Genomic DNA, 122,654 nt, shown 5'->3' on the forward strand with positions numbered 1-122,654 from the left:
CAGTCCTATCTGGTCCGGCGACGTTGTTGCCGGTGATGTCTGGTGAGGACCTGCCTTACAACAGGCCTACAAGCCCCCAGTCCAGCCTCTCAGCCTATTGCGGACAGTCTGAGAACTGATGGAGAGATTGTGCGTTCCTGGTGTAAATCGGGCAGTTGTTGCTGCCATCCTGTACCTGTCCCGCAGGTGTGATGTTCGGATGTACCGATCCTGTGCAGGTGTTGTTACACGTGGTCTGCCACTGCGAGGATTGATCAGCTGTCCGTCCTGTAGCGCTGTCTTAGGCGTCTCACAGTACGGACATTACAATTTATTGCCCTGGCCACGTCTGCAGTCCTCATGCCTCCTTGCCCAGGGTCCCCTTGCCCAGAAATATTCTTCACATTTTCAAACAGTACATTTATATTTTCCAACGGGGATATACATTTGCTTGAGTTTTTTTAATCGCCTGAGTAGCCTAGTTTCACTGCCAAAAATCTAATTAAACCATCTAGTGTTCAGCGAAATAACAACACAATGTCAAATACAGGTAGCCTAGTCAAATAATCAACATCCAATCACATTAACCGTTACTCTATCACGGGAAACCTTCACTCTTGCGCAGACATTTAGAAACAAAACATGACAATTTGAAAAATAAACCACGGGAGTTTTTTGAGTAAGAATAAAGAAGACTTTCGAGTAGTAAGACATGTATAAAAGCAACAGATGCTATTAATAAGAAGGGGCTAGAAGTGTCTTATATGGTGAGCTACCGAGTGGCTAGGACAGGCAAGCCCCATACTATTGTGAGGACTTAATTCTTCCTGCTGCTGCGGATATCGCTGGGGGGAAAGGCCAAAAGAACTACAGACAATGCCTTCATCAAACAACACTGTTTCACGAGCATCCGTGACATGGCAGGAGATGTTTTGAAACAATTACTGCTTCGCATATAAGCCAGTGAATTATATGCGTTGCAGCTGGATGATTCAACAGACGTTGCGGGCCTGGCACAGCTCCTGGTATATGTCTAATACGTTTATCAGGGATCAATTAAGGAAGACATAATTTTCTGCAAACCACTGGAAACCAGGAAAACATGAGAGGATATTTTTGAAGTGCTGGACAGCTTTATGACATCAAATGGACGTTGGTGGTCAAGATGTGTTGGTATCTGTACTTATGGTGCAAAAGCCATGACAGGGAGACTTAGTGGAGTGGTAACGCGTGTGCAAGCAGTTGCTCCCGACGCCACTTGGGTACACTGCAGCATCCACCGAGAGGCTCTTGCTACCAAGGGAATGCCTGATGTTGGACACTACAGTGAAAATGTTTAACTTTGTTAAAGCAAGGCCCCTGAACTCTCGTGTATTTTCTGCGTTATGCAATGATATGGGCAGCGACTATGTAACGCTTTTACAACATACAGAAGTGCGCTGGTTATCAAGGGGCAAAGTATTGACACGTTTTTTTAAATTGAGAGACGAGCTTAAAGTTTTTTTTACTGACACGTTTCTCACACAACTGGCCTATCTGGGTGATGTTTTTTCTCACCTGAATTATCTGAATCTAGGATTACAGGGACTCTCCACAACTATATTCAATGTGCGGGTCAAAATTGAGGCTATGATTTAAGAAGTTGGAGCTCTTTTCTGTCTGCATTAACAAGGACAACAAACAGGTCTTTCCATCATTGTATGATTTTTTTGTGTGCAAATTAACTCAAGTTTACGGACAATGTCAAATGTGATATAGCGAAGCACCTGAGTGAGCTGAGTGCGCAATTACGCAGGTACTTTCCCAAAACGGATGACACAAACAACTGGATTCGTTATCCCTTTCATGCCCTGCCTCCAGTCCACTTGTAAAAATTCATGAAAACAAAAATGTGCTTTTAGGTCTTTTGAAGGTTAGGCATAAGGTAAGCAGTGGGGTTAGGGTTACATTTTAAATCTGATTTTAAGAAGGGAATTGTAGAACTAGGCTGGCTTCATGACTTTGTGGCTGTGGTAACAAGTGACGACCTAAAATTTGCTTGACTCGAGTTACTGCCTGATGACAGATGGCTTCATCAACAACGGTAATGTCTTTATTGAAGACTCATCTCTTCAGTAGGTCCTATAATTGAGTGTAGTCTGGCCCAGGAGTGTGAAGGTGAACGGAAAGGCACTGGAGCAACGAACATCCCTTGCTGTCTCTGCCTGGCTGGTTCCCCTCTTTACACTGGGATTCTCTGCCTCAAACCCTATTACAGGGGCTGAGTCACTGGCTTACTGGTGCTCTTCCATTCCGTCCCTAGGAGGGGTGCGTCACTTGAGTGGGTTGAGTCCCTGACGTGATTTTCCTGTCCGGGTTTGGCGCCCCCCTTGGGTTGTGCCGTGGGGAGGTCTTCGTGGGCTATACTCGGCCTTGTCTCAGGATGGTAAGTTGGTGGTTGGAGATATCCCTCTAGTGGTGTGGGGCCTATGCTTTGGCAAAGTGGGTGGGGTTACATCCTGCCTGTTTGGCCCTGTCCAGGGGTATCGTCCGACGGGGCCACAGTGTCTCCCGACCCCTCCTGTCTCAGCCTCCAGTATTTATGCTGCAATAGTTTATGTGTCGGGGGGCTAGGGTCAGTCTATTACATCTGGAGTATTTCTCCTGTCTTATCCGTGTCCTGTGGGAATTTAAGTATTCTCTCACTCACTCACACACACACACTCAGAGGACCTGAGCCCTAGGACCATGCCTCTGGCCTGATGACTCCTTGCTGTCCCCAGTCCACCTGGTCGTGCCGCTGCTCCAGTTTCAACTGTTCTGCCTGCGGCTATGGAACCCTGACCTGTTCACCGGACGTGCTACCTGTCCCAGACCTGCTGTTTTCATCTCTCTAGAGACAGCAGGAGCGGTAGAGATACTCTGAATGATCAGGCTATGAAAAGCCAACTGACATTTACTCCTGAGGTGCTGATCTGTTGCACCCTCGACAACTACTGTGAATATTATTATTTGACCCTGCTGGTCATCTATGTTATAATCTCCACCCGGCACAGCCAAAAAGAGGACTGGCCACCCCTCATAGCCTGGTTCCTCTCTAGGTTTCTTCCTAGGTTCTTTTCCTAGCCACCATGCTTCTACACCTGCATTGCTTGCTGTTTGGGGTTTTAGGCTGGGTTTCTGTACAGCACTTTGTGACATCAGCTGATGTAAGAAGGGCTTTATAAATACATTTGATTGATAATGTCTGTTATGTAAAAAGTAAAAAAATACCCGGGTTTATATAAACTATACTGAACAAAAATATAAACGCAACATGCACAAGTTACAGTTCAAATAAGGAAATAAGTCAGTTGAAATAAATGCATTAGGCCTTAATCTATGGATTTCACATGACTAGGAATACAGATATGCATCTGTTGGTCACAGATGCCTTTAAAAAAGATAGGGGTGTGGATAAGAAAATCAATCAATCAATCAATTTTATTTTATATAGCCCTTCGTACATCAGATAATATCTCGAAGTGCTGTACAGAAACCCAGCCTAAAACCCCAAACAGCTAGAATGCAGGTGTAGAAGCACGGTGGCTAGGAAAAACTCCCTAGAAAGGCCAAAACCTAGGAAGAAACCTAGAGAGGAACCAGGCTATGAGGGGTGGCCAGTCTTCTTCTGGCTGTGCCGGGTGGAGATTATAACAGAACTATGCCAAGATGTTCAAAAATGTTCATAAGTGACAAGCATGGTCAAATAATAATCATGAATAATTTTCAGTTGGCTTTTCATAGCTGATCATTAAGAGTTGAAAAACAACAGGTCTGGGACAGGTGGCGGATCCATAACCGCAGGCAGAACAGCTGAAACTGGAATAGCAGCAAGGCCAGGCGAACTGGGGACAGCAAGGAGTCACCACGGGCGGCAGTCCCGACGCATGGTCCTAGGGCCCAGGTCCTCCGAGAGAAAGAAAGAGAGAAGGAGAAAATTAGAGAGAGCCAATATTTTCAAAATGTTCATAAATGACAAGCATGGTCAAATAATAATCAGGAATAAATCTCAGTTGGCTTTTCATAGCCGATCATTAAGAGTTGAAAACAGCAGGTCTGGGACAGGTAGGGGTTCCATAACCGCAGGCAGAAGAGTTGAAACTGGAATAGCAGCAAGGCCAGGCGGACTGGGGGCAGCAAGGAGTCACCACGGCCGGTAGTCCCGACGTATGGTCCTAGGGCTCAGGTCCTCCGAGAGAAAGAGAGAAGGAGAAAATTAGAGAGAGCCAAGATTTTCAAAATGTTCATAAATGACAAGCATGGTCAAATAATAATCAGGAATAAATCTCAGTTGGCTTTTCATAGCCGATCATTAAGAGTTGAAAACAGCAGGTCTGGGACAGGTAGGGGTTTCGTAACCGCAGGCAGAAACAGTTGAAACTGGAATAGCAGCAAGGCCGGGCGGACTGGGGACAGCAAGGTGTCAGCATGCCCGGTAGTCCTGACGTATGGTCCTAGGGCTCAGGTTCTCAGAGAGAAAGAGAGAACGAGAGAATTAGAGAGAGCATACTTAAATTCACACAGGACACTGGATAAGACAGGAGAAGTATTCCAGGTATAACCAACTGACCCTAGCCCCCCGACACATAAACTACTGCAGCATAAATACTGGAGGCTGAGACAGGAGCGGTCAGGAGACACTGTGGCCCCATCCGAAGAAACCCCCGGACAGGGCCAAACAGGAAGGATATAACCCCACCCACTCTGCCAAAGCACAGCCCCCACACCACTAGAGGGATATCCTCAACCATCAACTTACAGTCAGAAAAGCAGTCAGTATCTGGTGTGTGTGACCACCATTTGCTTTCTGCAGCACGACACATCTCCTTCGCATTTAGTTGATCAGGATGTTGATTGTGTCCTGTGGAATGTTGTCCCACTCCTCTTCAATGTGCGAAGTTGCTGTATATTGGCGGAAACTGGAACACGCTGTCAAACATGGGTGACATATCTGATGAGTAGGCAGGCCATGGAAGAACTGGGACATTTCAGCTTCCAGGAATTGTGTCCAGATCCTTGCGACATGAGGCCGTGCATTTTATGCTGAAACAAGAGGCGATGGCGGCGGATGAATAACACAATGGGCCTCAGGATTTTGGGCTGCCCATAACATAACCCCACTGCCACCATGGTGAACCGCTCGCCCACACAACACCATACACGTGGTCTGCAGTTGTGAGGTCAGTTGGACGTACTGCCAAATTCTCTAAAACAACGTTGGAGGGGGCTTATGGTAGAGAAATTAACAGTCAATTCTCTGGCAACAGCTCTGGTAAACATTCTTGCATTTAGCATGCAAATTGCACGCTCCCTCAACTTGAGACATCTGTGGCATTGTGTTGAGTGACAAAACTGCACATTTTAGAGTAGCCTTTTATTGTGCACCTGTGGAATAATCATGCTGTTTAATCAGCTTCTTTATATGCCACACCTGTCAGGTGGATGGATTATCTTTGAAAAAGAGAAATGCTCACTAACAGGAATGTGCTGGCTTCTAATTAAATTAGCTTTTTGTGCATATGGAACATTTCTGTAATCTTTTATTTCAGCTCACCCGGAAGCTTATAAGAAATCTTGCTATGCCGTCCGATGAACCATCAAACAGGAAAAGTGTCAATACAAGGCTAAGATTGAATCGTACTACACCGGCTCCGACGCTCGTCTTATGTGGCAGGGCTTGCAAACTATTACAGACTACAAAGGGAAGCACAGCCGCGAGCTGCCAAGTGACACGAGCCTACCAGACGAGCTAAATCACTTCTATGCTTGCTTCGAGGCAAGCAACACTGAGGCATGCATGAGAGCATCAGCTGTTCCAGACGACTGTGTGATCACACTCTCCGTAGTTGACATGAGTAAGACCTTTAAACAGGTCAACATTCACAAGGCTGTAGGGCCAGACGGATTATCAAGACGTGTGCTCCGGGCATGTGCTGACAAACTGTCAGGCGTCTTCACTGACATTTTCAACATGTCCCTGATTGAGTCTGTAATATCAACATGTTTCAAGCAGACCACCATAGTCCCTGTGCCCAAGAACACGAAGGCAACCTGCCTAAATGACTACAGACCCGTAGCACTCACGTCCGTAGCCATGAAGTGCTTTGAAAGGCTGGTAATGGCTCACATCAACACCATTATCCCAGAAACCCTAGACCCAATTTGCATATCGCCCAAACAGATCCACAGATTATGTAATCTCTTTTGCACTACACACTGCCCTTTCCCACCTGGACAAAAGGAACACCTACGTAAGAATGCCATTCATTGACTACAGCTCAGTGTTCAACACCATAGTACCCTCAAAGCTCATCACTAAGCTAAGGATCCTGGGACTAAACACCTCCCTCTGCAACTAGATCCTGGACTTCCTGACGGGCCGCCCCCAGGTGGTGAGGGTAGGTAGCAACACATCTGCCACGCTGATCCTCAACACTGGAGCCCCTCAGGGGTGTGTGCTCCGTCCCCTCCTGTACTCCCTGTTCACTTATGACTGCATGGCCAGGCATGACTACAACACCATCATTAAGTTTGCCGATGACACAACAGTGGTAGGCCTGATCACCGACAAGGATGAGACAGCCTACAGGGAGGAGGTCAGAGACCTGGCCGGGTGGTGCCAGAATAACAACCTATCCCTCAACGTAACCAAGACTAAAGAGATGATTGTGGACTACAGGAAAAGGAGGACTGAGCACACCCCCATTCTCATCGACGGGGCTGTAGTGGAGCAGGTTGAGAGCTTCAAGTTCTTTGGTGTCCACATCACCAACAAACTAGAATGGTCCAAACACACCAAGACAGTCGTGAAGAGGGCACGACAAAACCTATTCCCCCTCAGGAAACTGAAAAGATTTGTCATTGGTCCCCAGATCCTCGAAACGTGACCTGTTGCATCCTGACCGGTTGCATCACCAACTGGTATGGCAACTGCTCGGCATCTGACCGTAAGGTGCTACAGAGGGTAGCGCGTACGATCCAGTACATTACTGGGGCCAAACTTCCTGACATCCAGTACCTAGGCTATGTCATTGGAAGGCCCAAAAACTGTCAAAGACTCCAGTCACATAGACTGTTCTCTCTGGTACCGCACGGGAAGCGGTACCGGGACGCCAAGTCTAGGACGAAAAGGCTCTTTAACAGCTTCTACCCCCAATCCATAAAACTGCTGAATAGTTAATTAAATGGCCACCCGGACTACTTACATTGAAAACTGTTGAGCGTGAAAAACCCAGCCGCATTGCAGTTCTTAACACAAACCGGTACGCATTGCCACCTACTACCATACCCAGTTTAAAGGCATTTAAATCTTTTGTCTTGCCCATTCACCCTCTGAATGGCACACAAACACAATCCATGTCTCAATTGTCTTAATGCTTAAAAATACTTCTTTAACCTGTCTCCTCCCCTTCATCTACACTGATTGAAGTGGATTTAACAAGTGACATCAATAAGGGATCACAGCTTTCACCTGGATTCACCTTGTCAGTCTGTGTCATGGAAAGAGCAGGTGTTCATAATGTTTTGTACACTCAGTGCATGTAGGTAATACATTCACTCAGAGATAGCGCTACAGTATTATACAAAGGAAAACAGTTAAAAACCACGGAATGATACAGCTGCTCTAATAAAGAAGGTGTGTGTGAGTCCAACGTTTCATACATGGAAGCCTGTGCATAAAATACAATTACAGCAGTGGAGGCTGATGGGAGGAGCTATAGGAGGACGGGCTCATTGTAATGGCTGAAATGGAATGATGGAACGTATGAAACACATCGCACATATGGAAACCACATGTTTGACTCCGTTCCATCTATACCATTCAAGCCATTACAATGAACCCATCCTCCTACAGCTCCTCCCACCAGCCTCCACCGAATTACAAGTATATGTGTACAAATCTGTGAAATACAGTAAGATGTTCCCAGGAACATGGCATGAAAGAAACACTTATGTACAGCATGAAATTACACCCTATTCCCTATCTAGTGCACTACTTTTGCCCAGGGCTCATAGGGCTCTGGTCAAAAATAGTGCATTATGTAGGGAATAAGGTGTCATTTTGGCCGCACTCAAGTCATTATAATACAGTAGATTCAAACATAATACTATTTTGGCCTACAAAGCAAAGGCTATTTTTACTGTATTCATACAAACAAAGGCATATTGCAGTTATCTTGTCTAAATGTCTGTGGCGTAAGAAAATAGAAGTACAATACTTTTTCCCACTTCTAGTAGATTTACACATAGGCTCTCACTGTGCTCAGGTGTAAGATGCTTTCTTAACCTCTTGTCTAAAATGCAGTCTTCAGCTTTTGACATCGTAGACTACAGCGAGTTCAAAGTTTGTGCACACCCAAGTTTCATGGCAAGGAGGGGTATCTCCAGATAAACTCCTGCCACACGTCAAGTCAAAAAGATGGACTCCATCTTAGGGTGAACAGAACAGTACGGGTTGAATCCTCATCTAGAAGGAAGGAGGGTGGAAGTTCGCCAACATGGATTCCACTTGGCAGGCGCTATTGGTGCGTAGTTGATATTCTAATCTTAAAATCTTGCACCTCGTAGTAGCAAAAAAAACATACAAAAATAAAGCACGGCAGTCTTTTAGTTCCTCTCAATTTCATGCTTCCTGGGCCTGGAGTGATTGTTATTGCTGTGATACAAAGACTACTTTGGTCTGTCTATGTCCAACCTGACATTCATGTGCTTTTAACTTTACATCATACATGTCCAGCTTCTCCCCTGTGTTATGTATGTGTTACTTATTTGTATCTCTACGCCAAGGAGTCTTTCTTGAATCGGAAGCTTTATTTGCTGATCATAAATGTCTGAGCGCTTGAGGTGAAGGTGGAGGTATATTTCAGAAGTGAAAAAGTAGGTCAACTGATTGCCACCGAGGTATGCCACCAACGACCTCGTATCCCAAACGGTCACAACCAATCACATACACAACACTGTTAGAGTGGTGATGTGTAGCAAAGTGTGCCTCATCGTATAATATGTCACCTGCCCTTACCCAGCCCTACCGCTCTATACAATCTGGGCCTTGTGGATGAAGGAGGTGTGTGGTGATGAGGTGAGGAGGATGCCATTGGGCCGGTACTTGGGGAGCGGTTTGGGTCTCAACGTTCCATTGTTCTGCTGGAAGTGAGGGTTGAGTCCACATTCTACTTCTGAGATCTGAGAACTGTTGGTCTTGCTGTCCTGGTCTTCTGACTTCCCCTGATCCAACGGACTCATCCTGGGGCAAGTCTCCCACTCCCCCTCCACACCTTCATCCTCCTCCTCATCGTTGTCTGTGATGGGAGGGTTGTTGCAACTGAGAGGGGAGTGGGTGTTCCTGCTACCGGGCCCCTGACGTATATGTAAACCCCACTCCGTTGGGATGATGGCACTGCCGTTCAGGGACCTCAGCAGCTCGATGGACTGTTCCGCTGGGAAGGAAGAGGGTTGGAGAGGGGGGTGGAGATGGTTTGCCTGTGAGACAAGTGGTGAATATGTGGTTAGATAAAGGAAAATACGACTCATCAATAACTATAGATCATTTGAGTATCTCTAGCAATCTCTACTAAACCTATGAGTTTAAAAGGTTTACAAGAAATTGAGTAGGCCATTCATGATGCCTCATGTCATGTGTTGCGCGCACACACACACACACACACACACACACACACACACACACACACACACACACACACACACACACACACACACACACACACACACACACACTTACCAAAGACATGGTGCTATTCTGCTCATTTGACTCCACCCTAAGTCTGTTCTCCTCCTCTCTGTCCATGGCTCTGCTCTCCCTCCCTCGTCGTGAAGAATTGTACAGAACAGGTCGACCCAGGTAGTCTAGCCCCCCGCCCCCTACCAGAGTAGATCGACTCTCCCTAATGCGCCCTTGTTCCTGTGTGTGAAGGAAAGGGAGAAATAGAGAACTTTAAACACATTTTCCACTGAAGAGTCTGATTTAAGATTGCTTCCGAAGCAGGAGTCCCAGAAAAGAAGATGGAGGGAAAGCATGAAGTCTTAATAACAAAGTAGAATTAGTATAAAGTATAATTAATATACGGTATGTAAGATGCACTACTTTTCTTTTCACATATAAATGTTATTTAAAGAAAAGAAGCTCCTTGCATTTCATTTAATCATATAAATGTTTAAATTAGAATGAGATTTGCCTGCCCTGCGGAGCTCAGAACTTAGCGGCCATGCATCTGGAGGCTAAATCGGAGGTCTCCCTCACATGCAGAGAAAGAGTGAAATGGAGACTGACCACTACGGAGGACAGACTGGTCCGCAGTGTCCCCTCCACTCTGAGAGGGATATTCTCCTCTGTCTAAAAGAACAGGGGATAAGAAAGAGAGGGAGGGGGGAGAGAATGAGACAGAGACAGAGTGAGGGAGAGAAAGAAAAAAATGACCATATTAACTTCAGGCAAATAGATAATGCTCATGGAAGTGCTAGTATTTATTTACAGAATGACATCATGCCTAGACCACAGACCAGTGGAGGCTAGTTGGAGGAGCTATAGGAGGACGGGCTCGTTTTAATGGCTGGAATGAAAAAAATAGAACGGTATCAAACATATGAAAACCATATGTCTGACTCCGTTCCATTTCTTTCATTCCAGCCATCATAATGAGCCCATCCTCCTATAGCTCCTCCCACCAGCCTCCACTGCCACATGCTGTAAGATATGGTGATATAATATCCTACCTGTCCTCTAGTAGTGTCCATACTGACTGAGTTCATTTTCCTGAAAGATGCCTGTCTGGAGAGAGTACTGATCTCCTCCCTGAGAGACAGGCATTGTTAAATATTCGGAATTACTGTTTCGGCGTAACATTTATCATTTAGATTCTATAACGATTTTAGGGGAGTTACTGTAAAGTTTGAAAACATACTTCCTCACAGTGAGTTCCCTCGACAGTTTCTTGTTCTTGCGTTTGTGGTGACGGGTCACAGAGATGACTATGATGATCATGACTAGAAGCAGTACTCCGGCCACTCCTCCCACTATTACCATCAGGAGACTGTCGAACGACGCCTGCTTCTGAGGCAACTCTGAGGGAGAGGGACAATAGGAAGTGATGTCATATTCAAAGAGATACAGAAATACACATCATTTTGAAAATGTGAACATACTGTATGTGTGATTGTATAAACTGGCTTTGTTAGCTAAACTTCTTTGTTTAACAGAACAAAGGTATTTTACAGAATTTTGTTTCAGGATACAAAAATAAATGAAAAATAAAATACAACATATATATCCAGGACTAAAGTAAGACAATTATTACTCGTTCAATATCGCTCTCTAATATGAGTGATAGCCCAACCTACCTGTCACAGTGATATCCACCTCTGCGTTACCCGCCCCCACAGAGTTCATGGCCACACATTGGTAGATGCCAGCGTCCGTCAGGACGAGGGGCCTATTAAACAGCAAGGATTCATTCTCTGTGGTCACGCCCTCTGGTAAGTCTCCGTCCTTTCTGCACATAACAGAAATACTATAGCACTTAACATTGGGTTTAACAGAGCAGTACAGTTTATATCTTACAATAATGGTCTGAATGCCATGACTCTATAAACGCCCAACAACACCACAAGGTACTTCATTAAACCTGAATGCACCCCTTTAACACACCCATCAGTAACACACAAAACATCACATTCAACACAACAACACTAACCTGAATATCATAGCAACACAGCCCAAAATACTATTGACTATGGATCACCAACAACACTTCCCTGAAAGGACCACTACAGTGATATAAAGAAAAACATGACTCAGAATTTGTGGGCACAACAAATTCATTAAAATGGCTGATTTCTGACCACTACTCTAGCTTTGAGCCGTGTTTTGGACCTTTTGAACATAACCCCATTTGAGCAGGAGGAACCAGAAACAGGAACCGTACAGTTTTGCATATAGATATAGATCACACAGCATGATAATGTTCCAAACAAATCCAATTCCTTACCCTCATACCTCCCCACTCCTTCTTCCCCTTCCCCAGTTCTTTGTCTTTCATCCCTCCTTTTCGTGGCCCACACTCTCCCCTTTATCTCCCCCCCTTTCCCCCCCTCCCTCTTGTGAAACTGTCTCCTCTGTCTGCCCTTGCACAAGCTGCAACACGACACTATGACAGCAGGGTTATTACTTCTGCTGCTGCTTTGCATTGACAAGTACAAAGAAGCAAACTGGTTTGCCCACTGCAACGGGCAACAACCATGGTGTGTGTGTGTGTTAGGATGAGTACGAAAGTTTGTGATCAAGTAAGGAGAGATTGAATGTAAAAAAGAGGTCTGAGTCTTAAGTATAAAAGTGTGAGATAGAGGTGAGTCAGTGTGTGTGTGTGTGGTATATATCTGTGTTACTCACACGCAAACACACCTTACTGTAGGTGTGTTCATGTGACTAACAGCTTTAGACTTGGTGACAAATTTCTCACACGATCTAGTAAACCACACATAAAAATATAGAAAACATAATGAATCATACTCATCATAACTTCTATAAATCTAATCAGACATACAGCCTAACACACATGAGACACTTTCCCTAAAGGCCTATCTGTAATTTTATTAAGACTTATTAATTTCAATAGATGGTTCGTTTTACCTCCACCCTCTACCACACCCAGAGAATGGTTTAATCCACCTAACAGCAGGATGTCTTCCAAACTCTGCCAGAAAAATTACTCAAGTGAAAAACCACAAGCACTTCAGTCAGCTCTCTCTGCCATCATTGGATTACTTTAGCACTGTCTGCAATCATCACCGTGAATGACAATATAACTGAGATAGATGTTCCATTTGAACTGTCCCTGAACCAAAAGTGTATTACTATTTATCTAACCTTTATTTAAAAACCTCACAGGAGGTTGGTGGCACCTTAATTGGGGAGGGCGGGATCGTGGTAATGGCTTGAGCAGACTCAGTGGAATGGTCAAATACAACCAACACATTGTTTGATGCCATTCCATTCGCTCCGTTCCAGCCATTATTATGAGCCGTCCTCCCCTCAGTAGCCTCCACTGTACTACATGCTCCGGGAACTTTGGCAACTATTGAAGGGGTATTTCACCCTGCTTCTGCCATGGCATATAGTCATTACTATATCATAAACATCACATTTATCCAAACTACAAGCTAGAACTAGCACATTTTCATTTCACTGGTGGAATCAAGAAGTTTCGACTCCCTGTGTATTGGTCTGCTCATAGTGAACCTCAAAGTCCGGCATTCATTGTGAATACTGATACCGCACGGCAGGTAGAGGGGACGTGCACAAAAACTTGAATAATGGTGCTGTTTACTTCGAACGACCAATACACATTAATCTCAGGGCTTCTCTAGGCAATTTTTGAGAAAACGTTTATTTTTCACTGTTTGTCCTCATGTCCGTGTGATGTTTTATGCCTGGCTGTCCTAATTACAAACAAGCGTCATCTTTCACCATTCTACCTACAAGACTCACCCTGATTCTGCTACTATCAAGAATGATGCGGTGACCAAAGATTATCAGAGGGATTTTCAGGCTGAACTGATGGGGAATCCATTTCGACGACAGCTGAGAAGTGATGCGATACCATCAATTTTTTTCCTTCACAACAAAACAGAAGATTCTTTATTAGAGGTAACCTAACGTTAGCTAGCTTGCTAGCCTAGCTGGATAAGTTAGCTAGCTAACATTACAGTCTTGTATTTAACTCTGAAAGCCATCAGCTAAATCATATAGCTATCTACATTATCTTTCAGTATACACACTGTCAATCAATTTCGCATATGCCATGGTGGTCACTGCTTGTCACGTTCCTGACCTGTTTTCTGTTGTTTTGGTATGTGTTTAATTGGTCAGGGCGTGAATTTGGGTGGGTAGTCTATGTTTTCTGTTTCTATGTTGGTTTAAGGGTTGCCTGGTATGGCTCTCAATTAGAGGCAGGTGTTTGGCGTTTCCTCTAATTGAGAGTCATATTAAGGTAGGTTGTTTCACAGTGTTCGTTGTGGGTGGTTGTCTTCCATGTCTGTGTATGTTGCGCCACACGGGACTGTTTCGGTATGTTTGTTCGGTTTTTGTGTAGTCTGTTTTCCCTGTCCGTGCGTTCTTCGTGTTACATGTAAGTTCTTAAGTTTAAGTCTGTTTAGGTCGGTTTGTTATTTTGTAATCCTTCCGAGTGTTTGTTTTCGTGTTTCGTCTTTGTGTTAATAAATTATTATGTATGCACAACCGGCTGCACGTTGGTCGAATCACTACTCCTAGGAGGAGTGAACGCCGTTACAGAACCACCCACCAAACCCGGATCAAGCAGCGGGTTAACGGACAGCGCACGAAGCAGGATTTATGGTCTTGGGAGGAAATCATGGAAGGAAAAGGACCATGGGCTAAAGTGGAAGTGAATCGCCGCCCATGGGAACAGCTGGAGGCAGCTCGGAGAGCGGAGGAAACTGGAGAGAGGAACCGGGCATTATGAGGGGACACGTCTAGCACGGAAGCCCGAAAAGCCCGCAAGTACAACCCAAACATTTCTTGGGGGGGGGGGCTAAGAGGTAGTGGGTCTAGGGCAGGTAGGAGACCTGCGCCCACTTCCCAGGCTAACCGTGGAGAGCGGGAGTACGGGCAGACACCGTGTTACGCAGTAGAGCGCACGGTGTCTCCTGTACGTGTGCATAGCCCGGTGCGGGCTATTCCACCTCCCCGCACTGGTAGGGCTAGAATGAGCATTGAGCCAAGTGCCATGAAGCCGGCTCTACATATCTGGCCACCAGTACGTCTCCTTGGGCCGGCTTACATGGCACCAGCCTTACGCATGGTGTCCCCGGTTCGCCTACATAGCCCGGTGCGGGTTATTCCACCTCCCCGCACTGGTCAGGCGACGGGGAGCATACAAACAGGTAAGGTTGGGCAGGCTCAGTGCTCGAGGGAGCCAGTACGCCTACACGGTCCGGTATATCCGGCGCCACCTTCCCGCCCCAGCTCAGTACCACCAGTGCCTACACCACGCACCAGGCTTCCAGTGCGTCTCCAGAGCCCTGTTCCTCCTCCACGCACTCTCCCTATGGTGCGTGTCTCCAGCCCAGTGCCTCCAGTTCCGGCACCACGCACTAAGCCACCTGTGCGTCTCCAGAGCCCTGTACGCACTGTTCCTTCTCCCCGCACTCGCCCTGATGTGCGTGCCCTCAGCCCGGTACCTCCAGTTCCGGTACCACGCACCAGGCCTATAGTGCGCATTGAGAGTCCAGTGTGCCCTGTTGTTGTTCCCCGTACTAGCCTTGAGGTGCGTGTCTCCAGTCCGGTACCACCAGTTCCGGCACCACGCACCGTCCGCCAGACAGGATCAGCCAGAGCCTTCCGCCAGACAGGATCAGCCAGAGCCGTCAGCGAGCCATGACCAGCCAGAGCCATCAGCGAGCCATGACCAACCAGAGCCGTCAGCCAGCCATGACCAGCCAGAGCCGTCAGCCAGCCATGACCAGCCAGAGCCGTCAGCCAGCCATGACCAGCCAGAGCCGTCAGCCAGCCATGACCAGCCAGAGCCGTCAGCCAGCCATGACCAGCCAGAGCCGTCAGCCAGCCATGACCAGCCAGAGCCGTCAGCCAGCCATGACCAGCCAGAGCCGTCAGCCAGCCATGACCAGCCAGAGCCGTCAGCCAGCCATGACCAGCCAGAGCCGTCAGCCAGTCCGGAGCTGCCCCTCAGTCCGGAGCTGCCCTTCACTTCGGAGTTGCCCCTCATTCCGGTATTGCCCCTTAGTCCGGTGCTGCCCCTTAGTCCGGTGCTGCCCCTTAATCCAGTGGGGTTAATTTGGAGGGTGGTCATTGAGAGGAGGCTAAAAAAGCGGGGATTGATTATGGTGGGATGGGGACCACGCCCAGAGCCTGAGCCGCCACCGTGGACAGATGCCCACCCAGACCCTCCCCTAGACTTTTGGTGGTGCGTCCGGAGTTCGCACCTTGAGGGAGGGGGGTTATGTCACGTTCCTCACCTGTTTTCTCTTGTTTTGTATGTGTTTAGTTGGTCAGGGCGTGAGTTGGGGTGGGCATTCTATGTTATGTGTTTCTATGTTTACGTTCATTGTCATTTAGCCTGATATGGTTCTCAATCAGGGACAGGTGTTTTACGTTTCCTCTGATTGAGAACCATATTAAGGTAGGTTGTTCACATTGTTTGTTTGTGGGTGGTTGTCTTCCGTGTTTGTGTCTGTGCACCACACGGGACTGTTTCGTTTGTTTGTTCGTTTGTGTAGTCTGTACCTGTTCATGCGTTCTTCGTGTATATGTAAGTTCTATAGTTCAGGTCTGTCTACGTTTGTTTATTTGTTTTGTAGTTTGTTGAAGTATTTTCGTGTTTTGTCTTTACTTTAATAAATATCATTATGTCATATCACAACGCTGCGCTTTGGTCCAATCCCTACTCCTCCTCTTCGGACGAAGAGGAGGAGAACGGCCGTTACTCTATCCTCCCCAATTAAGTTGCCACCAAAATCCTGTGGTGCAGAATCTAATTCCACCAAGATGTGCTTCCAACCCCTAGCTCTGCACAAGGTGAAAGTAAATTGACCAAAATATTTACAAGCTGATGTCTAAAATAACTCAATTTCCAGTAAACATGGTATAAACATTAATTGGGTAGTGTTTTGTAGGATTTGTGTTAGTGTTATGGGGTTACAGGTGGTTAGAGGTAGCATGAGGACCACAGGATACCTTCCAGACCATGTAATCAATTTAGTCTACACCTCTTTTCTTTTTACCTTTTCTTTTTGTAAAACTCAGGTTATCTGGAGTCATTCCACAGTGCCCTGCTGAAAAATACCCCAAAGAGGAGGCATTTTGGGTACACAAGCATGAGGAACGGGACACACCTTGCAGGTATGGAGCACAACAAGATTGTGGGACAGAAACCAGCAAGGGACACTGAAAGGTATAAAATCAAGACTCCAACAGTAATGACACAATCACCTCATTATTCTCTCTGCAGATTCTCAAAACATAATACAAAGACGTCTACAAAATTCCCCTCCAAAGGGCTTCTATTGACAAGGATGATCTGTCAAAGTCAATTGACTGGGGGAGGTTTACAGACAGCACTTTGAGATGAGTAAGGGGGTTTTGGTTGTGCAGGGTTGTGCTTAGACAGTAAATGTATTGTTGTCTATGAGAGCGATTTGAGGTGCCATTTCTCCTCAATCTCCCACACACAACAATTCATACTGTGTAAGAACTGCCTTCCTAAGACTTTTCACATCTTCTTTAGCCACCCAGCCCATTCACTTTATTGATTGATCTTTTCTCTCAGAAGCAGCTCCCAATGTCCCCTCATTAAGCAGTACGCTAGCCGGTCCCATTTGGTTGATACCTTTACCAACAAGGGTGTGTTGCCCTATGTCCCTTCCACAAAGAGTGTACAATGCTAAGACCACAACCATGTCTTTCCAGGAGACGTGCAGTACCAGCAAATCTTCTTCAAGAGGACCTAACAGTTGGTGGTTAAGAAGCCCTACTCCACTTTCGGCAGAGTCTTATCCAGCTGGCCGTTCACCGCGACAGGACAAGCCCATCGCCATAAGCACAAAGAGTCTTGGCTTCCCAAGCCAACCATTGCCAGTGTACTGAAGCCTGATAAATAAAATCAAATTGCATTGGTCGCATACACATATTTAGCAGATGTTACTGCGGGTGTAGCAAAATGCTTGTGTTCCTAGCTCCAACAGTGCAGTAATATCTAACAACACATAACAATACACACAAATCTAAAAAGTAGAAGAATGTAATTAAGAAATATTGAAATATTAGGATGAGCAATGTCGGAGTCCAGAGTAAATCAGTGGAGCCCGCAGAGGGGAGGACAGCTCATAATAATGTCTGGAACGGAGTAAATGGAATGCCATCAAACCATATGTTTGATGTATTTGATACCGTTCCACTAATTCCGCTCCAGCCATGACCACGAGCCCGTCCTCTCAAATGAAGGTGCCACAAACCTCCTGTTGAACTCTTGGCATTCTCTCAACCAGCTTCATGAGGTAGTCACCTGGAACGCATTTCAATTAAGAGGTGTGCCTTGTTAAAAGTTAATTTGTGGAGTGTCTTTCCTTAATGAGTTTAAGCCAATCAGTTGTGTTGTGACAAGGTAGGGTTGGTATACAGAAGATAGCCCTATTTGGTAAAAGACCAAGTCCATATTATTGCAAGAACAGCTCAAATAAGCAAAGAGAAATGACAGTCCATCATTACTTTAAGACACGAAGGTTAGTCAGTTCGGAACATTTCAAGAACTTTAAATGTTTTTTCAAGTGCAGTTGCAAAAACTATCAAGTGATATGATGAAACTGTCTCTCATGAGGACCGCCACAGGAAAGGAAGACCCAGAGTTACCTGTGCTGCAGAGGATAAGTTCATTAGAGTTACCAGCCTCAGAAATCGACAATTAACAATTGCACCTCAGATTGCAGCCCAAATAAATGCTTCACAGAGTTCAAGTATCAGACACATCTCTACATCAACTGTTCAGAGGAGACTGTGAATCCGGCCTTCATGGTCCAATTGCTGCAAAGTACCACCTACTAAAGGACACCAATAAGAAGAAGAGACTTGCTTGGGCCTAGAAACACGAGCAATGGACATTAGACCTGTGGAAATCTGTCCTTTGGTCTGATGAGTCCAAATTTGAGATTTTTGGTTCCAACTGTCGTGTCTTTGTGAGACGCAGAGTTGGTGAACGGATGATCTCCGCATGTGTGGTTCCCACCGTGAAGCATTGAGGAGGAGGTGTGGGGGTGCTTTGCTGGTGACACTGTCAATGATTTATTTAGGATTCAAGGCACACTTAAGCAGCATGGCTACCACAGCATTCTTCAGAGTGCTCAGGATCTCAGACTGGGGCGAAGGTTCACCTTTCAACAAGACGATGACCCTAAGTACACAGCCAAGACAATGCAGGAGTGGCTTCGGAACAAGTCTCTAAATGTCCTTGAAGAGTAGGGGTTAACACCCCTACTCTTACGATAAGTGCCATGGGATCTTTAGTGACCACAGAGAGTCAGGACACCCGTTTAATGTCCAATCCGAAAGATGGCACCCTACACGGGGAAATGTCCCCAATCACTGCCCTTGGGCATTGGGATATTTTTTTGGACCTCTTACCTGCCCTCCAACACCAAATATAGTAAAACCAGCTTCCATTTTAGATTTACAACAGTGAATTGTTGTATTATTGTTTTTCTTTCACTGTTTGGTAGTAAACTTAGCTATCTAGCTCGCTGGATATGCAATACTTGTTATTTCCATCTGTTTGGAATCCTATCTTGCATCATGCCTATAATGTTGTTAATCATAACCAATGTGAACCCTCGTCAATGATGTTACATAGCTAGCTTGTAAAATGATTTACAGTTGCTGATGTTACGTTTGCTAACAAGTTACAAATGTGAGGTATGACGCATAAGTTAGCTGGCGCCAGGCTAACTATCTAGCGAACTCCAGTCATGTACTAACATTTGCCGGTAAGCCTAGCTTTAGGTGTCTGGTTGTAATGTTGTAGCTTGCTGTTTAGTAGTTAGCCATATCTAAGACTAAAAAGAGAAGAGGTTTTACAATTGAGATACAAAAGATCTGATTGTAAAACCTTTTCTATTTTTAATCATAGATATAGCTACCGGTAGTTGTTTAGCTAGCTAACTTAGCTAGGTAGCTAGCTAACTTAGCTAGGTAGCTAGCTAAGTTGGCAAACAGAAAAATTATTTAATTTCCCCCCACTGTAACGCACAGTAGTGGTGCGTGGGTAAAATCACTGTGAAAGACAAGCCAGGTGGAAAAAGCCATATTAGAACCTATATGTTGTGACCATTGCATTGTTTGCTCTATAACCAGTTCATATGCCTTGCCACCGTGATATGTAGGCCTAAGGCTGAGACAATAAGAAGACACAGTGGCAGAATAATTTCAACCACACCTTTGTTTCATCACAAAGCCAGAGAGTAACCTCCACAAAGCATATTGCATGGAACAAGCAGTAACATGACTTAAAGCATGGTCAAGCAAGTTAATATTTCTGTCATTTTCGGACCACTAAACAACTATTGATTTAGAACCACGGAGAGTTACCGCAAGACGCTAAGAAAACAGGAGCTACCTCCACTATTCCAGCACTATTTCAACTTCAGCATTTCAACATCATCAAATCACCTCTGCTTAGTCCAATACAGTTCGAACTAAAAGATACCAAAAACGATTTAGTCCAATCAATGTAAGCTAAATATAAAGTGGATATCCATGGCTCTGATTTGTGTGCGTGGGGGTGCTTTGCAAAAAAAACAAAAAACATGTCACACTACTTGTAGAGAAATGCCAATGCCATCCTCCTCTCTTTCATTTTGACGAAGCGTTCTACCACTCTGTCATACAGTACATGCTTAAATGTTTTGTTGTCCTAGGCTACCTGGCTAAAATGCTTGCTCGCTAGCCTAAAGTCCTTTCATGGGCAACGTTAACTAGTTAACATTAGGCTTCTACATCTAGCTACATATTAAACTTCCATCCTCTCAGGCCAGGAGCACAATGTATGAATTTATGGTTGGATCAGAATCGCCGTTATAATCATTGGCCAGTACAGAGAATTAAGTAAAACCACAAGTCCAAATCCTTATCTCCATCCGGGGCTAATTTCAGAGCCCCGGATGGACACACACACACACACACACACACACAAGTCAATCAAGATTCAAGTCAATCGCCTTATTATTGACAATGACCGCCTGGCAAGTGGCACAAAAAACAACTCCTGAACTCCCCGGTTGGCCCACTATTAATAACTGACTAATAGAATTACCAGTAAATCAAACTAAAACAGATTAGCCAGACATGATGTGAGTCAGACAGGCAGAGAGGGTAGGTTGGGAAAGTAAGTGTTACCTGGTCCAATTGAAACTCTGTGGTTTGGGGTTTCCTCCACTGACACAACTGAGGGCAGCTTCCTCCAGACCAGCATACCAGTTCTGATCAAACCCAGAGATCTCTGCATTGGGAGGATCTAGAACAGAGGAACATGATCAAAGACATTCTTTTGAACTGTCAGATACACAGAAATACACAATCACACACACACTAATAATAAAGTCAGGATAAGAAATGGGTTGTAAAAGATCTTCCTGGTGAGAAAGAAGCACAGTCAGCTTACAATGAAGTTACTTTAGATTCTGAATTCTACCAGGGACTTTAAATAAAGAGGGGTCAATTAAACGGAAAAGTCACCGAAGGCATAGACGTCTGTATAAACATGTAGTGAAGTGTCACAATTAAAAATGGTATTTAATCTCACGTCTAGATTCATAGTTAAAGGCCCAGTCCAGTCAAAAACTAGATTCTCCTGTCTGTTATATACACTGCTCAAAAAAATAAAGGGAACACTTAAACAACACAATGTAACTCCAAGTCAATCACACTTCTGTGAAATCAAACTGTCCACTTAGGAAGCAACACTGATTGACAATACATTTCACATGTTGTTGTGCAAATGGAATAGACAAAAGGTGGAAATTATAGGCAATTAGCAAGACACCCCCAAAACAGGAGTGATTCTGCAGGTGGTGACCACAGACCACTTCTCAGTTCCTATGCTTCCTGGCTGATGTTTTGGTCACTTTTGAATGCTGGCGGTGCTCTCACTCTAGTGGAAGCATGAGACGGAGTCTACAACCCACACAAGTGGCTCAGGTAGTGCAGTTCATCCAGGATGGCACATCAATGCGAGCTGTGGCAAAAACGTTTGCTGTGTCTGTCAGCGTAGTGTCCAGAGCATGGAGGCCCTACCAGGAGACAGGCCAGTACATCAGGAGACGTGGAGGAGGCCGTAGGAGGGCAACAACCCAGCAGCAGGACCGGTACCTCCGCCTTAGTGCAAGGAGGTGCACTGCCAGAGCCCTGCAAAATGACCTCCAGCAGGCCACAAATGTGCATGTGTCAGCATATGGTCTCAAAAGGGGTCTGAGGATCTCATCTCGGTACCTAATGGCTGTCAGGCTACCTCTGTCGAGCACATGGAGGGCTGTGCGGCCCCACAAAGAAATGCCACCCCACACCATGACTGACCCATCGCCAAACCGGTCATGCTGGAGGATGTTGCAGGCAGCAGAACGTTCTCCACGGCGTCTCCAGACTCTGTCACGTCTGTCACATGTGCTCATGTGCTCAGTGTGAACCTGCTTTCATCTGTGAAGAGCACATGGCGCCAGTGGCGAATTTGCCAATCTTGGTGTTCTCTGGCAAATGCCAAACGTCCTGCACGGTGTTGGGCTGTAAGCACAACCCCCAACTGTGGACGTCGGGCCCTCATACCACCCTCATGGAGTCTGTTTCTGACCGTTTGAGCAGACACATGCACATTTGTGGCCTGCTGGAGGTCATTTTGCAGGGCGCTGGCAGTGCACCTCCTTGCACAAAGGCGGAGGTAGTGGTCCTGCTGCTGGGTTGTTGCCCTCCTATGGCCTCCTCCACGTCTCCTGATGTACTGGCCTGTCTCCTGGTAGCGCCTGCATGCTCTGGACACTACGCTGACAGACACAGCAAACCTTTTTGCCACAGTTCTCATTGATGTGCCATCCTGGATGAACTGCACTACCTGAGCCACTTGTGTGGGTTGTAGACTCCGTCTCATGCTACCACTAGAGTGAGAGCACCGCCAGCATTCAAAAGTGACCAAAACATCAGCCAGGAAGCATAGGAACTGAGAAGTGGTCTGTGGTCACCACCTGCAGAGTCACTCCTGTTTTGGGGGGTGTCTTGCTAATTGCCTATAATTTCCACCTTTTGTCTATTCCATTTGCACAACAGCATGTGAAATGTATTGTCAATCAGTGTTGCTTCCTAAGTGGACAGTTTGATTTCACAGAAGTGTGATTGACTTGGAGTTACATTGTGTTATTTAAGTGTTCCCTTTATTTTTTTGAGCAGTGTATATTTCCACACTGAGATTGAAATAATTCTGTGAAAATTATGATAATGAGATTAGTGTGAGAGCTGTTTTAAAAGACTGCCTGTTTTGGTGGGTTGGATTTTTGGCATTCCATGGTGACATCACCATGCGGTAAATTAGTTAATAGACCAATAAGAAAGAGAGGTCCAAACCTCTCTGTTAATAACAGCAACAACAAAAAATCCCCTTGTAAAATGTCTTGCTTGAGAAATTGCCCCTTTCTAAGACCATTTTATTTGAAAACAATCACTAGAAGGTACTCAATAGTTACCCTGAAATGATTTGATATTGAGATAAAAACGGCTGCATTGGACCTTTTAATGCGAAGTCTAAACTCACAGTGCACCACCAGGTTGTTGGTGATCCTGCGTGGTCCCTTCAGAGCCGGGTGCTGCACCAGACAGTCCAGCCGCTTCCCATCCATACTCCTCAGGGGATGCAGCGAGAAGTGGGTGGAGACTGAACCACCCTCCAAACTCCTGTTGTGTGATTGGCCTGTTAGGTCTGTGTCCCAGGAGAGGTGGGGCGGAGGGCGGGCCACAGAGCGGCAGGACGCAGCCAATTGGAAGGACTGGCCTTCGACAAGGATCACAGGGTCCAGGGAGGAGATGGGCGTGGCTGCGGGGGTCAAGGGTCAAATGTCAGAGGAATGAACTATTCCTTGGTCTTAGTGCTTGGGGAGGTGATCTTAGAACTGGTCTTAGTTGTTAATTGGAGGTTAAGCTGATCCTAGAACATTGTGACATGATGCTTCACGGGGTGGAAGTTCTTAAACGCTTAACTAGGATCAGCTTTATGATCCAAGCTGAAATCTAATGTACTCTGTTTGGTAGATGTTTAAAAAACTCAGATCAGCGCTTTGAGGAAATGTTATCTTAAAAAGACAGCTGGATACACTAACAGTTATAATGACAGTTGTGGCTTACATGACTACTATCACCACTAGAGCTATTGTTTTAGCTAATAATACTACAACTGACACCTGTAAACATCATCATCAATCATTATCATCATCATCGTCATCTGTAAATCCAAGTCATAGAATGAGGAAGGGGAAGTAAGGGGAGGGACTTACTCCACACGGTGAGTGACAGCTGTCGTTCGAAGTTCCCCGAGGGGAAGGTGCTGATGTGACAGTTGTACCTGCCCTCATCTGACTCCACAGTGTTCATGATGATCAGGGATGAGTCCACGGTGGGTTTCTTGCTCCTGAACCGCACACGCCCTGAGTACTGACCAAACTCTGAGAGAGGGGGGAGATTGAGGAGGGGGGGTCATACGGGGAGGGTAAAGAGGGGGGTGGGTGAGAGAGAGAAGAAGACCGAGTTAGAAAGAGAGATAGAGAGGAAGTGAGATATGGGGGTGGTAAAAAGAGATAGATGGAGTAGCTAGATTGAAACTGCATCTGTGGTTTTGTCTACCACTCTAAATATAACGTGTGAGGCTTCAAGTGCTAGCAAAGCAGATGAACTACCAATACATAAAGAGATGGATGGTTGACACTCAGTACTTTAACATCTATATGTATGTGTCCTACCTGTGTGTCCGTCGGTGTGGTGCACTGTGATGATCTGGTCCTTGGTACCATCTACTTTCTCCTTGGTCCAGGTGACCTGTGACAATGAGAGACGAGACCATTATGTTAGGGACGTCTTTTCTAAGATACAACCAGATATGTTGAACAGAGCATTATGGGTACTGTAGTAACTCATGCTACAGACCTGAACCACCACCTGGCCCACTTCCACCTTGAACTGGCAGGGCAGCTGGGTCTCAGCCTCAGCCAGGGAGTTCAAGGAGCACGAGGGAGAGGGCTCCACAAAGTCCCCCTGCACCACAGCGACTGGGGGAGAGAGAGCGTGGGAAGGAGAGATGGAGGGGGAGAAAGAGAGAGTTATTTATTTGTTGACTTTATTGTTCCCTTGGGGAAAATGTGTGTGGCATCGTTGACATCATTTACAATAGAAATACAACACAATGTCACAGTGTAGCGAGAGAGATAATGAGAGGTTGAAAGACATTAGGAAGACTGTGCACTGAACCCTGACTGAGGATTTGTAGTAAAACACTTTCCTTACTCTCCTTCATATACTTCAGGGGGTGAGCGACAGAAAGAATGAGAAGAGAGGAGATGTAGAGAATAGTGAGATGTGATTGGAAAGAAGACAGAGAGGCCAAGAGATGGGGGGAGGCAGTCAGAGAGAGGACATAGAGCAAGCGATTCGATGTGTCAGTGAGGATATGTCGCTTGACTTGTTGCACTAGTGAACCTCCGAGTGTCCAGAGTAACACACACACATACTCACGTGCACACACACAGTGACTGCAAACACATGCACACACACATACAAACATACACATATACACACACACGTATGTACGCACCACCTGTGTGTATTTAGGTAGAACTGTAAACTCACTGACCTATTTGATGTAGACTTCTTATATCATCTACAGTGGCACACTGTTTTGCCAAGTCACAACATTGATGATCCTTATGGAATGAAGGCCTGATTGCCATCTCCTGTTATCATTAAAACAACGCGTTCTTTTTTGGCCAAACAGCTCACTCTTAGCGTAACAGAAAAAGCACATATGTACCCTACCAAATACCAATACAAATGTTATGTAAATATGTTGTCATCTTGCTCAATGTAGACTATATTTTAATGCATTTAGTTAAAGATACCAGTTCCAGATAACATAAACTCAGCAAAAAAAGAAACGTCCCTTTTTCAGGACCATCTTTCAAAGATAGATAGAGAGAGAGAGAGAGAGAGAGACAGAGAGAGAGAGAGACAGAGAGAGACAGAGAGAGACAGAGAGAGAGAGAGAGAGAGACAGAGAGAGAGAGACAGAGAGAGACACAGAGAGAGAGAGAGATAGATGGAGAGAGAGAGAAACAGAGAGAGAGAGAGAGAGAGAGAAACAGAGAGACAGAGACAGAGACAGAGAGAGAGAGAGACAGAGAGAGAGACAGAGAGACAGAGAGACAGAGAGAGACATACACAGATCTTCATTGTAAAGGGTTAAAAACTGTTTCCCATGCTCGTTCAATGAGCTATAAACAATTAATGAACATGCACCTGTGGAACGGTCGTTAAGATACTAACAGCTTACAGACGGTAGGCAATTGAGGTCACAGTTATGAAAACTTAGGACACTAAAGAGGCCTTTCTACTGACTCTGAAAAGCATAAAAAGAAAGATGCCCAGGGTCCCTGCTCAACTGCGTGAACGTGCCTTAGGCATGCTGCAAGGAGGCATGAGGACTGCAGATGTGGCCAGGGCAATAAATTGTAATGTCCGTACTGTGAGACACCAAAGACAGCGCTACAGGGAGGCAGGACGGACAGCTGATCGTCCTCGCAGTGGCAGACCACGTGTAACAACACCTGCAGAGGATCGTTACATCCGAACATCAAACCTGCGGGACAGGTACAGGATGGCAACAACCATTGCCCGAGTTACACCAAGAACGCACAATCCCTCCATCAGTGCTCAGACTGTCCGCAATAGGCTGAGAGAGGCTAGACTCAGGGCTTGTAGGCCTGTTGTAAGGCAGATCCTCACCAGACATCACAGGCAACAACGTCGCCTATGGGCACAAACCCACCGTCGCTGGACCAGACAGGACTGGCAAAAAGTGATCTTCACTGACGAGTCGCGGTTTTGTCTCACCAGGGGTGATGGTCGGATTCGCGTTTATCGTCGAAGGAATGAGCGTTACACCGAGGCCTGTACTCTGGAGCAGGATCGATTTGGAGGTGGAGGGTCCGTCATGGTCTGGGGCGGTGTGTCACAACATCATCGGACTGAGCTTGTTGTCATTGCAGGCAATCTCAACGCTGTGTGTTACAGGGAAGACATCCTCCTCCCTCATGTAGTACCCTTCCTGCAGGCTCATCCTGACATGACCCTCCAGCATGACAATGCCACCAGCCATACTGCTCGTTCTATGCGTGACTTCCTGCAAGGCAGGAATGTCAGTGTTCTGCCATGGCCAGCGAAGAGCCCGGAACTCAATCCCATTGAGCACGTCTGGGACCTGTTGGATCGGAGGGTGAGGGCTAGGGCCATTCCCTCCAGAAATGTCCAGGAACTTGCAGGTGCCTTGGTGGAAGAGTGTGGTAACATCTCACAGCAAGAACTGGCAAATCTGGTGCAGTCCATGAGGAGGAGATGCACTGCAGTACTTAATGCAGCTGGTGGCCACACCAGATACTGACTGTTACTTCTGAATTTGACCCCGCCTTTGTTCAGGGACACATTATTCCGTTTCTGTTAGTCACATGTCTGTGGAATTTGTTCAGTTTATGTCTCAGTTGTTGAATCTTGTTATGTTCATACAAATATTTCCACATGTTAAGTTTGCTGAAAATAAAAGCAGTTGACAGTGAGAGGACGGTGCTAATTTTGCTAAGTTTATTATATGCCCATATTAAAGCTGTTTTGATATGGCTGATTCAACGGTGATTGTGTGTGTGTGTCTGTGTGTGTGTGTGTGTGTGTGTGTGTGTGTGTGTGTGTGTGTGTGTGTGTGTGTGTGTGTGTGTGTATGTGTGTGTGGCATGCGTGAGCATGTGTTTGTAAACAGCATACAGATTGTCTTTAGTATGATTTATGTATTTACCAGTTCACTTTGTTGTCTACCAAGCTGACAGGTGCTGTATTTTTCCATGTGAACAGTGTGTTACTGTTGTGTCACATCAGAGTAGTGAACATGGAGTAGGGGCAGACAAGGCTTTGAGGTTTTCTGAGGAATCTGCCTGTGCAACATTACTGCCATAACACTCCACCTATGACACAGCATCCGGTCCGTCTGTCTGACTGACTGTCTCTCATCCCCTCTGAGCAAGATTAAATACACATTGTCAAGATAAGGGATACTCTCTCTTTGTCTCTCTCAATTCAATTCAATTAAATTCAAGGGGCTTTATTGGCATGGGAAACATGTGTTAACATTGCCAAAGCAAGTGAGGTAGACAACACACAAAAGTGAAATAAACAATAAAAATTAACAGCAAACATTACACATACAGAAGCTTCAAAACAATAAAGACATTACAAATGTCATATTATATATATACAATGTTGTAACAATGTACAAATGGCTAAAGTACACAAGGGAAAATAAATAAGCATAAATATGGGTTTTATTTACAATGGTGTTTGTTCTTCACTGGTTGCCCTTTTCTTGTGGCAACAGGTCGCAAATCTTGCTGCTGTGATGGCACACTGTGGAATTTCTCCCAGTAGATATGGGAGTTTATAAAAATTGGATTTGTTTTCGAATTCTTTGTGGATCTGTGTGATCTGAGGGAAATATGTCTCTCTAATATGGTCATACATTGGGCAGGAGGTTAGGAAGTGCAGCTCAGTTTCCACCTCATTTTGTGGGCAGTGAGCACATAGCCTGTCTTCTCTTGAGAGCCATGTCTGCCTACGGCGGCCTTTCTCAATAACAAGGCTATGCTCACTGAGTCTGTACATAGTCAAAGCTTTCCTTAAGTTTGGGTCAGTCACAGTGGTTTTTTTGTTAATTCTTTCTAATGTGTCAAGTAATTATCTTTTTGTTTTCTCATGATTTTGTTGGGTCTAATTGTGCTGTTGTCCTGGGGCTCTGTGTGGTGTGTTTGTGTTTGTGAACAAAGCCCCAGGACCAGCTTGCTTAGGGGACTCTTCTCCAGGTTCATCTCTCTGTAGGTGATGGCTTTGTCATGGAAGGTTTGGGAATCGCTTCCTTTTAGGGCGTTGTAGAATTTAACGGCTCTTTTCTGGATTTTGATAATTAGTGGGTATCGGCCTAATTCTGCTCTGCATGCATTATTTGGTGTTCTACGTTGCACACGGAGGATATTTTTGCAGAATTCTGCATGCAGAGTCTCAATTTGGTGTTTGTCCCATTTTGTGAAGTCTTGGTTGGTGAGCGGACCCCAGACCTCACAACCATAAAGGGCGATGGGCTCTATGACTGATTCAAGTATTTTTAGCCAGATCCTAATTGGTATGTTGAAATTTATGTTCCTTTTGATGGCATAGAATGCCCTTCTTGCCTTGTCTCTCAGATCGTTCACAGCTTTGTGGAAGTTACCTGTGGTGCTGATGTTTAGGCCGAGGTATGTATAGTTTTTTGTGTGCTCTAGCGCAACAGTGTCTAGATGGAATTTGTGGTCCTGGCGACTGGACCTTTTTTGGAACACCATTATTTTGGTCTTACTGAGATTTACTGTCAGGGCCCAGGTCTGACAGAATCTGTGCAGAAGATCTAGGTGCTGCTGTAGGCCCTCCTTGGTTGGTGACAGAAGCACCAGATCATCAGCAAACAGTATACATTTGACTTCGGATTCTAGTAGGGTGAGGCCGGGTGCTGCAGACTGTTCTAGTGCCCGCGCCAATTCGTTGATATATATGTTGAAGAGAGTGGGGCTTAAGCTGCATCCCTCTCTCACCCCACGACCCCGTGTGAAGAAATGTGTGTGTTTTTTGCCAATTTTAACCGCACACTTGTTGTTTGTGTACATGGATTTTATATTGTCGTATGTTTTACCCCCAACACCACTTTCCATCAATTTGAAAAGCAGACCCTCATGCCAAATTGAGTCGAAGGCTTTTTTGAAATCAACAAAGCATGAGAAGACTTTGCCTTTGTTTTGGTTTGTTTGGTTGTCAATTAGGGTGTGTAGGGTGAATACATGGTCTGTTGTACGGTAATTTGGTAAAAGCCAATTTGACATTTGCTCAGTACATTGTTTTCATTGAGGAAATGTACGAGTCTGCTGTTAATGATAATGCAGAGTATTTTCCCAAGATTACTGTTGACGCATATTCCACGGTAGTTATTGGGGTCAAATTTGTCTCTCTGTCTCTCTCTTGCTGTCTTGCTCTATCACTCTGACTCTCGCTCTGTCTCTCTTGCTCGCTCTCTCTCTCTCTCACTCGGTCTCTCTTTCTCTGTGTCTGTCTCTCTCTCTCTCACTCTGTCTCTCTCTTGCTCTGTCTCTCTCTCTCGCTCTGTCTCTCTTTTGCTCTCGCTCTGTCGCTCTCTGTTTCTCTTTGTCTCTGTCTGTCTCACACAAACCATGTCTTTGTTTTCCTCCTTTAAAAAGTCATTATACATCAGCTTATATAAATACAGCACAGGACAGTAGGCGCCTGCTGCAATCCTTCTCTGATCCCGAGAGAGAGAGAGAGAGAGAGAGAGAGAGAGAGAGAGAGAGAGAGAGAGAGAGAGAGAGAGAGAGAGAGAGAGCGCACAAGTAAGGAGTCAGACTGAATCACAGACATGAGGGGGGAAATTGATCAACAGTAACCTGTTGTTCCTGAAATATCAGACAACTCCTCAAGTGTTGTTCATCTAATCCAGCAAAGACAAACCCAAGAAGCTGGACAAGAGCCAAAGTTGGCAGTAGCCTACTTATTTAAATACTTATATGAAAAACGACTTGCTAGGTCAATTACCAAAATCCATAGGACTACAGATAAACCAAAATAAAAATGCAGAGCTTTAGTTGCAGATAGTTGTCATTATTGTGTGTTATTTTGTTTATATCGCTTTACTTAGCCCCATTGCAGTGTTATTTATCATAGTCTAAACATTACATCATGAACAACTAACTTACTGAAACTCCAAAGGATCCACAGCAGTGGTGTCAGTCCGCCCAGGTGAGAGGTCATTCTCCCCGGTTCGGTGGAGTGGTCCGCCCGCCTTGATCGATCTGGAGACAGCTAGAGGTTTGTGGTCTATTCTGATGCTGGAATTTGTTGTGACATTGGTCCAATTTCCACTTAACTTCAGTTTATGATCTTATCCCAGACAGTGAACTTTCTTTCATCCAGTGTCAAATCCAAGACAAGAATGTAAAAAACATCTCGGCTAAAAGTAGTATAGATCCTCAGATTTAGCCAACATTTATGATTCGACCATGTCTGGCTTGTTGTTGTTGGCTTATCTTATTCCAACAAATGCTTTGGAAAGTTGTTCTCTCTCAATGTGAAAAGTGCTGCCTCTTCCTTTCTTTGCGTTTTGGAAAAGTAATTGATTCCTAGTGAAATGCACAAATGATGTTCTGTTTCTTTGACACTAGCACACCATATTCTGGCTTCTCAAAAGTAGGAGCGGTTACCTGTTTTCTTGGGTACACCTGTTACAAGCTCGCTCTCGCTCTCTCGCTCTCGCTCTCTCTCTGACACACACACACACACACACACACCTGGGAAGTCACCTTTCCAGTTTAGTTAAAGTAACAGACAGTTATTTTCAGGCCTTTACATGCAGCCTTTCACAAGGCTCAACCGGGAGGAGAAATGATGTAGGCACAGTACACAGGCCCTCTAGATGGAGTAGCCTAAACAACTTGTCTTGATTTCGAAGATACATCTATCTATCTACATCATGAACTACATCTATCAATTTAGACACCAGCAAATGGTTGTTGACATCTACATAGGTGTGGTAACTATTAATTGCAGACTTAAAGAGTTGAAGCTTAAGGAAAATGGCTCCTTTCTGGCTCTGACAGAACGACGTCTCTACTGAAGGGGTTAAAGAAGAAATAAAACAGGTATCTGTCTACCTCTAAAACAGTTAAGTTAAAACCCCTCAGGCACTTTGCTGGGTAAATTGACTCCCCCTTCCTTTTTTCTCTCTCTCTCATAGAGCGGCACACAATTGGCCCAGCATCGTCCGGGTTAGGGGAGGGTTTGGCCAGGGTAGGCCGTCATTGTAAATAAGAATTTGTTCTTACCTGACTTGCCTAGTTAACTAAAGGTTCAATTTTGTTCTCCAGTACAGTTGCCAAGACATGTTTCATAATTCAACATATTTTTGAGTTTGCATGTTCAGGTCATGTTTAGGTCAACTGTTGTCCTGCTTTTCTACAGTGTGTAATGAATGAATGTAAGTAAGATATGTGAATGTAGAATGTTGGAGCTAGTGTAATTACATTACATACTCTATTACACAGGTACAAGAGCAACTTAATAAACTGTTACCATATATGTTTTGCTATGTTTTCACTTTCAGTTAAGTGAGGCCAAAGTAGCTGTTACAGCATCATTGTTAACTACATCAGACATTGCATTGGGGTATGCAGATAAATCCCCCTCCCCCCACCCCATTGTTTTCCTGTGAATATGCAGAGACACACACCCACAAAACTTAGCAGTGCCCACAGGATGTGACTCGGACAGTGTGTGATCAGTTGTCATGGCACTGGTGTAACGGAAATCAACCTCTGAAATAGCTATGAGAAACTGTGAAAAAGAAGAGCAAGATACCACAGACCCATCATTTTGATATTTTATTAGAATGTATTATAGAAGCACCATAGAAGCTTTGAAAATCCCTAAAGTACACCCAGAACACAAATCTCAAGAGTAAAAAAGCAGTATATTATTTGCTAAAACTGTATTAATCTATATAGAAAAATATTTGAAAATACCAAAAACATCAATCTCAAGCTAAATCTAGGAAACTTTAGTATAAGTAGCATACAAAGAAGACATACACACTGTCAAAAGTGGGGCATTTTTACCCACAGCTCAACTTCCCCTTTAATCTTCTCACATTTCTCTCTCTTACGGCACATACAAAGGAGGTTCACATATATGCAAGTAAATGTTCAAAAATGTATACATTTTCTCTCAAAACATTTAAAGCTATGTTAAATAAAATACATAAGAGGCCTGGGAAATTTTTGGAGACAAAAGTGATTTGACAGATGACTTCTTTAACTCTTCACCCTCTGCTACTTCAATCTTTTCTTCTGACCGATGGTCTCATAGGTATCCGCAGCACGAGGGGTCAGACCCTGAGATAGAGAGACGGGGAGAGAGAGAAAGAGTAAATATATCATGAAGCAAGGCCCTACAATTTAAACTCCACATATTGACTAAGATAACCTTCACCATCACCATTATCACCATCCTCATCAACTCACCGTATAGATACCCTCCTCCGGTTTCTGTCAGAGTAAAAGAGGAAATCCATTAGGAAAAAACACAAGTGTGTGTGTGTGTGTGTGTGTTTTTTTAGGAAGTGTGTGTGATTAGCTATTTGGTTTAATGTTAAATGTTAGCCTGGAAATCCCCCTCTGCCCCCAACCCACTGTAAAGCTGTAGGGCAGTAGATGTGTCTGTCTGTGTTATACAGGACTAAATAAATGGATTGCATTTATCACGTTACATCGATTTGACCCCCAGCCAACTGCAGGGTCTAGTTTCTATGTATCTGGGTGTCATGGGGTCTTGTTTAATGGAGTTGGATGTAGATCATGTTACAGTGCGTTTCTCACCGCTGGCTTTTCTGTCCCAGCCCCAGTCACCGGAACCATCTGTGGGAAAAACTGAGTGTTGAGAGATAGATGGGGTAAGAACTTGGTAGAGACAGAAAGAGGAAACTGAAACAACCCACTAGCCTCAGAGACTTTAGGCACTTAGATCTGAAAGGATCGGATGGGTAGGATAGGTATAAGCAATATGGTGAAATTTCCACCTAACCTTTCAGCGCACAAGGTGGAGCTACTATCATATTGTTTATACCCATTGTCATACTGTATTTTTTTGCACAACTCCCCCTGAGGCACCCTCTGAGAGTAGGCATAGCAAGAAAGAGATCAAAGATAATTTAGGGAGGCAGGGAAAGAGAGGGATTGGGGAAAAAGAAGGACTGAAAGGCAGCTGTACCTTGAGCCTGCAGTAGAGCACGGTGAGGATGATACCGTACAGAAACAAGATAGCATCCAGGATATAGCAGATCTGAGACTCACCCAGGGCCGCTGAGGACAGAGGAGAACAATTTCTATTTACAGGCTGGCCCTCTGAGGTTTGTACACCATTTGTCATTTAGCAAACTCTCTTATCCAGAGTGACTTAGTCTGGGCATAAAACTAAGGTAGGTAAAAACGACCACATAATATCACAGTTATTGCAAGTGACCTCCAGTAACCAGGGTTGGGAGTAACGGATTACATGTAATCCGTTACATGTAAAAGGTTACAAAAAAACAGTAACTGTAAACTGTTATTTTACAAGCAAAAATATTGTAATCAGATTACAGATACTTTTGAAAAACTAGATGATTACTTCAAAGATTACTTTTATATTCAGAAAGGATGTTTGCAAAAAAATATCTTTGACACTTTGTTTTCTCAATGACATTCAAATCAACATTGAAAAAAGGCGCAAGTTTAAGTTTGTTCCACCTGAGCGAGTCTGACCACAAGTCAAAGACCACTATGATGACACACCAAATGTGTTAGATGGATCGCGGGAAAAGAGCAGGAATAGACTTTTGTAGACTACAGTCCAAGCTATGTCTTCCAATTGTGCGACTGCTGTTGGCATTCAAAGATGATCCAACTTCAATAAACGCTTGAAGGTAAGTAAGGCTATTTGCGCTTTACGGATTGTGGCTGTTGTGGATGGCTGTTCACAAATCTAAATGTATATTTGAATCCAATAATGGTTGAAATCAAGAAGTTTAAACTGCCTATCAATAATTGTTTTTGAAACCAGTGGACAGCCAGTGAAAAATGTGCTCTTGCAACAGCTGCATATTCCGGATCCCAGCCTATGGAATAAAAGTGAGGCTTTTATTATTATTGCTCAATCTAATTCATGCTGATTAAAAAAAATCCATAGACCAATTGGACACATGCTCAAACTCGTATGCTTTTCATAGTCTTAAAAGAGGTAATCTGTAGTTGCTACATCCATTTTGGGATTTATAAATGATATATATTAATGTAAAGATATAATTGAATCGTATTGTTATATGTAGTAGAAAGCGATGCGTTAGAAGAAGCCTACATAATAAACCCATAAAGTAAAATTTAACATCCATCTATGGCCACCTATGTAAACTTTAACATTGATTTGTCCTGCAATAGATGTCGTTCAATTGGTAACATATTTTTGTCTTCTTCTAATGCCTCTTAAGGGAAAGTAATGTAAAAGTGACTGAATGTAATCAGATCACGTTACTGAGTTTGGTTAATCGAAAAGTTACGTTACTGATTACAATTTTTGGACAGGTAACTAGTAACGGATTACATTTAGAAGGAAACCTACCCAACCCTGCCAGTAACCTTAGTCTATCATGCAGATCTCAAGGTTATCTTTCATTACCCGTTTGGCTGTTACCTATCTACTCCTATTGTAACGGCGGTCCTCCTTCTCTTCATCAGAAAAGGAGGAGTATTTATCGAACCAAGGCGCAGTGGAGTTTGAACACATATTTATTAAACGAAAACACGAACTTGAATAAACTAACAAAAATAACAAACGGTGTAGACAGATCTAGACGACGAACTTACATGAAACAAGAAGAACGCACGAATAGAGAAAACAGGCTACACAAAAACAACGATGAACAAAACAAACCGAAAACAGTCCCGTGTGGTGCAACGACATACACAAACACGGAAGACAATCACCCACAAACAAACAGTGAGAAAACACCTACCTAAATATTACTCTTAATTAGAGGAACGCCAAACACCTGCCTCTAATTAAGAGCCATACCAGGCAACCCAAAACCAACATAGAAACAGATAACATAGACTGCCCACCCAAAACACATGCCCTGACCTAAACACATACAAAAAACAACATAAAACAGGTCAGGACCGTTACACCTATCCACACCATGTCAAAAAGGATCTTGGCTAATAAACGTTCCTTTTTCAGAACCCTCTTTCAGAGATAATTCGTAAAAATCCAAATAACTTCACAGATCTTCATGGTAAAGGGTTAAAACACTGTTTCCCATGCTTGTTCAATGAACCATAAACAATTAATGAACATGCACCTGTGGAACGGTCGTGAAGACACTGACAGCTTACAGACGGTAGGCAATTGAGGTCACAGTTATGAAAACTTAGGACACTAAAGAGGCCTTTCTACTGACTCTGAAAAACACCAAAAGAAAGATGCCCAGGGTCCCTGCTCATCTGCGTGAACGTGCCTTAGGCATGCTGCAAGGAGACATGAGGACTGCAGATGTGGCAAGGGCAATAAATTGCAATGTCCGTACTGTGAGACGCCGAAGACAGCACTGCTCGTTCTGTGCGTGATTTCCTGCAAGACAGGAATGTCAGTGTTCTGCCATGGCCAGCGAAGAGCCTGGATCTCAATCCCATTGAGCACGTCTGGGACCTGTTGGATCGGAGGGTGAGGGCTAGGGCCATTCCCTCCAGAAATGTCCAGGAACTTGCAGGTGCCTTGGTGGAAGAGTGGGGTAACATCTCACAGCAATAACTCACACATCTGGTGCAGTCCATGAGGAGAGATGCGCTGCAGTACTTAATGCAGCTGGTGGCCACACTAGATACTGACTGTTACTTTTGATTTTGACCACGCCTTTGTTCAGGGACACATTATTCCATTTCTGTTAGTCACATGTCTGTGGAACTTGTTCAGTTTATGTCTCAGTTGTTGAATCTTATGTTCATACAAATATTTCCACGTTAAGTTTGCTGAAAATAAACGCAGTTGACAGTGAGAGGACGTTTCTTTTTTTGCTAAGTTTATGTCATTCTGTACTGACAAGTAGGCTTTGATTATCGTCATAGCACAAATTTGTCAGCAAAGCGGGCGCCCAAATCTTATAGGAGTGGCTATACAGTATATGCGAAATCAACTCTTGTTGCATTATGTTCACTAAATATCAGTATCCCCCCAAGAATTTAGGTTTTGGTTATAGACGTGGGCATAAGCCAAAATAGACATGTATCTGTTGCAAGGCTTACCCTGGGCTCAGACCATTTACAGTAAATAATATGTGGCTTCACTTTAACCAGACTCAACTGATTGCAAAGCCCCCACAGATTAATGTAAAAAAAGAAATATCCAGTAACTCTTCACTGATTGACCTAATTCTGACAAGTACTTGTCCAGTCTTTGCTAATGATCTCAGTGATCTTTGTCCTATTGCGTGTATTGGAGGCGGCAAACAGATGAACACTGATCCTCGTATAATTATGAAGAGACATTTAACATGTTTTTCTTCATGAAAGTATTACTCTGAATGTTTCTCTATCAGCTGCATGCCTGATCTAGAATTGTTCTAATCTATTTGTATATCTCTGGCAGACAAACACGCTTCCTTTAAACACCTTAGAGTAAAACATGATAAATCCTTGGTTCTCTAAAGAACTTTCAGATGTTATGAGAAATCAGGCCTTGGCCAAGGCTAGAAAAACTGACTGTGTATCTGATTGGCAGTTTTTCAGGCAGTTGAGAAATAGAGGCACTTCCTCAATTAAGAAAGCTAAATCAAGCTACTTTCTAAATTCTTACTCTGCTGGTGATCTGTCTACATTTTGGAAAACGGTTAATGTACTGAAGTAAGGAAATTCCTCTCCATCGCTGCCTAAGAAAGTTGTGCCAGACTCATCATTACTGAGAAAAATTAGATAAGTGATGCTTTTAATCAGAATTTAATATCGGCTGCTTTTTTTATTTGAAATAAATGGTGGTTTAACCGACCCAGGTCAGCCGGTCAACTGCCTGCCCCTCTCCCAGTCTCCAGTTGGCTCGATGGAAGTTCCATCAACTTTAAGTAAACCTTTTCATGTCAACAACTTTCTTCTTGCGATGTGCTAGATGGCTTGCGCAAGATTGATGTAAAAAATAAAAAAAAGTGCTGCTTTGCTTGATCCTTTCTTGCTGCAGCTTTCTGCTCCTCTGATCTCAGACGCTTTAACACTTTTTTTTACCTTACAAAGATTTCTGGTACCATCCCTAGGGTCTGGAAGCTGGCCCATATACTCCCCGTTTACAAACGTGGTGACCCGTGTGACATAAATAATTATTACAAGGCTGATTCAAATAACCAACTCATCAAGATTTGATTACTTGAATCAGCTGTGTAGTGTTAGGTGCAAAAACCAAAACGTGCCCCCATGGGGGTCCCCAGAACCAAGTTTGGGAAACCATGAGGTATACATCATTGCATTTTGTTAGAATGTAGGCTGGCCTTCCTTGTAGATCGGTGCATTGCGCTCTTGCATAAACTTCCACCATACCTTAACCCATTGTTAAGCTATAGATGTCCAGGCTACCAGCCCCAGGCTCAGGGGTGGCTAAGTCTGAAAACCTCTTCGATCTCCACTGAGTTAGGTAGATCTGCTTTTAGGTTCTTTTGCACCTTATGTGGAATGATCTACAATACACTTTAAAATGTAAAGAATTGGTACCTCTAGGGCATTTCAGACAGTTGCTAGGGGACCTTTTTACAGCTTGTTATGTATTGTGCATAACAACATGTATTTTAATGTGTCGTGTAATGTCTTCATTATATTTTGATGTGTATTGTGGGTTCATCTGGAAAAGAGATCGTGGTCTCAGCATTGACTTCCTGTCAAAATAAAGCTAGATAGTGATTGCCATACATACTGCTAACTATGTCAGCACTATTTCTTCCTCTATCGCAAGTGTTTAAAAGAGTACCGATGTGGCAATGGCTTCGCTTCTGCTTTCACAGAAATGGCCCTGAACTATACGTAGATTTTTTGTCTTCCATCAGACAATGATTTTGCCCTCTAGAGAATGATAGAATCACCTTTTCTACACTTATATAAAAAAATACACATTTTGCATCAGACACCGATATGAAATAAATCTATAAATAAAAACAGGTTAAAAACAATCATGAGCAAACCCATTTACAGCTATTTCTACTATGATTGACTTAATTTTCCGGAAGAATAAATGAACATGTTACCCACTTCAATAACTATTGAAACATGTCGTTACAGGGTTTCTATCAACTGAAAATTGTCAATAATTCATATTACCAAATAAAAGTTCAATGAGTTCCAAAGAGATTACATTTTCAAATATTTTTACTGAATACCGACATATGCTCTGGACTTGCACATGAGATCTGATCTTAACCATAGGACTAAACCATGATTCTTTATCATTCACAATATTTACAACTATTTAGTCCAGTGGGGGACTACATTTAGTTGCAATTACACTAAACAGAAACTGTTTTGCTCATTTCTCATCATGTTAATCCCACATACATACATTTTCATAACCAAGGTCAATACCAATCAGCGGTTATAGTATCAAACTCCATACTCACTAGCACTGCCAAAGCTCATCCACAGAGGAAGAGCTGAAAGAACTGGGAATCTGCCTCCCATCACAGCAACAGGTATACAAAAGGACACAGCAACAGTAGGCAGCAAGATGCTTTTTTACTGGACGTCTGACTGCTCAGTTAGTAAAAAGCATGTAGGTTGAACAGGGCTGAAGAGTTAGTGGTTTGAGGTGATGACGTAGTGTTGCAAAAAAAGCCACGGTAAAGCAGGGGGGGGAAGTTGTGGTCGAGCTCAGTCCATTTAGTTTTGTGGAACGGGGCATTTCGGAAGAAAATATCACACGTCCAAAAATTCTTAAGTGCTTTACAGTATATTTCAAGAGACTAACCATGAGAAAATTACACCATTTGACAGATCAGTAAAAATAGTTATTAGGTTTATCACACAATGATGATTACGAGTTTGTCACTGCAGATCATATAAATAATACACTATGTGAGGCTACGGACAGAGCCTTCATCTGAGACAGACAGATTGTGAAGACCGAGAGGGGAGAAATCCCTCTTCAGAGGGGAACCATTGTTATCAACACAAGAGTCTTTTGTTTAAACTTAACGGTCAACTTCTCCAAACACAATGTCCTGGGTTCCTGTCACAAGAGGAAAAACGATAAAAGCATTTGTTAAACCTCAACCGTACATTAACCATAAATATTTGAACAGGAAGTAACACAAACTGAATTGCTGTATGAGTTATAAGTAAACTGATAATCAATGGTTTCACTGATAATGTAAGAGTCATGTTCAGCAAGGATACTTTGGGGAAACAGAGGGTTACTACATGAACTTGTCCTATATAACAGATTTTTGTTTTCCATTGCAACACGTCTTGCTGCAGTGTGCTCTACTGAACACGACCAAGTAGAAACATGTCTTACCAATAATGGCCACCACATCAGCCAGCATGTGTCTTTAGCCATCATATCCAGGGCAGCCTGGGGAAGACATCACAAAACTATTAACCAACTATAATCCAACTATCAACCCATTACGGTCTAAGCGAGGGGAGGGGTTCTACTAAGCTATATGGAAAAAATATTAGATGAAAAATATGGATTTGGCCGTACTGCCTTTAGCCCATATAAACGCATAGAATAACAAATTCACTACATGGAACAACAGATAGATTTTATTTTTGGGGGGCGGGGGGTGGGGGACTAAAGGAAGTTTGTTTTGAAGTGTCTGTCCTATATCTGAGAGATATACACTGCTCAAAAAAATAAAGGGAACACTTAAACAACACAATGTAACTCCAAGTCAATCACACTTCTGTGAAATCATTGACTTGGAGTTACATTGTGTTGTTTAAGTGTTCCCTTTATTTTTTTGAGCAGTGTATAAAGTATAAGAAAGAACACACACACACACACACGTTTAACCCCTTATTTTTTTTGCACTAAACAGCCTCCATTTTTTAAAACTGGTACTAGGGGACCTTCAGACAATTCTTGTGAGGCCTGTGGGTGTCCTATAGCAAAACAACAGACATGTACATGTTGGGGAAAGTCTCAACTTTCCACAAATTAGTGTGTAGCCCAAACTTAAAGGACAGAAGTTGGCAGATCATCTGTACCGACTTCAGACAAGTCCCAAGACGCTTGTGTGGGGGGGGGGGGTCGTAGAGCAAAACTGAGAACACCATTGTGTTCGTGAGTCTCATCTTTCCAAAAAGGGGTCATAATAGTTTTCCAGGCCTAACCGTTCAGACAATTTCGTGATAAGACCGATTTTCGGGATGTCTCATGGTCTGACAAACCTTGATGTTGCTTTGCCACCTTCCACCGCAGTTGCAGAAGGCCGACACGGTGGATTAAGACGCAACCCATGCAAAAACAGATTTCTCTACTTTAGACAGAATTTAACAGAGATTTGTTAAATTATGCTAATTCGATGTTAGCGGGGCAGGGACATCGACTCTAAGGGGAATGAACTATAAGTAGCCTTGAGGAAGTAGTTTAACACAGGGTCTACAGATTAGAATTAGCCGGCTGGTTAGATCTGGTACATTGTCCCTGGCTGTCAAATACATGTAATATCTGCAATAAAGGACATGATATTGTGTTTGATCTATAGGCATCCTATGACCTACAAAATGGACCAGGTGAAGGAGAATCTCACCATTAGAAAATGTAAACTGCACTTATCAGTATTTGATGATAGGTGAAATAAAGAGAGCGTCTCAAATCCATTATATCCATGTCTGTCTGAGGAAGGGTGGGCATAACTTGGGTACTTCTACTGCTGTATATGTAGATTCGGGGGACACCTGGTAACCCTCTGTGTACAGCTTAAAGTGATGGATCAGAGACGCCATGGACATCGAACATGGGAACATAATTAAACCACCATTACAACTGATGTTAATGCTTATATAATAGACTCAATGTGCAACACTCCACCGTGCACATAGAAATCAGGACTTATTGAGTTTGACTATAGAGTAAAGCGGATATAGTCTGAGGATGATCTAAATGTCCTAAAATAAAAACGTTTTTGCTGCAGTTTGCTTGGGTTTTTCGAAAGGCGCTTTAAATCCAATGCATCTTCATTCCAAATAAAATTCCAGCCATTAATTGAGTCTCACCATCTCAGATTAGATATGTAGATGGAGGAACGGGGGATTGGTGAACCACTGCTTCCAGTGACATTCAGTACCAGTCAAAAGTTTGGACAAACCTACTCATTCAAGGGTTTTTCTTTATTTTTACTAGTTTCTACATTGTAGAATAATAGTGAAGACATAAAAACTATGAAATAACATATATGGAATCATGTAGTAACCAAAAAATGTGTTAAACAAATCAAAATATATTTTAGATTCTTCAAAGTAGACAACTTTTGCCTTGACAGCTTTGCACACTCATGGCACCATCTCCACCAGCTTCACCTGGAATGCTATTCCAACAGTCTTGAAGGAGTTCCCATATATGCTGAGAACTTGTTGGCTGCTTTTCCTTCACTCTGCAGTCCAACTCATCCCAAACCATCTCAATTGGGTTGAGGTCGGGGGATTGTGGAGGCCAGGTCATCTGATGCTGCACTCCATCACTCTCCTTCTTGGTCAAATAGCTCTTACACAGCCTGGAGATGTGTTTTGGGTCATAGTCCAACTAAGCGCAAACAAGATGGGATGGCATATCGCTGCAGAATGCTGTGGTAGCCATGCTGATTAAGTGTGCCTTGAATTAAAAAATATATATAAAAAAATTGTCACCAGCAAAGCACCCCCACACCATCACATCTCCTCCTCCATGCTTCACAGTGGGAGCCAGACATGCGGAGATCATCCGTTCACCTACTCTGCGTCTCACAAAGACAAGGCGGTTGTAACCAAAAATCTCAAATTTGGACTCATCAGACCAAAGGACAGATTTCCACAGGTCTGATTGCCCATTGCTCATGTTTCTTGGCCCAAGCAACTCTCTTCTTCTTATTGGTGTCCTTTAGTAGTGGTTTCTTTACAGCAATTTCAACCATGAAGGCCTGATTCACGCAATCTCCTCTGAACAGTTGATGTTGAGATGTGTCTGTTACTTGAACTCTGTGAAGCATTTATTTGGTATGCAATCTGAGGTGCAGTTAACTCTAATGAAATTATCCTATACAGCAGAGGTATCTCTGGGTCTTCATTTCCTATGGCGGTCCTCAGAATCAGTTTCATCATAGCGCTTGATGGTTTTTGCGACTGCACTTGAAGAAACGTTTAAAGTTCTTGACATTTTCCAGATTGACTGACCTTCATGTCTTAAAGTAATGATGGACTGTCGTTTCGCTTTGGTTATTTGAGCTGTTCGTGCCATAATATGGACTTGGTATTTTACCAAATTGGGCTATCTTCTGTATACCACCTCTACCTTGTCACAACACAACTAATTGGCTCAAACACATTAAGGAAAGAAATTCCACAAATTAACAAGGCACACCTGTAAATTTAAATGCAATTCAGTGACTACCTCATGAAGCTGGTTGAGAGATTGCCAAGAGTGTGTAAAGCTGTCATCAAGGCAAAGGGTGGCTACTTTGAACAATTTCAAATATAAAATATATTTTGATTTGTTTAACACGTTTTTGGTTACTACATGAATCCACGTTGTTATTTCATAGTTTTGATATCTTCACTATTATTCTACAATGTAGAAAATAGTAAAAAAATAAAGAAAAACACTGGAATAAGTAGGTGTGTCCAAACTTTGGACTGGTACTGTATGTGGTCTGGGTCAGGCAGCACAAAAATAAATGACTTGAAACCAGACACTCATGTCTGCAAAGGCAATACTTAGCCAGCAGCATACCACCCTGCAATCTACTGCTGGCTAGCTTCTGAAGCTAAGCAGGGTTGGTCCTAGTTGGTCTCTGGATGGGAGTCCAGATGCTGGTGGAAGTGGTGTTAGAGGGCCAGTAGGAAGCACTCTTTCTTCTGGTCTACAAAAACATCCCAATGCCCCAGGGCAGTGATTGGAGACATTGCCCTGTGTAGGGTGCTGTCTTTCAGATGATACGTTAAACAGGTGCCCTGACTCTCTGTGGTCACTAAAGATCCCATGGCACTTACTGTAAGAGTAGGGCTGTTAACCCTGGTGTTCTGGCTAAATTTCCAATCTAGCGTTCATATCATCACGGTCACCTAATCATCCCCAGCTTACAATTGGCTCATTCATCCCTTTACCCTGTAACTATTCCCCAGGTCGTTGCTGTAAATGATAATGTTTTCAGTCAACTTAGCGGGTTAAAAGAAGAGGCTGAGAGGATAATAGGAGTTCTTCTCACCTGTCATAGCAGTCTCCCTTGCTGCCAATGGGGATGTCAAACTCCACCTCGTCATAGGGCTGAGGCTTCCTCAGGTCCCACTTGATGTCTGAACCCCTCAGTATCACACCACTGGCAGAGTTAATTACAGATGTCATTAGGTTTTCAACTGTAAGAGAGTGCATATATACATACACACACTACCGTTCAAAAGTTTGGGGTCACTTAGAAATGTCCTTGATTTCCATTAGCCCCTGCCTAGAAGGCAGCTTCATTAAATAGTACCCGCAAAACACCAGACTCAACGTCAAGAGTGAAGAGGTGACCTTCTAGGCAGAGTTCCTCTGTCCAGTGTGTGTTCTTTTGCCTATCTTGATCTTTTATTTTTATTGTCATGTCTGAGATATGGCTTTTTCTTTGCAACTCTGCCTAGAAGGCCAGCATCCCGGAATCGCCTCTTCACTGTTGACGTTGAGACTGGTGTTTTGCGGGTACTATTTAATGAAGCTGCCAGTTGAGGACTTATGAGGCGTCTGTTTCTCAAACTATTGCTTCTTTAAAATCAGCACAACAGTTTTCACCCTCCCACTCTGTCTGCCGAATTATTTCTCTTTGCTCCTTTTCCTTACTAGGATGTTGGTGGGCGCAGCCGGGAGGCTAAAAGGCTTTAGCTTTTTAAAATGATAAACTTGGAGTAGCTAACACAACGTGCCGGTTGCTGATAACGGGCCTCTGTACACCTATGTAGATATTCCATTTTAAAAATCTGCCGTTTCCAGCTACAATAGTCATTTACAACATTAATAACGTCTACACTGTATTTCTGATCAATTTGATGTTATTTTAATGGACAAAAAAATGAGCTTTTCTTTAAAAAACAAGGACATTTCTAAGTGCCCCCAAAACTTTTGAACGGTAGTGTGATATATATATACATTTATTTGCCTCACCTAAAGCCATAGTTGAGTGCGTCCTCAGCAGACACAACCCCAATGTCCACAGTTCGGTTCTTCCAGATACGGTTGTTGGTCAACATCTCCTCCACCTCGTCTATTGATCTTGGGTCAGTTTTGCGTTACAGTTAAGGTTAGGATTGGGGGAAGAGGATACCGATCCTAGATTTGGACCTAGGGGAGCCCTCACCTGGTGTACTCCTCCAGGTCTGACGTAGGCTGCATGCATCCTGGCCCCTGAGACACGCTCATAGAACTCAAGCATCTAGGAGAAGGATAGAGACAAGACAGAACATCCCTAAAAAAAACACTACCTGTGAATGAGCTCAAAATGGCTTCTACAGCAAACCTTTATTTACACAAGTCAATTAATAAAATCTTATTAACAATGACAACCTGCGACCTATCACCTCAAAGAAAGGTCATACACTACTCTAGTCTACCCAGTGCCCTCACCTTTTCCCTCTCCTCAAACATCCAGAAGAAAGGGGTCATGGCTCCGATGTCCAGGGAGTGCGTGGTGATGGCCATGATGTGGTTCATGATGCGAGGCAGCTCTCCGAAATGAACTACCACACAGAAAAACACACTGAAAATGCATACTTTCTTCACTACTGCTGCTCCTCTTCTGCCTGTGTGAAGATTGCATTCCATGACAGGCCACATTCCCTCTGTATATCCATGTTGACTGTTGAACTTGAATATCCATGTTGACTGCGAACTACTGCCCCCTAGTGACCTTGTATAAAATGGCAATTTGGGTCCAGATGATCTTACAAGGTTATGCTTCTCACGCTTGTTACTGTCCTGCTGGTAAAGGAGGGAGGTGCAGCACTTCTCTAACCACAAATGTTCATCCCTGATTCAAAATGTTCATCCCTGATTCAAAATGTACATTATCTCTGAGCCTAAATTAAGGGCAAAAAGCTTATATACTTGGCTTGATTATTAGTGACATTCACTCGAAACCAAATGGCAGCAAACCGTCTGAAATAGGAAACCCTTTTTATGTTGCAAAACATTTTGCAACGGTGTGTGCACTAATGAATACCTGAGATACTGGTATGTTTGTCCTTTCTGGCATGGTCATCTAGCAGCACCTAGTCTCACCTCTGATCCACTGTGCATGGGGTGGGGCCTGGATGTTGAGCAGCTTCTCCACGGCCAGAGAGTAGGCCTGCTCGTTACATATCATGGATACGTAGTCCAGCCTGTCAAAGTAGGGCAGCACCTAAAGTGCACACACACACACACACACACACACACACACACACACACACACACACACACACACACACACGTGAATGCAATTCATCCAATAAAAACATGCCTGATACAGAAGAGTCTAAACATGCATCATGTACATTACAAGCCAGGACAATGATGCACGTTACTTTCAGCCAATTTTCATACCCGCTGCGCATACCTTACTGTCTCTGGGTGTGCTATAACAGGGTAGCAACTACGTACCTGCAGGTAGGTCTTGTACCTACATGGGAATCACACTTCTTCACCGACTCCCCGCTGAGCTTCAGCACCAGACGCAGCATGCCGTGGGCAGCGTGGTGCTGGGGCCCAAAGTTAATAGTCAGGTTAGACACCTCCTTCTCCATAGGAGCATCTTTATCTGTGGAGAGAAAGAGTGGTTGAGAGGAGAGTCAGCAACTCTTGGAGGACAGTTGAAGTTGATAAGAAAGCTTCTTTTAAAAAGTAAAACCAATGCGTTTCGGCTCTTGGCCATCAGGGATTTGCAGATTGAGAGGTTGCAGAGGGTCTAGTTGGTTTGGAATTCATGCATACGAGTTGAGATAAAGCTATATGTAGAATGACTATGATAAAGTCACAGCGTATGACTAAATCTATAATAAAGTTATCAAGTCACAGGCTGTGTTTAGAAACCACTGACAACCACTTTGACTAAGTGCAAATCTGGTTCAATAAAATAGGAGGCAATAAAATACAACTACCATACATATCAATATTTATAGAGGTCTCTGCCTAAATAACTAGCCTATTCATAGGGGCGTACCATTCCATGGAGTACCATTCCGCCCCGGCATACCGCTCCGTCCACTCCACATCTGGCTGCCGTTGTTTCTGTCTAGAAGAAAAGAACAAGCAACCATGATGTGTCAATAGGGAATCAGTACTGTTTCTAAGGCACAGTGTGGGTGTGGTTGTTTAGCCAGTGTTTCACCTACAATGGCTCTTGAGGTGAGGCAACTCAGTCTTGAGCAACCACAAGTGCCAAGGAAACACCTCGTAATGACAACAGAGCTCAGGGTTGGGCATTATTACGCTCTAGGTCAGCCAAAACAGACGGGTCACTAATCACATTTCACACAGCAGGGGTAGGTAGGGTCCATAGCCTAATTGTCAAGGCACAAATGTATGTGTCCCCCCCCCCCCCCTTGTAGGGTGGGCTGTTAAGTCTGAACAAAAAAACAAAACGCTGTTATATGGTGAGCAGGTAAGCCCTATGGACTAATTTTCTAGCTTGCTAATATTAACGTTAGCGGTTATGTGACAGTATATTTTTTTTGTATCCCCGAATGACTTATTTGGATATCATTAATAACAAGTGAAATTATTATTGCATTTATCAAAATTTTAACTTCTCACCTATTTTGCAGCACAGTGCAACCAGTGCTGACCATATTACTATTTAAAATACATTTTGTTGAATGACGTCCAAGTTTGCTAAGCGACCTCAACACTGTCCCCACCATCTTGGCTGTCTTCTTCTGTGGAATGTATAGCCGACTACAACACCAAAAAGTGTATTACCGCCACCAATTGGACAGGGTAAAAAAGCAAAAACAAGGTACAAATAAAACCCATACTTGATAGGAAAAACTTAATCCACCAAAAATAAAACAATAAAAACCACATTGACAAAACCAAAACACGTACACTTCTTCCTTCCTTCCTTCAAATCTCCCTTCTCAAGCTCTATGACCTGAGAGGGAGGTACTGCTTGTGACAATAGTCCATGCAACTCCTCCGCCAAGACGTCTTTCAGTCCCAGGGACCATTCCGCCGCATCCACAATAATAGCTATTTTCTTGGATTTCCTCTCCACTTTGGCAGTGCCATTAATCACCATAGTTAAATTCCTAGAAAGTTTCCTATCTCCTCAAAAGTATCTCTGGCTGTGCAGTCGGCAACAATTATTTTCGTATTTTTTGGTTTAGAAGCAAAGATGACAGAGTTATGTTACTGCCACCTATCGTACTGAAATATAATGGAAGTTGATTTGGCGCTAGAAAAATTGTGTGACAATACACCATAAGTATTTTTATTATAGTGGAAGAAGTTAAAATTGTTAGTGTTGAAAATGTGACGCTAGTGTATTGTAGAAGTATAACTGTAGTAGGAGGATAGAAGCCTTTAGTGGAATAGTAACAGTAGAAATAGTGAATACAGTGGTAGTGGAAATAGTCAAGTGACTGTTGCCCAGTAGAAGTATATAGCACAGTGTTGTTGTGCTTTTTGACATTTATATAATATAATTATTAGTACAATTAATGTGTACCGATAAAGGCTGTCAAATGATTTAAAATCATTAATAAAGTTAATTGTATTGATTTGCTGTGATTAATAGCATTTTCAGACATTGTTCAAATTTGGCTCTAATTAAAGAAGTTTCCATTTATTTTGTTTTTTATATTACATTGTGTTGTAGGTAATAATATATGTTGATTGTAGGGGAAAACAAAATAAACTGTATTCTCTGAATTGGAAGTTATCCCATTCCCCTGAAAGCATCACACAATATGGTTTATTTTATAAAAAACAGTGCTTTTTATTTCTGTAATACTGTGGAAAAATAATTACATACCATTTTTAAAAAATATTGGAGATAATGAACTTAAAAAATGAAAATGTGATTTTTGTTGTACATCTTTTGAACAGTTTTTCTCTGCTACGTTGAACAGTACAATAAGATAAACATTGTAATTCTAAATTCAAAGACACAATAATACAGGATACAGTCCTACCAGAGGTATACAAGTATTGGAACAGGATTGCAAAGAGAAATGATATGGACATATTAATGCAGCGTTTCCCAAACTCGGTCCTGGGGACCCCAAAGGGGGCACGTTTTGGTTTTTGCACCTAACTCTACACAGCTGATTCAAATAATCAAAGCTTGATGATGAGTTGGTTATTTGAATCAGTTGTGTAGTACTAGGGCAAAAACCAAAACATCCACCCAGGGGGGGCCCAGGAACGAGTTTGGGAAACGCTGTATTACTGAAACACTCACACATAAACACATACAGACATACACACACGCATACAATATTCACGCACACACGCAGGTAGAGTACGGTATGTATATGTGTTACATACACACACAGCCATTCACACATCTATACAAACACTGTACAAATAGATGTGCACACACACGCACGCACACACACACACACACACACACACACACACACACACACACACACACACACACACACACACACACACACACACACACACACACACACACACACACACACACACACACACACACACACACACACACACACACACACACACATACACACACACACACACACACACACTCTCTCACTCTCTCTCCCTTTTGCTCATTCTTTCTTTTACCCATACACATTCACACAATCACACACCACTATATGTCAATACTGTAGAAAAACCTTCATTGCACCTTTCTATACACATTCTCCTCAGGCCTCGTCATCATGGCTGATTGTGTATGAGTAATGAAAGCGTTTACCACATGTTCCCGAAGGCCACTCTGTTCTAAACCTCCGTACACACCATCTCACTAGCCATGGTCCCAGGTTTGTTTGTTCGCAAGTGTGACAATGACCATAGGAGTAGGCAAGACAGCACAAACAGACCTGGGACCAGGCTACCACATCACCTCTTTCTATTTCAGCAGGGGGCACCAGGCTAAGGCTTATAGTCTGGATCCAAGCTGAATTTGCTATGTTTCATCATATCAATTATGTAGTATATTCATATAAATGGTGTAACAAAGCGATTTCAGTTTGAATCACAGGCTACCAGGCTTGTAGTTCCATATGCCCGGAACTGCCTCAATACCTAAACCCTTGGTAGGCCTAGCAACACACAACACCTGCCAATATAAGGACCTCCTGCATGCTATCTACTGCATAAATGCTTGTAACCCAAGATTTACATCAAAATAAAGAGCAACATGGACACTTGGTAAAAAGGTTCCTGTATACACCCCCCCTTCCTGAATTCTGCCAGTCATCATGACTGACAGAAACAGGTCCACAAATACTTCTTCATGTTTCTCTTTGTTTGTTGGGGTGAATATCACCCAAACAAATACTAAACCCTCTCAAGTTTCAACATTTTGGTCCACAGACACTTCCTTCACAGAAATATGACAAAAATAATTCAGAAAAATTTTAAAAAATAGAATACAAAGCTCTAGTTTGTTGGTGTGCAAATAAAAAGAGACATATATATAATACAGCTATAGATATAGATAACGGATGTCTAAGCAATGAATACTGTTTGTAATGCAGTGCAAAATGTACCATGGCCCCACTAACCAGCACCAATGGCGCCAATGAAGTAAAGCATTCTGGGATATATATGTGCTCTAAGATCACTGTATAAAACAAACACCAGCTAAAACAAAATGGCGGACTGTCATTACTCCTCACTGGTTGAGGTTTCTCCCCCCCAACGAACGAGTACCATATTTGATGGTCAATTTCTCCATGATATGCCTTACTTTAATATTTGGCAATCGTATATGGAATAAATTGCCTGTAACGCCCCCACCCTCCCTCTCGTCACTCATTACAGTCTAAATTCATAGCACTTCGGCTATTTATTTTGACAATTAAGATCTCTTGTTCTCTCTAGTCCTATTTTCTCTGGTCTTGATTGTGACTTTCGCTTTCTGCTCTTTCAGAGCGAAGAATTGAACACTGGGAGTGTTGGAATTCTGATTACAAGGAATTCCCCTCTGTCTCATTGGGATACTCTCTATTTTCCACTGATCTGGACTATCACTCTTTCTCATACCGTCCCTGTCTCGTGGGCAAATCCTAACTCCTGTGTGTGTGTGTGTGCCTGCATGTGTGTCTCAGTGTGTGTGTCTGTGTACACTCAAGTGTGTTTGTGTGTGTATGTTTGAGAATGCGAATGTATGTGTGCGACTGAGTGACAGTGTGTATGAGAATGCGCCTTCACCCTCTACGTGAGAATGTACTGTATCTCACACATGTGTCTGCATCCTCTGTGTGTGCCCTCTGTGGCCGTAGTCAGAATGCTGCGAGGTATAGGAGAAGCGGGTCGAGCTTCCATACTTCCCCAGTCCAGTCTCTGACCCTGACGGAGCTGCCCCAGGCCCCACCCCCACACCAGGCCCCACGCCTGGCACAGGGCCCACCCCCGGCCCAACCCCGTACATCTCATAGGACGGACCGGCTTCCAAGGGAGCCAGAGTGGGCGGGGCGAAGCCCATGCGGTAGGGGGTATAGGGGTGAGAGGGATAGCCGTAGTTGTCGTAGGCCAGTTGAGAGGAGTCCAACAGGCTGCAGTCCCCAGGGAAGTCGCTGGTCTGCGGCGGGGGGTTGGGAGGGGGCGGCTGGCTCTGTCCAGCCCGGGTGAATGTGTTAAACTGAGCATAGCTGTTATGGGACAGTCTGGAGGGGGGACGGGGGTCGTAGCAGCTGGGGCGGCCAGGGGTGTTGAGGGGCCCTGGGCCTGGAGGGCCTCCTCCGCTGGCCGTGGCCCCTGATCCTCCAGCACTGCTGCTGACGGAGGCAGCGCCCCCTGAGGTGTTGGAGGGCCGGTAGTCGGAGTAGTGCATGGAGCGGGAGGCGGGACGGCCCTCGTCGTGGGTGGAGGCTCGCACGTTATAGTAGCCATTGGTGGGATCCTGGAGAGAGAGAAGAAGACATATTGTAGATAAGGTGTGTGTGGGTGTCCGTGTGAATGTGTGCGTGGGTGTGTACGTGCGTGTGTGTGTGTTTGTGTGTGATGATATCACCTTAAGGTCGTACTCCTGGCGTGTGTCTAGAGTGTCGCTGCGTAGGTCCTGTTTCAGTTCTATATCGTCTTTAAAGGGCTGAGATGAGGGAGAGAAGGGCACAGAAGAGGGCAGAAACTAAACCATCAAACAACGAAAAAACAACAAAGGTGGGGAGGAATCCAACATGAGGGGAACCAAAGTAGAAGAAAAAAAAAAAAAGAAGAGAAAGTGACAGATCTAAATTAAAGTTGAAAAAGGGTCATCATAAGTGTTAAAAATGTGAGTATTGTGATTGAAAAGATAGAACAGCAAAAGTTGATACACTTGAGAGATCAAAATAATTTTAGCATTTCTCCTAAGAGGTTGGTTGTGTAATGTGAGAGCTTCAGAGTTCAGGCATCGTTGGAATGATTGAATAAACTTTATTGATCCCCTGAGGGGAAACTTGGGTAACATAAACCAAAGGCAGGAAAGTTCAAGGCAACCTGCTGTCCCGTTGTCATGGCAACTCACCGAGTACATGGCCTTGACCATGCGTGATGCCGTGGAAACGCTGCCGGAGTCCTCCTCCAGACTGTGGGTCTCCTTGTTTATTGTCTCTACCTTGATGTCTGGCTTACCCAGCGTGACCCCGCGACGACCTGGAAGCACGGCACAACAGCACAGCACACAGTTGAATACTGCTGGATATGTCAGGGTATATTGATTTAGATAGATACCATATGTAAGCGTGCATGTGGATTATGCGAATAATGGGTTCATATATTGATATCAAATCAAAAATAATAAAATTGTATTTGACACATGCCTAATACAACAGATCTTAGATCTTACTGTGAAATCTTACTGTGTAGATCTTACTGTGAAATGCTTACTTACAAGGCCTTAACCAACAATGCAGTTCAAGAAATAGAGTTCAGAAAATATTAACTAAATAAACTAAAGTAAAAAAATATAATAAATAGTAACACAATAAAATAACAATAACGAGGGTACAGGTTAGATATCTGACGACAATTTAAAGGGCTGAGAGGAGGGAGAGGAGGGAGAGAGGAGGGCAGAAACTAAACCATCAAACAACAAAAAAACAACAAAGGTGGGGAGGAATCCAACATAAGAGGGGGACCAAAGTAGAAGAAAAAGAGAAAAAGAAGAGAAAGTGACAGATCTAAATAACAAGACTATATACAGGGGGTACCGGTACTGAGATAATGTGTGGGGGTACAGGGTAGATACCTGAAGACAATCAGGTGTATGGTGTTTTTAGGGTGTGGGCATCTGAAACATGTATTGGTGTGTGTTTGATACTTTATAGATGGTTTGTCTGTGGGGAATAGATGCAGGTGTCACTCACTGCCTTTGTGCTGCCGGTAGAAGATGAGGACCAGGACTAGTAAACACAGGAACAGCAGGATGGTGCAGCCAACAGTCCCTCCTGCTATTATACCCACTGGGACCTCCTCTGAGAGAGGGAAGAGAGGAGAGAGGAATGAAGGGAGAGAAGAATGGGGAGATCGAGAGGGGGGGTAGAGAGGATGGAGGAAGGAAAGGGGGACGGAAAGAGACAGAGAGAATGGGGAGAGAAGAGATAGAGGAACGGAGAGAGAGAAGGAGGGAGCGGGATAGAGGAAGGGAGAGAGAGAGAAACACTATTCAACACAATACAACATGCAGATTCAGCTAAAACATTGTCATAGAGCAGGTATGAATATACATAGTGGTTATTGTTGTATTAAGTTAGGATAATGAATATAATGGTGGTGAATATAAGGGTGGTGAATATAATGGTGGTGAATATAATGGTGGTGTATATAATGGTGGTGTATATAATGGTGGTGAATATAATGGTGGTGAATATAATGGTGGTGTATATAATGGTGGTGAATATAATGGCGGTGAATATAATGGCGGTGAATATAATGGTGGTGTATATAATGGTGGTGTATATAATGGTGGTGAATATAATGGTGGTGTATATAATGGTGGTGAATATAATGGTGGTGAATATAATGGTGGTGTATATAATGGTGGTGAATATAATGGTGGTGTATATAATGGTGGTGAATATAATGGTGGTGTATATAATGGTGGTGAATATAATGGTGGTGTATATAATGGTGGTGAATATAATGGTGGTGTATATAATGGTGGTGAATATAATGGCGGTGAATATAATGGCGGTGTATATAATGGTGGTGAATATAATGGTGGTGAATATAATGGTGGTGAATATAATGGTGGTTATTGTTGTTGTTGCTGTTTTTGTTGTTGTTTGTCTCTGGTCATACCAGTCTCCTCCAGGGTGATGATCATGGTCCCGGGTCCGAAGGCGTTCCAGGCGGTACAGTTGTAGGTGGACAGGAAGTCAGCCTCCATGACGTTGTTGATGGTGAGGGTGGAGAGGACAGCCCCTCCCTCAGACAGAGGTTTACTCTGCTCCACCGTGTACCTCTCCAACAGAGTCCCCTTCTCCTTCTCCCATACGTTCTCTTTCCACGCCCACACCTGAAACACAGACAGACAGACAGACAGACAGACAGACAGCCAGCCAGCCAGACAGGCAGGCAGACAGGCGCAAGTTAACACACCCATATGGACTCCATTGAAATATGTGTACTGACACACACATACATATGCATTAGGCATATACACACATATTTTACACATGCAGGCAACAGTACACACAACTGGGCATACAAAGACGTACACACAGACACATCCCCACTGAAGTAAACAAGCAAGCACATGCAACCATTAAAAACACATTCACACACACTTACAACGCACACAGAATGAGATTCACACACTACCAACAGCGACTGTTCCAAGCCTCTCTATCTCCCTATCCTTGGATTATAGAGTAACACGTAGTGGTTTTAGAGCTGGTGAGAATCTTACACACTTCCGCAACTTCTAACCCACTAAAAGCTATTATTCACACTGAAGTATGAAAGAGTATTTAAAAATGCATGAGGCCACATGTTCCTGTAATCTACCATTTATTCTGAAAAACGAGAAACTCTGGCGGAGGCATTTACCGGGACAACTGTTCCAGTCCTTCATATTTTATAACTGCTTTTCTGTCCCTGCATTAAGGACGTCCAGTAAGCTGGTGCATCAGAGAGAATCAAACTCACAAGGCTTAGAGAGGAGACACCAACTACACACTGACTGTGTCACAAATAGCACCTTATTCCCTGTACAGTGCACTACTTTTGACCAGGGCACATAGGGTGCACTATGTAGGGAGAAGGGTGTCATTTCAGATGCAGCCATGCCTGAGAGCATCCGGACCAGAGAGACGAGTGGAGGAGAGGAGATATCAGCTGCTTTCAGACACTGACCGGCTGCACTAGAAGTGTCCCTCGACTAGAAATCTAGTTTACTTGGTGGGTCTCAGGACATTTCAAAAAAAAATTGCCGGCTGCCATAAAACAGAAAGAGTTTGGGAACCGCTGCTAGAGTGTCGACCATGTCAGTCTCATGACGATAAGGTATAGGTGGTAATCTCATGACGATAAGGTATAGGTGGTAATCTCACAGCCATAATGTACAGGTGGTAATCCCACGACGATAATGTATAGGTGGTAATCTCATGGCGATAAAGTATAGGTGGTCATGTAAAACAGGCAGGCAGACAGGCGCAAGTTAACACACCCATATGGACTCCATTGAAATATGTGTACTGACACACACATACATATGCATTAGGCATATACACACGTGACCTCTGTCTCTCCCACTCCGATCTTTGATTTGTATTTGTTCGATCTTAGCTAGCAACTTAGCTGGCTACATAGCCGTCTTTGTATCGGTGATAATTGTGTAGTTATGAAGGTTCGCTGAGGTTCGCTAGCCAGGTATTCTCGCCCTAACGTAACGTAACGTAGTCAACCCTGCTAGCTAGCCAGCTAGCCACCGATTAGCAGCACTGTAGAAACGATTACATTACAACGGAACGACTTGACTTGTGTAGTGTTAGCTAGCTACATAGTTTTCTTTGCTATCTTTGTATCTAAGATAATTGTGTAGCTTTGAGTAACTATCGGTTAGCTAGCCAGCTATTTTTCGCCTGCCGCGCTGCCGTCCTCCTACCTAGCCAACACTGCTAGCTAGCCAACTTCTACCGAATAGCAGCACTGTAGAAACTTACATTACAACGGAACGACTTGATTAGCGTAGTGTTAGCTAGTTGTCTTTGCTGTCCTTGTATCCATGATAATTGTGTAGTTTAGAGAAATTTAGTGAAATTGTCGAGGTTACCTAGCCAGCTTCACTTTCAACAACGTAGCCACTGCTAGCCAGGCTACTTCACCAGCCAGCAGTACTATATCATTTTAGTCAATAAGATCTTGTATTTTATTTTATTTTATTTTTGCAACGTAAGCTTAACTTTCTGAACATTCGAGACGTGTAGCCCACTTGTCATTCTAATCTCCTTTGCATTAGCGTAGCCTCTTCTGTAGCCTGTCAACCATGTGTCTGTCTATCCCTGTTCTCTCCTCTCTGCACAGACCATACAAACGCTTCACACCGCGTGGCCGCGCCCACCCTAACCTGGTGGTCCCAGCCCGCACGACCCACGTGGAGTTCCAGGTCTCCGGTAGCCTCTGGAACTGCCGATCTGCGGCCAACAAGGCAGAGCTCATCTCAGCCTATGCGTCCCTCCAGTCCCTCGACTTCCTGGCACTGACGGAAACATGGCTCACCACAGATAACACTGCTACTCCTACTGCTCTCTCTTCGTCTGCCCACGTGTTCTCGCACACCCCGAGACCTTCTGGTCAGCGGGGTGGTGGCACCGGGATCCTCATCTCTCCCAAGTGGTCATTCTCTCTTTCTCCCCTTACCCATCTGTCTATCGCCTCCTTTGAATTCCATGCTGTCACAGTTACCAGCCCTTTCAAGCTTAACATCCTTATCATTTATCGCCCTCCAGGTTCCCTTGGAGAGTTCATCAATGAGCTTGATGCCTTGATAAGCTCCTTTCCTGAGGACGGCTCACCTCTCACAGTTCTGGGTGACTTTAACCTCCCCATGTCTACCTTCGACTCATTCCTCTCTGCCTCCTTCTTTCCACTCCTCTCCTCTGTTGACCTCACCCTCTCACCTTCCCCCCCTACTCACAAGGCAGGCAATACGCTTGACCTCATCTTTACTAGATGCTGTTCTTCCACTAACCTCATTGCAACTCCCCTCCAAGTCTCCGACCACTACCTTGTATCCTTTTCCCTCTCGCTCTCATCCAACACTTCCCACACTGCCCCTACTCGGATGGTATCGCGCCGTCCCAACCTCCGCTCTCTCTCCCCCGCTACTCTCTCCTCTTCCATCCTATCATCTCTTCCCTCTGCCCAAACCTTCTCCAACCTATCTCCTGATTCTGCCTCCTCAACCCTCCTCTCCTCCCTTTCTGCATCCTTTGACTCTCTATGTCCCCTATCCTCCAGGCCGGCTCGGTCCTCCCCTCCCGCTCCGTGGCTCGACGACTCATTGCGAGCTCACAGAACAGGGCTCCGGGCAGCCGAGCGGAAATGGAGGAAAACTCGCCTCCCCGCGGACCTGGCATCCTTTCACTCCCTCCTCTCTACATTTTCCTCTTCTGTCTCTGCTGCTAAAGCCACTTTCTACCACTCTAAATTCCAAGCATCTGCCTCTAACCCTAGGAAGCTCTTTGCCACCTTCTCCTCCCTCCTGAATCCTCCTCCCCCTCCCCCCCCCCCTCCTCCCTCTCTGCAGACGACTTCGTCAACCATTTTGAAAAGAAGGTCGACGACATCCGATCCTCGTTTGCTAAGTCAAACGACACCGCTGGTTCTGCTCACACTGCCCAACCCTGTGCTTTGACCTCTTTCTCCCCTCTCTCTCCAGATGAAATCTCGCGTCTTGTGACGGCCGGCCGCCCAACAACCTGCCCGCTTGACCCTATCCCCTCCTCTCTTCTCCAGACCATTTCCGGAGACCTTCTACCTTACCTCACCTCGCTCATCAACTCATCCTTGACCGCTGGCTACGTCCCTTCCGTCTTCAAGAGAGCGAGAGTTGCACCCCTTCTGAAAAAACCTACACTCGATCCCTCCGATGTCAACAACTACAGACCAGTATCCCTTCTTTCTTTTCTCTCCAAAACTCTTGAACGTGCCGTCCTTGGTCAGCTCTCCTGCTATCTCTCTCAGAATGACCTTCTTGATCCAAATCAGTCAGGTTTCAAGACTAGTCACTCAACTGAGACTGCTCTTCTCTGTATCACGGAGGCGCTCCGCACTGCTAAAGCTAACTCTCTCTCCTCTGCTCTCATCCTTCTAGACCTATCGGCTGCCTTCGATACTGTGAACCATCAGATCCTCCTCTCCACCCTCTCCGAGTTGGGCATCTCCGGCGCGGCCCACGCTTGGATTGCGTCCTACCTGACAGGTCGCTCCTACCAGGTGGCGTGGCGAGAATCTGTCTCCTCACCACGCGCTCTCACCACTGGTGTCCCCCAGGGCTCTGTTCTAGGCCCTCTCCTATTCTCGCTATACACCAAGTCACTTGGCTCTGTCATAACCTCACATGGTCTCTCCTATCATTGCTATGCAGACGACACACAATTAATCTTCTCCTTTCCCCCTTCTGATAACCAGGTGGCGAATCGCATCTCTGCATGTCTGGCAGACATATCAGTGTGGATGACGGATCACCACCTCAAGCTGAACCTCGGCAAGACGGAGCTGCTCTTCCTCCCGGGGAAGGACTGTCCGTTCCATGATCTCGCCATCACGGTTGACAACTCCATTGTGTCCTCCTCCCAGAGCGCTAAGAACCTTGGCGTGATCCTGGACAACACCCTGTCGTTCTCCACCAACATCAAGGCGGTGGCCCGTTCCTGTAGGTTCATGCTCTACAACATCCGCAGAGTACGACCCTGCCTCACACAGGAAGCGGCGCAGGTCCTAATCCAGGCACTTGTCATCTCCCGTCTGGATTACTGCAACTCGCTGTTGGCTGGGCTCCCTGCCTGTGCCATTAAACCCCTACAACTCATCCAGAACGCCGCAGCCCGTCTGGTGTTCAACCTTCCCAAGTTCTCTCACGCCACCCCGCTCCTCCGCTCTCTCCACTGGCTTCCAGTTGAAGCTCGCATCCGCTACAAGACCATGGTGCTTGCCTACGGAGCTGTGAGGGGAACGGCACCTCAGTACCTTCAGGCTCTGATCAGGCCCTACACCCAAACAAGGGCACTGCGTTCATCCACCTCTGGCCTGCTCGCCTCCCTACCACTGAGGAAGTACAGTTCCCGCTCAGCCCAGTCAAAACTGTTCGCTGCTCTGGCACCCCAATGGTGGAACAAACTCCCTCACGACGCCAGGACAGCGGAGTCAATCACCACCTTCCGGAGACACCTGAAACCCCACCTCTTCAAGGAATACCTAGGATAGGATAAAGCAATCCTTCTGCCCCCCCCCCCCCCCCCCCCCCTTAAAAGATCTAGATGCACTATTGTAAAGTGGCTGTTCCACTGGATGTCATAAGGTGAATGCACCAATTTGTAAGTCGCTCTGGATAAGAGCGTCTGCTAAATGACTTAAATGTAATGTAATGTAAATGTAAAAGCCTGCAGTAGAGTTTGTACACTATCGACTGTCAACTTACAATCTTGTCCGGTGGAGGTGTGCTGGCGATGTAGCATTTGACCTCTCCTCTCTCCCCCCTCACCGCATACTGGGCGGGCTCACTGGAGATGATGGGGGGACCTGGATAGGAAGAGATAAAGAGAGTGAGCGTGAGAACGAGTGAGGTGTGGTACATTCCGCTCCATGTATAAACAAGAATAAATACTACACCAATGAATAGTTTGAAATAAAAGTTGCACACTCTGGTCTTCATAGCAGTATTAAAGCCTACATCCCATCATCACACACCTTTGAACTATAAACTCAAGCTTATCTATTCTTGTGTGATGTGTGGTGTTCCTTACCGTTGACAGTGAGCGTGACCTCTGTCTCTCCCACTCCGATCCTGGGGACGATGGCCTTACACACGTACTGCCCAGCGTCCGCCTGGCTCACTGACTTCAGGAACAGCTGGTTGTTATTACTAAGGACCTACACAAGGGATGGAGAGAGAGAGGAACAAACAGAGAGTCAGGAACAAACAGAGTCAGGAACAAACAGAGAGAGAGGAACAAACAGAGAGTCAGGAACAAACAGAGAGTCAGGAACAAACAGAGAGTCAGGAACAAACAGAGAGAGAGGAACAAACAGAGAGTCAGGAACAAACAGAGAGTCAGGAACAAACAGAGTCAGGAACAAACAGAGAGAGAGGAACAAACAGAGAGTCAGGAACAAACAGAGTCAGGAATAAACAGAGTCAGGAACAAACAGAGAGAGAGGAACAAACAGAGAGTCAGGAACAAACAGAGTCAGGAACAAACAGAGTCAGGAACAAACAGAGAGAGAGGAACAAACAGAGAGTCAGGAACAAACAGAGTCAGGAATAAACAGAGTCAGGAACAAACAGAGAGAGAGGAACAAACAGAGAGTCAGTAACAAACAGAGAGAACGACGTGGACAGAAGAAAGGGGGAGTGCGATGATGTGGCCGGACGCCATTCTACTTTTTCTGATATTAAAAGAGAAAGACTTGAGAAAGAAAGAAATGAGAGATAAGAAGAAAGGAGACAGACAAGGGATAGACAAGAAAGGGGGGACGAGATGGTTGTTGTTACTGAGGACCTACACAACGAGAGAGAAAGAGAGAGATGGACAGAGAAGGAATGCAAAAGAGTATAAAGTAGAGGTGAAGGAGTGGGAGCATCAGGAAAAAGCCAGGAGAAAGAGATGGACAGAGCAGGGGGGCGAAAGAGAATAGAGAGACGGAGAGAGACAGAAGGATATAAAAGAAAGGGAGTCTATAAAGATAAAGAGAGCGACAGAAGGAAGAGAGAACTGGTTCTCACCATATTGGAGCCCTTCTTGGTCCATGTAAGTGTTAGAGGAGGGTTGCCGGCCCATTTGCAGTTCAGAGTGACATCAGAGTCTATGTCCACTGTCACTGGCCTGGGCTCCACTACCAGAATAGGACCAACTGGGGAGAGAGGGGGAGGGAGAGAGAGAGAGAGAGAGAGAGCGAGAGAGAGGGGACTTCTATTTAACCAGGTCAGCTACCGATAACAAAGTCAAATACAATACAAAAATGACCAGGTAAAGAGAAATGAAAGAAAGAAAGAAAGAAAGAAAGAAAGAAAGACAGACAGACAGACAGACAGACAGACAGACAGACAGACAGACAGACGAAGAAACAGAGAGAGCGTATAGAGGGCTAGGTTTAAGAGATAGAGATACAGGGAGAGATTGAGATCACGATCGAGAGACTGACAGACAGAGATAAAGAAACAGACAGAAAAACAGACAGAGACAGAGACAAGAGAGACTGACAGACAGAGGCAGAGAGAAAGACACACAGACATACAGAGAGACTGACAGACAGAGACAGAGCCAGACAAACACACAGAAATACAGAGAGACTGACAGAGACAGAGAGACAGACAGACAAACAGAGACAAGAGAGACTGACAGACAGAGACAGAGAGACAGACAGAAAGACACACAGACAGACAGAGACAGGCAGAGAGACACACAGACATTCAGAGAGACTGACAGAGCCAGAGAGACAGACAGAGACAAGAGAGACTGACAGACAGAGACAGAGGGAAATACACACAGACATACAGAGAGACTGACAGACAGAGCCAGATAGAAAGACACACAGACATACAGAGAAACTGACAGAGACAGAGAGACAGACAGACAAACAGAGACAAGAGAGACTGACAGACAGAGACAGACAGAAAGACACACAGACATACAGAGAGACAGACAGAGCCAGAGAGCCAGGCAGAAAGACACGCAAGACATACAGAGAGACAGACAGAAACAGAGATAGAGAGAGAAAGAGAGAGACAGACAGAAACAGAGAGAGAGACAGAGAGAGAGAGCGAGAGAGACAGACAGAAACATAGAGAGAGACAGAGAGAGAGAGAGAGAGAGAAAGAGAGAGATAGACAGACACACAGACAGAGAGAGACAGAAAGAGACCGACAGAGAGACAGACAGAAACAGAGATAGAGAGAGAAAGAGAGAGACAGACAGAAACAGAGAGAGAGAGAGAGAGACAGACAGAAACAGAGAGAGAGAGAGAGAGAGAGAGAGAGAGAGAGAGAGAGAGAGAGATAGACAGCCAGCCAGACATAGAGAGACAGAAAGAGACCGACAGAGAGACAGAGAGACAGACAGACAGATGCTCTTTGCCACGGAGGTCTAGTTAGACTCACAGTGTACATCGACTAGGATGCTGACGTTGGTTTTGCCCACGGCGTTGAACACTGAGCAGGACACTGGCTCAGTGAAGAAGGAATGGTCAGCTTTTGTGGTGAACACACTCTCTCTGGCCCCCTGCAGGATCACTCCACCTTTAGCCCACCTGAGAAAGAACACACATGTTGTATGAATAAACATATACTGCCAGGTTTGGTTCCCACATTGGCCAAACACTTGGTCACCACGACTAACACATGTAACTACCCAAACACAGTACCAGTCAAAAGTTTGGACAAACCTACTCATTCAATGGTTTTTCTTTATTTTTTACTATTTTCTACATTGTAGAATAATAGTGAAGACATCAAAACTATGAAATAACACATTTGGAACCATGTAGTAACCAAAAAAGTGTTCCAAGAAATCTAAATATATTTTATATTTGAGATTCTTCAAAGTAGCCACCCTTTGCCTTGATGACAACTTTGCACACTCTTGGCATTCTCTCAACCAGCTTCATGAGGAATGCTTATAGTAAAAATAAAGAACAAAATCTTGAATGAGTAGGTGTGTCCAAACTTTGGACTGGTACTGTAGATAAACACAACTATCCAACCAGACTAATGCACAGCTAGAGAGATGGACATATACTGGAGACAGACAGAAAGGTGAACAGATACTTGTAGGTAGATAGAGGACATACATGTATCCCATGATAGGAGGGTTGGCGGAGGCCGCGCAGGTGAAGGTAACTCTGTCCCCTTCTAGGACGGAGCGAGGCTCGATAGACAGTGTCACCGTGGGGGGGTCTGGAAAGAGAGGACACAAAGGGTTACTGAGGCACACCGACAACATAAGCAAATAACAGAGAGAAGGAGGGAGGACGGGGCAGAGAGAGAACCCCCTCAAGGATCCTGGTCACGTGATCTAAGTGATGTACTGGTTATCATTAGAAGCTGTTGTCTGTTAATAACATCAGATATTCAGTCATCACAGTCTGTCGTTAACACTATGTCAAGCTAGGGGGACGGTTATGAACGAGTCTTTAACGATGTCCGTTGAGGGTGACTTACGGTGCACGTTGAGGGTGACTTACGGTGCACGTTGAGGGTGACTTACGGTGCACGTTGAGGGTGACTTACGGTGCACGTTGAGGGTGACTTACGGTGCACGTTGAGAGTGACTTACGGTGCACGTTGAGGGTGACTTACGGTGCACGTTGAGGGTGACTTACGGTGCACGTTGAGGGTGACTTACGGTGCACGTTGAGGGTGACGGTGGTGCGTTTCCCGGCGGGGATAGCCAGGTTACTGGCCACACAGCTGTAGTTCCTCCCTGTGTCTGTGTCCACTGGGTGGACGGGCAGGAAGCTGTGGGTCGTCACCCTCTTCCTGTCCGGGAGCACCTCCTGATGGAGAGAGATGGAGGGAGGGAAAGAAGGAACGAGGATGGGAGGGACAGAAATGGTCAAGAGAGGGGTAACGATGGACTCAAGAGACGACAGCCAATACAACGATGAGAAAAGGTAGGAGTAACACGATCAAAGTCAGTGACTGTGTGTATGGATTTGAGTGTGTGTGTGTGTGTGTGTGTGTGTGTGTGTGTGTGTGTGTGTGCGTGCATGCGATATGTGTGTGTGTGTGTGTGTGTGTGTGTGTGTGTTATAATACTATGTGTTTGTATGTGTACACGCTTGTTTCATTGACTCACGGTGGTGCTGACTGCTCCATCTACAGGGATCCCATCTTTCTGCCACTCTATCATGGCAGGGGGCTTGGCCCCGCGGGACACACAGCTCAGGTTATAGTGGTCCCCTGCATTCAGCAGCACCTCAGGGGCCCCGTCTATCACTGGGTCATCTGGGGGGACTGGAGATAGGACAGGGGTGTTATACACATACATGTACTGGAATACACATGCATACACACGCACAACCACACACACACCACACACACACACACACACACACACACACACACACACACACACACACACACACACACACACACACACACACACACACACACACACACACACACACACACACACACACACACACACACACACACACAGTTGCTGTATCTTACTGAGGACGGTGAGTTTGGCTCTTCTAGAACGTAGTGCAGCATCAGGGGCCTGACACTCGTACAGGGAGTCATCAGACAGCTCAGCTGAGATGATCTCCAGGTTATACTGGCCCAGCTCCTGCACCCGCAACACACGGTACCTCGGCCAGGCTGGAGGGGAAGGGAGAGAGAGTCAGACATAGGGACAGTCAGTGGAGGCTGGTTAAACGATAAATGAGCAGGGCAGGCTCATTTGGAATATATTGAAGGTAATGATAAACAAAGAACACTTGTGCATAATTATTTATGCAAATGCACACAACCATGCACATATTCGTATGTATGCGCTCTCTCTCTCTCTCGCCCCCTCCCTCCCCCTTCTCTCGCTCTCTTTTCTAGCGCTCACACAGCTCATGTGGTGCTATACATTCTTACCAGCAGGTGGCAGCCGTGCTCTCTTTCACCAGCAAGAGAAAAATATGCATGCATTATGACAACAACGTTTTAGAGGACTCCAAACGGACAGAAATGCTGGTGAAGATTTCATGTCCTTTCTCTTCACAAATATATTCCATCTGAATCATTCTGTCAAAGTAGAATGTACTGTATGTATATCCATATGCGTCAGATGAGCTTACCCTCCCTTAACCTTGTGTGTCCTTGTACCTGACATATCATGTGTGTCTGTATGTTGCCTATGCATGTGATTGCATGTGAAATGTCGAGAGAGCGAAAGCTTATGAAAGGGAGAGGGAAAGAGATCAAGGCAGCGAGGGAGAGAGGCAGGGAGAGAGAGAGCGAAGGAGCGAGGGAGAGAGGCAGGGTGAGAGAGAGCGAAGGAGCAAGGGAGAGAGGCAGGGTGAGAGAGAGAGCGAAGGAGCGAGGGAGAGAGGCAGGGAGAGAGAGAGCGAAGGAGCGAGGGAGAGAGGCAGGGAGAGAGAGAACGAAGGAGCGAGGGAGAGAGGCAGGGTGAGAGAGAGCGAAGGAGCGAGGGAGAGAGGCAGGGTGAGAGAGAGAGCAAAGGAGCGAGGGAGAGAGGCAGGGAGAGAGAGAGCGAAGGAGCGATGGAGAGGCAGGGTGAGAGAGAGTGAGGGAGAAAGGGAGAGAGGCAGGGTGAGAGAGAGCGAGGGAGAAAGGGAGAGTGAGAGAGAGCGAAGGAGTGAGGGAGAGAGGCAGGGAGAGAGCGAGGGAGAAAGGGAGAAAGGGAGAGAGGGAGCGTGTGTATGATGGAACCAGTGTTCATTCACATGTTTCTATTTAAAAGCTTTGGCTTGAAGCACTGAACCATTACAGTATCAATATGATTGAAAGAGAGAGAGACAAAGAGAGAGAGAGAGAAAGAGGGAGAGAGAGAGAGAGAGAGAGAGAGAGAGATAGGGAAAGGAATGGTGAGGGGACAGACGAAGAGGAGCAGCAGAGGAAGGGAGGGAGAGAGAAATGAGAGAGGGTTTGAGGGAAAGCAGAGACAAAGAGAGGGAAGAAGAGCGAGTGTGAAGGAGAGGAAAAGAGCAGCAGAGGGGGGAGGGGGGGAGAGAGGGAGGGAGAATGAAGAATGAGTGAGGGGTTGAACAGAGGCAAAGAGAGAGAGAGAGAGAGAGAGAGAGAGAGAGAGAGAGAGAGAGAGAGAGAGAGAGAGAGAGAAGGGGAGATAGAGGGAGAAAGAGGGAATGAAGCAGGAAGAGAAAGAATGTGAGAAAAGCAATGAGTTTACATTTATTTTTTATTTTTAACAAGCCTTATTTCTTACAGATAGGGGAGATAGAACATGTGTGTTTGTGATAGAGATAGGTATAGGTATAGAGAAATTGATAGACAGATAGAGAGAGAGTCTGACATAGAGAAAGAAAGAGAGAGACAAAGAGGGAGAGAGACAAAGAGAAAGAGAGAGTAAGAGGGGGAGGGTAGAGATAGAAAGAGGGGGAGGGTAGAGATAGAAAGAGTGGGAGAGGTGATAGAGAAAAGGTAAACACCACAACAGCACAACACGATTGAGTGACAGACAGGGCGATATACAGAGAGGCCTTTTAAGCAGGACGACTAGAAATGATGGGTGTTGTTGTTGGGGGGGGGGGGGGGTCTTAGAGTTGTTGTAGTCTCACCCCTGAGGTCCTCTCCGATGCCCAGGGCCAGTCCATCCTTGGTCCACTGCACAATGCCCGAGTAGTTAAACACAACACAGGACAGAATCACCCTCTGGCCCAGCACCACCGACTGGTCCGCTGGCTCCTGGGAGAAACGCGCTGTCCACACTGGGGTGGGAGAAGGAGGGAGGGAGGAAGGGAAAGGGGGAGCGAGAGGGAGAGGGATGGGGGGGAGAGAGAGAAGGGTGCATAAGCATCAATACAAACCTATAACATCACATTTTGTTACAAGCCCACAGCTGTGTTGTTGTTAGATTGTTGTTACAGTACATACATACAGCGTCATTATACACAAACTGAGAATAAACTGTTTAAAGGGGCCATGTAGGGACAGAGAGGTGCATTTCACTCATTGGAGTTTTTGTGGTAAAATTAGTAGCTAGGCCTAAAAGTTAAATTGTTCTTCATCTACTACGATCTACCATTTATGATGGTGTGTTTGATATGGTATCTCGTTCTCCTTCAACTGAAGACAAGGATAACTAGTTGGAGATCGAGGGAGCATTAAGACATCGAGACATAGAAAGATTAGGAAAATAGTGAGAAAAAGATTTCAACAATGGAGAGAGAGAGAGATAGAGGGGGAACGAGGGAGTGAGACTTGAGCTGACTCAGGAGGAGAAGAGAGGAGAAGATCGAGTCTCACCCATCGAGTCTCACCCCATCTCCCAGTCCCTCATGGCTTCCCTGTCTCAAACCTCTCTTTCTATCTTTGTCTTGCCCTCTCTTTCTTTCTCTTTCTCTCTCTCTCCATTCCTCCCTACAGTATGAGTCATCTCCCAGGCTTCCTCTCTCTCTCTCTCTCTCTCATGTCTAACTACAGTACATGTCATTGTCTCTACTCCACAGGGCTGTTCCAGCTCTACTGAGAGCCATCATAGTTCTTTCTGCAATGTAAACCTGTACTGTATTCATCTGATAAAGTGTTGTGACTGCTTGTCCAATATGAAAAAAGTTTTGTTCCATGGTACATAATGACATACGCTGTAATTAAACTGCTCATCAAGACCGCTACACAATGAGAGACTGACAGTCCAAGTCAGATTTATGTCGAGCAGTCTTTTGGTTGTGTTGTTTTTCTTGTCCATCTCTCTCTCCTTCTCCCTCTGAATGTACCGTATACATACAGTGTAATGTACTGTTTTCTTGACTGGACTGGTAAACAATGAAAGAATGGCAATCGAATTGCATTTCTGTCTCACTTATCTGTGATGTTTCTCCCCTCCCTCTGTCTCGCTCTCTCTGAATGTGTATAGTTTTTATTAACGTATACATGAAATAACACATATGAAATCATGAAGTAACCAAAAAAGTGTTAAACAAATCAAAATATATTTTAGATTCTTCAAAGTAGCCACCCTTTGCCTTGATGACAGATTTGCACACTCTTGGCATTCTCTCAACCAGCTTCACCTGGAATTCTTTTCCAACAGCACTCCATCAATCTCGTTCTTGGTCAAATAGCCCATATACAGCCTGGAGGTGTGTGGGGTCATTGTTATGTAGAAAAACAAATGATAGTCCCACTAAGTGCAAACCAGATGGGATGTCGTTTCGCTACAGAATGCTGTGGTAGCCATGCTGGTTAAATGTGCCTTGAATTCTAAATAAATCACTGACAGTATCACCAGCAAAGCACCCCCACATCATCACACCTACTCCTCCATGCTTCAAATTTCCACCGATCTAATGCCCATTGCACGTGTTTCTTGGCCCAAGCAAGTCTCTTCTTCTTATTGGTGTCCTTTAGTAGTGTTTTTTTGGCAGCAATTCAACCATGAAGGCCTGATTCACACAGTCTCCTCTGAACAGTTGATGTTGAGATGTGTCTGTTACTTGAACTCTGTGAAGCATTTATTTAGGCTGCAATCTGAGGTGCAGTTAACTCTAATGAACTTATCCTCTGCAGCAGAGGTAACTCTGGGTCTTTTTTCCCCGTGGCGGTCCTCATGATAGCCAGTTTCATCATAGCGCTTGATGGGTTTTGCGACTGCAATTCATTTCTTGAAATGTTCCGCATTGACTGACCTTCATGTCTTAAAGTAATGATGGGCTGTCGTTTCTCTTTGCTTATTTGAGCTGTTCTTGCCATAATATGGACTTGGTCTTTTACCAAATAAGGCTATCTTCTGTATACCACCCTGACCTTGTCACAACACTGATTGGCTCAAACGCATTAAGAAGGAACGAAACTCCACAAATGAACTTTTAACAAGGCACACCTGTTGATTGAAATGCATTCCAGGTGACGACCTCACTACCTAACTGGTCAGGGCCCAAAAAGGCGACACTTTTTTTGCACTGAAACATGCAAATAAAATCCCTGCTAGGGGGAAATGCAGGTTTTAACTAATTAAACAGCAAAGAATATGATCTGCATGTCTCTGTGTGTAAAATAAAAAGGTTAATGTGACCCTAACTCACAGCTACAAAATGTAAAGAAAGCAATCCAATGTTATTTGTTGCCTAAACTTTACTGCAAATGACACTTTTGAGAAAAAAACAATACAATAATATTGCAGTTATCCATGACAACCTTTATAATAGAACACTTGTTACCATGACAGCCTTTATAATAGAACATGTGTTACCATGACAACCTTTATAATAGAGCACTTGTTACCATGACAGCCTTTATAATAGAACACTTGTTACCATGACAACCTTTATAATAGAACACGGGTTACCATGACAACCTTTATAATAGAACACTTGTTACCATGACAACCTTTATAATAGAACACGTGTTACCATGACAGCCTTTATAATAGAACACTTGTTACCATGACAGCCTTTATAATAGAATGCTTGTTACCATGACGGCCTTTATAATAGAACACGTGTTACCATGACAGCCTTTATAATAGAACACTTGTTACCATGACAGCCTTTATAATAGAACGCTTGTGACCATGACAGCCTTTATAATAGAACACGTGTTACCATGACAGCTTTTATAATAGAACACTTGTTACCATGACAACCTTTATAATATAATTCTTGTTACCATGACAGCGTTTATAATAGAACACTTGTTACCGTGACAACCTTTATAATAGAACACTTGTTACCATGACAACCTTTATAATAGAACACTTGTTACCATGACAGCCTTTATAATAGAACACTTGTTACCATGACAGCCTTTATAATAGAACACTTGTTACCATGACAACCTTTATAATAGAACACTTGTTACCATGACAGCCTTAATAATAGAACACTTGTTACCATGACAGCCTTTATAATAGAACACTTGTTACCATGACAGCCTTTATAATAGAACACTTGTTACCATGACAGCCTTTATAATAGAACACTTGTTACCATGACAGCCTTTATAATAGAACACTTGTTACCATGACAGCCTTTATAATAGAACACTTGTTACCATGACAGCCTTTATAATAGAACACTTGTTACCATGACAGCCTTTATAATTGAACACTTGTTACCATGACAGCCTTTATAATAGAAAACTTGTTACCATAACGGCCTTTATAATAGAACACTTGTTACCATGAAAACCTTTATAATAGAACACTTGTTACCATGACAGCCTTTATAATAGAACGCTTGATACCATGACAGCCTTTATAATAGAACACGTGTTACCATGAACACCTTTATAATAGAACACTTGTTACCATGACAGCCTTTATAATAGAGCACTTGTTACCATGACAGCCTTTATAATAGAACACGTGTTACCATGACAGCCTTTATAGTAGAACACTTGTTACCATGACAGCCTTTATAATAGAAAACTTGTTACCATAACGGCCTTTATAATAGAACACTTGTTACCATGAAAACCTTTATAATAGAACACTTGTTACCATGACAGCCTTTATAATAGAACGCTTGATACCATGACAGCCTTTATAATAGAACACGTGTTACCATGAACACCTTTATAATAGAACACTTGTTACCATGACAGCCTTTATAATAGAGCACTTGTTACCATGACAGCCTTTATAATAGAACACGTGTTACCATGACAGCCTTTATAGTAGAACACTTGTTACCATGACAGCCTTTATAATAGAGCACTTGTTACCATGACAGCCTTTATAATAGAACACTTGTTACCATGACAGCCTTTATAATAGAACGCATGTTACCATGACGGCCTTTATAATAGAACACTTGTTACCATGAAAACCTTTATAATAGAACACTTGTTACCATGACAGCCTTTATAATAGAACACGTGTTACCATGACGGCCTTTATAATAGAACATTTGTTACCATGACGGCCTTTATAATAGAACACTTGTTACCATGACGGCCTTTATAATAGAACACTTGTTACCATGACAGCCTTTATAATAGAACACTTGTTACCATGACATCCTTTATAATAGAACACTTGTTACCATGACAGCCTTTATAATAGAACACTTGTTACCATGAAAGCCTTTATAATAGAACACTTGTTACCATGACAGCCTTTATAATAGAACACTTGTTACCATGACAGCCTTTATAATAGAACGCTTGTTACCATGACAGCCTTTATAATAGAACGCTTGTTACCATGACAGCCTTTATAATAGAACACTTGTTACCATGACAGCCTTTACAATAGAACGCTTGTTACCATGACAGCCTTTATAATAGAATGCTTGTTACCATGACAGCCTTTATAATAGAACACTTGTTACCATGACAGCCTTTATAATAGAACGCTTGTTACCATGACAGCCTTTATAATAGAACACTTGTTACCATGACAGCCTTTACAATAGAACGCTTGTTACCATGACAGCCTTTATAATAGAATGCTTGTTACCATGACAGCCTTTATAATAGAACACTTGTTACCATGACAGCCTTTATAATAGAACGCTTGTGACCACACACATCTAAATATTGCACTTGGGAAAAACACATCTTAAAGTAGAAATAGAATGAAACAAACAGACATTCTATTTTTGCTCTATTATAGTGGCCACTACAGTAGACATCGATCAGGAGCACAAGGCGACGTGTGCAAAAATAGCGTTCACTGAGTAAAAAAATATATAATCTCCCCTCACTCACACAAGTGTTACTGTCGTGTTCAACACAACAAATACAATATATTTGGGCTACACATTATTACATTGTACACTTTCTGCCTGTGGACATCTGTTCTACAATGTACCAGCAAAGGTGAGAAAGAGGGAAAGTGTGTGGTGTTCCTTTCACCTCTATAATGGCATCCAGCTTAAGCCAGGCCCAGCTCCAGCTACACTTCATCCCTGAATCCACTTGTTTAACAAGCAACGCCTCATTTTCAACTAATTCTCTCATTCTGAAAATGAACCACATACTGTAGAGGGAAAACATTAGTTCACAGGTTTGTTAACAGGTTAGTTTATTAGTAGTCAACATTTCACACAGATTGCCAGGGTCCAGGAAGCAACTAACGCATTATAACTTGAGGAACGGCAAGGAGTTGTATACCAGTTAATACTATAGCAAATTGGTTAGGTTACTAATGTTAGCTGTCTGACTTAATTTTCAAGCTAATTTTCACACCATAAACTCAATTATTTGATCAGATAAGTTGGCTAATGTTCCTCAACATTTCTCTGACTAGCTACGGAGAATTCGATCCAGCTAGCAAGATACTTAACAATGCCAATACTTGTTCCACCACACTTTCTGCCTCACCTCAAACTTTCCAAATGCTAGTAGTTTTTTGGTTAGAGCTCATGAAGTACGCTTCATCACTTTCTCACCCCTTGTCTCCGTGGTCAGGCTTCTCAACTAACGTTACAGTTTCGTTATCGTTCAGTGGACGCGCTGCTGTAACTGACAAGCTGCCTTTCCAGAGCACTCGCTGATGCTGTAACTAGTAAGTTGGTTGTCTCTTCTCTCTTCAGTCGCATGCTGTGCTGCATTCTGTTGTTACGTGAATGATTGGCTGAGCCTTGGATACAGCCGGTATTGCTCCAAACGTGCATCACTCGTTCTCATACAGCCAGTAGTGATTCCAACTTTTCTCATCGGATCAACATGAATCATGTAGGTCACCTACTTTGGATTCAAAACGGCGAATTTCACCGAAAGGTGACTAGTGTGCATCCCTTCATGAAGCTGGTTGAGAGAATGCCAAGAGTGTGCAAAGCTGTAATCAAGGCAAAGTGTGGCTACTTTGAAGAATCTCAAATATAAAATATTTTGATTTGTTTAACACTTTTTTGGTTACTACATGATTCCATATGTGTTCTTTTATAGTTTTGATGTCTTCACTTCACTAGAAAATAGTAAAAATAAAGAAAAAACCTGGAATGAGTAGGTGTGTCCAAACTTTTGACTGGTACTGTATATATATTACCGTTCAAAAGTTTGGGGTCACTTAGAAATGTCCTTGTTTTTGAAAGAAAAGCAAATTTTTGGTCCATTAAAATAACATCTCAAATTGATCAGAAATACAGTGTAGACATTGTTAATGTTGTAAATGACTATTGTAGCTAGAAACGGCAGATTTTTATAGAAAGAGGAGTGGGAGGCCCGTTGAGGACTTGTGAGGCGTCTGTTTGTCAAACTAGACACTCTAATGTACTTGTCCTCTTGCTCAGTTGTGCACCGGGGCCTCCCACTCCTCTTTCTATTCTGGTTTGAGCCAGTTTGCACTGTTCTGTGAAGCGAGTAGTACACAGCTGTCACGAGTTCTACCGAAGGTGGCTCCTCTCCCTGTTCGGGCGGCGCTCGGCGGTCTACTAGCCATCACCGATCCCTTTTTCCTTTTCTGTTTGTTTTGTCTTTGGTTCACACCTGGTTTCATTTGCGTTAATTTCTGTGTGTATATATGTACCCTGTTGCCTGCCTAGGTTTGTGCGGGATTAGTCTTTCATTGTGATGTGCTCGGTTGGATTTACCGTTATTTGTTTTCACGGTTACGTAAGTGTATGAGTGTCGGAACTGTGTTTGTTCCTCCGTGCGTTTGCACGGGTTCTCTGTTACGAGGGCGTCGTCCTTTTCGATTGTGACATTCTAGTGTTGGTGAACTGTCTTATTAAAACACGCTTCTCAGACATCCCTGCTCTCCTGCTCCTGACTCCTACACCTATCAACTAGACGCACCTTATCACAACAGCGTCGTACGAGATCTTCAGTTTATGGCAATTTCTCGCATGGAATAGCCTTCATTACTCAGAACAAGCATAGACTGACGAGTTTCAGAAGAAAGGTCTTTGTTTCTAGCCATTTTTAGCCTGTAATCAAACCCGCAAATGCTGATGCTCCAGATACTCAACTAGTCTAAAGGCCAGTTTTATTGCTTCTTTAATCAGAACAACAGTTTTCAGCTATGCTAACATAATTGCAAAAGGGTTTTCTAATGATCAATTAGCCTTTTAAAATTATAAACTTGGATTAGCTAACACAACGTGCCATTGGAACACAGGAGTGATGGTTGCTGATAATGGTCCTCTGTACGTCTATGTTGGCAGTTTCCAGCTACAATAGTCATTTACAACATTAACAATGTCTACACTGTATTTCTGAACAATTTGATGTTATTTTAATGGACAGAAATGTGTTTTTCTTTCAAAAACAAGGACATTTCTAAGTGACCCCAAACTTTTGAACAGTAGTGTCCATATTTACAGTTGAAGTCGGAAGTTTATATACACCTTAGCCAAATACATTTAAACTCAGTTTTTCACAATTCCTGACATTTAATCCTAGTAAAAATTCCCTGTCTTAGGTCACTTAGGATTACCACTTTATTTTAAGAATGTGGAATGTCAGAATAATAGCAGAGAGAATGATTTATTTCATATTTTATTTCTTTCATCACATTCCCAGTGGGTCAGAAGCTTACATACACTCAATTAGTATTTGGCAGCATTGCCTTTAAATTGTTTAGCTTGGGTCAAACATTACGGGTAGCCTTCCACAAGCTTCCCACAATAAGTTGGGTGAATTTTGGCCCATTCCACCTGACAGAGCTGGTGTAACTGAGTCAAGTTTGTAGGCCTCCTTGCTCACACACGCTTTTTCAGTTCTGCCCACACATTTTCTATAGGATTGAAGTCAGGGCTTTGTGATGGCCACTTCAATACCTTGACTTTGTTGTCCTTAAGCCATTTTGCCACAACTTTGGAAGTATGCTTGCGGTCATTGTCCATTTGGAAGACCCATTTGTGACCAAGCTTTAACTTCCTGACTGATGTCTTGAGATGTTGCTTCAATATATCCACATAATTTTCCTGCCTCATGATGCCATCTATTTTGTGAAGTGCACCAGTCCCTCCTGCAGCAAAGCACCCCCACAACATGATGCTGCCAACCCACGTGCTTCACGTTTGGAATGGTGTTTTTCGGTTTGCAAGCCTCTCCCTTTTTCCTCCAAACATAACAATGGTCATTATGGCCAAACAGTTTTATTTTGTTCCATCAGACCAGAGGACATTTCTCCAAAAAGTACGATCTTTGTCCCCATGTGCAGTTGCAAACCATAGTCTGGCTTTTTTATGGCGGTTTTGGAGCAGCGGCTTCTTCCTTGCGGAGCGGCCTTTTAGGTTATGTCGATATAGGACTCGTTTTACTGTGGATATAGATACTTTTGCACCTGTTTCCTCCAGCATCTTCACAAGGTCCTTTGCTGTTGTTCTGGGATTGATTTGCACTTTTCGCACCAAAATATGTTAATCTCTAGTCTCCTTCCTGAGCGGTATGACGGCTGCGTGGTCCCATTGTGTTTATACTTGCGTACTTCGTATGTACAGATGAACATTGTAATTTCAGGCGTTTGGGAATTGGTCCCAAGGATGAACCAGATGTGTGAAGGTCTACATTTTTTTTCTGAGGTCTTTTTCTGAGGCACTGAGTTTGAAGGTAGGCCTTGAAATACACCCACAGGTACACCTTCAATTGACTCAAATTATGTCAATTAGCCTATGAGAAGCTTCTAAAGCCATGACATAATTTTCTGGAATTTTCCAAGCTGTTTAAAAGCACAGTCAACTTAGTGTATGTAAACTTCTGACCCACTGGAATTCTGATACAGTGAAATAATCTGTTTGTAAACAATTGTTGGAAAACTGACTTGTGTCATGCACAAAGTAGATGTCCTCACCGACTTGCCAAAACTATAGTTTGTTAACAATAAATGTGTGGAGTGTTTGAAAACGAGTTTTAATGACTCCAACCTAAGTGAACGCAAACTTCCGACTTCAACTGTACATACATATATACTGTTGTATATGCCATGTTTTCATACTGCTTTCTTGATAAACAATGAAAAAATGACACATTGTTTCTCTCTCTCTCTTTCTCACGATGTCTTTCTGAATGTATTATATACTATACATACATAATATATGTATATACTATATGTTCTTTACCCATACTGATTTCTATTTCGGTGGTCCTCCTCCTCTTCTGGTTGGAGGGGGTTTAGAGCCACACTGTCACTACCAATTTATCACATTAAATATCAGTCCTCTAGCACTTTCACTCTCTCTCCCCAGTTTCCTCTCTCTCTTGCTCTCTGAACCCTCCAGCGTTCCTCTGTAGGTCCTCATCTCTCTCACTTTCTTAACAACTGGCATATGCCTGCTCATCCCTCCATGACCCCAAGTCTGTCTCTCTAACTCCCTCCAATTCTCTTTCTTTCTATCTCTCCCTTTCTCATGTGTGGGCATACTGTACCCCCTCCAAACCTGATTGAATGTGTGTGATTCGAGGAGGTAGCCTACAGTATGCCTGATATCATGAAAAACACAGTCATGTGTAAAAAATGTCCCGGACAATAATAGCAATGGCTTCTGACAGAAGCAGAACATAAACGATTCCAAAGAGAAAGAACATGTTCATTCAAACAATGTGCATTTGTATGTCTAGCATAGGCCTACTACAAGTAAATCACAGATGAAAATAGAATAGAAAAGAGCAGTGGTCCTAGACTTGAGCCCTGTGGCACACCACATTAAAGAAAAGGCTGCTTCGAAAGTGACAATATCAATGTGATCCACCATGAGTCCAAATGTAAGCCATGGGATGACTACAAATACCTCTAAATTAGGCTCTTATCCAGTCAGATCAAATCAACGTAGCTCGCTATAAATACTATCTGATCTGTTAACCTCCTCTGACCACTGAGTATAAGGCTAGAACTAAGGACCAAACAGCCCCAGGGCAGACGAGGCATCACTCCCTCTACCTTAAACACCACTGGACAAGATATTCCCTTCACTGTCATCCAAGAAACCACAAACAAGATCCACACTGGGACTATGGGGAGGATATTTCAATAGCTTGACAATGAGAGCACACAATACCTTCCCAGGTAATGCTAGGCCTACATTAGGGGCAAACTGAAAATACGGTCCATATCATACCATAAACCATATCAATATGTTATATGCTCTGTGTATGGCCATACTACTTACTCATATAATTCTTCAATATGTGTGTGTGTCTGAGTAGGAGACAATGAGAAAAAAAGCTATAGAAAGAGAGCAGAGAGAGAGGTAGATAGGAAGAAAGAAAAGACAGAAGAGAGAGAGTGAGTGAGAGTGTGAGAGTGAGAGAGAGAGAGAGAGAGAGAGAGAGAGAGAGGTAGATAGGAAGAAAGAAAAGACAAGAGAGAGAGAGGTAGATAGGAAGGAAGAAAGAAAAGACAGAAGAAAGAGAGAGAGAGAGGTAGATAGGAAGAAAGAAAAGACAGAAGAGAGAGAGATAGAGAGGTAGATAGGAAGAAAGACAGAAGAGAGAGAGAGGTAGATAGGAAGAAAGAAAAGACAGAAGAGAGAGAGAGAGAGGTAGATAGGAAGAAAGACAGAAGAGAGAGAGAGAGGTAGATAGGAATAAAGAAAAGACAGAAGAGAGAGAGAGGTAGATAGGAAGAAAGACAGAAGAGAGAGAGAGGTAGATAGGAATAAAGAAAAGACAGAAGAGAGAGAGAGGTAGATAGGAAGAAAGACAGAAGAGAGAGAGGTAGATAGGAAGAAAGACAGAAGAGAGAGAGAGAGAGGTAGATAGGTAGAAAGACAAGACAGAAGAGAGGTAGATAGGAAGAAAGACGGAAGAGAGAGAGAGAGAGAGAGAGGTAGATAGGAAGAAAGAAAAGACAGAAAATAGAGAGGTAGATAGGAAGAAAGACAGAAGAGAGAGAGAGAGAGAGAGAGAGAGAGGTAGATAGGAAGAAAGAAAAGACAGAAGAGAGAGAGAGCTCTTGTATTCTTCCATTATGTGGGTTATGCTGCAGTGACAAATTTAGAGTGTCCTGATTTCCTTGAGTCAGTGATCCCCAGATACCATCGAGAGACTCCGAGTACCCTGACCGCACAAAGACATGGTCACAAAAAACCCTGAACGCACACACACACACACACACACACACACACACACACACACACACACACACACACACACACACACACACACACACACACACACACACACACACACACACACACACACACACACACACAGTTTCACAGAACCCTTATGAAACAGACACACATGCACGCACGCACGAACGCACACACAACCAAACCTCTGCCACAATGACATATGTTGACATACTATACTGTGGCCTCACAAACACACACACGGTCAAACCTAACCCTGACCAGTGACCACTTAAAAATAGCATATCCTGTCAACACACACACATAAACACACACGTCAAACCAAACATCGACCACATTGACTGTCTATCTATAACATGCGGTCGAATAGACACATCATGATCACCAAACCCTATCCACACAGACACAACGACAAGCCAAGCCCTGCTGTCAGCAAAGCCACATTGACACACCACAGCCTGAGCACACAGTGAAATGGTACGAAGAGCTACAATTAACACCTCTTGTGCCTGACAATCCCTTAATCTTAACAATAACACAACATGTTACAGACTTGCCCTATTAGCTGTTTGTGAAATATTGTGTGAAAACTATTCCAGCCACCCTGCTAAGAGGAATGCCATCAGGACAGATAACATTCGTCTTTGCTAGAGAGGATGCCCTCGGATATCTCACCACATATATGTCATGAAGTCTTATTGTCTCCTGAGCAACAAAAGGCTACATACAGTATGATGTCATGACGTCAGGGCTTTGTCTGATGTGCCTGAATGAATTGAGTGCATTTTATTAATCCTTTTAAAGCAATAATGTTTGATAAAATTACATTTGTACAGATTTACTAATCAATCTAATTATCTCTATCTGTCTATCTATCTCTGTATTGCTCCCTATCTATCCCTCTCTCTCTCCCTCTCTCAGACCTTCTACCTTTCTCTCCCTCTTTCCACTCTAGCCAATCCTGCTCTGTCGTTGGATCACAGACATCACCATAGCAACAGCTGACGTCTAAAGTAACTGCCCCCCAAAAAGTTTGTGTGTAAGTGTGTGTGCATGCATGTGTGCATGTGTTTGTGTGGATACATGCATGTGTGTGTGTGTGTGTGTGTGTGTGTCTGGCGAAACCCTCCCTTGTGTCTGATACACCCATTTTCTGCAAACCATTAATCATGACCTCATCCCTCCACCTATCCAATTAATTGTCCAGCCCGCTTTTGTCTCTTTTTCTCTTTCATTCTCTCTTTGTTTCTCTTTCTCTCTCTCTATTCCCTTTCAGCTCATATTATCCACTTTCACTATGTTAACCATTCAATATGGAATACGTCTCTCCTACTGTATATGTGGACAGCAGTTGGTGATATTTAAAATGCAGAACAAGCAAAGAGGTGGAAGCGTGACAAAACTGTGATGAAAATGAGGATGAGGATGATTATAGTTTTGAGGATAAGGGCACAATGAAAAAGTTAGCAGTGCAACTGTCGCTGCCTGACACCACCTGAGTCTAACTGACAATAACCACATGGAGGCATGGCAGACTAGACTGGGCATAACCTATCGTAATGGTAATACTGCTATATGGCTATAAGGATAAAGGGAGAGAAAGGACAGAGGGAGAGAAAGGATAGATGAATGGAAGGATAGAGGGAGAGAAAAGATAGAGGAATGAAAGGATAGAGGGAGAGAAAGGATAGAGATAAAGGATAGAGGGAGAGAAAGGATAGAGAAAGAGAAAGAATAGAGGGAGAGAAAGGATAAAGATAAAGGATAGAGGGAGAGAAAGGATAGAGGGAGAGAAAGGATAGAGATAAAGGATAGAGGGAGAGAAAGGATAGAGGGAGAGAAAGGATAGAGAGAGAGAAAGGATAGAAAGAAAGGATAGAGAAAGGATAGAGAGAGAAAGAATAGAGGGAGAGAAAGGATAGAGAGAGAGAAAGAATAGAGAGAGAGAAAGAATAGAGAGAGAGAAAGGATAGAGGGAGAGAAAGGATAGAGGGAGAGAAAGGATAGAGAGAGAAAGGATAGAGAGAGAGAAAGGATAGAGAGAAAGGATAGAGAGAGAAAGGATAGAGAGAGAAAGGATAGAGAGAGAAAGGATAGAGGGAGAGAAAGGATAGAGAGAAAGGAGAGGGAGAAAAAGGATAGAGAGAGAGAAAGGATAGAGAGAGAAAGGATAGAGGGACTGAAAGAGGGACCATGCTGCCATCATGTTAGTCAATACACAAAGGTGACTGGCCTGAGGTGGAGAAAGAACAGGGGGAAGAAAAGGAGAAAGAGAAAGAAGCATTGTGTCCATTTTTTCCCTTCTGTCTCATCTTACCCCTTTATCCTCCCCTTTAACACTCGTAGACCCCTCTCTTTCCCTGTCCCTTTGTCACCATGTTTCCCCGGTTCCTTTCCTTTCTCTCCCAGTTCTCTTGCTTTCTTTCCTTTGTCTGTCCAGTGGCACATACTAAGAAATAATCACGCCCTCCCTCCCTCAGTCTATCTCCCCATCTCTTTACATTTTCCCTCTCTACCTCTCCATCACTCCTCCTATCTTATTTATTTCCCTTGTTACCTCTCTTTATTTCTCGCTCTCCCTATCCATGCAGACCCTGGTAAAATGGTTGCCATAGAAACAGATTTATTTGGAAATGGAGGGAAGATCATTATTTCTTCTCTCTCCATTTGTCGCTCTGTGTGTTTTTTCTCTCTGCCTCTTCTCCGGGGCTAATCACCCATATTTCACATCTCAAGTGCTTGATTTGTATTGAACCACCATTACAGACATTGTTACCATGGCTACAGCCAGTGAGGACCACTGACACAATGATAGACACAGTGGCCATGGCAACCTCTTGTGATCAGTGTAGGGTAATATGATAATTCATGGTCAAAGTGTCTGACACGTTACGGGACCACAGGAATATGCCTGGGCTTTTCACAACCCTTCTCCTTAAAATAGGCCAGCCCCGGCCCTCCATTGTGAAACGAGCATGTGAATGAGTGACAAAAGAATACTTGAGGGTAACCAAGGGTGACTACCACGGACTACCAATGACAGCTTCCAACCCTGATCAAGGGCTACACGATCCACAAATATCAAAGTGGTTGTTTTATACTAAGCTAGATCCTTGTTATAGAATATTGTAATTCAAAATCTGAATTAGGTAGCTGAATCAATATTTCACCACAGTGGTTTCAAAACTATGTTTAGTTGTGGCCTACCATGTGACCCACCACATAAACAAACAGTATGCTGTATCCAGCCAGACCTCAGTCTATCACCGCGAATCGCCCATACCTTGACCTACCCAACCTAAGGGAAACACTGATTTAACTATTCAAATAGCCGAGGTTCTGTGTTCAGTGCTTTCCATAACTCATGTTCTTCAAGGTCTACTTTAATTCAATCCAGTTCAATCTAATTGTATTAGTATGTCGCTTCTTACAATGTCATCCGTCACCAACAATCTAATAAAAGCTGGGGCCTTGACCCCTGGAGCGATGTTAGGTTATATATTCATGGGCCAGACCACACACCCCTGGATCACTAACATCTGCAGGCTGTCGAGGAGGAGGTGTATTGCTATAGCAACACACTATGTAAGGGGCTTAATAGCAAAGTGCTAACCTACAGGTGTGTATCATCGCAAAATTGAAGGAATTCTCAATTGAAAGTCTACTGTAAGCTCAATAGTTTAACAGTTATTAGTGAAATGTTTACATGTCAACAGTATGGAATTTATATGGATAAGCTGTATGTCACCATATCCTTCTCCCCCCTCAAAAGTTATCTGGTTATCCTGACTATTTCCCCGCAGGCTAAATGGCTGTATGGATAGCAGTGTAGACCAGCCAATAAGCTTATTAGTTAGTTGGCTAGCTGTAATGTTGTTATTGTAGAGAGGGGGAGAGAGATGGATGGAGCGACACAAATCTCCCTCCCCTTCCCGAGGAGAAACTCAGCGAGGGAGAAATGAAATGACATCATCACCCGTCGGCCACATTCCTACAGGGGGAGGAGGGAGGGATGGAGGGAAGGAGGGAGGGGGATTGGGGGACAGTGGGTGAAGAGGGGGAAGGGGAAATGTCCCAAAACTTTTTAGGAGAAGAACACGACCCACAACAGAATAGAATCCCTCTCCTGTGTGTGTGTGTGTATGTGTGTGTGTGTGTGTGTGTGTCTTCAGTACAGGGTTTCTGTACTCTTCCTTCATCATGTGCTTCCTCTTTTAATTCATGTGCTTCTTCTGACCCCTCCCCCTCTCCTTTCCTCTCCTCTCCACTGACTAAAGGAATGTGAGAACCACATCTGGAACTTATTAGAGAGAGAGAGAGGGAGAGAGAGAGAGAGAGAGAGAAAGAAAGAAAGAAAGAAAGAAAGAAAGAAAGAAAGAAAGAAAGAAAGAAAGAAAGAAAGAAAGAGAAAAAGGCTGAGGGGTAAATGGAAATAGAGGGAGAGGGGACAATATTTTTAAAAGTATGAAGGGACAGATAGAAAGACAGAGAAGGGAATCGAGCTTAGCTAGCAGAAAGAAGGAAGAGGAGAAATGGAAGGACGGAGAGCAGGGAGATAAAAATGGAGGGAGGGAGAAAAATACATCTGAATGAAGAGGGAGAAGGCGAGAGGTTTCAAAAGCGATTAATGCCAATTAATTCTAGTCTAAGCCAAGGCATGTGCAGAGGCATCTTCCAAGAACCCGGAGCTCAGGGAAGGAGGGAGAGGCCTCAGATGTGGGTTAAAGAATTCTGATCTGAGCATAGCCCTTTGAACTCGCTCTTCCATATTCTCGGTGAATGAGGTGTGTGTGTGTGTGTGTTGGGGGGGGGGGGGGGGGGGGGCGTGTGTGTGACTAGCTGTCCCCACAGAGGAGCCAGTCAGGCTTGAGTAATCGTCCCTTGGTCCACCCCTCCTCTCTCTCCCCGCCTCTCTCTCGCTTTCTTTCTTTTCATCCCCCCATCCCCCACTACAGCCACTCACCAAAAAACTATAATCGGTCTTGTTCTGGCCCCCTCAACTTTACCCACCTGCCCACCAGACCACTCCCACTACCAGTGACCCCCCCCAACTTTTTGTCACCCTTCCCCCACCCCCAAAATATGCTCGGGCATAATGCAGACACAGTTTGAAAACATGGCAAAGAGGCTGAGTCATATGTGATAAACTTGGCTCTTTCTCTCTCTATTTCTCTCTCTTTCTCTTTCTATCGCTTTCTTTCTCTCTTGCTCTGTCTCGCTTTGTGGAGACAGAGAACATATTATGAGAATGTTTTCAGAACTCCATTTGTTCGCCCAGTTAAACAGATGATAAATGTAGTAGAGGCTTTAACCCCTCCTGCTATATGACTTTGAATGATCATAACCGAATGGCTCGCTGTAATTTTGAGCTACATAATGCGTAATATATTTTGTTACAGTGGTTAAGATCATTTTATATATTAGTATGAGCCTCATCTAATTTGTAGCTTTAGTTTTTTTCTAGAACAAACATACTAATACAGTCATACTATTATGACAAATAGTTTTACCAAACAAACATGCACTAAAGCATCAAGTCACATTGTGTTGACAGTGAAAGTAACACTGTAGCACAGCCATAACTAATGTGCCAAAAATACTAAGCATTCCTTGATTACATTCTGGAATTGGGAGTATGGTTCAAAACCTTACAGCTAGATCCACATTATGAATAGATCCACATTATGAATAGATCCACATTATGAATAGATCCACATTATGAATAGATCCACATTATGAATAGATCCACATTAGGAATAGATCCACATTATGAATAGATCCACATTAGGAATAGATCCACATTATGAATAGATCCACATTATGAATAGATCCACACTATGAATAGATCCACATTATGAATAGATCCACACTATGAATAGATCCACATTATGAATAGATCCACATTAGGAATAGATCCACATTATGAATAGATCCACACTATGAATAGATCCACACTATGAACATTTTAAACTTTTTTTTACTAAATGTGCAAAAACATTCAAATGGGATATATAACTGATAAGGGTTGGTTTCTTTGGTCAGTAGTGTGTGTGTGTGTGTGTGTGTGTGTGTGTGTGTGTGTGTGTGTGTGTGTGTGTGTGTGTGTGTGTGTGTGTGTGTGTGTGTGTGTGTGTGTGTGTGTGTGTGTGTGTGTGTGTGTGTGTGTGTGTGTGTCTCAGTATGTGTCAGTAGTTGTGGCCTGGTCACAAGGACAGAGCCTGACAAATGGACAAATGTTACACCTGCACTGAGGCCTTTGTTATAGCCAGCACTTCAAGCAGTCCAGGTAGGAACAGTAGCAACAGCAAGTTGCAGTGTGGCAAGATTAGGAAGTGTAGGTCTACTATCAACAATAACATTTTCATGAATTATAAAGAGTCTTTGTAGTTGAATGGTTAGCAGCACATTCATTTACCTTCAAACCATGTGAAATGTCTGTTAAGAAAACTGGAAACATAGAATAAAAACAACAGAATAGCTTGTATCTTCAAGTGTTTTGAGAACAGTGTATTGGACAGGCAGTTCAAAGAGTATGGCCTACAAATGAATGATGAAATGGTGACATTGCACTTTGGCATAATGAGCACAGTGTGTGAGATAGTTTACAGCCATGCCACAAACATAACATAGAGACATGCATGCTATGTTACATAGTGTGTGTGTGTGTGTGTGTGAGTGCGTGCGTGCGTGGCTTGTAGCAGAGCCACTTACACTATATATACAAAAGTACATGGACACCTTTTCAAATGAGTCAATTCGGCTATTTCAGCCACACCCGTTGCTGACAGGTGTATAAAATCGAGCACACTGCCATGCAATCTCCATAGACAAACATTGGCAGTAGAATGGCCTTACTGAAGAGCTCAGTGACTTTCAACGTGGCACCGTCATAGGATGCCACCTTCCTATAAGACAGTTTGTCAAATGTCTGCCCTGTTAGAGCTGCCCCGATCAACTGTAAGTGCTGCTATTGTGAAGTGGAAACGTCTAAGAGCAGCAACGGCTCAGCCGCGAAGTGGTAGGCCACACAAGCTCACAGAACGGGACCGCTGAGTGCTGAAGTAAAAATCGTCTGTTGCAACACTCACTACCGGGTTCCAAACTGCCGCTGGAAGCAACGTCAGCACAATAACTGTTCGTCGGGAGCTCCATGAAATTGGTTTCCATGGCCGAGCAGCCACACACGAGCCTAAGATCATCATGTGCAATGCTAAGTGTTGGCTGGAGTGGTGTAAAGCCCGCCACCATTGGACTCTGGGGCAGAGGAAATGCGTTCTATGGAGTGACAATCATCCTTCACCATCTGTCAGTTCGATGGACAAATCTGTGTTTGGTGGATGCCAGGAGAACGCTACCTTCCCCAATACATAGTGCCAACTGTAAAGTTTGCTGGAGGAGTAATAATTGTCTAGGGCTGTTTTTCATGGTTTGGGCTAGGCCCCTTAGTTCCAGTGATGGGAAATCTTAACGCTTGATGACAATGCCCCCTGCACAAAGTGAGGTCCATACAGAAATGGTTTGTTGAGATCGGTGTGGAAAAACTTGACTGGCCTGCACAGAGCCCTGACCTCAACCCCATCGAACACCTTTGGGATGAATTGGAACGCCGACTGCGAGCCAGGCCTAAACGCCCAACATCAGTGCCGACCTCACTAATGCTCTTGTGGCTGAATGGAAGCAAGTCCCCACAGCAATGTTCCAACATCTAGTGGAAAGCCTTCACAGAAGATTGGAGGATGTTATAGCAGCAAAGGGGGGACCAACTCCATATTAATGCCAATGATTTTGGAATGAGAATGTTCGACAAGCAGGTATCCGCATACTTTTGGTAATGTAGTGTATATGTGCACTGATGGATTTATGAGAGAGAAGACTGGACACATCATGCATTCAGCATGTGGCAATGAGCCCAGGAGAAACATCACTGCAGAAAAACAACTGGAATTGGTATGATTGTGTGTGTGTGTGTGCATGCGTGTGTATGTGCATGTGTTAGTGTGTGTGTAACCGATATGAAATGGCTAGCTAGTTTGCGGGGTGCGCGCTAATAGCGTTTCAATTGGTGACGTCACTCGCTCTGAGACCTTGAAGTAGTTGTTTCCCTTCATTCCATGTGTAAATGTGATTTTTGTGTGTAATGACTATTCATAAGGAATACTGATTATAGCAGCCACAACATAGGTCATTTGTGAGTTGTTATACAGGATTAGGCAGTGAAAAAGTAATACAATACTAACATTGAGTATGTAGTTAATAACTAGTAGCCTAATATTGTGTATGGATGTTGAGAGAAGGACAAAGGAGTAGCTCTGGCCTATAGCATTCTAAAAAGAGACACATGGATGACATCATCCTATAGACTTTTCAAACACGCCCCCTACCTACAATATGATAAAGTGGTCGGATGGTCAGTACCTGCGCGCCCCTGCACATCCACAGCACACACACTCTCTTACTGTCACACGCACAAGGTAGACAATGAAAAGGGAGGGTTGCCTTGTGCCGTGCGCGTGAGCACGAGGAAGATGTAATCTAACAGGTAGCCAGAGAAATCACTTTACCCTTGAGCAATTGTCTCCTATGAACTACGTTATAACAATAGCCTACCTGTCATTACTCAGATATGATATCTAGACGACATTAGGAGTATTATAGTTGAAGCTATGTTGGCCATACCTCGTCTCCAGTGTCCGTGGTATGTGTGCGTGTGTGTGTGCGTGCGTGTGTTATTAGGCTATACATATCACAGCACCAATAAAATATGGCAAGCAACGTTTGAATGATTGAAGCAAACCGTTCCCACATTCCAATATCGAGCACATTTGGTCAATCACTTTAGACGTGCACTGTCATTCAAATCACGTCCTTTCTGTCTAACATCCTATTTGAATAAATGGCTATATGCTACCGAATGCACAGAACTAGGGTCATATTGTGGATACTAGGTTCTTGCACCAATCAGGCCATGATCATGTTAGACACACGCACCCTATGAAATAGCCTACCACACACTGCGGCGCATGTAATGACAAACTCATCGCCATACACTCTGAACAATTGAGCATCTACCTCTCTCTCTCTCTCTCTCATACACACACACACACACGCACGCACCCACGCACGCACGCACACATACACACACACACACACACACACACACACACACACACACACACATCTGAAGCGAAACTAGAATAACTTTCCCCTCATCAAGTTTGAAAGCCTCGGTATTGTTCGACAACATGAAACAGTGTCTCATTGATTAGGGAAGGTAACAGAGAAAACCCCAATCTTACCACGGTGAAAACTCAACGCCAAACTCAGGAGCAAAAGCCTCTGCATGGTTCAGAAGACCAGTAAGTCCGTTAGCTCAATTCTCCGTGAGGACAGCATTAAAAATCCTAGTTGGATTCTATTCACCAGTATAGGGTAATTGTAATCCTTCCAATTAATATATGTGACGATTTTCGTCGTTCTCCACCTCCCCTTTCTGCTCTTTTTTTGCGGTCTACAACATTTCTCCGTTTTTCCTCCTTTCCCCTTCCCGTTGTCCGCTCTTTCGTGCTCGGCGATGGTCCGTTTACTCATTAGCGACGCATTCCTCTCTCTCTCTCTCTCCCCCTCTCTCTCTCTCTCTCCCTCTCTAGCTCTCACGTCAGCGCCACAGCACACACCCCTCCTTTTTCTAGTCTGAATCTCGCGTTAGATGTTAACCGCTATTAGATGCGCATTTCTTTGTCACCAGGAAACAACTAAAATACTTTGTCCATGTTTGTTGAATTTTGAATCATCATTATCTCTGTATTTTTATTTGTAAGAGAGATGGAGCAATAGGTTATAGATCTCATGACGTGTCATGGTTATGGACTTGACTAGTTGAATCATACTGTAAAGCAAATCATTCTGCATTCATTCTGCGTGACACAACCAAGTTCTACCCCAAAAGTGACAGCATATGTTCCTTCCTTTCCCTCGATTTAATGATGAAGGCTATACAGATGTGGAGTTCACTGTCACCGCTGAGTCTGTATAGTGGTCTATTAGGCTATTGCTCTCATGTTCCCACCCTTCGCTTTGCTTTAAAGTATAGACCAGTGTTGGAGCGCCCTCAAGTGCACTGACTCCTGAACTACTCCCCAAACAACTGGAGCAACTATTCAAATACCTTCACACGAATGCACCTCATTAAAAACAACAAATTCAGCTACACTAATTTGTTCACGGAAACATTTACCGCTATAATTAGGATTCCAGGCATTGCCATCATTACAGTGTTACATTGTTTGGTCCGTTATTGCAAGTATAGCTTATTCAGTAGACTGGCATTGATATATTTTTCCTAAATAAGTGGTTCATTTTCTACGATTACTCAGAGATGATCTACTTCAGGTAAAACTATATAGGCTAGGGATGGATTGTTTGTGCGGTTAAATAAATCTGTCAATAGTAGCATGGGATTTTAAATATATATATTATAATATGGGCCTAGCAAAAATGTCCTTTGATATTGTAATGCTAAATAAGTGGTCGAACATACCATTCTATCACGTAAAGAACAAATAAAATGAAGCATACAAATATGTAAATAAGTGTTTATTTGATATTAATTAAACGCCAGATTATACATTTGTATCATTATTAGTATATAGGATTTTTTTTAAAGTTATGGTGTAGAGAGATGTAGTGAAGTGCAGCCATATATTTAGAATACTTCTTAGCAGGATGCATTGAATGAAATGGTGGCTGCAGTTTATTATGGGACAGCATTCATTTTCTATAATAAAAATTTCGCAGGTCTGCCGTGAAGCATCAAGAGTGGCACATCTCTGCCGGGACTCGAACCCGGAGCCTCTGGATTAGAAGTCCAGCGCGCTATTCCATTGCGCCACAGAGACTACGGCAATAAACGTGATCCTGGTCAGGTTTAGATATTCACATCCCTCTATGTTGACGCTTTCTGTATCCTTCTAGCATCAGCACCACCCTCCGTCGACATTTGAGCTCGATGAGAGAGACCGTTAGAGGGCGCTGTAAGCTCTCTCTTCAATGGACTTCACTCGCTCGAGCCGCTCTCCAGAGCCAAAATGGCGATGGTGTTCATTAGTAGCATGCAGAAAATGCATTCTATTTAGGCTTTAATAAAATGCGCAGTTCAATAAGGAGATTGAAAAGCAATAGCCAATATACTGTGTGGAATATTAGATACAGTTTTTCATCATTATATTTTCCTCAGAAAAGCCTACTAACCGAGGGATTTTTTTTATTGTGGTGAATCTGCACAGAATAAAACACCCTCAATCAACTAAACTGCCTCCTTTTTAAAAGGTTCCATAGCCTACTGGATATATTATGATGATTGGCAACTTTTTGTCTGCTATGACTGTTCTCTCAGACAGCAGATAGCAATGTATATAAATTAAGCAATGAGGCCCGAGGATGTGAGGTATATGGTCAATAAACCATGGCTAAGGGCTGCTCTTACGCATGATGCAACACAGAGTGCGCAGATACAGCCCTTAGCTGTGGTATATGTCTTTTGTAAAGAGCAGCCATATTGTTGTCAGTCTGCTAGGGACCTGTTTTTAACATTTTAAGTGTGTATGTTTATTTTGTGTTACCATTTAATTAGCTAGTAAATAAATAATTACACCAATTTGTGTAGTACTGAATCATAAGTAAGGTTCTGGTTTTTGCAGATGCAAGGAGGTTACGACTGTTCAGAAGGATGATATGATACGAGGTTATGATTAATACATTGACTGTTTATAGATGTGATAGGTAAAGACCTTTAGTTTAATTCGGGAGATGGTCACTCTTTAAAGAACCGCTCTCCTGGTGCCCCAGATCCTAATGAGTTAATTTTTACATGATTAATTGAATCGAGTAACAATTAAATATAGTTAGTTGATTAGATAAATAACAGTCTTCAGATTAATGTTAAAGTAAAATCATGACAATATCAAGGATAGTGTCACGCCCTGACCATAGTTTGCTTTGTATGTTTCTATGGTTTGTTTGGTCAGGGTGTGATCTGAGTGGGCATTCTATGTTGTATGTCTAGTTTGTCTGTTTCAATGTGTTTGGCCTGAAATGGTTCTCAATCAGAGGCAAGTGTTAGTCGTTGTCTCTGATTGGGAACCATATTTAGGCAGCCTGTTTTGTATTCTGGGTTGTGGGTGATTGTTCCTGTTACTGTGTTCCTGTGTTTACGTTACGGGATTGTTTCGTCTTCGTTCATTTTGTCGGTTTATTGTTTTTTGTTCCTTGTTAAAGTATTCTATTAAAATGGATAATCATCACGCTGCATTTTGGTCCGCCGATCCTTCCTACTACTCCTCCTCAGAAGAGGAGGAAGATGAGCATTACAGATAGCATCAAAAATTAATACAGAAATACCATTTGAAGCTTGATAAGTTGATCATTTGAATCAGCTGTGTAGTGCTAAGGCAAAAACAAAGATGCTCTCCTTTGAGTCCCCAAGAACAGGACTGAGAACCACTGCTCTTCATTGGGACCTCTTCATCTGCAGACAGGCTTTCACAGCTCTCTGTATCTGTGGACAAAAAACATCACAAGAAACAGACTTCATTATACTCAAATTAGACAGCACTGAATATTATGTTACTCTTTTCGCTGTCGTCACTTCTAGGGACTGGAACTACACGAAAGTACCTGCCCTATACAGAATAGCCTACTCTCTCTTTGACAGTTGGGGCTGCTAACGTTATCCTTTCACCCTCCTCCATGGCTGTTAGCTAGCTACCTACAAATGCATTTTTAGTTTTTTTTACAATGATAAATACATCAAGATAGCTGGCTAATATGAAGTTAGGTAGCTGGTGATATTTCATTAACTTAGCTAGCTAGCTATACAGTATGTAAAGCTAGCTCGATAGCTAGCTAGCTACGTTACCAGCTAATTCAGACTTCATTCAGTATTATCTCTTTGTTATTATCTCTTTGTTATTAAATGTTGATTATTGTTCTTGGTCCCTGATTGTCCCCTATGCCTACATGAATAATCTAAAGAAAATGAAGTGACATGATCCATCTTAAATTGTTAAAGGAAAGTTCCCCCTCTATATTTTATTTTCAGTAGTCCACTGTTGATACAGTCCCAAAATGTTTTGAGACTTATTTTCATGTAATCCCATTTCAGTTTCTCTGACTGCTTGTCAGACTGCTTGTAACTTGTGATGATAGGAATAAAATAGCCTATACAAAGGAATTTATACTATCCATGTAGCTACTTCAAATTTAGGCACATATCCAAATCCAGAGTCTAATAATACATGTAAATTCTTCAGAATCCCATTCCTGTCAGCATCCCGTGACAGGGAAGTAACCTTTAGGAAGAAACCAGGAAATACCTGTCAGGGAATTCCCTTCTGATAGGCTACCCTTGCGACTATGTTTAGCATGAATATACCTCCATATTACCTGGATAGCCAGTAGGCTACAGCTCAACATTTTTAAGGGCAACCGCTTAAAAATGTATGTAGGTCATATATGTAGGTTTAGATATTCAAAAAAATGGGTTGGGCACTTGTTTTTTATTCAGATTGGGACTGGAAGCCATGTTGTATACACTCTTCCTCTGTCCTGCCTCTCACACAGGTGTTGCACACAGCCTGGGTACCAGTCTGTTTAGCTAACATTCCACTCCTTGTACTCTGTGTCATATGTCAAAGATGTTTCGCGATGGCAAAGAGTACAAGGAGTGGAATGTTAGCTAAACAGAACTGGTACCCAGGCTGCCTCTCACATAGGCTCATATTTGATCTTTGACCTGCATGTCCTAAACTCGAGGTCTGGGAATGATCTTCTCGTACTCTTCTGGTTCCTCAGTTTTAATTAGAACAGACTCAACAATGCCAAGGCTCTGTTGTGGTTCACAAGTCAGTGTCCAACACTTTACTGTAGTAACTGAAATGCAGAGTAGGGATTCATATTTTCCAGAAAATCTACCACGTTTTAATACTGGGAATAATTCATATTTATCCCGAGAGTCCCGGGAAATACTACAAAAATCAGAAATGCCCATTTAAAGCATTTAAACCAAGATATGGTCCCTATGCCAGGGTTCTCCCCCCAAAAGATTGTTGCTGCCGAATATTGCCGGCTTGGCTGCGGCACTAGTGAAACTGATATTTAGTAATGATAGTGTAACTTTGTTCGTCAATGACATTGTTGTGAATTGCGAACCAGGCCGTTAATAAATTCTGATCGTTACCATGTTCCGCAATTAATTCAGCACTATTCAGCAGTAGGCCTTGGCTATCTCGACACAGAAGCGCACTCAGAGCGCACCCCGAGTAGGCTATATCGCAACGGCAGTCAAACAAAAGTCAAATGAACAAAGTTGCTAAGCTTGATAGATAACCTCCAACGAATGACAAAAAACTTTGTTCATTCAATTTTTTCACACTGGGCGCTTTAACTGGACATGGTTCTACAGGAGTTCCACCAGCTGAAAAAGCTAAGTAGTAAGGTTAACATGATGGCGACGCCATCAACTTGCAGTCACTGTACTCATAATATGCAGGAGAACTATTATGGAGGCAAATCCCTGCCAAAAGGTTGTATGTATGTATTGTTAGGATCGTAAGAAAATCCATACGTAAATTCTTAGGATCATAAGAAAAGCCATGCGTGAAACACTAAACGTAAAAAAAAACGATCACTAAACGTACAAACCCTTTGTTACGACTATGAATTAACATTTGCACGTTTGGTTTTTACTTTACGTCTCCCTTTACTCGGTTACAGACATTCTTTATGCGTTAGAGTTGCGCATACAAGTTATGCGTTAACTCTTATACATTAGAGTTTCTTTGCAGCTAACGTTACCGGTTTAATTTCCAAAATAAAAGTATTGAGCTTGTTTTAGAACTGCATTCAATAACGACGTTATACCAGTAGATTATGTAGTATAGGCTTGGGCCTGAGAATGATAAAGACATAGAAGAACCTTGTCTAGAATAACCGCCTGAGCTGCAAAATAGGAAGTAAATATTGTTTATGCTAGGCCTATTCCTCTGTCTTAATATGTCATGCTGCTGTGTGTTATTTAACGGCCATATAATTGCATAATACATTTTTATAGACGCGTGGGGCTATTGTGGTGATTATGTAACCTAATGAATCACACGTTTTCCAGTTTTTGGGAGCTTGGACTGTAGGTCTAATATTAGTCATTTTGACTGTTGTATTAGTGAATTCCACTACTATACCCTTGTTATAGCAATTTGCGTTGCACAACGCCATCACGCAGAGGCTATATCCATATCAATAAATGTGACAAAACAAAATATTGATTAAGTCTTGGCTATACCCTGTCCTGAGCAAAATAGCCAAGGGGTCCCAAATGGTCAAGACGATCTATAGCCTATTCTTATTGCCAGATCTGTTTTCCCTTTCAGCCACTGCACATGCTTCTTCAACTATTTTGTTGAAAATGTATTTAGAGGCTATATTTAGAGACCTGTTAGCTAGGGTCTCTTTTTATGGGGAGCCCTATAATAAACACAGTTATAAAACACAAATAAAGTTCTAAAATTATTCCGCAAGACACCAGTACCCAAAATGATAGCCTAAATTCCTAAATTGCAATGCCTATAAGTTGAAGGCATATTTTTTTTTTTGGATAGGCCTAAATTCAACATTGAATTATTAAAGTGATAGGCGAAAGAACTTTGGAGAATTTAGATACATTTCAATAAACAAATGCATAAGACTGTTCTATTCTCTTTGATTTATTTCCTATTGCATCTCAGACTGAACTGAATGAAGGATGAATTAAATGTTCAAATATGTCGGAATGACGAGTTGCATGCATCATGCATGCTCTGCACTTTATTTGGCTAGTAGACAAATAGGCCTACATTAGGGTATAATGACTCTGGCTGCATACCTCCAGAATGGCATCTTCTGAGGCTGAGGGGTGCTCTTCTGAAGGTGCATGGTGCTATGGTGTTGCATGGACATCACAAGCTCTTCAACTGGGCAGCAGTATCGCGATGGAGGGAATAGCCTATACGGAGACTACCTAAGACCACTGCAACATAGTTATTGTAAAGTGAGGGAAAAGCTAATGCCAGATTTAGCCTATGTTTAACCTCTCCCTTGTTCATTTCAAAGTCCATATGTTCATGGCCCGTTTCATATAAATCATGTCAAATTATTTACAATTCATATGAACCTCTTGTACAGAATATGCTTGGCAAGGTTTTGAGTGATGTAAAAAATATTTTGAGTGGCAAAGACTCCAGTGGATTCAATTAATAGATCCACCCAGTGGCGAACCGTCATTCAGGGCAAATGATTGTTTTGAGCCCCACATTTCTTGCCAAAAAATGTTTGGGGCGTGCCTGTTTTGCATGTTATTTTGACAACAATTCGTATCACATATCAGGTTGCAAACAACGTAAAATATATATATATATCATTGAGTTAATGAAGCCGCATACAAACATGGTCTCTTTTTTGTTTTCTTGAGTAAGGCAGCTCCAAAATGCAGGTGTTTCAGCCTAGCTCAGTGCTTTCTGTGGTGGTGGGGCAGGCAAACCAGCAGAAAATACGGAGCGTTGTGCCGTGATTGGCTCAGTGTTCTGTCACTCATGGGGACACTACGTCACGGCCAAGTCTAAGGGTAAATTCTAGCCCCTTGGGTGCTGTCATAGTGTTACATTAGAAGTGCCCATCCAAGAAGGCTCAAGGTCATTGGCCACAGATAAAATGACATCAAATCATGTTATATGTACAGTAGCTTTGATTGGACTGATCATGTCAACATCATAGTTTCAAAATCTTAGTTAGCAGTCATCATTCTGAATCAAATCGACAATCTACTGGCAAATCCTTTTTAATCTTTGTCATATGAAGATAAATGATGAAGAGAAATTATAGATAATGCGTATCGGGGCTCGTCGGCCATTGGACATAAAACAACTCGGAACTGCGAAAACTTGACTACAGTGAGTACAAGACAACTGAGAAGTCGGGAATCAACCAGCTCCAACTGGGAAAATACGCTTTGAACGTTCATCCAACTCGGAATTGTAAATCCGGACCTCTTTCTAGAGCTACGACCTGAAGACCTTGTTTTTTTCAGAGTTCCCAGTTGTTTTGAAAGCACCATAAATCCAGAGAATGCCATGCTTTTAATTCATAATTTGCCCACGAAGGACCGCCGTGTAACCTTCATGTTCAAGTGGGCACAGCACAACAAGGTGAGTCCAAAAATGTATTGTATGCTGCTACATAAATTATGTAATATGCCAGGGAGATATGTATACTGTAACTAAGAAAGTAATTCTAAGTGTATGTTGTGTAGTAAGATGTCAGTAGCCCATGTGTGTCAAGGTGTGTGCATACTGGTAGCAAAGTCAGGTGCAGGAGAGCAGAGATTTGTGAACAGGTGCACACTTTATTGAGGCAAAAGTGCAAAACGCGCAAAACAGTCACAAGAATTATGTTTAACAATAAACATCTTCATGAAAATAACACGGAAAAAACAAGCCAGTCTGGCGCGTCAACAAAAACACACATAACACAAACAATCTTACACAAAGACATGATGGGGATCAGAGGAATAAATACATGTCGATTGATTGGGGAATCAAAACCAGGTGTGCAGGGAACAAGACAAAACAAATGGATACATGAAAAATAGAGCGGCGATGGCTAGAAAGCCGGTGACGTCGACCACCGAACGCCGCCCGAACAAGGAGAGGAGCCGACTTCGGCGGAAGTCGTGACAATGTGCCTCTCCCTAATCATTTGTTCTATTTACAACTCTTAATTTTGCATTCTGTTCTGACTTGGTGGTGTACATGTAGCCTATAACCTGTTTTAGAGAAATGTAATCATTGAATATTGTAAGAGCTTTCATTGTCTGCTTATATGCCCCCTTTATTTAGCCTATGGTTCTGACTTGGTGTACAGGGAAAACACTGTAAGAACGACACATGTTCTGAATTCTGTCGCTGTACATTTCAAAGTGCTAAACAAATAGTTATATTGACTACATCCGTCCTAGCTTGCTCATTAACCTGTTTGGGCTGCAGGGGCAGTATTGAGTAGCCGAATAAAAGGTGCCCATTTCAAACGGCCTCGTACTCAATTCTTGCTCGTACAATATGCATATTATTATTACTATTGGATAGAAAACACTCTCTAGTTTCTAAAACCGTTTGAATTATATCTGTGAGTAAAACAGAACTCATTTTGCAGCAAACTTCCTGACAGGAAGTGGAAAATCTGAAATTGATGCTCTGTTCTAGGGCCTGCCTATAAATGTCCTTGATATTTAATTGAATACATGCACTTCATACGTCTTCCACTAGATGTCGACAGGCAGTGAGAGAAGAAATGGAGTGTATAACTTGATCTGGGGTCGAATAAAAGCTCTCGGCATGACGTGTCACCAGTTTCCTGTTTTCTGGAGAGCGCGTGAAGGGACCTGGTTTTGCCTTCTGATAAGCTGTCGTTATAAACAACTAATATCTCCGGCTTTAATTTTATTTGATACATGTGACAAAATCATCGTAAAGTATGTTTTTTCAATATAGTTTTATTAGATTATTGAAATTTATTCGGGACGTTAGGCGTGTTGCGTTGTGTGCCTTTGTTCAGGAAGGAGAGCTTCGCGCTACTTTGCTAGCTTTCCGTGCTAATTGACTGGAGAAGAGGACATTCTAAATCCAAACAACGATTGTTCCCGACAAAGGACCCCTTGTACAACGTTCTGATGAAAGAGGACATTCTAAATCCAAACAACGATTGTTCCCGACAAAGGACCCCTTGTACAACATTCTGATGAAAGATCATCAAAAGTAGGACCCATTTTATGATGCTATTTCATATATCTGTCGAACATGTGAAATAGTCGTTTGCGCCCAGAGTTTGGGTACTCTCTCGCTATACCTAAGCTGGATGTCGTAATGAAGTTATTTTTAGAATTCTAACACGGCGATTGCATTAAGAACTAGTGTATCTATCATTTCCTATACAACATGTATTTTTTAGTAACGTTTATGTATAGTTATTTGGTCAGAATAGTTGAGTGCCATAAAAATATCCGCACATTCTGGGAAAAAGATGCTACGTTAGCACAATGTATAACCACTGATTTCAGCTCTAAATATGCACATTTTCGAACAAAACATAAGTGTATGTATAACCTGATGTTATAGGACTGTCATCTGATGAAGCTTATCAAGGTTAGTCAAAAATTATATATCTTTTGCTGGTTTATTCGCTATCGCTAACGTGCCTATTGCTATCGCTAACGTGCCTTGATGAATGAATGCGGTAGTGTGGTAGGCTATTGTAGTAAGCTAATATAATGCTATATTGTGTTTTCGCTGTAAAACACTTAAAAAAATCAGAAATATTGGCTAGATTCACAAGATGTTTGTCTTTCATTTGCTATACACCATCGATTTTTCAGAAATGTTTTATGATGAGTATTTAGGTATTTGACGTTCGTGTCTGTAATTACTCTGGCTGCTTCGGTGCCATTTCTGACGGTAGCTGGGATGGTAGCTGCAATGAAAAAATGATTTATACCTCAAATATGCACATTTTTCGAACAAAACATAGATTTATTCTATAACATGTTACAAGACTGTCATCTGATGAAGTTGTTTCTTGGTTAGTTTGGTTGGTTCTTGGTTAGTTAGGTTGGCTTTGTGCATGCTACCTGTGCTGTGAAAAATGTCTGTCCTTTTTTGTATTTGGTGGTGAGCTAACGTAAATATATGTGGTGTTTTCGCTGTAAACCATTTTAAAAATCGGACATGTTGGCTGGATTCACAAGATGTTTATCTTTCATATGCTGTATTGGACTTGTTAATGTGTGAAAGTTAAATATTTCTAAAAAAATATATTTTGAATTTCGCGCCCTGCACTTGAAGTGGCTGTTGTCATATTTTGCCCGGCTTCGGGCTTGCAGCCCAAAGAAGTTAATGTCTAAATCGAAATTTCGGATTGCCTCTTATCCGCTTGTCGTCCCCTTATGCAATAGTTTGTACATCTCAATTGTCATTAGAAACCACGTTTGTTTAAGCAAGTCAGTCATATCAGCTATGTTTTTAAAAAGGCAGTAAATGAGACTGAATTAACTGTTTCGCTGCCAGTCAAGGCTCCGCTGATAGCCAGGTGTAGCAGTGGTAAGATGTTGGGACTGCTGTTGGGACAGCTTTATGTAGGCCCTAACAGTTTGTGGGCACTGTTTGTCAGCGTTATTGTGCAATTAACGTATTGTTTAATGTTGTGTTGTGTAGTGACTTTGCTGGCATGCGTCCCAAGTGTTTTCTTTTTTGCCCCACATTTTCATGCTAAAATCGCCACTGGATTCACCAAATATCTATTATTATTATATGTTTCATTATTCCTGGTATATACAGTGGGGCAAAAAAGTATTTAGTCAGCCACACATTGTGCAAGTTCTCCAACTTAAAAAGATGAGAGAGGCCTGTAATTTTCATCATAGGTACACTTCAACTATGACAGACAAAATGAGAAAAAAAATCCAGAAAATCACATTGTAGGATTTTTAATGAATTAATTTGCAAATTATGGTGGAAAATAAGTATCTGGTCACCTACAAACAAGCAAGATTTCTGGCTCTCACAGACCTGTAACTTTTTCTTTAAGAGGCTCCTCTGTCCTCTGTCCTCCTGAATCTGCAATAGGTAAGCAGCTTGGTTTGAAGAAATCAACTGTGGGAGCAATTATTAGGAAATGGAAGACATACAAGACCACTGATAATCTCCCTCGATCTTGGGCTCCACGCAAGATCTCACCCCGTGGGGTCAAAATGATCACAAGAACGGTGAGCAAAAATCCCAGAACCACACGGGGGGACCTAGTGAATGACCTGCAGAGAGCTGGGACCAAAGTAACAAAGCCTACCATCAGTAACACACTACGCCGCCAGGGACTCAAATCCTACAGTGCCAGACGTGTCCCCCTGCTTAAGCCAGTACATGTCCAGGCCTGTCTGAAGTTTGCTAGAGAGCATTTGGATGATCCAGAAGAAGATTGGGAGAATGTCATATGGTCAGATGAAACAAAAATATAACTTTTTAGTAAAAAAAGAATGCTGCGTTGCATCCAAAGAACACCATACCTACTGTGAAGCATGGGGGTGGAAACATCATGCTTTGGGGCTGTTTTTCTGCAAAGGGACCAGGACGACTGATCCGTGTAAAGGAAAGAATGAATGGGGCCATGTATAATGAGATTTTGAGTGAAAACCTCCTTCCATCAGCAAGGGCATTGAAGATGAAACGTGGCTGGGTCTTTCAGCATGACAATGATCCCAAACACACCGCCCGGGCAACGAAGGAGTGGCTTCGTAAGAAGCATTTCAAGGTCCTGGAGTGGCCTAGCCAGTCTCCAGATCTCAACCCCATAGAAAATCTTTGGAGGGAGTTGAAAGTCTGTGTTGCCCAGCAACAGCCCAAAAACATCACTGCTCTAGAGAAGATCTGCATGGAGAAATGGGCCAAAATACCAGCAACAGTGGGTGAACACCTTGTGAAGACTTTCAGAAAACGTTTGACCTCTGTCATTGCCAACAAAGGGTATAAAACAAAGTATTGAGATAAACTTTTGTTATTGACCAAATACTTATTTTCCACCATAATTTGCAAACAAATTCATTAAAAATCCCACAATGTGATTTTCTGGATTTTTTTCTTCTCATTTTGTCTGTCATAGTTGAAGTGTACCTATGATGAAAATTACAGGCCTCTATCATCTTTTTAAGTGGGAGAACTTGCACAATGTGTGGCTGACTAAATACTTTTTTGCCCCTCTGTAATACTGATTATGATTGCAGACAGAGCCCAGAGAATGGGATGGTGCAATACTGAATTAGTCATATTTTGATAAGGTGTATGCATGGGGATGTTCAAGTCACTTAGAGATACGCCCATGCTGTAGAGATACACCTAGCGGACTGAAACTTCACTGTTGTAGGCATAATACAGCTAGTGCTATCTAGACTTGCGCTGGCAAACAAATCCATGACATTAGCTACCTAAATGTGAAGAAAACTCAACTGAGGAGTAATAGACAATGGACACTTTTAACTTGAAAACATGCAGGGTACCTCTTTCCAGTTTGCCTGACTTCCATTTTTTTATACTGTGTTATGCTTGTAGCACTTCTCACAGCCCATTTGTTGTACTTTTTTTGTTTGTTGGTGAGATGAAACTGCCAAAACTCTGTAAGGTAGCATTTTAAGTCAGAATTGCAACACCATATTTGTTCAAGGCTAAAATGTTAGTCCGTAATTGTTTACATTTACGTTCATGTTTCACGCATGGCTTTTCTTACGAGCCCAACGATACGTATGTTCAACCTTTTGGCAGGTATCTGGCTCCATAAACGATCGCCTTATGGAGAGGATAGACGAGTTGCAAGCCCCTCGGATCTGGCAGACTCACTAAACACAAATGTTTATTTGTAAATGGTGTCTGAGTGTTGGCCCTGGCTATCCATAAATTTAAAAAACAAGAAAATTATGCCTTCTGGTTTGCTTAATATGAAGAATTTGAAAGTATTTGATACTTAATTATATTTTAGCAATTACATTTACTTTTTATCCTTAAGTATATTTAAAACCAAATACTTTTAGACTTTTACTCATCTTGGTGGGGCAAACAATGTATTTTTTATTTTTATGCATGCCAGCAAAGCCACTACACAACACAAAACAATACATTCATTGCACTATAATGGTGACAAACAGTGCCCACAAACTGTTAGGGCCTACAGAAAGCTGTCCCTACAGCAGAGCTTTCTTTTCAGCACCATGGAGTGAATCCTTACCACTGCTACACCTGGCTATCAGCAGAGCCTTGGCTGGCTGCGAAACAATTAATTCAGCCTCATTTACTGCCTTTAAAAAAAACATGGCTGTTTTTTGTCTGACTTGCTTAAACAAATCTGGTTTCTGTGGAGTCTGCTACTAGCACAGTCAGTGTAGTCAGCTCAACTTTCTCCATTGAGTCCGTGTCTGTGCCTCGATCGAGGCTGGGCAAAACTAACAATCTCACTGGAATAAATACCTCCACCATTCCTTTCATTATTGAAAGAGATTGGGGTACCTCACATCTCAAAATAGGACTACTTAATGTTAGATCCCTCACTTCCAAGGCAGTCATAGTCAATGAACTAATCACTGATCATAACCTTGATGTGATTGGCCTGACTGAAACATGGCTCAAGCCTGATGAATTTACAGTGTTAAATGAGGCCTTTCCTCATGGTTACACTAGTAACCATAACCCCCGCCCATCTCGCAAAGGCCGGAGGTGCTGCTAACATTTACGACAGAAAATATACCCCAAAATAATTACTGTGTTTTAGTCTTTTGAGCTTCTAGTCATGAAATCTATGCAGCCTACACAAACACTTTTTTATAGCTACTGTTTACAGACCTCCTGGACTGTATACAGCGTTCCTCACTGAGTTCCCTGAATTCCTATCGGACATTGTAGTCATTGCAGATAATATTCAAATTTTTGGTGACTTCAATATTCACATGGAAATGTCCACAGACCAATTCCAAAAGGCATTCGGAGCCATGATAAACTTAGTGGGTTTTGTCCAACATGTTTCTGGACCTACGTATTGCGACAGTCATACCCTGGATATAGTTTTGTCCTGCATAATAATTATTTTGGATCTGTCGTACAACAATCTTATTACGTTTTCAGACCCCAACCAAGGATTATCAAAAGCTGCGCTATAAAAACCCGAACAACCCAAAGATTCCTAGATGCCCTGCCAGACTCCCTCCACCTACCCAAGGACGTCAGAGTACAAAAATCAGTTAACCACCTAACTGAGGCTCTACATTTAACCTTGCGTAAAACCCTAGATGCAGTCTCATCCCTAAAAACAAAAAACAGTTGTCACAAGAAATTAGCTCGCTGGTATAAAGAAAATACCCAAGCCCTGAAGCAGGCTCCCAGAAAATGGGCACGGAAATGACGCTCCATCAAACTGGAAGTCTTCTGACTAGCTTGGAAAGACAGTACCGTGCAATATCAAAGAACCTGCTCGATCAGCCTAATTTTCCAACCTAATCGAGGAGAAATATTTTTGATAGTGTCGCAAAGCTAACTAAAAAGCAGCATTCCCCAAGAGAGGATGGCTTCACTTCAGCAGTAATCAATTCATGAACTTCTTCGACGAAAAGATCATGATCATTAAAAAGCAAATTATGGACTCCTCTTTGAATCTGTGTATTCCTCCAAAGCTCAGTTGTTCTGAGCTTTGGAGGAACTGCTAGGACCAGAACTGCTAGGACCTAGGATCAAAGGAGACACTCAAGTTTTTTAATCCTGTATCTCTCGACACATTCACGAAAATAGTCATGGTCTCTAAACCTTCCAGCTACATACTGGACCCTATTCCAACTAAACTACTGAAAGAGCTGCTTCCTGTGCCTGGCCCTCCTATGTTGAACATAATAAACGGCTCTCTATCCTCTGGTGAATTTCCTATTTTCCATTCATAATACATAATAATACAATTTCAATTCAATGTGTTTAATGCAGGCCTGAATCACTTCACTGAATATATCTATTGTTCCCAGGACGACAGATAGATGGCAGTATAGCGCAGTGCCAGGCTTTTTTGCACTATACCCGACTTGCGTGGGTTGAGTCACTGACGTGATCTTCCTGTCCCGTCTTGCACCCCCTTGGGTTTGTGCAGTGGAGGAGATCTTTGTAGGCTATACTTAGCCTTGTCTCAGGGAAGTAAGTTAGTAGTCTGTTCATATCCCTTTAGTGGTGTGGGGGCTATGCTTTGGCGGAGTGGGTGGGGTTATATCCTACCTGGTTGGCCCTATCCGGGGGTATTGTCGAACAGGGCCACAGTGTCCCCCAACCCCCCCCCCCCCCCCGTCTCAGCCTCCGTATCTATGGTGCAATAGTCTATGTATCGGGGGGCTAGGGTCAGTCTGTTATATCTGGTGTAATTCTCCTGTCTTATCTGGTGTCCTGTGTAAACTTAAGTATGCTCCCTCTAATTCTCTCTATCCCACTCCTCCCGGAGGACCATGCCTCAGGACTACCTGGCCTGATGACTCCTGGCTGTCCCCAGTCCATCTGGTCTCGCTGCTGCTCCAGTTTCAACTGTTCTGCCTGAGGCTATGGAACTCTGACCTGTTCACCTTGTCCCGGACCTACTGTTTTTGTCTCTCTGTTTTTCTACCGCACCTGCTGTCTCGACCTCTAAATGCTCGGCTATGAAAACCCAACTGACATTTACTCCTGAGGTGCTGGGCTGGTTCCTCTCTAGGTTTCTTCCTAGGTTCCTGCCTTTCTAGGGATTTTTTCCTATCCAGTGTACTTCTACATCTGCATTGCTTGCTGTTTGGGATTTTAGGCTGGGTTTCTGTATAAGGACTTTGTGACATCTGGTGATGTAAAAAGGGCTTAATAAATACATTTTGATTGAGTGATAATTGGCAAAATCGAGTTGATGATTTTACAGACAGCAGATCAGCTCATGAAAAACAGGGAGATGAAAATGTGACATTGATTGATTTATCTAGACGAGTCCCCCCCAAGCTTGTCTCAAAGCACCGTGATGGCGCTGCCCCGGTCAAAACGGTGCTGAAATTATAATCTACGTGACCACACACAACTATTGGTTTGAATTAGTATAATGGTTGGATATGACTTCGGGAGATTCAGTATAAGCATAAATTTGATACATGCCTTCAATTGCATTAGAATACCTTTTTACAATATTTTCATCATTCAGATGATCATAATAAGGCGAGTTTTCCTCTCTGTGCTTTTCCTGGCCCAATGTCTGTTTCCTCATCTCCTCACTCCGCTGCTGCCCACCTCCGCCATGTTGTTCTCAACACCAGTTTAAATCAACATAGCCTACTGTTTTCCAGAAATATGCCTTTTTTTCGTGTTCGGGCTAATTTTATTTCTGTGATGTCGGACTAGGCCTGGAATCCGACTTCATCTCACCAGGCTCGGGTCGGACCGGGATCGAATTTTCAGTTCTGACGATAACTCTAAACTGCATTCGTTTCTCGTGTGCAGTCAAGCAGTGTCAAGTATGTGTGTGCTTTGAATTTATGGAGACTTTGTGTGAAGTAAATAAGCTAAGGTAAAGGCTTACCTGTTTGGATAATGTGCTATTTTATTTTTTAGCTAATTTGCTGCTGCGCATGTGTATTTTGTGGAATTGCATTAGTGCAACATTGGTGGGAAATGTTGTAATTTCTCGGGTCTTGTCATTTTATTTTTTCAGGAAATGTGAAGAGTGGTCCTGGGACAGTCCCGGGATCCCGGTTACCGGTGTTAATTCTCAAAGTATCCCATGTTGAGTCAAAAAGCCACCACCACACAAGATTAAAACACTGAGGTCCTCCCAGTCTGCTGGGCCACTACCAGCTTGTCCACAGGTTCACTGTATATTCATGTCGTTTCTCTGCTGAGGAAGAGGGTCTTGTAATAGGGTGATCTTACAGTCTACTTCCTCTTGTGCTGGGATGTAGAGGTTCTCATTAACGCTCATCTCATTGTTGTTGTTGAACATACCACTGATGAGGTTGGTTGGCTTGGGAACTTTGGGGAGGATCTTGTCCTTGTATCTATAGGCAGAAGACACAGTCATTTGGTATAATATCTAAAAAAGGACCTACAATATATTCATCACCATTCAGAGATTGCAGTATCCCATATTTTGTGGAGTGAATTCAAACGTGTATAGATTGATGTGTACTCACTTCCTTATACAAAGACAAACTAGGATGGAAACTATAACCGCCATGACTGAAATGAAGATGGCTGCAACATGCAGGTGCCAATCCCGATTCCCATCTTTACCTAAACAAACAAACAACAACGTCAGGATAGAGGTTTACATATAACCAGCTAATAAGATGTTAAATCCACTTCAATCAGTGTACATGAATGGGAGGAGACAGCTTAAATAAAGATGTTTAAGCCTTGAGACAATTGAGACATGGATTGTGTATGTCAAATCAAATTAAAGTTTATTTGTCACGTGCGCCGAATACAACAGGTGTAGACCTTACAGTGAAATGCTTACTTACAGGCTCTAACCAATAGTGCGAAAAAAAAGATATGTGTGTGTGTAGGTAAGTAAAGAAATAAAACAACAGTAAAAAGACCTTTGAAAATAAGAGTAGCAAAGCTATATACAGACACCGTTTAGTCAGGCTTATTGAGGTAGTATGTACATGTAGGTATGGTTAAAGTGACTATGGGAGCCCCTCAGGAATGTGTGATCAGTCCCTTCCTGTACTCCCTGTTCACTTATGACTGCATCGCCAGGCATGACTACAACACCATCATTAAGTTTGCCGATGACACAACAGCCTGATCACCGACAACGATGAGAGAGCCTATAGGGAGGAGGTCAGAGACCTTGCCATGTGGTGCCTAGACAACAACCTCTCCCTCAACGTTATCAAGACAAAGGCGATGATTGTGGAATACAGGAAAAGGAGGACCGAGCACGCCCCCATTCTCATCGACGGGGCTGTAGTGGAGCAGGTTAAGAGCTTCAAGTTCCTTGGTGTCCACATCAACAACAAACTATCATGGTCTAAACACACCAAGGCAGTCGTGAAGCGAGCATGACAAAGCCTATTCCCCCTCAAGAGACTGAAAATATTTTGCATGGGTCCTCAGATCCTCAAAACGTTCTACAGCTGCACCATCGAGAGCATCCTGACTGGTTGCATCACTGCCTGGTATGGCAACTGCTTGGCCTCAGATCGCAAGGCGCTACAGAGGGTAGTGCGTACGACCCAGTACATAACGGGGGCCAAGCTTCCTGCCATCCAGGACCTCTATACCAGGTGGCGTCAGAGGAAGGCCCTAGAAATGGTCAAAGACTCCAGCCACCCTAGTCATAGACTGTTCTCTCTGCTACCAAACGGCAAGAGCTACTGGAGCGCCAAATCTAGGTCCAAAATGCTTCTTAACAGCTAATAAAATGGCTACCCAGACTATTTGCATTGCCCCCCCCTCCCTTTTACGCTGCTGCTATTCTCTGTTTATTATCTATGCACAGTCACTTTAACTCAAAAGGGTTTGTAAGTAAGCATTTCATTCTAAGGTCTACCTACACCTGTTGTATTCGGCGCATGTGACAAATACAATTTGATTATACCAGCTCCATTTTATTTAGCTTATAATTATGAGAGAGGATGGCCCAAGAAGAAAGAAAGAACGGGGAAACCATACCATATATTTGCTCCTCAGTCCAGTCACCCTCTCCAATACCACACCCATGTAAAAAGATGGGTTTAATGCGAACACGGTACTGACAGTGAGGGTCATAGTTCACCATGATCCAAGTCTTCTCTTCTAAGGACTTACTCTGGAACGACATTACAGCAACAGACATTTGAGTGCTTTTACTCTACTAAACCTACATACTGTAATTCAAGACAACAAAGTTGATAAATAAAAGTGTGCTTTATACAGCGGCTGGTTGTAAAAGACAATAACATTTTTGCAGACAAGTGCTAAAACGAAACAATGACAGAATCACTGCCCATACAGAATCACTGCCCATACAGAATCACTGCCCATACAGAATCACTGCCCACACTTCTCTTTCCTTACCTCAGGTGTTTTACATCTGGTATAGTTGATGATGTACTTCCAACAGTGTGGATGTCTTATTTCTGGGGAAATCCAGCTAATATTGAGATTGCTCCCTTCCTCTGTGATCTTCAATTCAAGAGGTATGGGCTGCACTGCAGGAAGCATGGACAGAGAAAGAGTTAATAAAGCAACCTTTGAGAGAAAAACAGTTTACATTGATGAAAATTAGAAGCAAATTAAGCCAAATCGCCACGGGATGTAGATGCAACGTGATTACGATGATGTTAATTAAATAATAAGGAAACTATAATGACTCAGACTATTTATTATTTAGATTTTAGCCTCAGATTTAGCCTGAAGAGTGAAAATAGAGTAGTTTTAGTCTTACCATGGTCCTCAGGATTCACCTCGAAGGTATTCCGTACCGATGAACCGTTGAGAGTCCCATTGACCTGGAAGAAGATCCGTATGTGGAAGTCTACTCTCAGATGACATCCTGTCCTCTGATTGCCGTTGTACAGGTACTCATTGCATTCTGATACCTTACTCATATTTTTGAACCTGAAACATCAGAAATGACGGGACTGAGATTGTATAGGTGTTGTCATAGTTACGGTCCTAAATATTTCCTAACCACATGACCCAATCAGGAAAAACATTCGGTCATAGATATAACAACTGAAAAACCAGCCAAACAAAGACTATCTTTGTAACTCTTCATCTATATTTTGTTGAATATAAACACTCTTCCACAGTTAGCCTTGTATTGGACCGTGAGTGGTGGAGAAGCAGGAAGTAGAATTGTTCTCACCCGTAGTAAAGCTGGAGGTCTTCTGGGACCTGATTGGATAGGAGCCAGCTGCAGTTCATGGCATTAGAGGAGTAGAGAAAACATTTGAAGTTCTTCACCAACTCTGTTATAGGAGAGAGAAAGAGCGAGAGGGTAGAGAGCGAGAGAGAGAGATTTACACCCAAGTCAATGACATTAACTCTGTAGTATACTGTATATGGCCAGTTCCCTGGACAGAGATTGTCTAGTACTGGCCTAAAAAGTATGTTTATGGAGATCCTTAAAAAATGCGTTGTTTCCAATACTAGGTTTAATCTGATTTGGAAAAACAGCCAATAGAGAGTGACAAAGTTGTTTAGGAGAACATTCTGTTGTTGAAAACCAACCTGTGGGGGCAGGGATGGTGTGAACTACAGTTTGACTCATCCGTGTACTGTGATTACACTGAGTTTGTATGAAGAAACGCACACCTCCCATGAGAGGATAACACTCCTCTAACCGGGTTTCCTTCCTGGTCTTGCTTATGTTCTTCTGTGAGGAGAAGAATTCAAGATATTACAGAGGGAATGAATTTAGGAACTTAACAGGAATAAGGGGCTATCTACCACTGTTTAATGTGCCCATAGAGCTCTGGTCAAAAGTAGTGCAGTATATAGAGCACAGAGTGCCATTTGGGATGAAGCATTAGTCTGGGTGATGATGGGTTGTTCGTTTAGTGTTTTATGGAGATGTTCAGTATGAGTCTGTGAAAAATTATTTTGGCTTCAGAGGACAATAAATGTAATCTAAAAAAAAAATAATAATCCAAAGTAAAGTACAACATTAGCTTTTTAACTTGATCTAGTGCCAGAATACAAGTACTGCAGCAGTATGAGGACATGTTTATATAACTGCACATCTGTAGGCCTACAAGCCATTGGAAAACAGTGGGCAGACAGTCAATCATGTTCAACAGACAACTCTATTCGGTTGACCGATGGTAGCTAGGACGGCCTGTAACGTTTTCCTCACCTGGCCGATCTGTGTTATACGGTATTTAAATCTCTGACTATCAACATTCTCCGGTAGACTCCATGAAAGCTCCCAGCAGATCTCGTTCGTCCAAGAGAAAGTCACATTTCTTGGTGATGGGAGCTCTAAAGGAAACACAACAACAACTCTTATTAAGGGTTAAGTGGGATACATACAGGGGTATAAAGGGGTTGAAAATCAAATCAAATGTTAATTGTCACATGCGCTGACTACGTCATGTAGTCAACATTCACCTTCACAACATTCACCTTACCGTGAAATGCTTAAACCAACAATGCAGTTTTAAGAAAGTAGAATATATTTAAACTATGTTAACTAAAGTGAATTTTTTAAATAAAGTTACACAATAAAATAACAATAATGAGGCTATATACAGGGTACCGAGTCAATGTGCAGCGGTACAGGTTAGTCGAGGTAATTTGTACATGTAGGTAGGGGTAAAGTGACTATGCATAGATAACAAACAGCGAGTAGCAGCAGTGTAAACCAAAAGGGGATTGGTGTCAATGCAAATAGTCCGGGTGGCCATTTGCCTAATTGTTCAGCAGTCTTACAGCTTGGGGGTAGAAGCTGTTAAGGAGCATTTTGAACCTATACTTGGCGCTCCAGTACTGCTTGCCGTGCGGTAGCAGACAGAACAATTTATGACTTGGGTGACTGGAGTCTTTGACCATTTTTTCGGCCATCCTATGACACCGCCTGGTATAGAGGTCCTGGATGGCATGAAGCTTGGCCCCAGTTATGTACTGGGCCGTACGCACTACCCTCTGTAGTGCCTTGCGATCGGAGGCCGAGCAGTTGCCATACCAGGCAGTGATGCAACCAGTCAGGATGCTCTCGATGGTGCAGCTGTAAATTTGAACGCTGAGCTGTAGTCAATGAACAGCATTCTCACATAGGTTTTCCTTTTGTACAGGTGAGAAAGGGTAGTGTGGAGTGCGATACAGATTGCGTCATCTGTGGCTCTGTTGGGGCTGTATGCGAATTGGAGTGGGTCTAGGGTTTCCAGGATGATGGTGTTGATATGAGCGATGACAAGTCTTCCAAAGATCTTCATGGCTACCGACGTGAGTGCTACGGGGAGGTAGTCATTTTGACAGGTTACCTTTGCTTTCTTGGGCGTAGGGACTATGGTGGTCTGCTTGAAACATATAAACCCAGCAAAAAAAGAAATGTCCCTTTTTCAGGACCCTGTCTTTCAAAGATAATTCCTAAAAATCCAAATAACTTCACAGATCTTCATTGTAAAGAGTTTAAACACTGTTTCCCATGCTTGTTCAATGAACCATAAACAATTAATTCACATGCACCTGTGAAACGGTCATTAAGACACTAACAGCTTACAGACGGTAGGCAATTAAGGTCACAGTTATGAAAACTTAGGACACTAAAGAGGCCTTTCTACTGACTCTGAAAAACACCAAAAGAAAGATACCCAGGGCCCCTGCTCATCTGTGTGAACGTGCCTTAGGTATGCTGCAAGGAGGCATGAGGACTGCAGATGTTGCCAGGGCAATAAATTGCAATGTCCGTACTGTGAGACGCCTAAGACAGCGCTACAGGGAGACGGGACAGACAGCTGATCATCCTCGCGGATGCTGACCACGTGTAACAACACCTGCACAGGATCGGTACAGCCGAACATCACACCTGCGGGACAGGTACAGGATGGCAACATCAACTGCCCGAGTTACACCATGAACGCGGGAATGTCAGTGTTCTGCCATGACCAGCGAAGAGCCCAGATCTCAATCCCATTGAGCATATCTGGGACCTGTTGGATCGGAGGGAGACGGCTCGGGTCATTCCTCACAGAAATGTCCGGGAACTTGCAGGTGCCTTAGTGTTAGAGTGGGGTAACATCTCACAGCAAGAACTGGCAAATCTGGTGCAGTCCATGAGGAGGAGATGCACTGCAGTACTTAATGCAGCTGATGGCCACACCAGATACTGACTGTTACTTTAGATTTTGACCCCCCCTTTGTTCAGGGACATATTATTGTTCTGTTAGTCACATATCTGTGGAATTTGTTCAGTTTATGTCTCAGTTGTTGAATCTTGTTATGTTCATACAAATATTTACACATGTTAAGTTTGCTGAAAATAAACGCAGTTGACAGTGAGAGGATGTTTCTTTTTTTGCTGAGTTTATGTATTACATACTAGGTCAGGGAGAGGTTGAAAATGTCAGTGAATAGTTCTTGGGCACAGGGACTATGGTGGTCTGCTTGAAACATGTAGGTATTACAGACTCGGTCAAGGAGAGGTTGAAAATGTCAGTGAATACACTTGCCAGTTGGTCCGCGCATGTTCTGAGTACACGTCCTGGTAATCTGTCTGGTCCCGCGGCCTTTTGAATGTTGACCTGTTTAAAGGTCTTGCTCACATCTGCTACGGAGAGCATGATCACACAGTCATCTGGAACAGCTGGTGCTCTCATGCATGCTTCAGTGTTGCTTGCCTCGAAGCGAGCACAAAAGACATTTAGCCCATCTGGTCTGCTCACGTCACTGGGCAGCTCGAGGCTAGGTTTCCCTTTGTAGTCTGAATAGTTTGCAAGCCCTGCCACATCCGACGAGCAACAGATCCGGTGTAGTAGGATTCAGTCTTAGTCCTGCATTGACGCTTTGCCTGTTTGATTGTTCGTTTAAGGGAATAGCGGGATTTCTTATAAGTGTCCAGATTAGTGTCCCACTCCTTGAAAGCAGCAGCTCTAGCCTTTAGCTCGGTGCAGATGTTGCCTGTAACCCATGGGTTCTGGTTGGGATATATACAGTTGAAGAAGTCAGAAGTTTACATACACTTAGGTTGGAGTCATTAAAACTCGTTTTTCAACCACTCCACAAATATCTTGTAAACAAACTATAGTTTTGGTTAGTCGGTTAGGACATCTACTTTGTGCATGACACAAGTAATTTTTCCAACAATTGTTTACAGACAGATTATTTCACTGTATAAAAATTTCAGTCGGTCAGAAGTCAACATAAACTAAGTTGACTGTGCCTTTTAACAGCTTGGAAAATTCCAGAATATTATGTCATGGCTTTGGAAACTTCTGATAGGGTAATTTACATCAGTTGAGTCAACTGGAGGTGTACCTGTGGATGTATTTCAAGGCCTACCTTCAAACTCAGTGACTCTTTGCTTGACATCATGGGAAAATCAAAAGATATCAGCCAAGACCTCCGAAAAAAACGGTGGACCTCCACAAGTCTGGTTCATCCTTGGGAGCAATTTCCAAAGGCCTGAAGGTACTACGTTCATCTGTACAAACAATTGTAAGCAAGTATAAACACCATGGGACCACACAGCCGTCATACCGCTCAGGAAGGAGACGCGTTCTGTCTCCTAGAGATGAACATACTTTGGTGTGCGAAAAGTGCAAATCAATCACAGAACAACAGCAAAGGACCCTGTGAAGATGCTGGAGGAAACAGGTACAAAAGTATTTTTATCCACAGTAAAACGAGTCCTATATCGACATAACATGAAAGGCCGCTCAGCAAGGAAGAAGCCACTGCCCCAAAACAGCCATAAAAAAGCAAGACTACAGTTTGCAACTGCACATGGGGACAAAGATCGTACTTTTTGGAGAAATGTCCTCTGGTCTGATGAAACAAAAATAGAACTGTCTGGCCATAATGACCATTGTTATGTTTGGAGGAAAAAGAGGGACGCTTGCAAGCCGAAGAACACCATCCCAACCGTGAAGCACGGAGGTGGCAGCATCATGTTGTGGGGGTGCTTTGCTGCAGGAGGCACTGGTGGGGATGATGAGGGAGGAAAATTATGTGGATATATTGAAGCAACATCTCAAGACATCAGTCAGGAAGTTAAAGCTTGGTCGCAAATGGGTCTTCCAAATGGACAATGACCCCAAGCATACTTCCAAAGTTGTGGCAAAATGGCTTCAGGACAACAAAGTAAAGGTTTTAGAGTGGTCATCACAAAGCCCTGACTTCAATCCTATAGACAATTTGTGGGCAGAACAGAAAAAGCGTGTGTGAGCAAGGAGGCCTATAAAACCTGACTCAGTTACACCTGCTCTGTCAGGAAGAATGGGCCAAAATTCACTCAACTTATTGTGGGAAGCTTCTGGAAGGCTACCCGAAATGTTTGACCCAAGCTAAACAATTTAAAGGCAATGCTACCAAATACTAATTGAGTGTATGTAAACGTCTGACCCACTGGGAATGTGATGAAAGAAATAAAATCTGAAATAAATCATTCTCTCTACTATTATTCTGACATTTCACATTCTTAAAATAAAGAGGTAATCCTAACTGACCTAAGACAAGGAATTTTTACTTGGATTAAATGTCAGGAATTGTGAAAAACTGAGTTTAAATATATTTGGCTAAAGTGTATGTAAACTTCCGACTTCAACTGTACATACTTTCACTGTCGGCGATGCAGTTATTGATAAAGCCGGTGACTGAGGTGGTATACTCCTCAATGCCATTGGATGAATCCCGGAACATATTCCAATCTGTGCCAGCAAAACAGTCCTGTAGCATAGCATCCACGTCATCTGACCACTTCCGTATTGAGCGAGTCACTGGTACTTCCTGCTTTAGTTTTTGCTTGTAAGCAGGAATCAGGAGGATAGAATCATGGTCAGATTTGCCAAATTGAGGCCGAGGGAGAGCTTTCTACGTGTCTCTGTGTGTGGAGTAAAGGTGGTCTAGAGTTCGTTCCCTCTGGTTGCACATGTGACATGCTGGTAGAAATGAGGTAAAACAGACTTAAGTTTGCCTGCATTAAAGTCCCTGGGCACTAAGAGCACCACTTCTGGAGGAGTATTTTATTGTTTGCTTATGGCCTTATACAGCTTGTTGATTGCAATCTTAGTGCCAGCATCCGTTTTTGGTGATAAATAGACGGCTACAAAAAATATAGATGAAAACTCTCTTGGTAGAGAGTGTGGTCTACAGCTTATCATGAGGTATTCTACCTCAGGCGCGCAATACCTCGAGACTACCTTAATATTAGACATTGCGCACTAGCTGTTATTGATAAATAGACACACACCCCCACCCCTCGTCTTACCGGATGTAGCTGTTCTGTCCTGCCGATGCACGGAAAACCCAGCAACGGTATATTATCTGTGTCGTCGATCAGCCACGACTTGGTGAAACATAAGATATTACAGTTTAAATGTCCCATTGGTAGGATAGTCTCGAACAGAGCTCATCCAGTTTATTCTCCAGTGATTGCACGTTGGTTAATAGAACAGATGGCAGAGGTTCATTACCCACTCGCCGACAAATTCTCACAAGGCACCCTGATCTGCGCCCCCTGTATTTCCTTAATGTGAATGATGGGGATTTGGGCCTTGTCTCGGTGCAACATTATATCCTTCGCATCAGATTCATTAAAGAAAAAATATTTGTCCAGTTCGAGGTGCGTAATCGCTGTTCTAATATCCAGAAGCTCTTTTCGGTCATAAGAGACGGTAACATTAACATTATGTTCAAAATACATTTCAAACAATGAAAAAAAAAACACACTAAATAGCACAATTGTTTAGGAGCCCGTAAAACGGCAACCATCCCCTCTAGCGCTATTCTCACACAAAGCAGTAAAGCTGATAATATGTGTTTAGGCCCAAAGGCGGACTGGGACTAGAATTTGGCCCAGGCATTTTATCCACTCTAGCTCACATCACTGCGCGTGCTGCCAATTAATTTGTTGTTCAACACCTGAGGAAGTGGAAACTCAAAACACATTAACTAGATAGATAACTCTAAATATAATACCCACTGCTGTATTCATTCAACAGTAAATTGTGTCCTAAAAAAAACAATTGCAAATGTAGGCTACTATCCATGAGACCTATACTGTAGGTCTTTGCCCTTGCTATGGTCAGTGCACATTTTGCATGTCACTCCATATCTCAAAACCATTTTACATATCTTGGTCGTAAAATAGTTGCTATTGAGTTGAATTGATAGTTAAAAATTATACCTACAGAAAGCTGAGACCCTCCTCTCTTCGAAAGTGACAACATAGGCTAGTGCAATAAGCATGAGGTTGCAAGTAACCAGAAAATTCCCAGGACATAGACATATCTGATATTGTCAGAAAGCTTGAATTCTTGTTAATCTAACTGCACTGTCCAATTTACAGTATCTATTACAGTGAAAGAATACCATGCTATTGTTTGAGGAGAGTGTACAATTTTGAACATGAAAAGTTATTAATAAACAAATTAGCACATTTGGGCAGTCTTGATACATTTTTTAACAGAAATACAATGGTTCATAGGATCAGTCTAAAACTTTGCACATCCACTGCTGCCATCTAGTGGCCAAAATCTAAATTGCACCTGGGCTGGAAAAATACCTTATGGCCTTTCTCTTGCATTTCAAAGATGATGGTATTTTTTCTTTGTATTATCTTTTACCAGATCTTTTGTGTTATATTCTCCTATATTCCTTTCACATTTCCACAAACTTCAAAGTGTTTCCTTTCAAATGGTACCAAGAATATGCATATCTTTGCTTCAGGGCCTGAGCTACAGGAAGTTAGATTTGGGTATGTCATTTTAGGCGAAAATTGAAAAAAGGGGCCGATCCTTAAGAGGTTCGTTGTTGAGATCTGATATTCTGTGCAGCGCAGGACGAAATGTAGGCCAATGTTATAAGCCTATCTTCAACCAACCATGTTTCTGAAATCGTTTCGCGCAAAATTCCAGGTAAACTCGGAGATGACAGTTAGGCCTCACTACTTACAAAACGCGTGCTTCTGATGAAGAGCTACAAAAGTAAGTAAATAGCCCTATTAGACTGAAAGATATAAGGTAATTTCGTCAAACGTGTGAGGCTCTCCAGTCTCCATGCTCATTAGTTGTCATTTAACATATTTGTCGCTACTTCACAGTCCCGTTTTAAAAGTCTAGCTTCCTAATTGATTTACATTCCCCGAGACCAACCAGAAATGTTTAATTGGTCAAATACTCCCAGGCTTTCATAAAACACAATTTGCGCGAGAAAAATGAATAGGCTAGGTGTGGCTGGTGCGCTTAAATGAGCTAGTTCAGTGTAGCGCCGGAGCGTCACTTCTCACAGTGGTGCTTATTTGCTAAAGTTAGATCAAAGCTGAATCAATGTCTTGGAAGATCACATAATGATTAATTAGCATCATACATAGCATAAACAAATATGTCTATAATAGCATAGAATAACGTTACTATTATAACAAAAACACCAAATCAGTTCTTATGGGATTTTAGGATGGTTAGCTGAATAGTCCAACAGTAAATCTCATGTTGCCAAATGTAGCTACTAGGCAGAATGTGCTTTGATTGAAACAAAATACAGCAAGGCTATATAGTTTTAACACCCTCTGCTCTAATTTTCTCACGAAACAGTAATTGAATTGCCCAGAAGACCAAAAAACAAATGTATAATGTAGGCTACACTGTCCAGCGAATGTCCCGCGAAATCATCAATTTGTCCTGCATTTGGGAATTTTTTATGTGGTCAACAGTATAGCATTCCCATTTTAATTGAAGACACAATACGTGTATCTGCCTCATTTATTACCCAGTAATCTGTTCACTCTATATCATCTCAGTATGCACTTGTGCGTATGGACACATTTAGTGGTGAAAATATTTGCGCAACTTGTCACTCTGACGTCATTAACGGTAAACGTCCTGAGTAGCAAACCAAGTTTAATAAAGACATAAACTCAACATATCAAAAGATACGACCAGATAGCCCACGACCATGTTATATAAAAAACAGTATAAAAAATATGATATTACCTGTTTCAGGCCGTGTAGCCACGAATGAAACAAAATAGTACAAGACGAAGACTCCCCAGAATTTGTACATTGTGTGATCTCTGTCAAGACCTGTCTGTCCCGTTTCGACCGAATTCTATCCAAAATAAAGTTCTCAACAGATGTTCCACTGTTCAGTTAAAACGGATGGAGAAAACCAGAGATCCAACAAAACCGAAACGAAACATGGAAAACAGCTGTTTTGTCGTGCTAAGAAAGAAGGCTATTACATTTCTCCCGATCCTACTCGGAAGTTAAAGTGGGCGGAGTTTGAGCAGTGGTTGTATCATCAACTCAGTTTAAAGTTACTGTGTAGCTGTAGCCGAAACAAAGCCTAATTGGGTTTTCACCTCTAAATAAGTAGTTGTTATGGATCCATTGACATCCATTGTTCAACATCTTCACATGGACTGGAAGTACATTATTTTACCATTAGAAATATGAACTACTTTTTCATAATGTCTGTATATAGGCCTACTCTATTTCTAAGATTCAACTTTAAAGTAGAATGAAAAATAGGAGATAAAACTTTAACTAATGATCTCTTTAATTCAAGAATGGATCCCTATTTTCTTCCACTTCCAGATGTTTCAAGTTCAACTTTAATTCCTTCAATTGAACTCTGAATTGCATGATAAATAAAAAAATAAGATACTAATAGAAAACAAAGAAAAATGCATACATGCAACATAGGCCTACATTTAGGAAACTGTTGTTGTGGCTGTTCTTAGGAGTTTGCTTTCAATAGGTGAGTGATGTGAGATCTTCTGTATCTACATTTAAGTCATTTAGCAAAAACTCTTCTCCAGAGCCAGTTAGGGTAAAGTGCAGCAGCAGATTTTTCACCTAGTCAGCTCAGGGATTCAAACCAGCAACCTTTCGGTTACTGGCCCAAAGCACTTGACTGCTAGGCTACCTGCCGCCCCATCTTTCTTTTTTTTCTTTTACATTTTTTATTATTTTTCTTTTACCCCTTTTTTTCCCCAATTTCGTGGTATCCAATTTGTAGTTACAGTCTTGTCTCATCGCTGCAACTCCCGTACGGACTCGGGAGAGGCGAAGGTTGAGAGCCGTGTGTCCTCCGAAACACAACCCAACCAAGCCGCACTGCTTCTTGACACAATGCCCACTTACCCCAGAAGCCAGTCGCACCAATGTGTCGGAGGAAACACCGTACACCTGGCGACCGTGTCAACGGAATCGCTAGTGGAGTCACCAGTACGCGATGGGACAAGGATACCCCTGCCAGCCAAACCCTCCCCTAACCCGGGCGACGCTGGGCCAATTGTGCGCCGCACCATGGGTCTCCCGGGTCACGGCCGGCTGCGACAGAGCCTGGACTCAAACCCAGAATCTCTAGTGGCAGAGCTCGCTCTGCGATGCAGTGCCTTAGACCACTGCGTCACTCGGGAGACCCCATCTTTCTGTTGCATTGCCAGGCCTGAATTCTTGCCAATGGCAAACAAATGCGGTGTGAATACTATACAAGGTTTTTGTTTTATGACTGGAGGATGTGATCAAGTTCTTCAGGCAATTAAAACTGATGATGACACACAGACAGCAGTTAAAGGGCAATTCCACCACTTTTCAACCAAAATTTTATTATATCCGGCCCAATACCAATCTACATATCCCATTCATGTCCATAACGGAAATGTATAATTGCCTTTAGTACATTTGTTCTCTGAGCTTACTGATGGACAAATCTGAAAACATGTTTTAAATCGGCCAAAGCGTTTGTTTACAATGTGAAAAAAATTATATTTGGACACACCAACTCATTCCAGGGTTTTTCTTTATTTTTACTATGGTATACATTGTAGAATAATAGTGAAGACATTAACACAATAAAATAACACATATGGGATCATGTAGTAACCAAAAAAGTATTAAACAAATCAACATATATTTTATATTTGAGATTTTTAAAGTAGCCACCCTTTGCCTTGATGACAGCTTTGCACACTCTTGGCATTCTCTCAACCAGCTTCATGAGGTAGTCACCTAGAATGCATTTCAATTAACAGGTGTGCCTTGCTAAAAGTAAATTTTTGGAAAGAGAAACAAAGAGAAACAACAGCCCATCATTACTTTAAGACATGAAGGTCAGTCAATCCGGAAAATTTGAAGAGCTTTGTGTAACGATTCTCGTCTGGTGAAGGAGAAGAGGACCAAAAGCAGCGTGGTAAGTGTTCGTCATAATTTAATTGAAAACAGAACACTACACAAAATAACAACGAGGAGAAAACGAAACAGTTCTGCAAGGTGAACAGACACTACACTAAAATAAACACCCACAACCAAAATGGGGAAAACAGGCTACCTAAGTATGATTCTCAATCAGAGACAGCTGCCTCTGATTGAGAACCATACTAGGCCAAACACAGAAATACAATAATATAGAAAAAAGAACATAGACTACCCACCCCAACTCACGCCCTGACCAACCTAACACAAAGACATAAAAAAGGAACTAAGGTCAGAACGTGACACTTTGAAAGTTTCTTCAAGTGCAGTCGCAAAAACCATCAAGCGTTATGATGAAACTGGCTCTTATGAGGACCGCCACAGGAAAGGAAGACCCAAATAAAATTAAATAGATACATTTTTATTGGTCACATACACGTGTTCAGCAGATGTTATTGCTGGTGTAGCGAAATGCTTGCGTTTCTAGCTCCGTCAGTGCAGTAATATCTAACAAGTAATATCTAACAATTTCACAACATATACATATATTAAGAATATATAAATATACAGTGCCTTGCAAAAGTATTCATCCCCCCTCCTATTTTGTTGCATTACATACAACCTGTAATTTAAATAGATTTTTATTTGTATTTCATGTAATGGACATACACAAAATAGTTCAAGTGGTGAAGTGAAAAAAAAAAATACTTGTTTAAAAAAATTATTAAAAATTAAAACCGGAAAAGTGGTGCGTGCATATGTATTCACCCCCTTTGCTATGAAGCCCCAAAATAAGATCTGGTGCAACCAATTATCTTCAAAAGTCACATTATTAGTTAAATAAAGTCCACCTGTGTGCTATCTAAGTGTCACATGATCTGTCACACGATCTCAGTATATATACACCTGTTCTGAAAGGCCCCAGAGTTTGCCACACCACTAAGCAAGGGGCACCACCAAGCAAGCGGCACCATGAACAGGTCAGGGACAAAGTTGTGGAGATGTACAGATCAGGGTTGGGTTATAAAAATATATCAGAAACTTTGAACATCCCACAGAGCACCATTAAATCAATTATTAAAAATTTAAAAGAATATGGCACCACAACAAACCTGACAGGGCCACCCCAAGAGAGGGCCGCCCAACAAAACTCACAGACCAGGCAAGGAGGGCATTAATCAGTGAGGCAACAAAGAGACCAAAGATAATCTTGAAGGAGCTGTAAAGCTCCACAGCGGAGATTGGTGTATCTGTCCATAGGACCACATTTAGCCGTACACTCCACAGAGCTGGGCTTTACGGAAGAGTGGCCAGAAAAAAAACATTGCTTAAAGAAAAAAATAAGCAAACATGTTTGGTGTTTTCCAAAAGTCATGTGGGAGATTCCCCAAACATATGGAAGAAGGTACTCTGGTCAGATGAGGCTAAAATTGAGCTTTTTGGCCATCAAGAAAAACTCTATGTCTGGCGCAAACCCAACACCTCTCAACACCCTGAGAACACCATCCACATAATGAAGCATGGTGGTGGCAGCATCATGCTGTGGGGATGTTTTTCATCGGCAGGGACTGGGAAACTCGTCAGAATTGAAGGAATGATGGATGGCACTAAATATAGAGAAATTCTTGAGGGAAACCTGTTTCTGTCTTCCAGAGATTTGAGACTGGGATGGAGGTTCACCTTCCAGCAGGACAATGACCCTAAGCATACTGCTAAAGCAACACTCAAGTGGTTTAAGGGGAAACATTTAAATGTCTTGTAATGGCCTAGTCAAAGCCCAGACCTCAATCCAATTGAGAATCTGTGGTATGCCTTAAAGATTGCTGTACACCAGCGGAACCTATCCAAATTGAAGGAGCTGGAGAAGTTTTGCCTTGGAGAATGGGCAAAAATCCCAGTGGCTAGATGAGCCAAGCTGTTAGAGACATACCCCAAGAGACTTGCAGCTGTAATTGCTGCGAAAGGTGGATCTACAAAGTATTGACTTTGGGGGGGGGTGAATAGTTATGCACACTCAAGTTTTTATTGCTTGTTTGTTCCACAATAAAAAAAGATTTAGCATCTTCAAAGTGGTAGGCATGTTGTGTAAATCAAATGATACAAACCCCCAAACAATCCATTTTAATTCCAGGTTGTAAGGCAACAAAATAGGAAAATGCCAAGGGGGGTGAATACTTTTGCAAGCCACTGTATAGACGAGCAATGGCAGAGCGGCATAGACTAAGATACAGTAGAATAGTATAGAATACAGTTTCTACATATGAGATGAGTAATGCAAGATATGTTAACATTATGAAAGTGACTAGTGTTCTGTTTATTAAAGTGGCCAGTGATTTCAAGTAAATGTATATAGGCAGCAGCCTCTATGTGCCAGTGATGGCTATTTAACAGTCTGATGGCCTTGGGATAGAAGCTGTTTTTCAATCTCTTGGTCTCAGCTTTGATGCACCTGTACTGACCTCGCCTTCTGGATGATAGCGGGATGAACAGGCAGTGGCTTGGGTGGTTGTTGTCCTTGATGATCGTAGTAGTTTGTCCCCGGGGATGCGTTGGGCAGATCACACCACCTACTGTAGAGACTGGAGGTTGCAGGCAGTGCAGTTCCTGTACCAAGCGGTTTGACAGCCCGATAGGATGCTCTCAATTGTTTATCTGTAAAAGTATGTGAGGGTTTTAGGTGCCAAGCCAAATTTCTTTAGCCTACTGAGGTTGAAGAGGCGCTGTTGCGCATTCTTCAACTCACTATGTGTGGGTGGACCATTTCAGTTTGTCAATGATGTGTTCGCCTAGGAACTTGAAGCTTTCCACTGTAGTCCCATCAATGTGGATAGGGTGGTGCTCCCTCTGCTGTTTCCTGAAGTCCACGACCATCTCCTTTGTTTTGTTGACATTGAGTGAGAGGTTATTTTCCTGGCACCACACTCCCAGAGCACTCACCTCCTCCCTGTAGGCTGTCTCATCATTGTTGGTAACTACTGTTGTGTCATGTGCGAACTTGATGATTGAGTTGGAGGCGTGCTTGGCCACGCAGTCATGGGTGAAGAGGGAGTACAGGAGGGGGCTGAGCACGCACCCTTGTGGGGCCCCAGTGTTCAGCCGTTGAGGATCAGCGAAGTGGAGGTGTTGTTTCCTACCTTCACCACCTGGGGGCGGCCTGTCAGGAAGTCCAGGACCCAGTTGCACAGGTCGGGGTTCAGACCCAGTGCATCAAGCTTAATGATGAGCTTGGAGGGTACTATGGTGTTGAATGCTGAGCTATAGTCAATGAACTGCATTCTTACATAGGTATTCCTCTTATCCAGATGGGATAGGGCAGTGTGCAGTGTGATGGTATTTGCATCGTACGTGAATCTATTGGGGTGGTATGCAAATTCAAGTGAGTCTAGGGTGACAGGTAAGATAGAGGTGATATGATCCTTGACTAGTCTCTCAAAGCACTTCATGACGACAGAAGTTAGTTCTACGGGGTGTGAGTGAGTGTTGAAAAACAAGAGTTACCTCTACTGCAGAGGATAAATTCATTAGAATTACCAGCCTCAGAAATTGCAGCCCAAATAAATGCTTTACAGTGTTCAAGTAACAGACACATCTCAAAATCAACTGTTCAGAAGAGACTGTGTGAATCAGGTCTTCATAGTCGAATTGCTGCAAAGAATCCACTAATAAAGGACACCAATAAAAATAAGAGATTTGCTTGGGCCAAGAAACACGAGCAATGGACATTAGACTGGCGGAAATCTGTCCTTTGGTCTGATGAGTCCAAATTTGAGATTTTTGGTTCCAACCGCCATGTCTTTGTAAGACGCAGTAGATGAACGGATGATCTCTTTAAGTGTGGTTACCACAGTGAAGCTTGGGGCAGGATGTGTGATGGTGTGGGTGGGTGCTTTGCTGGTGACACTGTATCTAATTTATTTAGAATCCATGGCACACTAAACCAGCATGGCTACCACAGCATTCTGCAGTGATACGCCATCTCCTCTGGTTTGCGCTTAGTGGGATTATCATTTGTTTTTCAGCAGGATAATGACCCAACACAAAGCAAAGCTGTTATCAAGGCAAAGGGTGGCTACTTTGAAGAATCTAAAATCCTAAATATATTTGGATTTGTTTAACTATTTTTTTTGGTTATTACATGATTCCATATGTGTTATTTCATAGTTTTGATGTCATCACTATTATTCGACAATGTAGACAATAGTAAAACAAATAAAGAAAACACTTGAATGAGTAGGTGTGTCCAAACCTTTGACTGGTACTGTATGTTACCAAATATTATTAAGATCTGATCCTTTGAACATGTACAGTATTCACATGACTTGATTTGTGAAATGTGTAAAAAAAACAGTAACCCTATTTATCCAAAGAGTAAATAGAGTACGATACAGAAACAGCTGTAGTTCACAAATGTCAATAAATTGAATCATACATTTAGCATATTTGGGCTTAGAACAGGTGATATAACAATATGTTATGCTTTTAAACTATTTATTTCTTAAATGTATTTCAAAAAACAAATGCTGAAGTCATTTAAATAATTTTTTCAAATTTCTCAAAATCCCAACTTTGGTTCACACTGGAAGTATGATA

General features: G+C 43.0%; 4 protein-coding genes, 1 long non-coding RNA gene, 1 other non-coding gene and 1 pseudogene across 8 annotated transcripts; 1 reads left to right on the forward strand and 6 right to left on the reverse strand.

Annotated features, from left to right (window-relative positions):
• Nucleotides 1–7,814: 7,814 nt before the first annotated feature.
• Nucleotides 7,815–30,667, reverse strand: LOC129835292 (nectin-4-like). The gene is made up of 12 exons (XM_055900873.1): nt 30,613–30,667; nt 24,713–24,834; nt 24,529–24,604; nt 24,067–24,234; nt 23,331–23,609; nt 20,933–21,050; nt 11,356–11,507; nt 10,920–11,079; nt 10,732–10,810; nt 10,289–10,351; nt 9,740–9,919; nt 7,815–9,480 (listed from the first exon to the last, which is right to left on the reverse strand). The coding sequence occupies exons 1-12, from the start codon at nt 30,665–30,667 to the stop codon at nt 9,034–9,036; spliced, it is 1,899 nt and encodes a 632-aa protein (XP_055756848.1). The 3' UTR covers nt 7,815–9,033.
• LOC129835293 (uncharacterized) lies at nt 13,133–17,674 on the forward strand. The gene is made up of 3 exons (XR_008756402.1): nt 13,133–13,660; nt 16,796–16,891; nt 17,459–17,674. It is a non-coding gene; the product is annotated as an uncharacterized LOC129835293 (long non-coding RNA).
• A 1,612-nt stretch (nt 30,668–32,279) lies between the features above and the next one.
• LOC129835294 (high affinity immunoglobulin epsilon receptor subunit gamma-like) lies at nt 32,280–40,193 on the reverse strand. Of its 2 annotated transcripts, XM_055900875.1 has the most exons (6): nt 39,983–40,193; nt 39,087–39,694; nt 33,677–33,768; nt 33,286–33,336; nt 32,932–32,955; nt 32,280–32,802 (listed from the first exon to the last, which is right to left on the reverse strand). In XM_055900875.1, exons 2-6 carry the CDS (start codon nt 39,145–39,147, stop codon nt 32,740–32,742), a joined length of 291 nt encoding a protein of 96 aa, XP_055756850.1. In that variant the 5' UTR covers nt 39,148–39,694; nt 39,983–40,193; the 3' UTR covers nt 32,280–32,739. The 2 variants fall into 2 exon arrangements, with proteins under 2 accessions (XP_055756850.1, XP_055756851.1); XM_055900876.1 differs by lacking the exon at nt 39,983–40,193 and having other exon boundaries at nt 33,286–33,324; nt 39,087–39,251.
• On the reverse strand, nt 39,781–48,000 carry LOC129835295 (NADH dehydrogenase [ubiquinone] iron-sulfur protein 2, mitochondrial-like; annotated as a pseudogene).
• A 583-nt stretch (nt 48,001–48,583) lies between these two features.
• On the reverse strand, nt 48,584–87,260 carry LOC129835296 (kin of IRRE-like protein 1). Of its 2 annotated transcripts, none has more exons than XM_055900878.1 (15): nt 86,926–87,260; nt 66,269–66,418; nt 64,191–64,340; nt 63,814–63,971; nt 63,361–63,511; nt 62,807–62,912; nt 62,118–62,266; nt 60,744–60,871; nt 59,764–59,890; nt 59,439–59,539; nt 54,095–54,311; nt 53,161–53,268; nt 52,320–52,447; nt 51,825–51,902; nt 48,584–51,713 (listed from the first exon to the last, which is right to left on the reverse strand). In XM_055900878.1, exons 1-15 carry the CDS (start codon nt 86,969–86,971, stop codon nt 51,048–51,050), a joined length of 2,463 nt encoding a protein of 820 aa, XP_055756853.1. In that variant the 5' UTR covers nt 86,972–87,260; the 3' UTR covers nt 48,584–51,047. The 2 variants fall into 2 exon arrangements, with proteins under 2 accessions (XP_055756853.1, XP_055756852.1); XM_055900877.1 differs by having other exon boundaries at nt 51,825–51,941.
• A 1,190-nt stretch (nt 87,261–88,450) lies between these two features.
• On the reverse strand, nt 88,451–88,524 carry trnar-ucu (transfer RNA arginine (anticodon UCU)). Its single transcript has one exon. It is a non-coding gene; the product is annotated as a tRNA-Arg (tRNA).
• A 14,783-nt stretch (nt 88,525–103,307) lies between these two features.
• LOC129835297 (cytokine receptor common subunit gamma-like) lies at nt 103,308–116,131 on the reverse strand. Its single transcript, XM_055900879.1, has 9 exons — nt 115,860–116,131; nt 108,068–108,192; nt 107,443–107,587; nt 107,078–107,180; nt 106,655–106,827; nt 106,285–106,418; nt 105,901–106,036; nt 104,412–104,511; nt 103,308–104,276 (listed from the first exon to the last, which is right to left on the reverse strand). The coding sequence occupies exons 1-9, from the start codon at nt 115,927–115,929 to the stop codon at nt 104,090–104,092; spliced, it is 1,173 nt and encodes a 390-aa protein (XP_055756854.1). The 5' UTR covers nt 115,930–116,131; the 3' UTR covers nt 103,308–104,089.
• Nucleotides 116,132–122,654: the final 6,523 nt, after the last annotated feature.

This window comes from Salvelinus fontinalis, chromosome 36, assembly GCF_029448725.1.
Source record: "Salvelinus fontinalis isolate EN_2023a chromosome 36, ASM2944872v1, whole genome shotgun sequence".
NCBI classification, from domain to species: Eukaryota; Metazoa; Chordata; class Actinopteri; order Salmoniformes; family Salmonidae; genus Salvelinus; species Salvelinus fontinalis.

Coding starts and splice junctions, on each gene's coding strand:
- LOC129835292 (XM_055900873.1), bottom strand. CDS start 30,667: ATGACCTCTCACCTGGGCGGACTGACACCACTGCTGTGGATCCTTTGG. Junction 10,811..10,919: donor AGGGAACTCACTGTGAGGAA/GTATGTTTTCAA, acceptor CCTGTCTCTCAG/GGAGGAGATCAGTACTCTCT. Junction 10,352..10,731: donor TGGACACTACTAGAGGACAG/GTAGGATATTAT, acceptor CTGTTCTTTTAG/ACAGAGGAGAATATCCCTCT.
- LOC129835294 (XM_055900875.1), bottom strand. CDS start 39,147: ATGGGAGGCAGATTCCCAGTTCTTTCAGCTCTTCCTCTGTGGATGAGC. Junction 33,337..33,676: donor TGCTCTACTGCAGGCTCAAG/GTACAGCTGCCT, acceptor CTCAACACTCAG/TTTTTCCCACAGATGGTTCC. Junction 32,803..32,931: donor CGGAGGAGGGTATCTATACG/GTGAGTTGATGA, acceptor TCTCTATCTCAG/GGTCTGACCCCTCGTGCTGC.
- LOC129835296 (XM_055900877.1), bottom strand. CDS start 86,971: ATGCAGAGGCTTTTGCTCCTGAGTTTGGCGTTGAGTTTTCACCGTG. Junction 64,341..66,268: donor CATCGGAGAGGACCTCAGGG/GTGAGACTACAA, acceptor CTTCCCCTCCAG/CCTGGCCGAGGTACCGTGTG. Junction 52,448..53,160: donor CTACCGGCAGCACAAAGGCA/GTGAGTGACACC, acceptor CCGTGCTTCCAG/GTCGTCGCGGGGTCACGCTG.
- LOC129835297 (XM_055900879.1), bottom strand. CDS start 115,929: ATGTACAAATTCTGGGGAGTCTTCGTCTTGTACTATTTTGTTTCATTC. Junction 106,419..106,654: donor GGTGAATCCTGAGGACCATG/GTAAGACTAAAA, acceptor TGCTTCCTGCAG/TGCAGCCCATACCTCTTGAA. Junction 106,037..106,284: donor CCAGATGTAAAACACCTGAG/GTAAGGAAAGAG, acceptor ATGTCGTTCCAG/AGTAAGTCCTTAGAAGAGAA.